General features: G+C 52.7%; 1 protein-coding gene across 1 annotated transcript; it reads right to left on the reverse strand.

Moving 5' to 3' along the window:
- Positions 1–13,599: 13,599 nt before the first annotated feature.
- Positions 13,600–94,056, reverse strand: RTN2 (reticulon 2). Its single transcript, XM_040442475.1, has 10 exons — positions 93,904–94,056; positions 90,618–90,668; positions 80,866–81,171; positions 45,456–45,521; positions 42,454–42,652; positions 37,177–37,312; positions 33,706–33,775; positions 20,945–20,991; positions 16,564–16,622; positions 13,600–14,035 (listed from the first exon to the last, which is right to left on the reverse strand). The coding sequence occupies exons 1-10, from the start codon at positions 93,932–93,934 to the stop codon at positions 13,993–13,995; spliced, it is 1,008 nt and encodes a 335-aa protein (XP_040298409.1). The 5' UTR covers positions 93,935–94,056; the 3' UTR covers positions 13,600–13,992.
- Positions 94,057–116,416: the final 22,360 nt, after the last annotated feature.

A 116,416-nucleotide genomic window follows, 5' to 3' on the forward strand; every position in this document is an offset into this window, starting at 1 on the left:
TCAGGTACTTTTGAGTCTATCTCCGGGCACGGTTCCTTAGTATGAAGTTGCACAATAAAAGGACAGCAAAGACAAGTGCTGTAATACCCCTGATCAACCTGAAAAGGGGATGAAGGGTAAAAGGTGCAACTAAGGAACAGGCACAACTTGGCGTGGGGTACAAAAGCAGGCAGGAGGTCCTGGAAACAAACGTGGCTTTGTTGACTTTATTACTTCAGTGGCCAACACCTACCACTGAGCCGTGGATGAACTGGCAGCCGCAACAAAGGACCAGAAACATAGGACTCCTGTCCTGAAAGGGTTAACAGCATACTTCTTCGGTGAAATAAATCAAAGGCCTAGCAGGCTGATTCACAGTGGCATCTCATAACCACTTGGCTCTGCTGGCAAGTACGGCCTGTAGTAGTCCTCTACAGGAGGATGGGCCCACATAACTGTGTTAGGGGGCAGCTGCAAGGTGAAGGGGCCCCTAATAGGTATTGGCCCCATGGGCCTAGGGGTAAACCCTTGGGTGGACCGTACCGGTCCCGGCATGATAATGGTGGGATGGATTGGAGCGGTTACCGCCGCCTCAAGCGGTCCGGTGGGCTCTGCGCAGCAATTCACAGCAACAGGGGGTCTTCTTTGGGGCACTGGCGGAGCGGTGGCAGCAGAAGGTAGTCTACGGGTGGTGACAGGCACCCTTACCTCGTCCTTCTTCGGCGGCATCTGGATCCTGGCGGTCGCGATCTTGCGCAGCTCCCGCAACTTCTCCTCTAGCCGGACAATCTGCTCACCGATGCTCTCCGTGTCAGAGTCGCGGTCATCTGCTGGCGTCGCCGGCGCATGTACAGGGAATGACGGCTCGGACTCGGCCTCTGCAGGTTCTGGTGGCGCATCGGGTCTCCGACCCTTCCGGATGTTCTCCAAGGTAGCATGAAGTCCTTTTAAGTTTTCCATATCTTGTATGGTCTTCTCCCGACGAGGCAGCTCGGGGGAAGGATAGGGGCTCACCCATTTCTCCAACACGGTTGGCTGCCAGAAGACGTTAGGCCCAATGAAGGAGCTCCGCTCCTGGAAGGCGTGATGGGCCGGCTCTGGAGAGCGTTCCGGTTCTCGCTCGCAGCCAGAGTAGTCTTCTTCTTCTGCCTCCCAGTCCTCAGGTTCTCGCTTGGGACGGGTCACGGCAGTGGCATAAGGGCCTCTCAGGCTCTCGGCAGGGGTGAACTCCACTTCCTCTCCCTCGCGGAGGCTGTGCTGATAGGCAGGGAGGTAGTCTCTCTTGACAGACCTTCTATTCACATATAGGTCTCTGCCAGTCAGATAGTCTTGGATGAACCCGTAGCCACGGGTTTTGTCAAAGGACACCACCACTCCCTTTCTCCTTTCCAGGCGGGGTTGGGTGTTGGTGTGTCTTTCATGGATAGTCTTAGTCAACTCTTCATAGTAGATCTTGGTCTTGGTATTTCGCTTTATTGCGGCCTCCCGGATCTCCGCCATGAGTGAGGACCATTTGAAAGAGGGTTTAATAAAAGTCTCTCCACGAGCCATAGCAGGGCTCTGGTTCTTTCTCCATTGGGCGGCAGGCGGGTTTCTCCGGTCCCGGAGAGTAGGCCGGTGGAGCCTCCTCTGGCTCTACACCAATATCAGACATCTTTGTAATCTCAGGTGCGGACGCTGCAGCAGCGCTCTGTTCACTTTCCAACATGCTCGATCCTTCTCTGGAGAGCGATAGGGTCGCGTCAACTAACTCAGCCAGCTCCTCCCCTCGCACTGGGAGGCCGCCCCCCAGGTATTCCAGTATATGGAAGGCGGAGTCCATGCTGGCAGACATGCAAATGTCCAGATAAGCAGTGGCGCCTGACCTTGAACTCCTTCCCGCTATTTCCTCAGAAAGGCGCCAATTTTTCCCGCCTTTTCGGGAAGAAGATGACGCAGCAGTAAATTCAGCAAGCTCAGCGGCCATCTTTAGCAAGAAACGCTGTCTATTCACTGACAGCAAGCAAGATCGTAAAAAGTCCACAAAACCACACTCCAATGTGGCGATTTCCTTCCTCTTGATAGCGCAACACTGCACAGCGCTTTTTAGAGGTTTTGGGTACACTTTGGGTAGGATTTTCAGTTCACAAAGTCCACTTTAAATAAACAGGCAATTTGTCACTTTGGTCACAGGGCAACTGTATAAGGCACAAAGTTCACGCTTCTTGCACTATAAAGCGTGCGTATCCTGTTCGTGACGCCAAAAGAGAGGTGCAGCGTACTCAAGTTGTGTGTAATAGAGTTTCTGGGTGTAGTAGTGCAATGACACTAACCTGAGACGGCTGACTCTCTGCATAGGCAGGTGATGGTAGAAAATGTTCGTGACGCCAGTGCCAATTAAACGGTGGCACGCCGTTTGCTGATAGCAGGAATAAATGAGGAACACCGTGATGTTAAAACAGAACTCCAACTTTAGTAGTTTTAAATATAGAGACATTCACTGAAGCGCAGTTCCTTTGCATACAGTTGATTTTTCAATACGGTCGATGCAGGCAATACAGATTGAGCAAGGTGACTACAGAGTGTTAAACACAGGACTTGCAGTACAGGAGCTTGCACTCTATCTCTGACTGATCCTGGAACATAGCAAATCTTCTCCAAGGCCCAATACCTTAACTCTGGCGTATATCCTTGGTTTTATCTTTATAAAGTACCTCCTCTGTTATCTTGAGTACCTCTTGCTTCTCTGCGCTTTCCTCTGTCTCTCTCCCTCTTTCCTCAGACTCTAGAAGCTTCTGAACGGTGGTCTTCCTGCTTCTGCATATGTATATATTCAGGAGGGGAACCTTCTCCTTGGATTCGGAACCCGGTTACAGGGACTGCAATACCCTCTCCTGGTCCGCAGGCTTCAGGCCTGGACTTGTCTCTGACATAGTCTAAGCTCCAGCTTCAGACTACAGGCTGCAGCTTTAGACAGACACTTAGACTAGACTCCCCTTCACTTCCCTGACTGGGCCTTATATAAACTAGGGCTCTCTAGCTCCCTCTAGTGACTAGAAGCTGGAATGACACCCCTAGCAGGCCTGTACATGCAAGTGTCACAGTAACAGGGAAATACATAACATTACATTACATGACAATTTATAAAGATGACATATACCAACTTCCCCATAAATAAGGAGGGACGACAGCACACCAAGTGACACTTTGGTAGTGACGGGCATTACAGTTCCCGTACACTACACATACACACCCCACGATATGTACTTTCACCTTCTTGTGTTACAGACCCCTGTACAATTTAACAATCTTCTTTAATACACAGACATTTAGATTCATACATTTCCTACACTGGAACAAATGCGTTGCCAGTGACTAACTGTCTGTGCTCAGTCCTACGCGTAACCGTCAGTGCATGAGGAGCTGCGGATGTGGCGGCGAGGTCCGAGAGGTGTGTGGGGGTGGGAAATCCGGGAGGGGGGGGGCCCATAATTTTTTTTTGCTATGGGGCCCAGTCATTTCTAGCTATGCCCCTGGCTAGCCGGGGTCTCTTCGCCCCGATTCAATACAAAGATTGGTGGCAGCAAATTAATCGGATTTCCAGCGTGAAATCAATCATTTTATTTTACCGATTGTACCATGTGGAGGCACACCAACCAATCAAACGTCTGCTGTGCTCACCGTGGATTCCCCTCCAGAAGTCTCTAGTGGACGAGACCTGGACGGCGACTGTGGCCTAGTACGACGGGATCGGCGGGGGGTTGTCACATTTTCTTCCCTTTAGTATACCCCTATACCGCCCCAACAACCCCACCCCCTACTGCCCACTACACCATGGACTATTATACCCCTCTACTGCCCACTACACCATGGACTTTTATACCCCTCTACTGCCCACTACACCATGGACTGTTCTACCCCTATACTGCCCACTACACCATGGACTATTATACCCCTCTACTGCCCACTACACCATGGACTGTTATACCCCTCTACTGCCCACTACACCATGGACTGTTCTACCCCTATACTGCCCACTACACCATGGACTGTTATACCCCTCTACTGCCCACTACACCATGGACTGTTATACCCCTATACTGCCCCTACACCATGGACTGTTATACCCCTATACTGCCCACTACACCATGGACTGTTATACCCCTCTACTGCCCACTATACCATGGACTATTATACCCCTCTACTGCCCACTACACCATGGACTGTTATACCCCTATACTGCCCACTACACCATGGACTGTTATACCCCTATACTGCCCACTACACCATGGACTGTTATACCCCTATACTGCCCACTACAACATGGACTGTTATACCCCTCTACTGCCCACTACACCATGGACTGTTATACCCCTATACTGCCCACTACACCATGGACTATTATACCCCTATACTGCCCACTACACCATGGACTATTATACCCCTCTACTGCCCACTACACCATGGACTATTATACCCCTATACTGCCCACTACACCATGGACTGTTATACCCCTATACTGCCCACTACACCATGGACTATTATACCCCTATACTGCCCACTACACCATGGACTATTATACCCCTCTACTGCCCACTACACCATGGACTATTATACCCCTATACTGCCCACTACACCATGGACTATTATACCCCTCTACTGCCCACTACACCATGGACTGTTATACCCCTATACTGCCCACTACACCATGGACTGTTATACCCCTATACTGCCCACTACACCATGGACTGTTATACCCCTATACTGCCCACTACACCATGGACTGTTATACCCCTATACTGCCCACTACACCATGGACTGTTATACCCCTATACTGCCCACTACACCATGGACTGTTATACCCCTATACTGCCCACTACATCATGGACTATTATACCCCTATACTGCCCACTACACCATGGACTGTTATACCCCTATACTGCCCACTACACCATGGACTATTATACCCCTATACTGCCCACTACACCATGGACTGTTATACCCTTATACTGCCCACTACACCATGGACTGTTATACCCCTATACTGCCCACTACACCATGGACTGTTATACCCCTCTACTGCCCACTACACCATGGACTATTATACCCCTATACTGCCCACTACACCATGGACTGTTATACCCCTATACTGCCCACTACACCATGGACTGTTATACCCCTATACTGCCCACTACACCATGGACTATTATACCCCAATACTGCCCACTACATCATGGACTATTATACCCCTCTACTGCCCACTACACCATGGACTATTATACCCCTATACTGCCCACTACACCATGGACTATTATACCCCTATACTGCCCCTACAACATGGACTATTATACCCCTCTACTGCCTCTACACCATGGACTATTATACCCCTCTACTGCCCACTACACCATAGACTGTTATACCCCTATACTGCCCACTACACCATGGACTGTTCTACCCAATACTGCCCTCTACACCATGGACTGTTATACCCCTCTACTGCCCACTACACCATGGACTGTTATACCCCTATACTGCCCACTACACCATGGACTGTTATACCCCTATACTGCCCACTACACCATGGACTGTTATACCCCTATACTGCCCCTACAACATGGACTATTATACCCAATACTGCCCACTACACCATGGACTGTTATACCCCTCTACTGCCCACTACACCATGGACTGTTATACCCCTATACTGCCCACTACACCATGGACTGTTATACCCCTATACTGCCCACTACACCATGGACTGTTATACCCCTATACTGCCCACTACACCATGGACTGTTATACCCCTATACTGCCCACTACACCATGGACTGTTATACCCCTATACTGCCCCTACACCATGGACTGTTATACCCCTATACTGCCCCTACACCATGGACTGTTATACCCCTATACTGCCCCTACACCATGGACTGTTATACCCCTATACTGCCCACTACACCATAGACTGTTATACCCCTCTACTGCCCACTACACCATGGACTGTTATACCCCTATACTGCCCACTACACCATGGACTGTTATACCCCTATACTGCCTGTGGCGAAACCAACCTCGCCACTGGGCTTTGGAGAGGACTGGCTGCTGGCCTCTTGCCCCTGGATTATGGGCCATATACTAACTTTTGAACCCCTGGTCTGATTCATGCCATTTTTTAATATGTTGTTCCCCTGAATGGATTGATTGCGAATATGTAATTTTTATGTGAATGTGATGTATGGTTTTTGAGTTATGAAAGTTGGGTAGAAAGTATGTTTAACTGTATGTATAATTGAGTCTCCTCTCAGGATAAGGGGAGGGAATATGCTGGGTGTGTTTCTATTGTCCCATTGTGTGTTTAAAATGGTGATGTCTGTTCTGTTGTCCTCACATGTGTATTGGCGATCTCCCTTTGTCCTCAGAGATAATTGGATTGCTCTTCAGGTTGTCTGGACAGAGAGGAGGAAACCATGATGCATTGTGGGGATATGTTGTCCTATGTCCCAGTCTTCATTCTGGTCCTCTGGGGGCGTGAACGATTGGTTGCTGTAGTTACATTGTATGTGTTGTTAATTACTGATTGGTTGTATTTCAAACCCCTGTGGGCAGTACTATGTTTGTGGTTTATGAATAAAAGAGGCTGTACTTGAAGTACAGTCAGACCACTGCTTGACCCTCAACACGGAGCCTTGTCTCGTTATTGGGGGGATTCACTGTATGCTGTTAGAGGACCGATTGCCAGGATTGTATGCTTTTCCTGTTCGTCTGCTAGCAGCTATTCGTGAGGTTCCAGTCTGGAGTGCTACTTTGTATCCAGTTCGGGAGTTGGTGTTCTGCAGTAGCTGTGCCTGTCTCTCAGAAAGGGGCTTATCGCCTAAACGGATTTTAACCCCTTGTCTGCGGAAACGTGCCGTTACATTGGTGGCAAGCAGCGGGATCGTTCCTACATCCAGAAGGACAGCTACAGGAGACACCATTTCTGTGAATTCTACAATTTAAGGACAACGTATGTCCCAGTACAGCGACCCTAAAAGCACCAGGATGGAACCAGCAGTGTTATACGAGGAGGAGGACCTGGATGGCCGGGATGCATTAAGGAAAGGCATCTGGTACCAGGCCCTGGATAATCTACAATACCAGCGGGGTGAGAGTCTCCCCAGTGAAGAGCAGCGGTTGCAGAAGCAAGTGGCCCTGCGGATGCCCTTCCTGGGAGAGCAGCCCCTGGAGGAATGGGTGAAGGAACTAGAGCACCGGGTATGGCAGGAGCTATGGCTGGAGGATGCCTACCAGGCGCTTTGGTGGTATATGGCACAGTATATACCCTGGACAGCCGAACATGACAAGCCAGAGGGAGAGGAGTTTTATGGTCCTGGCTTGTTATGGGAGTCCTTTGCAGAGCCTGACTTCGGGAGCCCTGCACAGTCCAGACTTCAGGACATTTTTTATGAGAGGGAGGCTAGGCATGAGTGGGATGACCCCCATGAGGTAGAGCAAGACCTGGCTCACCTAGCAACCCTGGAGTGGGAACTGGAGCAGGACTACCGAGATCTCTTCCACTCCATTGAGAAGGCTCAGCAGGACGGTAAGGTGACAGACCCAGATCCAGACCCATTCAGCTGGGTAGATATTGTAGAGTGTTACTGGGAAGGACCCCAGGTGGCCGGTACAGATGGGACCGAGGTCTCTCCACCGGTCCTGCAGGGAATTGGGAGCCCAGTCTCCATTCCCCAGCGGCAGTGTGAAGTGCAGGGAGAGGAGAGCAGCGTCCTCCCTCTCCAGCAGCAGGCTGAGTTACAGGGGGCAGAGGTAGTTGTTCCTGCCCCCCAGCAGCAGGGTGATATGCCGGGAAGGCAGTGTGAAATGCAGGGAGAGGAGAGCAGCGTCCTCCCTCCTCAGCGGCAGGCTGAGTTACAGGGGGCAGAGGTAGTTGTTCCTGCCCCCCAGCAGCAGGGTGATATGCCGGGAAGGCAGTGTGAAATGCAGGGAGAGGAGAGCAGCGTCCTCCCTCTCCAGCGGCAGGCTGAGTTACAGGGGGCAGAGGTGGTTGTTCCTGCCCCCCAGCAGCAGCATGATTTTTTGGGAATAGAGAGCCCAGTCTCCTTTCCCCAGCAGCAGGACACTGTATTGGGAGCGGAGACGGTCGGTCGCCCTCCCCAGCGGCTGGAAGGATGTATGGGAGAGGAGCTCGTTACCCCCTCTCCCCAGCGGCAGCTTAACGCACCAGGGGGAGACAGTAAGCCCCACAACAGTGCAGATGGGACCGTGGTCTCTGCACTTACAGCACAGGGGGTAGAGACAGTCGGTCTCCCCCTCCAACAACCAGGCTCCAACCAGGCTTCTTCCGTGGTAGCGTTGGCACCAGGGCAGAGTACCGCTGATACCTGCCCACAAAGCAACCTCCACTCCAAGCCAGGGAGCAACACAGAGACCGGGAGTACCAGCTTCCAATATAACCTTGGTGGACTCACTGGACAGAGACAGGCTACTAAAGTCAACAGGTCCAGTATTGGGTTGTGGGTGGGCTGCCAGACTAACTCAGGTACCGACCGGCGTGAGGTCAGGTATCTGGTTAGTCTTCCCTGGGGGGGGGAGATGTGTGGCGAAACCAACCTCGCCACTGGGCTTTGGAGAGGACTGGCTGCTGGCCTCTTGCCCCTGGATTATGGGCCATATACTAACTTTTGAACCCCTGGTCTGATTCATGCCATTTTTTAATATGTTGTTCCCCTGAATGGATTGATTGCGAATATGTAATTTTTATGTGAATGTGATGTATGGTTTTAGAGTTATGAAAGTTGGGTAGAAAGTATGTTTAACTGTATGTATAATTGAGTCTCCTCTCAGGATAAGGGGAGGGAATATGCTGGGTGTGTTTCTATTGTGCCATTGTGTGTTTAAAGGGTGATGTCTGTTCTGTTGTATCTACATGTGTATTGGCGATCTCCTTTTGTCCTCAGAGATAATTGGATTGCTCTTCAGGTTGTCTGGACAGAGAGGAGGAAGCCATGATGCATTGTGGGGATATGTTGTCCTATGTCCCAGTCTTCATTCTGGTCCTCTGGGGGCGTGAACGATTGGTTGCTGTAGTTACATTGTATGTGTTGTTAATTACTGATTGGTTGTATTTCAAACCCCTGTGGGCAGTACTATGTTTGTGGTTTATGAATAAAAGAGGCTGTACGTGAAGTACAGTCAGACCACTGTTTGACCCTCAGCACGGAGCCTTGTCTCGTTATTGGGGGGATTCACTGTATGCTGTTAGAGGCTGATTGCCAGGATTGTATGGTTTTCCTGTTCGTCTGCTAGCAGCTATTCGTGAGGTTCCAGTTTGGAGTGCTACTTTGTATCCAGTTCGGGAGTTGGTGTTCTGCAGTAGCTGTGCCTGTCTCTCAGAAAGGGGCACATCGCCTAAACGGATTTTAACCCCTTGTCTGCTGAAACGGTCCGTTACACTGCCCACTACACCATGGACTGTTATACCCCTATACTGCCCACTACACCATGGACTGTTATACCCCTATACTGCCCACTACACCATGGACTATTATACCCCAATACTGCCCACTACATCATGGACTATTATACCCCTATGCTGCCCACTACACCATGGACTGTTATACCCCTATACTGCCCACTACACCATGGACTGTTATACCCCTATGCTGCCCACTACACCATGGACTATTATACCCCTATACTGCCCACTACACCATGGACTATTATACCCCTCTACTGCCCACTACACCATGGACTGTTATACCCCTCTACTGCCCACTACACCATGGACTATTATACCCCTATACTGCCCACTACACCATGGACTGTTATACCCCTCTACTGCCCACTACACCATGGACTGTTATACCCCTATACTGCCCACTACACCATGGACTGTTATACCCCTATACTGCCCCTACACCATGGACTGTTATACCCCTATACTGCCCACTACAACATGGACTATTATACCCCTCTACTGCCCACTACACCATTGACTATTATACCCCTCTACTGCCCACTACACCATGGACTGTTATACCCCTATACTGCCCACTACACCATGGACTGTTATACCCCTATACTGCCCACTACACCATGGACTGTTATACCCCTATACTGCCCACTACACCATGGACTGTTATACCCCTATACTGCCCACTACACCATAGACTGTTATACCCCTATACTGCCCACTACACCATGGACTATTATACCCCTCTACTGCCCACTACACCATGGACTGTTATACCCCTATACTGCCCACTACACCATGGACTATTATACCCCTATACTGCCCCTACACCATGGACTGTTATACCCCTATACTCCCCCTACACCATGGACTGTTATACCCCTATACTGCCCACTACACCATGGACTATTATACCCCTATACTGCCCACTACACCATGGACTGTTATACCCAATACTGCCCACTACACCATGGACTGTTATACCCCTATACTGCCCACTACATCATGGACTATTATACCCCTCTACTGCCCACTACACCATGGACTGTTATACCCCTATACTGCCCACTACACCATGGACTATTATACCCCTATACTGCCCCTACACCATGGACTATTATACCCCTATACTGCCCACTACACCATGGACTGTTATACCCCTATACTGCCCACTACACCATGGACTGTTATACCCCTATACTGCCCACTACACCATGGACTGTTATACCCCTCTACTGCCCACTACACCATGGACTATTATACCCCTATACTCCACCTACAACATGGACTATTATACCCCTATACTGCCCACTACACCATGGACTGTTATACCCCTATACTGCCCACTACACCATGGACTATTATACCCCTATACTGCCCACTACACCATGGACTGTTATACCCCTATACTGCCCACTACACCATGGACTATTATACCCCTATACTGCCCACTACACCATGGACTGTTATACCCCTCTACTGCCCACTACACCATGGACTGTTATACCCCTCTACTGCCCACTACACCATGGACTGTTATACCCCTATACTGCCCACTACACCATGGACTGTTATACCCTTATACTGCCCTCTACACCATGGACTGTTATACCCCTATACTGCCCACTACACCATGGACTGTTATACCCTTATACTGCCCACTACACCATGGACTGTTATACCCCTATACTGCCCACTACACCATGGACTGTTATACCCCTATACTGCCCACTACACCATGGACTGTTATACCCCTATACTGCCCACTACACCATGGACTGTTATACCCAATAATGCCCACTACACCATGGACTGTTATACCCCTCTACTGCCCACTACACCATGGACTGTTATACCCCTATACTGCCCACTACACCATGGACTGTTATACCCCTCTACTGCCCACTACACCATGGACTGTTATACCCCTCTACTGCCCCTACACCATGGACTGTTATACCCCTATACTGCCCACTACACCATGGACTGTTATACCCCTATACTGCCCACTACACATGGACTATTATACCCCTATACTGCCCTCTACACCATGGACTGTTATACCCAATACTGCCCACTACACCATGGACTGTTATACCCCTATACTGCCCACTACACCATGGACTGTTATACCCCTATACTGCCCACTACACCATGGACTGTTATACCCCTATACTGCCCACTACACCATGGACTGTTATACCCCTATACTGCCCACTACACCATGGACTATTATACCCCTATACTGCCCACTACACCATGGACTATTATACCCCTCTACTGCCCTCTACACCATGGACTGTTATACCCCTATACTGCCAACTACACCATGGACTGTTATACCCCTATACTGCCAACTACACCATGGACTGTTATACCCAATACTGCCCACTACACCATGGACTGTTATACCCCTCTACTGCCCTCTACACCATGGCCTGTTATACCCCTATACTGCCCACTACACCATGGACTGTTATACCCCTATACTGCCCACTACACCATGGACTATTATACCCCTATACTGCCCACTACACCATGGACTATTATACCCCTATACTGCCCACTACACCATGGACTGTTATACCCCTATACTGCCCACAACACCATGGACTATTATATCCCTATACTGCCCACTAGAGCATAGACTATTATACCCCTATACTGCCCACTACACCATGGACTGTTATACCCCTCTACTGCCCTCTACACCATGGCCTGTTATACCCCTATACTGCCCACTACACCATGGACTGTTATACCCCTATACTGCCCACTACACCATGGACTATTATACCCCTATACTGCCCACTACACCATGGACTGTTATACCCCTATACTGCCCCTACACCATGGACTGTTATACCCCTCTACTGCCCACTACACCATGGACTGTTATACCCCTATACTGCCCACTACACCATGGACTATTATACCCCTATACTGCCCCTACACCATGGACTATTATACCCCTATACTGCCCACTACACCATGGACTGTTATACCCCTATACTGCCCACTACACCATAGACTGTTATACCCCTCTACTGCCCACTACACCATGGACTGTTATACCCCTATACTGCCCACTACACCATGGACTGTTATATCCCTATACTGCCCACTACACCATGGACTGTTATACCCCTATACTGCCCACTACACCATGGACTGTTATACCCCTATACTGCCCACTACACCATGGACTGTTATACCCCTATACCATGGACTATTATACCCCTATACTGCCCACTACACCATGGACTGTTATACCCCTATACTGCCCACTACACCATGGACTGTTATACCCCTATACTGCCCACTACACCATGGACTGTTATACCCCTATACTGCCCACTACACCATGGACTGTTATACCCCTATACTTCCCACTACACCATGGACTGTTATACCCCTAAATTGCCCACTACACCATGGACTGTTCTACCCCTATACTGCCCACTACACCATGGACTATTATACCCCTATACTGCCCACTACACCATGGACTATTATACCCCTATACTGCCCCTACAACATGGACTATTATACCCCTCTACTGCCTCTACACCATGGACTATTATACCCCTCTACTGCCCACTACACCATAGACTGTTATACCCCTATACTGCCCACTACACCATGGACTGTTCTACCCAATACTGCCCTCTACACCATGGACTGTTATACCCCTCTACTGCCCACTACACCATGGACTGTTATACCCCTATACTGCCCACTACACCATGGACTATTATACCCCTATACTGCCCACTACACCATGGACTGTTATACCCCTATACTGCCCACTACACCATGGACTATTATACCCCTATACTGCCCACTACACCATGGACTGTTATACCCCTATACTGCCCACTACACCATGGACTGTTATACCCCTATACTGCCCACTACACCATGGACTGTTATACCCCTATACTGCCCACTACACCATGGACTGTTATACCCCTCTACTGCCCACTACACCATGGACTGTTATACCCCTATACTGCCCACTACACCATGGACTGTTATACCCCTATACTGCCCACTACACCATGGACTGTTATACCCCTATACTGCCCACTACACCATGGACTGTTATACCCCTCTACTGCCCATAGATAGATAGAGATTTTTTTTGTCTCTAAATAGAAATTGACACAAAATTAAAATAAAAAAACAACAATTTATTGTGCACAGAGTTGCAGAATTTTCCACTCATCGTTGTGTGACTTGATCCTGCGGTAACAATGATGGGAGTCTTCAGGGGCCTCCACTGGGAGTCTTCAGGGGCCTCCACTGGGAGTCTTCAGGGGCCTCCACTGGGAGTCTTCAGGGGCCTCCACAGGGAGTCACTTTGGATCTGGAATACTATGGTTGATGGCGCTGCACCATGTAACTGGAGGGGGAGGGACCGCCGTGGCATGTTACCTGAGAAGGAGGGGCCACAGTGGCATGTTAACGGAGGGGGAGGAGCCATCGTGACATTTTATCAGAGGGGGAGGGGCCACCATTGTATGTTATTGGAGGGGGAGGGGCCAGTGCAGCGTCCGCGGTCCTCAGTCCCTTTTAGTTCCTTGTTTTCTCAACTGAGCTCGAACTCTGTAGTAAAAAAACAGACCAAAAGATGAAAAGACGCTACAGGGGCCCTGAAAACAAGGGCCCCAGGAGACACCATAACATGGTACCCTGAGTGCCAGCAGAGATCACAGACTGAACCTCCCTCAACAGAGGCTGTAATATGGGGGAACTGAGGCGAAAGACAAAGAGCAAGAAACATAGACTGCAAGGAGAAAGATCCCCATAACACTGACCTCCACAGTGCCCCCATAACAGTGACATCCACAGTGCCCCCATAACACTGACCTCCACAGTGCCCCCATAACAGGGCCCACCACAGTGCCCCATAACACTGACCTCCACAGTGCCCCCATAACACTGACCTCCACAGTGCCCCCCATAACAGTGACCTCCACAGTGCCCCCCATAACAGTGACATCCACAGTGCCCCCATAACAGTGACCTCCACAGCGCCCCCATAACACTGACATCCACAGTGCCCCCATAACACTGACCTCCACAGTGCCCCATAACAGGGACCACCACAGTGCCCCCATAACACTAACCTCCACAGTGCCCCTATAACACTGACCTCCACAGTGCCCCTATAACACTGACCTCCACAGTGCCCCCATAACAGTGACATCCACAGTGCCCCCATAACACTGACCTCCACAGTGCCCCCATAACAGGGCCCACCACAGTGCCCCATAACACTGACCTCCACAGTGCCCCCATAACACTGACCTCCACAGTGCCCCCCATAACAGTGACCTCCACAGTGCCCCCCATAACAGTGACATCCACAGTGCCCCCATAACAGTGACCTCCACAGCGCCCCCATAACACTGACATCCACAGTGCCCCCATAACACTGACCTCCACAGTGCCCCCCATAACAGTGACATCCACAGCGCCCCCATAACAGTGACATCCACAGTGCCCCCATAACACTGACCTCCACAGTGCCCCCCATAACAGTGACATCCACAGTGCCCCCATAACAGTGACATCCACAGTGCCCCCATAACACTGACCTCCACAGTGCCCCCCATAACAGTGACATCCACAGCGCCCCCATAACAATGACATCCACAGTGCCCCCCATAACACTGACCTCCACAGTGCCCCCCATAACAGTGACATCCACAGTGCCCCCATAACAGTGACATCCACAGTGACCCCCATAACAGTGACACCCACAGTGCCCCCATAACAGTGACATCCACAGTGCCCCCATAACACTGACCTCCACAGTGACCCCCATAACAGTGACACCCACAGTGCCCCCATAACAGTGACATTTACAGTGCCCCCATAACAGTGACATCCACAGCGCCCCCATAACAGTGACATCCACAGTGCCCCCATAACACTGACCTCCACAGTGCCCCCCATAACAGTGACATCCACAGTGCCCCCATAACAGTGACCTCCACAGCGCCCCCATAACACTGACCTCCACAGTGCCCCCCATAACAGTGACACCCACAGTGCCCCCATAACAGTGACCTCCACAGTGCCCCCATAACAGTGACCTCCACAGTGCCCCCATAACAGTGACCTCCACAGTGCCCCCATAACACTGACCTCCACAGTGCCCCCATAACAGTGACATCCACAGCGCCCCCATAACACTGACCTCCACAGTGCCCCCATAACACTGACATCCACAGCGCCCCCATAACACTGACCTCCACAGTGCCCCCATAACAGTGACCTCCACAGTGCCCCCATAACACTGACCTCCACAGTGCCCCCATAACACTGACCTCCACAGTGCCCCCATAACAGTGACATCCACAGCGCCCCCATAACACTAACCTCCACAGTGCCCCCCATAACAGTGACATCCACAGTGCCCCCCCATAACAGTGACATCCACAGTGCCCCCATAACAGTGACCTCCACAGTGCCCCATAACAGGGACCACCACAGTGCCCCCATAACACTAACCTCTACAGTGCCCCCCCATAACAGTGACCTCCACAGTGCCCCCATAACACTGACCTCCACAGTGCCCCCATAACAGTGACCTCCACAGTGCCCCATAACAGGGACCACCACAGTGCCCCCATAACACTGACCTCCACAGTGCCCCCCCATAACACTGAGCTCCACAGTGCCCCCCCATAACAGTGACATCAACAGTGCCCCCCCATAACAGTGACCTCCACAGTGCCCCCATAACAGGGCCCACCACAGTGCCCCCATAACACTGACCTCCACAGTGCCCCCCCATAACACTGACCTCCACAGTGCCCCCCATAACACTGACCTCCACAGTGCCCCCATAATACTGACCTCCACAGTGCCCCTCATAACAGTGACATCCACAGTGCCCCCATAACACTGACCTCCACAGTGCCCCCATAACAGTGACCACCACAGTGCCCCCATAACACTGACCTCCACAGTGCCCCCACATAACAGTGACCTCCGCAGTGCTCCCATAACACTGACTTCCACAGTGCCCCCCATCTGTTTTGGCTCCTCACATGTACTACCATGTGGACACACACAGCTCTGCTACACGCACTCGTCCATCATTCCACCATTTATTCTCTTACTTTGTTCGAAATGCTGCAACCCGACCGGTGACCATGGAGACGTGGCGATCGACCAGCACCTGCAGAGAGACCACCAGACAGGGTGACCCTATAGACAGAGCTTACAGTGTAGACCTATACATTGTCCTTCCTCCGTCTGTATCTATATGCACCCACTGCTTCTACACAGGGTGACCCTATAGACAGAGCTTACAGTGTAGACCTGTACATAGTCCCTACTCCGCCTGTATCTATGGGTACCGACTTCTATACAGGGTGACCCTATAGACAGAGCTTACAGTGTAGACCTATACATAGTCCCTACTCCGCCTGTATCTATGGGTACCGACTTCTATACAGGGTGACCCTATAGACAGAGCTTACAGTGTAGACCTGTACATAGTCCTTCCTCCGCCTGTATCTATATGTACCCACTGCTTCTATACAGGGTGACCCTATAGACAGAGCTTACAGTGTAGACCTATACATGGTCCTTCCTCCGCCTGTATCTATATGTACCTACTGATTCTATACAGGGTGACCCTATAGACAGCGCTTACAGTGTAGAACTGTACATAGTCCTTCCTCCGTCTGTATCTATATGTACCCACTGCTTCTATACAGGGTGACCCTATAGACAGAGCTTACAGTGTAGACCTGTACATGGTCCTTCCTCCGCCTGTATCTATATGTACCCACTGCTTCTATACAGGGTGACCCTATAGACAGAGCTTACAGTGTAGACCTGTACATTGTCCTTCCTCCGCCTATATCTATATGTACCCACTGCTTCTATACAGGGTGACCCTATAGACAGAGCTTACAGTGTAGACCTGTACATAGTCCTTCCTCCGCCTGTATCTATATGTACCCACTGCTTCTATACAGGGTGACCGTATAGACAGAGCTTACAGTGTAGACCTGTACATAGTCCTTCCTCCGCCTGTATCTATATGTACCCACTGCTTCTATACAGGGTGACCCTATAGACAGAGCTTACAGTGTAGACCTATACATAGTCCTTCCTCCGCCTGTATCTATATGTACCTACTGCTTCTATACAGGGTGACCCTATAGACAGAGCTTACAGTGTAGACCTGTACATGGTCCTTCCTCCACCTGTATCTATATGTACCTACTGCTTCTATACAGGGTGACCCTATAGACAGAGCTTACAGTGTAGACCTGTACATAGTCCCTACTCCGCCTGTATCTATATGTACCAACTGCTTCTATACAGGGTGACCCTATAGACAGAGCTTACAGTGTAGACCTGTACATAGTCCCTACTCCGCCTGTATCTATATGCACCCACTGCTTCTATACAGGGTGACCCTATAGACAGAGCTTACAGTGTAGACCTGTACATAGTCCTTCCTCCGTCTGTATCTATATGTACTCACTGCTTCTATACAGGGTGACCCTATAGACAGAGCTTACAGTGTAGACCTGTACATAATCCTTACTCCGCATGTATCTATATGTACCCACTGCTTCTATACAGGGTGACCCTATAGACAGAGCTTACAGTGTAGACCTATACATAGTCCTTCCTCCGCCTGTATCTATATGTACCTACTGCTTCTATACAGGGTGACCCTATAGACAGAGCTTACAGTGTAGACCTGTACATAGTCCCTACTCCGCCTGTATCTATATGTACCAACTGCTTCTATACAGGGTGACCCTATAGACAGAGCTTACAGTGTAGACCTGTACATAGTCCTTCCTCCGCCTGTATCTATATGTACCCACTGCTTCTATACAGGGTGACCCTATAGACAGAGCTTACAGTGTAGACCTGTACATGGTCCTTCCTCCGTCTGTATCTATATGCACCCACTGCTTCTATACAGGGTGACCCTATAGACAGAGCTTACAGTGTAGACCTGTACATGGTCCTTCCTCCGCCTGTATCTAAATGCACCCACTGCTTCTATACAGGGTGACCCTATAGACAGAGCTTATAGTGAAGACCTGTACATAGTCCTTCCTCCGCCTGTATCTATATGCACCCACTGCTTCTATACAGGGTGACCCTATAGACAGAGCTTACAGTGTAGACCTGTACATAGTCCTTCCTCCGCCTGTATCTATATGTACCCACTGCTTCTATACAGGGTGACCCTATAGACAGAGCTTACAGTGTAGACCTGTACATAGTCCTTCCTCCGCCTGTATCTATATGTACCCACTGCTTCTATACAGGGTGACCCTATAGACAGAGCTTACAGTGTAGACCTGTACATAGTCCTTCCTCCGCCTGTATCTATATGCACCCACTGCTTCTATACAGGGTGACCCTATAGACAGAGCTTACAGTGTAGACCTGTACATGGTCCTTCCTCCGCCTGTATCTATATGCACCTACTGCTTCTATACAGGGTGACCCTATAGACAGAGCTTACAGTGTAGACCTGTACATGGTCCTTCCTCCGCCTGTATCTATGGGTACCGACTTCTATACAGGGTGACCCTATAGACAGAGCTTACAGTGTAGACCTGTACATGGTCCTTCCTCCGCCTGTATCTATATGCACCCACTGCTTCTATACAGGGTGACCCTATAGACAGAGCTTACAGTGTAGACCTGTACATAGTCCTTCCTCCGCCTGTATCTATATGTACCCACTACTTCTATACAGGGTGACCCTATAGACAGAGCTTACAGTGTAGACCTGTACATGGTCCTTCCTCCACCTGTATCTATATGTACCTACTGCTTCTATACAGGGTGACCCTATAGACAGAGCTTACAGTGTAGACCTGTACATAGTCCCTACTCCGCCTGTATCTATATGTACCAACTGCTTCTATACAGGGTGACCCTATAGACAGAGCTTACAGTGTAGACCTGTACATAGTCCCTACTCCGCCTGTATCTATATGCACCCACTGCTTCTATACAGGGTGACCCTATAGACAGAGCTTACAGTGTAGACCTGTACATAGTCCTTCCTCCGTCTGTATCTATATGTACTCACTGCTTCTATACAGGGTGACCCTATAGACAGAGCTTACAGTGTAGACCTGTACATAATCCTTACTCCGCATGTATCTATATGTACCCACTGCTTCTATACAGGGTGACCCTATAGACAGAGCTTACAGTGTAGACCTATACATAGTCCTTCCTCCGCCTGTATCTATATGTACCTACTGCTTCTATACAGGGTGACCCTATAGACAGAGCTTACAGTGTAGACCTGTACATAGTCCCTACTCCGCCTGTATCTATATGTACCAACTGCTTCTATACAGGGTGACCCTATAGACAGAGCTTACAGTGTAGACCTGTACATAGTCCTTCCTCCGCCTGTATCTATATGTACCCACTGCTTCTATACAGGGTGACCCTATAGACAGAGCTTACAGTGTAGACCTGTACATGGTCCTTCCTCCGTCTGTATCTATATGCACCCACTGCTTCTATACAGGGTGACCCTATAGACAGAGCTTACAGTGTAGACCTGTACATGGTCCTTCCTCCGCCTGTATCTAAATGCACCCACTGCTTCTATACAGGGTGACCCTATAGACAGAGCTTATAGTGAAGACCTGTACATAGTCCTTCCTCCGCCTGTATCTATATGCACCCACTGCTTCTATACAGGGTGACCCTATAGACAGAGCTTACAGTGTAGACCTGTACATAGTCCTTCCTCCGCCTGTATCTATATGTACCCACTGCTTCTATACAGGGTGACCCTATAGACAGAGCTTACAGTGTAGACCTGTACATAGTCCTTCCTCCGCCTGTATCTATATGTACCCACTGCTTCTATACAGGGTGACCCTATAGACAGAGCTTACAGTGTAGACCTGTACATAGTCCTTCCTCCGCCTGTATCTATATGCACCCACTGCTTCTATACAGGGTGACCCTATAGACAGAGCTTACAGTGTAGACCTGTACATGGTCCTTCCTCCGCCTGTATCTATATGCACCTACTGCTTCTATACAGGGTGACCCTATAGACAGAGCTTACAGTGTAGACCTGTACATGGTCCTTCCTCCGCCTGTATCTATGGGTACCGACTTCTATACAGGGTGACCCTATAGACAGAGCTTACAGTGTAGACCTGTACATGGTCCTTCCTCCGCCTGTATCTATATGCACCCACTGCTTCTATACAGGGTGACCCTATAGACAGAGCTTACAGTGTAGACCTGTACATAGTCCTTCCTCCGCCTGTATCTATATGTACCCACTACTTCTATACAGGGTGACCCTATAGACAGAGCTTACAGTATAGACCTTTGGTATTTTTAACAATTTCTGTAAAATAAAGTGTTTTTTTTTATTTATTTTAACATTCCAGTTGGCAGCAATGCATCCTGAGTGTTAAATCCCCAAAATTACCAAAAAGAAGGTCTCCGACGCGGGTAGAGGGAACCCACCTGGTTGTGTCTGTACATGACTGGAAACGTGAAGACCCCAATCACCCCTGAAACAGACAGAAGAGCATGAAAACCAGTAGCTGGAGAATGGGGAGCCCCAGCCTGCCCCCCAATATATCACTGTACACAGGGGAGCCCCAGCCTGCCCCCCAATATATCACTGTACAAAGGGGAGCCCCAGCCTGCCCCCCAATATATCACTGTACACAGGGGAGCCCCAGCCTGCCCCCCAATATATCACTGTACACAGGGGAGCCCCAGCCTGCCCCCCAATATATCACTGTACACAGGGGAGCCCCAGCCTGCCCCCCAATATATCACTGTACACAGGGGAGCCCCAGCCTGCCCCCCAATATATGACTGTACACAGGGGAGCCCCAGCCTGCCCCCCAATATATCACTGTACACAGGGGAGCCCCAGCCTGCCCCCCAATATATCACTGTACAAAGGGGAGCCCCAGCCTGCCCCCCAATATATCACTGTACACAGGGGAGCCCCAGCCTGCCCCCCAATATATGACTGTACACAGGGGAGCCCCAGCCTGCCCCCCAATATATCACTGTACACAGGGGAGCCCCAGCCTGCCCCCCAATATATGACTGTACACAGGGGAGCCCCAGCCTGCCCCCCAATATATGACTGTACACAGGGGAGCCCCAGCCTGCCCCCCAATATATGACTGTACACAGGGGAGCCCCAGCCTGCCCCCCAATATATGACTGTACACAGGGGAGCCCCAGCCTGCCCCCCAATATATGACTGTACACAGGGGAGCCCCAGCCTGCCCCCCAATATATCACTGTACACAGGGGAGCCCCAGCCTGCCCCCCAATATATCACTGTACACAGGGGAGCCCCAGCCTGCCCCCCAATATATGACTGTACACAGGGGAGCCCCAGCCTGCCCCCCAATATATCACTGTACACAGGGGAGCCCCAGCCTGCCCCCCAATATATCACTGTACACAGGGGAGCCCCAGCCTGCCCCCCAATATATCACTGTACACAGGGGAGCCCCAGCCTGCCCCCCAATATATCACTGTACACAGGGGAGACCCAGCCTGCCCCCCAATATATCACTGTACACAGGGGAGCCCCAGCCTGCCCCCCAATATATCACTGTACACAGGGGAGCCCCAGCCTGCCCCCCAATATACCACTGTACACAGGGGAGCCCCAGCCTGCCCCCCAATATATCACTGTACACAGGGGAGCCCCAGCCTGCCCCCCAATATATCACTGTACACAGGGGAGCCCCAGCCTGCCCCCCAATATATCACTGTACAAAGGGGAGCCCCAGCCTGCCCCCCAATATATCACTGTACACAGGGGAGCCCCAGCCTGCCCCCCAATATATCACTGTACACAGGGGAGCCCCAGCCTGCCCCCCAATATATCACTGTACACAGGGGAGCCCCAGCCTGCCCCCCAATATATCACTGTACACAGGGGAGCCCCAGCCTGCCCCCCAATATATGACTGTACACAGGGGAGCCCCAGCCTGCCCCCCAATATATCACTGTACACAGGGGAGCCCCAGCCTGCCCCCCAATATATCACTGTACAAAGGGGAGCCCCAGCCTGCCCCCCAATATATCACTGTACACAGGGGAGCCCCAGCCTGCCCCCCAATATATCACTGTACACAGGGGAGCCCCAGCCTGCCCCCCAATATATCACTGTACACAGGGGAGCCCCAGCCTGCCCCCCAATATATCACTGTACACAGGGGAGCCCCAGCCTGCCCCCCAATATATGACTGTACACAGGGGAGCCCCAGCCTGCCCCCCAATATATGACTGTACACAGGGGAGCCCCAGCCTGCCCCCCAATATATGACTGTACACAGGGGAGCCCCAGCCTGCCCCCCAATATATGACTGTACACAGGGGAGCCCCAGCCTGCCCCCCAATATATCACTGTACACAGGGGAGCCCCAGCCTGCCCCCCAATATATCACTGTACACAGGGGAGCCCCAGCCTGCCCCCCAATATATGACTGTACACAGGGGAGCCCCAGCCTGCCCCCCAATATATCACTGTACACAGGGGAGCCCCAGCCTGCCCCCCAATATATCACTGTACACAGGGGAGCCCCAGCCTGCCCCCCAATATATCACTGTACACAGGGGAGCCCCAGCCTGCCCCCCAATATATCACTGTACACAGGGGAGACCCAGCCTGCCCCCCAATATATCACTGTACACAGGGGAGCCCCAGCCTGCCCCCCAATATATCACTGTACACAGGGGAGCCCCAGCCTGCCCCCCAATATACCACTGTACACAGGGGAGCCCCAGCCTGCCCCCCAATATATCACTGTACACAGGGGAGCCCCAGCCTGCCCCCCAATATATCACTGTACACAGGGGAGCCCCAGCCTGCCCCCCAATATATCACTGTACACAGGGGAGCCCCAGCCTGCCCCCCAATATATCACTGTACACAGGGGAGCCCCAGCCTGCCCCCCAATATATCACTGTACACAGGGGAGCCCCAGCCTGCCCCCCAATATATCACTGTACACAGGGGAGCCCCAGCCTGCCCCCCAATATATCACTGTACACAGGGGAGCCCCAGCCTGCCCCCCAATATATCACTGTACACAGGGGAGCCCCAGCCTGCCCCCCAATATATCACTGTACACAGGGGAGCCCCAGCCTGCCCCCCAATATATCACTGTACACAGGGGAGCCCCAGCCTGCCCCCCAATATATCACTGTACACAGGGGAGCCCCAGCCTGCCCCCCAATATATCACTGTACACAGGGGAGCCCCAGCCTGCCCCCCAATATATCACTGTACACAGGGGAGCCCCAGCCTGCCCCCCAATATATCACTGTACACAGGGGAGCCCCAGCCTGCCCCCCAATATATGACTGTACACAGGGGAGCCCCAGCCTGCCCCCCAATATATCACTGTACACAGGGGAGCCCCAGCCTGCCCCCCAATATACCACTGTACACAGGGGAGCCCCAGCCTGCCCCCCAATATATCACTGTACACAGGGGAGCCCCAGCCTGCCCCCCAATATATGACTGTACACAGGGGAGCCCCAGCCTGCCCCCCAATATATCACTGTACACAGGGGAGCCCCAGCCTGCCCCCCAATATATCACTGTACACAGGGGAGCCCCAGCCTGCCCCCCAATATATGACTGTACACAGGGGAGCCCCAGCCTGCCCCCCAATATATGACTGTACACAGGGGAGCCCCAGCCTGCCCCCCAATATATCACTGTACACAGGGGAGCCCCAGCCTGCCCCCCAATATATCACTGTACACAGGGGAGCCCCAGCCTGCCCCCCAATATATCACTGTACACAGGGGAGCCCCAGCCTGCCCCCCAATATATCACTGTACACAGGGGAGCCCCAGCCTGCCCCCCAATATATCACTGTACACAGGGGAGCCCCAGCCTGCCCCCCAATATATCACTGTACACAGGGGAGCCCCAGCCTGCCCCCCAATATATCACTGTACACAGGGGAGCCCCAGCCTGCCCCCCAATATATGACTGTACACAGGGGAGCCCCAGCCTGCCCCCCAATATATCACTGTACACAGGGGAGCCCCAGCCTGCCCCCCAATATATGACTGTACACAGGGGAGCCCCAGCCTGCCCCCCAATATATGACTGTACACAGGGGAGCCCCAGCCTGCCCCCCAATATATGACTGTACACAGGGGAGCCCCAGCCTGCCCCCCAATATATCACTGTACACAGGGGAGCCCCAGCCTGCCCCCCAATATATCACTGTACACAGGGGAGCCCCAGCCTGCCCCCCAATATATCACTGTACACAGGGGAGCCCCAGCCTGCCCCCCAATATATCACTGTACACAGGGGAGCCCCAGCCTGCCCCCCAATATATCACTGTACACAGGGGAGCCCCAGCCTGCCCCCCAATATATCACTAGGGAGCCCCAGCCTGCCCCCCAATATATCACTAGGGAGCCACAGCCTGCCCCCCAATATATCACTAGGGAGCCACAGCCTGCCCCCCAATATATCACTAGGGAGCCCCAGCCTGCCCCCCAATATATCACTAGGGAGCCCCAGCCTGCCCCCCAATATATCACTAGGGAGCCCCAGCCTGCCCCCCAATATATCACTAGGGAGCCCCAGCCTGCCCCCCAATATATCACTAGGGAGCCCCAGCCTGCCCCCCAATATATCACTAGGGAGCCCCAGCCTGCCCCCCAATATATCACTAGGGAGCCCCAGCCTGCCCCCCAATATATCACTAGGGAGCCCCAGCCTGCCCCCCAATATATCACTAGGGAGCCCCAGCCTGCCCCCCAATATATCACTAGGGAGCCCCAGCCTGCCCCCCAATATATCACTAGGGAGCCCCAGCCTGCCCCCCAATATATGACTGTACACAGGGGAGCCCCAGCCTGCCCCCCAATATATGACTGTACACAGGGGAGCCCCAGCCTGCCCCCCAATATATGACTGTACACAGGGGAGCCCCAGCCTGCCCCCCAATATATGACTGTACACAGGGGAGCCCCAGCCTGCCCCCCAATATATCACTGTACACAGGGGAGCCCCAGCCTGCCCCCCAATCTATCACTGTACACAGGGGAGCCCCAGCCTGCCCCCCAATATATCACTGTACACAGGGGAGCCCCAGCCTGCCCCCCAATATATCACTGTACACAGGGGAGACCCAGCCTGCCCCCCAATATATCACTGTACACAGGGGAGCCCCAGCCTGCCCCCCAATATATGACTGTACACAGGGGAGCCCCAGCCTGCCCCCCAATATATGACTGTACACAGGGGAGCCCCAGCCTGCCCCCCAATATATGACTGTACACAGGGGAGCCCCAGCCTGCCCCCCAATATATCACTGTACACAGGGGAGCCCCAGCCTGCCCCCCAATATATCACTGTACACAGGGGAGCCCCAGCCTGCCCCCCAATATATCACTGTACACAGGGGAGCCCCAGCCTGCCCCCCAATATACCACTGTACACAGGGGAGCCCCAGCCTGCCCCCCAATATATCACTGTACACAGGGGAGCCCCAGCCTGCCCCCCAATATATCACTGTACACAGGGGAGCCCCAGCCTGCCCCCCAATATATCACTGTACACAGGGGAGCCCCAGCCTGCCCCCCAATATATCACTGTACACAGGGGAGCCCCAGCCTGCCCCCCAATATATCACTGTACACAGGGGAGCCCCAGCCTGCCCCCCAATATATCACTGTACACAGGGGAGCCCCAGCCTGCCCCCCAATATATCACTGTACACAGGGGAGCCCCAGCCTGCCCCCCAATATATCACTGTACACAGGGGAGCCCCAGCCTGCCCCCCAATATATCACTGTACACAGGGGAGCCCCAGCCTGCCCCCCAATATATCACTGTACACAGGGGAGCCCCAGCCTGCCCCCCAATATATCACTGTACACAGGGGAGCCCCAGCCTGCCCCCCAATATACCACTGTACACAGGGGAGCCCCAGCCTGCCCCCCAATATACCACTGTACACAGGGGAGCCCCAGCCTGCCCCCCAATATATCACTGTACACAGGGGAGCCCCAGCCTGCCCCCCAATATATCACTGTACACAGGGGAGCCCCAGCCTGCCCCCCAATATATCACTGTACACAGGGGAGCCCCAGCCTGCCCCCCAATATATCACTGTACACAGGGGAGCCCCAGCCTGCCCCCCAATATATGACTGTACACAGGGGAGCCCCAGCCTGCCCCCCAATATATGACTGTACACAGGGGAGCCCCAGCCTGCCCCCCAATATATGACTGTACACAGGGGAGCCCCAGCCTGCCCCCCAATATATCACTGTACACAGGGGAGCCCCAGCCTGCCCCCCAATATATCACTGTACACAGGGGAGCCCCAGCCTGCCCCCCAATATATCACTGTACACAGGGGAGCCCCAGCCTGCCCCCCAATATATCACTGTACACAGGGGAGCCCCAGCCTGCCCCCCAATATATGACTGTACACAGGGGAGCCCCAGCCTGCCCCCCAATATATGACTGTACACAGGGGAGCCCCAGCCTGCCCCCCAATATATCACTGTACACAGGGGAGCCCCAGCCTGCCCCCCAATATATCACTGTACACAGGGGAGCCCCAGCCTGCCCCCCAATATATCACTGTACACAGGGGAGCCCCAGCCTGCCCCCCAATATATGACTGTACACAGGGGAGCCCCAGCCTGCCCCCCAATATATGACTGTACACAGGGGAGCCCCAGCCTGCCCCCCAATATATGACTGTACACAGGGGAGCCCCAGCCTGCCCCCCAATATATGACTGTACACAGGGGAGCCCCAGCCTGCCCCCCAATATATGACTGTACACAGGGGAGCCCCAGCCTGCCCCCCAATATATGACTGTACACAGGGGAGCCCCAGCCTGCCCCCCAATATATGACTGTACACAGGGGAGCCCCAGCCTGCCCCCCAATATATCACTGTACACAGGGGAGCCCCAGCCTGCCCCCCAATATATCACTGTACACAGGGGAGCCCCAGCCTGCCCCCCAATATATGACTGTACACAGGGGAGCCCCAGCCTGCCCCCCAATATATCACTGTACACAGGGGAGCCCCAGCCTGCCCCCCAATATATCACTGTACACAGGGGAGCCCCAGCCTGCCCCCCAATATATCACTGTACACAGGGGAGCCCCAGCCTGCCCCCCAATATATCACTGTACACAGGGGAGCCCCAGCCTGCCCCCCAATATATCACTGTACACAGGGGAGCCCCAGCCTGCCCCCCAATATATCACTGTACACAGGGGAGCCCCAGCCTGCCCCCCAATATATCACTGGGGAGCCCCAGCCTGCCCCCCAATATATCACTGGGGAGCCCCAGCCTGCCCCCCAATATATCACTGGGGAGCCCCAGCCTGCCCCCCAATATATCACTGGGGAGCCCCAGCCTGCCCCCCAATATATCACTAGGGAGCCCCAGCCTGCCCCCCAATATATCACTAGGGAGCCCCAGCCTGCCCCCCAATATATCACTAGGGAGCCCCAGCCTGCCCCCCAATATATCACTAGGGAGCCCCAGCCTGCCCCCCAATATATCACTAGGGAGCCCCAGCCTGCCCCCCAATATATCACTAGGGAGCCCCAGCCTGCCCCCCAATATATCACTAGGGAGCCCCAGCCTGCCCCCCAATATATCACTAGGGAGCCCCAGCCTGCCCCCCAATATATCACTAGGGAGCCCCAGCCTGCCCCCCAATATATCACTGTACACAGGGGAGCCCCAGCCTGCCCCCCAATATATCACTGTACACAGGGGAGCCCCAGCCTGCCCCCCAATATATCACTGTACACAGGGGAGCCCCAGCCTGCCCCCCCAATATATGACTGTACACAGGGGAGCCCCAGCCTGCCCCCCAATATATGACTGTACACAGGGGAGCCCCAGCCTGCCCCCCAATATATCACTGTACACAGGGGAGCCCCAGCCTGCCCCCCAATATATCACTGTACACAGGGGAGCCCCAGCCTGCCCCCCAATATATCACTGTACACAGGGGAGCCCCAGCCTGCCCCCCAATATATCACTGTACACAGGGGAGCCCCAGCCTGCCCCCCAATATATCACTGTACACAGGGGAGCCCCAGCCTGCCCCCCAATATATCACTGTACACAGGGGAGCCCCAGCCTGCCCCCCAATATATCACTGTACACAGGGGAGCCCCAGCCTGCCCCCCAATATATCACTAGGGAGCCCCAGCCTGCCCCCCAATATATCACTAGGGAGCCCCAGCCTGCCCCCCAATATATCACTAGGGAGCCCCAGCCTGCCCCCCAATATATCACTAGGGAGCCCCAGCCTGCCCCCCAATATATCACTAGGGAGCCCCAGCCTGCCCCCCAATATATCACTAGGGAGCCCCAGCCTGCCCCCCAATATATCACTAGGGAGCCCCAGCCTGCCCCCCAATATATCACTAGGGAGCCCCAGCCTGCCCCCCAATATATCACTAGGGAGCCCCAGCCTGCCCCCCAATATATCACTAGGGAGCCCCACCCTGCCCCCCAATATATCACTAGGGAGCCCCAGCCTGCCCCCCAATATATCACTGTACACAGGGGAGACCCAGCCTGCCCCCCAATATATCACTGTACACAGGGGAGACCCAGCCTGCCCCCCAATATATGACTGTACACAGGGGAGCCCCAGCCTGCCCCCCAATATATCACTGTACACAGGGGAGCCCCAGCCTGCCCCCCAATATATGACTGTACACAGGGGAGCCCCAGCCTGCCCCCCAATATATCACTGTACACAGGGGAGCCCCAGCCTGCCCCCCAATATATCACTGTACACAGGGGAGCCCCAGCCTGCCCCCCAATATATCACTGTACACAGGGGAGCCCCAGCCTGCCCCCCAATATATCACTGTACACAGGGGAGCCCCAGCCTGCCCCCCAATATATCACTGTACACAGGGGAGCCCCAGCCTGCCCCCCAATATATCACTAGGGAGCCCCAGCCTGCCCCCCAATATATCACTAGGGAGCCCCAGCCTGCCCCCCAATATATCACTAGGGAGCCCCAGCCTGCCCCCCAATATATCACTAGGGAGCCCCAGCCTGCCCCCCAATATATCACTAGGGAGCCCCAGCCTGCCCCCCAATATATCACTAGGGAGCCCCAGCCTGCCCCCCAATATATCACTAGGGAGCCCCAGCCTGCCCCCCAATATATCACTAGGGAGCCCCAGCCTGCCCCCCAATATATCACTAGGGAGCCCCAGCCTGCCCCCCAATATATCACTAGGGAGCCCCAGCCTGCCCCCCAATATATCACTAGGGAGCCCCAGCCTGCCCCCCAATATATCACTAGGGAGCCCCAGCCTGCCCCCCAATATATCACTAGGGAGCCCCAGCCTGCCCCCCAATATATCACTAGGGAGCCCCAGCCTGCCCCCCAATATATCACTAGGGAGCCCCAGCCTGCCCCCCAATATATCACTAGGGAGCCCCAGCCTGCCCCCCAATATATCACTAGGGAGCCCCAGCCTGCCCCCCAATATATCACTAGGGAGCCCCAGCCTGCCCCCCAATATATCACTAGGGAGCCCCAGCCTGCCCCCCAATATATCACTAGGGAGCCCCAGCCTGCCCCCCAATATATCACTAGGGAGCCCCAGCCTGCCCCCCAATATATCACTAGGGAGCCCCAGCCTGCCCCCCAATATATCACTAGGGAGCCCCAGCCTGCCCCCCAATATATCACTAGGGAGCCCCAGCCTGCCCCCCAATATATCACTAGGGAGCCCCAGCCTGCCCCCCAATATATCACTAGGGAGCCCCAGCCTGCCCCCCAATATATCACTAGGGAGCCCCAGCCTGCCCCCCAATATATCACTAGGGAGCCCCAGCCTGCCCCCCAATATATCACTAGGGAGCCCCAGCCTGCCCCCCAATATATCACTAGGGAGCCCCAGCCTGCCCCCCAATATATCACTAGGGAGCCCCAGCCTGCCCCCCAATATATCACTAGGGAGCCCCAGCCTGCCCCCCAATATATCACTAGGGAGCCCCAGCCTGCCCCCCAATATATCACTAGGGAGCCCCAGCCTGCCCCCCAATATATCACTAGGGAGCCCCAGCCTGCCCCCCAATATATCACTAGGGAGCCCCAGCCTGCCCCCCAATATATCACTAGGGAGCCCCAGCCTGCCCCCCAATATATCACTAGGGAGCCCCAGCCTGCCCCCCAATATATCACTAGGGAGCCCCAGCCTGCCCCCCAATATATCACTAGGGAGCCCCAGCCTGCCCCCCAATATATCACTAGGGAGCCCCAGCCTGCCCCCCAATATATCACTAGGGAGCCCCAGCCTGCCCCCCAATATATCACTAGGGAGCCCCAGCCTGCCCCCCAATATATCACTAGGGAGCCCCAGCCTGCCCCCCAATATATCACTAGGGAGCCCCAGCCTGCCCCCCAATATATCACTAGGGAGCCCCAGCCTGCCCCCCAATATATCACTAGGGAGCCCCAGCCTGCCCCCCAATATATCACTAGGGAGCCCCAGCCTGCCCCCCAATATATCACTAGGGAGCCCCAGCCTGCCCCCCAATATATCACTAGGGAGCCCCAGCCTGCCCCCCAATATATCACTAGGGAGCCCCAGCCTGCCCCCCAATATATCACTGTACACAGGGGAGACCCAGCCTGCCCCCCAATATATCACTGTACACAGGGGAGCCCCAGCCTGCCCCCCAATATATCACTGTACACAGGGGAGCCCCAGCCTGCCCCCCCAATATATGACTGTACACAGGGGAGCCCCAGCCTGCCCCCCAATATATGACTGTACACAGGGGAGCCCCAGCCTGCCCCCCAATATATCACTGTACACAGGGGAGCCCCAGCCTGCCCCCCAATATATCACTGTACACAGGGGAGCCCCAGCCTGCCCCCCAATATATGACTGTACACAGGGGAGCCCCAGCCTGCCCCCCAATATATCACTGTACACAGGGGAGCCCCAGCCTGCCCCCCAATATATCACTGTACACAGGGGAGCCCCAGCCTGCCCCCCAATATATCACTGTACACAGGGGAGCCCCAGCCTGCCCCCCAATATATCACTAGGGAGCCCCAGCCTGCCCCCCAATATATCACTAGGGAGCCCCAGCCTGCCCCCCAATATATCACTAGGGAGCCCCAGCCTGCCCCCCAATATATCACTAGGGAGCCCCAGCCTGCCCCCCAATATATCACTAGGGAGCCCCAGCCTGCCCCCCAATATATCACTAGGGAGCCCCAGCCTGCCCCCCAATATATCACTAGGGAGCCCCAGCCTGCCCCCCAATATATCACTAGGGAGCCCCAGCCTGCCCCCCAATATATCACTAGGGAGCCCCAGCCTGCCCCCCAATATATCACTAGGGAGCCCCAGCCTGCCCCCCAATATATCACTGTACACAGGGGAGACCCAGCCTGCCCCCCAATATATCACTGTACACAGGGGAGACCCAGCCTGCCCCCCAATATATGACTGTACACAGGGGAGCCCCAGCCTGCCCCCCAATATATCACTGTACACAGGGGAGCCCCAGCCTGCCCCCCAATATATGACTGTACACAGGGGAGCCCCAGCCTGCCCCCCAATATATCACTGTACACAGGGGAGCCCCAGCCTGCCCCCCAATATATCACTGTACACAGGGGAGCCCCAGCCTGCCCCCCAATATATCACTGTACACAGGGGAGCCCCAGCCTGCCCCCCAATATATCACTGTACACAGGGGAGCCCCAGCCTGCCCCCCAATATATCACTGTACACAGGGGAGCCCCAGCCTGCCCCCCAATATATCACTGTACACAGGGGAGCCCCAGCCTGCCCCCCAATATATCACTAGGGAGCCCCAGCCTGCCCCCCAATATATCACTAGGGAGCCCCAGCCTGCCCCCCAATATATCACTAGGGAGCCCCAGCCTGCCCCCCAATATATCACTAGGGAGCCCCAGCCTGCCCCCCAATATATCACTAGGGAGCCCCAGCCTGCCCCCCAATATATCACTAGGGAGCCCCAGCCTGCCCCCCAATATATCACTAGGGAGCCCCAGCCTGCCCCCCAATATATCACTAGGGAGCCCCAGCCTGCCCCCCAATATATCACTAGGGAGCCCCAGCCTGCCCCCCAATATATCACTAGGGAGCCCCAGCCTGCCCCCCAATATATCACTAGGGAGCCCCAGCCTGCCCCCCAATATATCACTAGGGAGCCCCAGCCTGCCCCCCAATATATCACTAGGGAGCCCCAGCCTGCCCCCCAATATATCACTAGGGAGCCCCAGCCTGCCCCCCAATATATCACTAGGGAGCCCCAGCCTGCCCCCCAATATATCACTAGGGAGCCCCAGCCTGCCCCCCAATATATCACTAGGGAGCCCCAGCCTGCCCCCCAATATATCACTAGGGAGCCCCAGCCTGCCCCCCAATATATCACTAGGGAGCCCCAGCCTGCCCCCCAATATATCACTAGGGAGCCCCAGCCTGCCCCCCAATATATCACTAGGGAGCCCCAGCCTGCCCCCCAATATATCACTAGGGAGCCCCAGCCTGCCCCCCAATATATCACTAGGGAGCCCCAGCCTGCCCCCCAATATATCACTAGGGAGCCCCAGCCTGCCCCCCAATATATCACTAGGGAGCCCCAGCCTGCCCCCCAATATATCACTAGGGAGCCCCAGCCTGCCCCCCAATATATCACTAGGGAGCCCCAGCCTGCCCCCCAATATATCACTAGGGAGCCCCAGCCTGCCCCCCAATATATCACTAGGGAGCCCCAGCCTGCCCCCCAATATATCACTAGGGAGCCCCAGCCTGCCCCCCAATATATCACTAGGGAGCCCCAGCCTGCCCCCCAATATATCACTAGGGAGCCCCAGCCTGCCCCCCAATATATCACTAGGGAGCCCCAGCCTGCCCCCCAATATATCACTAGGGAGCCCCAGCCTGCCCCCCAATATATCACTAGGGAGCCCCAGCCTGCCCCCCAATATATCACTAGGGAGCCCCAGCCTGCCCCCCAATATATCACTAGGGAGCCCCAGCCTGCCCCCCAATATATCACTAGGGAGCCCCAGCCTGCCCCCCAATATATCACTAGGGAGCCCCAGCCTGCCCCCCAATATATCACTAGGGAGCCCCAGCCTGCCCCCCAATATATCACTAGGGAGCCCCAGCCTGCCCCCCAATATATCACTAGGGAGCATACTCTTACCGAGGAGCAGAAGGGTGAGTCCATTAACCACAGCACCAACATAAGTAAGGAGGTAGAGGAGGAGCAGGAACTGCAAGAGAAGAGCAGGGACAGTAATGAGAGGGGGGAGGGGAGGAGAGAGGGGGGAGGGGAGGAGAGAGGGGGGAGGGGAGGAGAGAGGGGGGAGGGGAGGGAAGGAGAGGGGGGAGACAGAGGAGGGGGGAGGGGAGGAGAGAGGGGAGACAGAGGAGGGGGGAGGGAAGGAGAGAGGGGGGAGGGGAGGAGAGAGGGGAGACACAGGAGGGGGGAGGGGAGGAGAGAGGGGAGACAGAGGAGGGGGGAGGGGAGGAGAGAGGGGGGAGGGAAGGAGAGAGGGGGGAGGGGAGGAGAGAGGGGGGAGGGGAGGAGAGAGGGGGGACAGAGGAGGGGGGAGGGGAGGAGAGAGGGGGGAGGGGAGGAGAGAGGGGAGACAGAGGAGGGGGGAGGGAAGGAGAGGGGGAAGACACAGGAGGGGGGAGGGGAGGAGAGAGGGGGGAGGGAAGGAGAGAGGGGAGACAGAGGAGGGGGGAGGGGAGGAGAGAGGGGGGAGGGGAGGAGAGAGGGGGGAGGGGAGGAGAGAGGGGGGAGGGGAGGAGAGAGGGGGGACAGAGGAGGGGGGAGGGGAGGAGAGAGGGGGGAGGGGAGGAGAGAGGGGAGACAGAGGAGGGGGGAGGGGAGGAGAGAGGGGAGACAGAGGAGGGGGAAGGGAAGGAGAGAGGGGGGAGGGAAGGAGAGAGGGGGGAGGGGAGGAGAGAGGGGGGAGGGGAGGAGAGAGGGGGGAGGGGAGGAGAGAGGGGGGACAGAGGAGGGGGGAGGGGAGGAGAGAGGGGGGAGGGAAGGAGAGAGGGGGGAGGGGAGGAGAGAGGGGAGACAGAGGAGGGGGGAGGGGAGGAGAGAGGGGAGACAGAGGAGGGGGAAGGGAAGGAGAGAGGGGGGAGGGGAGGAGAGAGGGGGGAGGGGAGGAGAGAGGGGAGACAGAGGAGGGGGGAGGGAAGGAGAGAGGGGGGAGGGGAGGAGAGAGGGGGGAGGGGAGGAGAGAGGGGGGAGGGAAGGAGAGAGGGGGGAGGGGAGGAGAGAGGGGAGACAGAGGAGGGGGGAGGGAAGGAGAGAGGGGGGAGGGAAGGAGAGAGGGGGGAGGGGAGGGAAGGAGAGAGGGGGGAGGGGAGGAGAGAGGGGAGACAGAGGAGGGGAGAGGGGAGACAGAGGAGGGGGGAGGGGAGACAGAGGAGGGGGGAGGGGAGACAGAGGAGGGGGGAGGGGAGGAGAGAGGGGAGACAGAGGAGGGGGGAGGGAAAGAGAGAGGGGAGACAGAGGAGGGGGGAGGGAAGGAGAGAGGGGAGACAGAGGAGGGGGGAGGGAAAGAGAGAGGGGAGACAGAGGAGGGGGGAGGGAAGGAGAGAGGGGAGACAGAGGAGGGGGGAGGGGAGGAGAGGGGGGAGACAGAGGAGGGGGGAGGGAAGGAGAGAGGGGAGACAGAGGAGGGGGGAGGGGAGGGGGGAGACAGAGGAGGGGGGAGGGAAGGAGAGAGGGGAGACAGAGGAGGGGGGAGGGGAGGAGAGGGGGGAGACAGAGGAGGGGGGAGGGAAAGAAAGAGGGGAGACAGAGGAGGGGGAGGGAAAGAGAGAGGGGAGACAGAGGAGGGGGGAGGGGAGGAGAGAGGGGAGACAGAGGAGGGGGAAGGGAGGGGGAAGGGAGGAGAGAGGGGAGACAGAGGAGGGGGGAGGGGAGGAGAGAGGGGAGACAGAGAAGGGGGGAGGGAAGGAGAGAGGGGAGACAGAGGAGGGGGGAGGGAAAGAGAGAGGGGAGACAGAGGAGGGGGAGGGAAAGAGAGGGGGGAGACAGAGGAGGGGGGAGGGAAAGAGAGAGGGGAGACAGAGGAGGGGGGAGGGAAGGAGAGAGGGGAGACAGAGGAGGGGGGAGGGGAGGAGAGAGGGGAGACAGAGGAGGGGGGAGGGAAGGAGAGAGGGGAGACAGAGGAGGGGGGAGGGAAGGAGAGAGGGGAGACAGAGGAGGGGGGAGGGGAGGAGAGAGGGGGGAGGGAAAGAAAGAGGGGAGACAGAGGAGGGGGAGGGAAAGAGAGAGGGGAGACAGAGGAGGGGGGAGGGGAAGAAAGAGGGGAGACAGAGGAGGGGGAGGGAAAGAGAGAGGGGAGACAGAGGAGGGGGGAGGGAAAGAGAGGGGGGAGACAGAGGAGGGGGGAGGGGAGGAGAGAGGGGAGACAGAGAAGGGGGGAGGGAAAGAGAGAGGGGAGACAGAGGAGGGGGGAGGGAAGGAGAGAGGGGAGACAGAGGAGGGGGGAGGGGAGGGGAGAGGGGAGACAGAGGAGGGGGGAGGGAAGGAGAGAGGGGAGACAGAGGAGGGGGGAGGGAAAGAGAGAGGGGAGACAGAGGAGGGGGGAGGGAAGGAGAGAGGGGAGACAGAGGAGGGGGGAGGGAAGGAGAGAGGGGAGACAGAGGAGGGGGGAGGGGAGGGGGGAGACAGAGGAGGGGGGAGGGAAGGAGAGAGGGGAGACAGAGGAGGGGGGAGGGGAGGAGAGGGGGGAGACAGAGGAGGGGGGAGGGAAAGAAAGAGGGGAGACAGAGGAGGGGGAGGGAAAGAGAGAGGGGAGACAGAGGAGGGGGGAGGGGAGGAGAGAGGGGAGACAGAGGAGGGGGAAGGGAGGGGGAAGGGAGGAGAGAGGGGAGACAGAGGAGGGGGGAGGGGAGGAGAGAGGGGAGACAGAGAAGGGGGGAGGGAAGGAGAGAGGGGAGACAGAGGAGGGGGGAGGGAAAGAGAGAGGGGAGACAGAGGAGGGGGAGGGAAAGAGAGGGGGGAGACAGAGGAGGGGGGAGGGAAGGAGAGAGGGGAGACAGAGGAGGGGGGAGGGGAGGAGAGAGGGGAGACAGAGGAGGGGGGAGGGAAGGAGAGAGGGGAGACAGAGGAGGGGGGAGGGAAAGAGAGAGGGGAGACAGAGGAGGGGGGAGGGAAGGAGAGAGGGGAGACAGAGGAGGGGGGAGGGGAGGAGAGAGGGGAGACAGAGGAGGGGGGAGGGAAGGAGAGAGGGGAGACAGAGGAGGGGGGAGGGGAGGAGAGAGGGGAGACAGAGGAGGGGGGAGGGGAGGAGAGAGGGGGGAGGGAAGGAGAGAGGGGAGACACAGGAGGGGGGAGGGAAGGAGAGAGGGGGGAGACACAGGAGGGGGGAGGGAAGGAGAGAGGGGAGACAGAGGAGGGGGGAGGGAAGGAGAGAGGGGGGAGACACAGGAGGGGGGAGGGAAGGAGAGAGGGGGGAGACACAGGAGGGGGGAGGGAAGGAGAGAGGGGGGAGACACAGGAGGGGGGAGGGAAGGAGAGAGGGGAGACACAGGAGGGGGGAGGGAAGGAGAGAGGGGGGAGACACAGGAGGGGGGAGGGAAGGAGAGAGGGGGGAGACACAGGAGGGGGGAGGGAAGGAGAGGGGACAATGTGGGGATTTACCTTCAGTGACTCTTTGGTGTCCTGCACTAAGAAGAGTCTGCGGAGAGTGGAGAACGCAGAAAAGAGGAGAAGCACAAGACGAGCGGCGATCACCTCTGCCTGCTGCTGAGGGACGGGATCCATGTCCAGATACCTCCTGAGGAGGGTGAAAGAAACACTCTACTACTCGAGAGAAACCAGCACTGCTACATCAGTAACCCTGACACTGCTACAGTTCTCTGCTGCTCTCAGTAACCCTGACACTACTACAGTTCTCTGCTGCACTCGGTAACCCTGACACTGCTACAGTTCTCTGCTGCACTCAGTAACCCTGACACTGCTACAGTTCTCTGCTACATCAGTAACCCTGACACTGCTACAGTTCTCTGCTGCACTCGGTAACCCTGACACTGCTACAGTTCTCTGCTACATCAGTAACCCTGACACTGCTACAGTTCTCTGCTGCACTCGGTAACCCTGACACTGCTACAGTTCTCTGCTGCACTCAGTAACCCTGACACTGCTACAGTTCTCTGCTGCACTCAGTAACCCTGACACTGCTACAGTTCTCTGCTGCACTCGGTAACCCTGACACTGCTACAGTTCTCTGCTGCACTCAGTAACCCTGACACTGCTACAGTTCTCTGCTGCACTCGGTAACCCTGACACTGCTACAGTTCTCTGCTGCACTCGGTAACCCTGACACTACTAGAGTTCTCTGCTGCACTCGGTAACCCTGACACTGCTACAGTTCTCTGCTACATCAGTAACCCTGACACTGCTACAGTTCTCTGCTGCACTCAGTAACCCTGACACTACTACAGTTCTCTGCTGCACTCGGTAACCCTGACACTGCTACAGTTCTCTGCTACATCAGTAACCCTGACACTGCTACAGTTCTCTGCTACATCAGTAACCCTGACACTGCTACAGTTCTCTGCTGCACTCGGTAACCCTGACACTGCTACAGTTCTCTGCTGCACTCGGTAACCCTGACACTGCTACCGTTCTCTGCTACATCAGTAACCCTGACACTGCTACCGTTCTCTGCTACATCAGTAACCCTGACACTGCTACAGTTCTCTGCTACATCAGTAACCCTGACACTGCTACAGTTCTCTGCTGCACTCAGTAACCCTGACACTGCTACAGTTCTCTGCTGCACTCGGTAACCCTGACACTGCTACAGTTCTCTGCTGCACTCGGTAACCCTGACACTGCTACAGTTCTCTGCTGCACTCGGTAACCCTGACACTACTACAGTTCTCTGCTGCACTCAGTAACCCTGACACTGCTACAGTTCTCTGCTGCACTCGGTAACCCTGACACTGCTACAGTTCTCTGCTGCACTCAGTAACCCTGACACTGCTACAGTTCTCTGCTGCACTCGGTAACCCTGACACTGCTACAGTTCTCTGCTGCACTCGGTAACCCTGACACTGCTACAGTTCTCTGCTGCACTCGGTAACCCTGACACTGTTACAGTTCTCTGCTGCACTCGGTAACCCTGACACTGCTACAGTTCTCTGCTGCACTCGGTAACCCTGACACTGCTACAGTTCTCTGCTACATCAGTAACCCTGACACTGCTACAGTTCTCTGCTGCACTCAGTAACCCTGACACTGCTACAGTTCTCTGCTGCACTCGGTAACCCTGACACTGCTACAGTTCTCTGCTGCACTCGGTAACCCTGACACTACTACAGTTCTCTGCTGCACTCGGTAACCCTGACACTGCTACAGTTCTCTGCTACATCAGTAACCCTGACACTGCTACAGTTCTCTGCTGCACTCAGTAACCCTGACACTGCTACAGTTCTCTGCTGCACTCGGTAACCCTGACACTGCTACAGTTCTCTGCTGCACTCGGTAACCCTGACACTGCTACCGTTCTCTGCTACATCAGTAACCCTGACACTGCTACCGTTCTCTGCTACATCAGTAACCCTGACACTGCTACAGTTCTCTGCTGCACTCAGTAACCCTGACACTGCTACAGTTCTCTGCTGCACTCAGTAACCCTGACACTGCTACAGTTCTCTGCTGCACTCGGTAACCCTGACACTGCTACAGTTCTCTGCTGCACTCGGTAACCCTGACACTACTACAGTTCTCTGCTGCACTCAGTAACCCTGACACTGCTACAGTTCTCTGCTGCACTCGGTAACCCTGACACTGCTACAGTTCTCTGCTGCACTCAGTAACCCTGACACTGCTACAGTTCTCTGCTGCACTCGGTAACCCTGACACTGCTACAGTTCTCTGCTGCACTCGGTAACCCTGACACTGCTACAGTTCTCTGCTACACTCGGTAACCCTGACACTGTTACAGTTCTCTGCTGCACTCGGTAACCCTGACACTGCTACAGTTCTCTGCTGCACTCGGTAACCCTGACACTGCTACAGTTCTCTGCTACATCAGTAACCCTGACACTGCTACAGTTCTCTGCTGCACTCGGTAACCCTGACACTGTTACAGTTCTCTGCTGCACTCGGTAACCCTGACACTGTTACAGTTCTCTGCTGCACTCGGTAACCCTGACACTGCTACAGTTCTCTGCTGCACTCGGTAACCCTGACACTGCTACAGTTCTCTGCTGCACTCGGTAACCCTGACACTGCTACAGTTCTCTGCTGCACTCAGTTACCCTGACACTGCTACAGTTCTCTGCTGCACTCAGTAACCCTGACACTGCTACAGTTCTCTGCTGCACTCGGTAACCCCGACACTGTTACAGTTCTCTGCTGCACTCGGTAACCCTGACACTGCTACAGTTCTCTGCTGCACTCGGTAACCCTGACACTGCTACAGTTCTCTGCTGCACTCAGTTACCCTGACACTGCTACAGTTCTCTCCTGCACTCAGTTACCCTGACACTGCTACAGTTCTCTGCTGCACTCGGTAACCCTGACACTACTACAGTTCTCTGCTGCACTCGGTAACCCTGACACTGTTACAGTTCTCTGCTGCACTCGGTAACCCTGACACTGCTACAGTTCTCTGCTGCACTCGGTAACCCTGACACTGCTACAGTTCTCTGCTGCACTCGGTAACCCTGACACTGCTACAGTTCTCTGCTGCACTCAGTTACCCTGACACTGCTACAGTTCTCTGCTGCACTCAGTAACCCTGACACTGCTACCGTTCTCTGCTGCACTCAGTAACCCTGACACTGCTACAGTTCTCTGCTGCACTCAGTAACCCTGACACTGTTACAGTTCTCTGCTGCACTCGGTAACCCTGACACTGCTACAGTTCTCTGCTGCACTCGGTAACCCTGACACTGCTACCGTTCTCTGCTGCACTCAGTAACCCTGACACTGCTACAGTTCTCTGCTGCACTCAGTAACCCTGACACTGCTACCGTTCTCTGCTGCACTCGGTAACCCTGACACTGCTACAGTTCTCTGCTACATCAGTAACCCTGACACTGCTACAGTTCTCTGCTGCACTCGGTAACCCTGACACTGCTACAGTTCTCTGCTGCACTCGGTAACCCTGACACTGCTACAGTTCTCTGCTGCACTCGGTAACCCTGACACTGCTACAGTTCTCTGCTGCACTCGGTAACCCTGACACTGCTACAGTTCTCTGCTGCACTCAGTAACCCTGACACTGCTACAGTTCTCTGCTGCACTCAGTTACCCTGACACTGCTACAGTTCTCTCCTGCACACGGTAACCCTGACACTGCTACAGTTCTCTGCTGCACTCAGTAACCCTGACACTGCTACAGTTCTCTGCTGCACTCGGTAACCCTGACACTGCTACAGTTCTCTGCTGCACTCAGTAACCCTGACACTACTACAGTTCTCTGCTGCACTCAGTAACCCTGACACTGCTACAGTTCTCTGCTGCACTCGGTAACCCTGACACTGCTACAGTTCTCTCCTGCACACGGTAACCCTGACACTGCTACAGTTCTCTGCTACATCAGTAACCCTGACACTGCTACAGTTCTCTCCTGCACTCGGTAACCCTGACACTGCTACAGTTCTCTGCTGCTCTCAGTAACCCTGACACTGCTACAGTTCTCTGCTGCACTCAGTAACCCTGACACTGCTACAGTTCTCTGCTGCTCTCAGTAACCCTGACACTGCTACAGTTCTCTGCTGCACTCGGTAACCCTGACACTGCTACAGTTCTCTGCTGCACTCGGTAACCCTGACACTGCTACAGTTCTCTGCTACATCAGTAACCCTGACACTGCTACAGTTCTCTGCTACATCAGTAACCCTGACACTGCTACAGTTCTCTGCTGCACTCAGTTACCCTGACACTGCTACAGTTCTCTGCTGCACTCAGTTACCCTGACACTGCTACAGTTCTCTGCTACATCAGTAACCCTGACACTGCTACAGTTCTCTGCTGCACTCGGTAACCCTGACACTGCTACAGTTCTCTGCTGCACTCAGTTACCCTGACACTGCTACAGTTCTCTGCTACATCAGTAACCCTGACACTGCTACAGTTCTCTGCTGCACTCGGTAACCCTGACACTGCTACAGTTCTCTGCTACATCAGTAACCCTGACACTGCTACAGTTCTCTGCTGCACTCGGTAACCCTGACACTGCTACAGTTCTCTGCTGCACTCGGTAACCCTGACACTGCTACAGTTCTCTACTGCACTCAGTTACCCTGACACTGCTACAGTTCTCTGCTGCACTCGGTAACCCTGACACTGCTACAGTTCTCTGCTGCTCTCAGTAACCCTGACACTGCTACAGTTCTCTGCTGCACTCGGTAACCCTGACACTGCTACAGTTCTCTGCTGCACTCGGTAACCCTGACACTACTACAGTTCTCTGCTGCTCTCAGTAACCCTGACACTGCTACAGTTCTCTGCTGCTCTCAGTAACCCTGACACTGCTACAGTTCTCTGCTGCACTCGGTAACCCTGACACTGCTACAGTTCTCTCCTGCACTCGGTAACCCTGACACTGCTACAGTTCTCTGCTGCACTCAGTAACCCTGACACTGCTACAGTTCTCTGCTGCACTCGGTAACCCTGACACTGTTACAGTTCTCTGCTGCACTCGGTAACCCTGACACTGCTACAGTTCTCTGCTGCACTCAGTAACCCTGACACTGCTACAGTTCTCTGCTGCACTCAGTTACCCTGACACTGTTACAGTTCTCTGCTGCACTCGGTAACCCTGACACTGCTACAGTTCTCTGCTGCTCTCAGTAACCCTGACACTGCTACAGTTCTCTGCTGCTCTCAGTTACCCTGACACTGCTACAGTTCTCTGCTGCACTCGGTAACCCTGACCCTGTGACGCTTCGGAGCACTCACTCGAAGGGGTTTGCTCCGTCCCCTTTCTTTAGCACCTTCCAGTAAAGCTGCATTGTGAGCGCCGCGCTGAGGATGAGGAGAGAAGCGTAAGAGACGACGCTGATCACACTGAACTGGATGAGACACAGCAGGCACAGGGTGAGGCCGGTGAGACAGACAGCAGAGAGAGAGATGTTTCTCCAGTACAGGAGGTCTGCCACTGAGATAGAGAGAAGGGAGAGCGTCAGTATGGGTGCAGAGTGCGGGGAGAGGGTCAGCACGGGTGCAGAGTGCGGGCAGAGGGTCAGCACGGGTGCAGAGTGCGGGCAGAGGGTCAGCACGGGTGCAGAGTGCGGGCAGAGGGTCAGCACGGGTGCAGAGTGCGGGCAGAGGGTCAGCACGGGTGCAGAGTGCGGGCAGAGGGTCAGCACGGGTGCAGAGTGCGGGCAGAGGGTCAGCACGGGTGCAGAGTGCGGGCAGAGGGTCAGCACGGGTGCAGAGTGCGGGCAGAGGGTCAGCACGGGTGCAGAGTGCGGGCAGAGGGTCAGCACGGGTGCAGAGTGCGGGGAGAGGGTCAGCACGGGTGCAGAGTGCGGGGAGAGGGTCAGCACGGGTGCAGAGTGCGGGGAGAGGGTCAGCACGGGTGCAGAGTGCGGGGAGAGGGTCAGCACGGGTGCAGAGTGCGGGGAGAGGGTCAGCACGGGTGCAGAGTGAAGGGGCAGAGGGTCAGCACGGGTGCAGAGTGAAGGGGCAGAGGATCAGCACGGGTGCAGAGTGCGGGTGAGAGGGTCAGCACGGGTGCAGAGTGCGGGGAGAGGGTCAGCACGGGTGCAGAGTGCGGGGAGAGGGTCAGCACGGGTGCAGAGTGCGGGGAGAGGGTCAGCACGGGTGCAGAGTGCGGGGAGAGGGTCAGCACGGGTGCAGAGTGCGGGGAGAGGGTCAGCACGGGTGCAGAGTGCGGGGAGAGGGTCAGCACGGGTGCAGAGTGCGGGGAGAGGGTCAGCACAGGTGCAGAGTGCGGGGAGAGGGTCAGCACGGGTGCAGAGTGCGGGGGGAGGGTCAGCACGGGTGCAGAGTGCGGGGAGAGGGTCAGCACGAGTGCAGAGTGCGGGGAGAGGGTCAGCACGGGTGCAGAGTGCGGGGAGAGGGTCAGCACGGGTGCAGAGTGCGGGGAGAGGGTCAGCACGAGTGCAGAGTGCGGGGAGAGGGTCAGCACGGGTGCAGAGTGCGGGGAGAGGGTCAGCACGGGTGCAGAGTGCGGGGAGAGGGTCAGCACGGGTGCAGAGTGCGGGGGAGAGGGTCAGCACGGGTGCAGAGTGCGGGTGAGAGGGTCAGCACGGGTGCAGAGTGCGGGTGAGAGGGTCAGCACGGGTGCAGAGGGCGGGGAGAGGGTCAGCACGGGTGCAGAGTGCGGGGAGAGGGTCAGCACGGGTGCAGAGTGCGGGTGAGAGGGTCAGCACGGGTGCAGAGTGCGGGTGAGAGGGTCAGCACGGGTGCAGAGTGCGGGGAGAGGGTCAGCACGGGTGCAGAGTGCGGGGAGAGGGTCAGCACGGGTGCAGAGTGCGGGGAGAGGGTCAGCACGGGTGCAGAGTGCGGGGAGAGGGTCAGCACGAGTGCAGAGTGCGGGGAGAGGGTCAGCACGGGTGCAGAGTGCGGGGGGAGGGTCAGCACGGGTGCAGAGTGCGGGGAGAGGGTCAGCACGAGTGCAGAGTGCGGGGAGAGGGTCAGCACGGGTGCAGAGTGCGGGGAGAGGGTCAGCACGGGTGCAGAGTGCGGGGAGAGGGTCAGCACGGGTGCAGAGTGCGGGGAGAGGGTCAGCACGGGTGCAGAGTGCGGGGAGAGGGTCAGCACGGGTGCAGAGTGCGGGGAGAGGGTCAGCACGGGTGCAGAGTGCGGGGAGAGGGTCAGCACGGGTGCAGAGTGCGGGGAGAGGGTCAGCACGAGTGCAGAGTGCGGGGAGAGGGTCAGCACGGGTGCAGAGTGCGGGGAGAGGGTCAGCACGGGTGCAGAGTGCGGGGAGAGGGTCAGCACGAGTGCAGAGTGCGGGGAGAGGGTCAGCACGGGTGCAGAGTGCGGGGAGAGGGTCAGCACGGGTGCAGAGTGCGGGGAGAGGGTCAGCACGGGTGCAGAGTGCGGGTGAGAGGGTCAGCACGGGTGCAGAGTGCGGGTGAGAGGGTCAGCACGGGTGCAGAGTGCGGGTGAGAGGGTCAGCACGGGTGCAGAGTGCGGGGAGAGGGTCAGCACGGGTGCAGAGTGCGGGGAGAGGGTCAGCACGGGTGCAGAGTGCGGGTGAGAGGGTCAGCACGGGTGCAGAGTGCGGGTGAGAGGGTCAGCACGGGTGCTTTGTGTCATGTGCCTCCAGGCGATGACATTATAACACATACATAATGCTGGGGCAGTCCTCCCGTAGTAAGGCTACATGCACACGACCGTATCCGGATCCGTTTTTTTTGTGGATTGATTGTAATAATGCCTATCCTTGTCCGCAAACTAGAAAAAAATAGGACATGCACTATTTTTTTTGCGGGGTAACGGAATGGACATACTGATGCGGACAGCACACGGTTAAAATGAATGGGTCCACATCTATCCGCAAAAAAACGGAACGGACACGGAAACAAACAACGTTCTTGTGCATGTAGCCTAACTGTGCGCGCCTGGGCCCCGCACTGCTGCCTTCCAGGGGCCCCATCTATTCAGAGATGCTGTTGTTACAATAATGGGGTGACTCACAGCCAGCACAGGACACGGGCCCCTGCGCTAATACTGGTAGACGGGCCCCTGATTCGTGACACTTCTAACAAATCTCTGGGCCCCGTTTAATAGGAAGTAACATGAAAAGAAGGGGCCCCAGCGTCCTGCCCTGTGAGGGCCCGCCCATGTTATGCCTTCCACAAGTTTCAAAAAGATGTGACCCCTAAAACTTCCTCCCCAAAGCCCATACAGCAGGTCAGCAGGTGGATGATGGGAGTTGTGGGGCCCTGGAGGGTTGCAGCACGGGGGCCCCTTCACCCAGAACTCACCCGCTTTCTTCATGTCGTCCTCCTGGAAGCTGCTCTGGGGTGACAGGTGCAGGGACTCTGTGCGGCCTGTGAGGGACAGAAGAAGACACTAAATATAGACGGGCAGGGACCACCCCCCTGAGGGCGACCCCCACCCAGGCCAGAAAAAGACACAGCTGCCCACGCCCCGCAGGGCGACCCTCATATAAACCTGGGAGACACCGGCTATAATGGGGCCACTCACCCCTCAGGCCAGCACCAACATTAATACCAGGCTAAACTCAGTGCCCCCCAACAACGCCCACACTGAACCCCACATGTACCCCAACAGGGAACCCTGTGCCCACACTGGATCCCCCGGTCACTGGGTGCAGTATACACCGATATCCACCACTGATGGAGGCACCGCAGACATTAGCCCTGTGCCCACACTGGATCCCCCGGTCACTGGGTGCAGTATACACCGATATCCACCACTGAGGGAGGCACCGCAGACATTAGTCCTGTGCCCACACTGGATCCCCCGGTCACTGGGTGCAGTATACACCGATATCCACCACTGATGGAGGCACCGCAGACATTAGCCCTGTGCCCACACTGGATCCCCCCGGTCACTGGGTGCAGTATACACCGATATCCACCACTGAGGGAGGCACCGCAGACATTAGCCCTGTGCCCACACTGGATCCCCCCGGTCACTGGGTGCAGTATACACAGATATCCACCACTGATGGAGGCACCGCAGACATTAGCCCTGTGCCCACACTGGATCCCCCGGTCACTGGGTGCAGTATACACAGATATCCACCACTGATGGAGGCACCGCAGACATTAGTCCTGTGCCCACACTGGATCCCCCCGGTCACTGGGTGCAGTATACACCGATATCCACCACTGATGGAGGCACCGCAGACATTAGCCCTGTGCCCACACTGGATCCCTCCGGTCACTGGGTGCAGTATACACCGATATCCACCACTGATGGAGGCACCGCAGACATTAGCCCTGTGCCCACACTGGATCCCCCCGGTCACTGGGTGCAGTATACACCGATATCCACCACTGATGGAGGCACCGCAGACATTAGCCCTGTGCCCACACTGGATCCCCCGGTCACTGGGTGCAGTATACACCGATATCCACCACTGATGGAGGCACCGCAGACACTAGCCCTGTGCCCACACTGGATCCCCCCGGTCACTGGGTGCAGTATACACCGATATCCACCACTGATGGAGGCACCGCAGACACTAGCCCTGTGCCCACACTGGATCCCCCCGGTCACTGGGTGCAGTATACACAGATATCCACCACTGATGGAGGCACCGCAGACATTAGCCCTGTGCCCACACTGGATCCCCCCGGTCACTGGGTGCAGTATACACCGATATCCACCACTGATGGAGGCACCGCAGACATTAGCCCTGTGCCCACACTGGATCCCCCAGTCACTGGGTGCAGTATACACAGATATCCACCACTGATGGAGGCACCGCAGACATTAGCCCTGTGCCCACACTGGATCCCCCGGTCACTGGGTGTAGTATACACCGATATCCACCACTGAGGGAGGCACCGCAGACATCATTAGCCCTGTGCCCACACTGGATCCCCCCGGTCACTGGGTGCAGTATACACCGATATCCACCACTGATGGAGGCACCGCAGACATTAGCCCTGTGCCCACACTGGATCCCCCGGTCACTGGGTGCAGTATACACCGATATCCACCACTGATGGAGGCACCGCAGACATTAGCCCTGTGCCCACACTGGATCCCCCGGTCACTGGGTGCAGTATACACCGATATCCACCACTGAGGGAGGCACCGCAGACACTAGCCCTGTGCCCACACTGGATCCCCCCGGTCACTGGGTGCAGTATACACCGATATCCACCACTGAGGGAGGCACCGCAGACATTAGCCCTGTGCCCACACTGGATCCCCCCGGTCACTGGGTGCAGTATACACCGATATCCACCACTGAGGGAGGCACCGCAGACATTAGCCCTGTGCCCACACTGGATCCCCCGGTCACTGGGTGCAGTATACACAGATATCCACCACTGATGGAGGCACCGCAGACATTAGCCCTGTGCCCACACTGGATCCCCCCGGTCACTGGGTGCAGTATACACCGATATCCACCACTGAGGGAGGCACCGCAGACATCATTAGCCCTGTGCCCACACTGGATCCCCCCGGTCACTGGGTGCAGTATACACAGATATCCACCACTGAGGGAGGCACCGCAGACATTAGCCCTGTGCCCACACTGGATCCCCCGGTCACTGGGTGCAGTATACACCGATATCCACCACTGATGGAGGCACCGCAGACATTAGCCCTGTGCCCACACTGGATCCCCCGGTCACTGGGTGCAGTATACACCGATATCCACCACTGAGGGAGGCACCGCAGACATTAGCCCTGTGCCCACACTGGATCCCCCGGTCACTGGGTGCAGTATACACCGATATCCACCACTGAGGGAGGCACCGCAGACATTAGCCCTGTGCCCACACTGGATCCCCCGGTCACTGGGTGCAGTATACACAGATATCCACCACTGATGGAGGCACCGCAGACATTAGCCCTGTGCCCACACTGGATCCCCCGGTCACTGGGTGTAGTATACACCGATATCCACCACTGAGGGAGGCACCGCAGACATTAGCCCTGTGCCCACACTGGATCCCCCGGTCACTGGGTGCAGTATACACCGATATCCACCACTGATGGAGGCACCGCAGACATTAGCCCTGTGCCCACACTGGATCCCCCCGGTCACTGGGTGCAGTATACACAGATATCCACCACTGAGGGAGGCACCGCAGACATTAGCCCTGTGCCCACACTGGATCCCCCGGTCACTGGGTGCAGTATACACCGATATCCACCACTGATGGAGGCACCGCAGACATTAGCCCTGTGCCCACACTGGATCCCCCCCGGTCACTGGGTGCAGTATACACCGATATCCACCACTGATGGAGGCACCGCAGACACTAGCCCTGTGCCCACACTGGATCCCCCCGGTCACTGGGTGCAGTATACACAGATATCCACCACTGATGGAGGCACCGCAGACATTAGCCCTGTGCCCACACTGGATCCCCCCGGTCACTGGGTGCAGTATACACAGATATCCACCACTGATGGAGGCACCGCAGACATTAGCCCTGTGCCCACACTGGATCCCCCCGGTCACTGGGTGCAGTATACACCGATATCCACCACTGAGGGAGGCACCGCAGACACTAGCCCTGTGCCCACACTGGATCCCCCCGGTCACTGGGTGCAGTATACACCGATATCCACCACTGAGGGAGGCACCGCAGACATTAGCCCTGTGCCCACACTGGATCCCCCCGGTCACTGGGTGCAGTATACACCGATATCCACCACTGAGGGAGGCACCGCAGACATTAGCCCTGTGCCCACACTGGATCCCCCCGGTCACTGGGTGCAGTATACACAGATATCCACCACTGATGGAGGCACCGCAGACATTAGCCCTGTGCCCACACTGGATCCCCCCGGTCACTGGGTGCAGTATACACCGATATCCACCACTGAGGGAGGCACCGCAGACACTAGCCCTGTGCCCACACTGGATCCCCCCGGTCACTGGGTGCAGTATACACAGATATCCACCACTGATGGAGGCACCGCAGACATTAGCCCTGTGCCCACACTGGATCCCCCGGTCACTGGGTGCAGTATACACCGATATCCACCACTGAGGGAGGCACCGCAGACATTAGCCCTGTGCCCACACTGGATCCCCCGGTCACTGGGTGCAGTATACACAGATATCCACCACTGATGGAGGCACCGCAGACATTAGCCCTGTGCCCACACTGGATCCCCCGGTCACTGGGTGCAGTATACACCGATATCCACCACTGAGGGAGGCACCGCAGACATTAGCCCTGTGCCCACACTGGATCCCCCCGGTCACTGGGTGCAGTATACACCGATATCCACCACTGATGGAGGCACCGCAGACATTAGCCCTGTGCCCACACTGGATCCCCCGGTCACTGGGTGCAGTATACACCGATATCCACCACTGAGGGAGGCACCGCAGACATTAGCCCTGTGCCCACACTGGATCCCCCGGTCACTGGGTGCAGTATACACCGATATCCACCACTGAGGGAGGCACCGCAGACATTAGCCCTGTGCCCACACTGGATCCCCCGGTCACTGGGTGCAGTATACACAGATATCCACCACTGATGGAGGCACGCAGACATTAGCCCTGTGCCCACACTGGATCCCCCGGTCACTGGGTGTAGTATACACCGATATCCACCACTGAGGGAGGCACCGCAGACATTAGCCCTGTGCCCACACTGGATCCCCCGGTCACTGGGTGCAGTATACACCGATATCCACCACTGAGGGAGGCACCGCAGACATTAGCCCTGTGCCCACACTGGATCCCCCCGGTCACTGGGTGCAGTATACACCGATATCCACCACTGAGGGAGGCACCGCAGACATTAGCCCTGTGCCCACACTGGATCCCCCGGTCACTGGGTGCGGTATACACCGATATCCACCACTGAGGGAGGCACCGCAGACATTAGCCCTGTGCCCACACTGGATCCCCCGGTCACTGGGTGCAGTATACACCGATATCCACCACTGAGGGAGGCACCGCAGACATTAGTCCTGTGCCCACACTGGATCCCCCGGTCACTGGGTGCAGTATACACCGATATCCACCACTGATGGAGGCACCGCAGACATTAGTCCTGTGCCCACACTGGATCCCCCCGGTCACTGGGTGCAGTATACACCGATATCCACCACTGATGGAGGCACCGCAGACATTAGCCCTGTGCCCACACTGGATCCCCCCGGTCACTGGGTGCAGTATACACAGATATCCACCACTGATGGAGGCACCGCAGACATTAGCCCTGTGCCCACACTGGATCCCCCGGTCACTGGGTGCAGTATACACCGATATCCACCACTGAGGGAGGCACCGCAGACATTAGCCCTGTGCCCACACTGGATCCCCCCGGTCACTGGGTGCAGTATACACCGATATCCACCACTGAGGGAGGCACCGCAGACATTAGCCCTGTGCCCACACTGGATCCCCCGGTCACTGGGTGCAGTATACACAGATATCCACCACTGATGGAGGCACCGCAGACATTAGCCCTGTGCCCACACTGGATCCCCCGGTCACTGGGTGCGGTATACACCGATATCCACCACTGATGGAGGCACCGCAGACATTAGCCCTGTGCCAAACACACGAACCCCCCGGTCACTGGGTGCAGTATACACCGATATCCACCACTGAGGGAGGCACCGCAGACATTAGCCCTGTGCCCACACTGGATCCCCCGGTCACTGGGTGCAGTATACACCGATATCCACCACTGAGGGAGGCACCGCAGACATTAGCCCTGTGCCCACACTGGATCCCCCGGTCACTGGGTGCAGTATACACCGATATCCACCACTGAGGGAGGCACCGCAGACATTAGTCCTGTGCCCACACTGGATCCCCCGGTCACTGGGTGCAGTATACACCGATATCCACCACTGATGGAGGCACCGCAGACATTAGTCCTGTGCCCACACTGGATCCCCCCGGTCACTGGGTGCAGTATACACCGATATCCACCACTGAGGGAGGCACCGCAGACATTAGCCCTGTGCCCACACTGGATCCCCCCGGTCACTGGGTGCAGTATACACCGATATCCACCACTGATGGAGGCACCGCAGACATTAGCCCTGTGCCCACACTGGATCCCCCCGGTCACTGGGTGCAGTATACACAGATATCCACCACTGATGGAGGCACCGCAGACATTAGCCCTGTGCCCACACTGGATCCCCCGGTCACTGGGTGCAGTATACACCGATATCCACCACTGAGGGAGGCACCGCAGACATTAGCCCTGTGCCCACACTGGATCCCCCGGTCACTGGGTGCGGTATACACAGATATCCACCACTGATGGAGGCACCGCAGACATTAGCCCTGTGCCCACACTGGATCCCCCCGGTCACTGGGTGCGGTATACACCGATATCCACCACTGAGGGAGGCACCGCAGACATTAGCCCTGTGCCCACACTGGATCCCCCGGTCACTGGGTGCAGTATACACCGATATCCACCACTGAGGGAGGCACCGCAGACATTAGCCCTGTACCCACACAGGATCCCCCCGGTCACTGGGTGCAGTATACACAGATATCCACCACTGAGGGAGGCACCGCAGACATTAGCCCTGTGCCCACACTGGATCCCCCGGTCACTGGGTGCGGTATACACCGATATCCACCACTGATGGAGGCACCGCAGACATTAGCCCTGTGCCAAACACACGAACCCCCCGGTCACTGGGTGCAGTATACACCGATATCCACCACTGAGGGAGGCACCGCAGACATTAGCCCTGTGCCCACACTGGATCCCCCGGTCACTGGGTGCAGTATACACCGATATCCACCACTGAGGGAGGCACCGCAGACATTAGCCCTGTGCCCACACTGGATTGCCGCGGTCACTGGGTGCAGTATACACCGATATCCACCACTGAGGGAGGCACCGCAGACATTAGCCCTGTGCCCACACTGGATCCCCCCGGTCACTGGGTGCAGTATACACCGATATCCACCACTGAGGGAGGCACCGCAGACATTAGCCCTGTGCCCACACTGGATCCCCCCGGTCACTGGGTGCAGTATACACCGATATCCACCACTGAGGGAGGCACCGCAGACATTAGCCCTGTGCCCACACTGGATCCCCCGGTCACTGGGTGCAGTATACACAGATATCCACCACTGAGGGAGGCACCGCAGACATTAGCCCTGTGCCCACACTGGATCCCCCGGTCACTGGGTGCAGTATACACCGATATCCACCACTGAGGGAGGCACCGCAGACATTAGCCCTGTGCCCACACTGGATCCCCCCGGTCACTGGGTGCAGTATACACAGATATCCACCACTGAGGGAGGCACCGCAGACATTAGCCCTGTGCCCACACTGGATCCCCCGGTCACTGGGTGCAGTATACACCGATATCCACCACTGAGGGAGGCACCGCAGACATTAGCCCTGTGCCCACACTGGATCCCCCGGTCACTGGGTGCGGTATACACCGATATCCACCACTGAGGGAGGCACCGCAGACATTAGCCCTGTGCCCACACTGGATCCCCCGGTCACTGGGTGCGGTATACACCGATATCCACCACTGAGGGAGGCACCGCAGACATTAGCCCTGTGCCCACACTGGATCCCCCCGGTCACTGGGTGCAGTATACACCGATATCCACCACTGATGGAGGCACCGCAGACATTAGCCCTGTGCCCACACTGGATCCCCCGGTCACTGGGTGCAGTATACACAGATATCCACCACTGAGGGAGGCACCGCAGACATTAGCCCTGTGCCCACACTGGATCCCCCCGGTCACTGGGTGCAGTATACACCGATATCCACCACTGATGGAGGCACCGCAGACATTAGCCCTGTGCCCACACTGGATCCCCCCGGTCACTGGGTGCAGTATACACCGATATCCACCACTGAGGGAGGCACCGCAGACATTAGCCCTGTGCCCACACTGGATCCCTCCGGTCACTGGGTGCAGTATACACCGATATCCACCACTGAGGGAGGCACCGCAGACATTAGCCCTGTGCCCACACTGGATCCCCCGGTCACTGGGTGCGGTATACACCGATATCCACCACTGATGGAGGCACCGCAGACATTAGCCCTGTGCCAAACACACGAACCCCCCGGTCACTGGGTGCAGTATACACCGATATCCACCACTGAGGGAGGCACCGCAGACATTAGCCCTGTGCCCACACTGGATCCCCCGGTCACTGGGTGCAGTATACACCGATATCCACCACTGAGGGAGGCACCGCAGACATTAGCCCTGTGCCCACACTGGATCCCCCGGTCACTGGGTGCAGTATACACCGATATCCACCACTGAGGGAGGCACCGCAGACATTAGCCCTGTGCCCACACTGGATCCCCCCGGTCACTGGGTGCAGTATACACCGATATCCACCACTGAGGGAGGCACCGCAGACATTAGCCCTGTGCCCACACTGGATCCCCCCGGTCACTGGGTGCAGTATACACCGATATCCACCACTGAGGGAGGCACCGCAGACATTAGCCCTGTGCCCACACTGGATCCCCCCGGTCACTGGGTGCAGTATACACAGATATCCACCACTGAGGGAGGCACCGCAGACATTAGCCCTGTGCCCACACTGGATCCCCCGGTCACTGGGTGCAGTATACACAGATATCCACCACTGAGGGAGGCACCGCAGACATTAGCCCTGTGCCCACACTGGATCCCCCTGGTCACTGGGTGCAGTATACACCGATATCCACCACTGAGGGAGGCACCGCAGACATTAGCCCTGTGCCCACACTGGATCCCCCGGTCACTGGGTGCGTATACACCGATATCCACCACTGAGGGAGGCACCGCAGACATTAGCCCTGTGCCCACACTGGATTGCCCCGGTCACTGGGTGCAGTATACACCGATATCCACCACTGAGGGAGGCACCGCAGACATTAGCCCTGTGCCCACACTGGATCCCCCCGGTCACTGGGTGCAGTATACACCGATATCCACCACTGATGGAGGCACCGCAGACATTAGCCCTGTGCCCACACTGGATCCCCCCCGGTCACTGGGTGCAGTATACACCGATATCCACCACTGATGGAGGCACCGCAGACATTAGCCCTGTGCCCACACTGGATCCCCCCGGTCACTGGGTGCAGTATACACCGATATCCACCACTGAGGGAGGCACCGCAGACATTAGCCCTGTGCCCACACTGGATCCCCCGGTCACTGGGTGCAGTATACACCGATATCCACCACTGATGGAGGCACCGCAGACATTAGCCCTGTGCCCACACTGGATCCCCCGGTCACTGGGTGCAGTATACACCGATATCCACCACTGAGGGAGGCACCGCAGACATTAGCCCTGTGCCCACACTGGATCCCCCCGGTCACTGGGTGCAGTATACACCGATATCCACCACTGAGGGAGGCACCGCAGACATTAGCCCTGTGCCCACACTGGATCCCCCGGTCACTGGGTGCGGTATACACCGATATCCACCACTGATGGAGGCACCGCAGACATTAGCCCTGTGCCCACACTGGATCCCCCGGTCACTGGGTGCAGTATACACCGATATCCACCACTGAGGGAGGCACCGCAGACATTAGCCCTGTGCCCACACTGGATCCCCCGGTCACTGGGTGCAGTATACACCGATATCCACCACTGAGGGAGGCACCGCAGACATTAGCCCTGTGCCCACACTGGATCCCCCGGTCACTGGGTGCAGTATACACCGATATCCACCACTGATGGAGGCACCGCAGACATTAGCCCTGTGCCCACACTGGATCCCCCCGGTCACTGGGTGCAGTATACACCGATATCCACCACTGAGGGAGGCACCGCAGACATTAGCCCTGTGCCCACACTGGATCCCCCGGTCACTGGGTGCAGTATACACCGATATCCACCACTGAGGGAGGCACCGCAGACATTAGCCCTGTGCCCACACTGGATCCCCCCGGTCACTGGGTGCAGTATACACCGATATCCACCACTGAGGGAGGCACCGCAGACATTAGCCCTGTGCCCACACTGGATCCCCCGGTCACTGGGTGCAGTATACACCGATATCCACCACTGAGGGAGGCACCGCAGACATTAGCCCTGTGCCCACACTGGATCCCCCGGTCACTGGGTGCAGTATACACCGATATCCACCACTGATGGAGGCACCGCAGACATTAGCCCTGTGCCCACACTGGATCCCCCGGTCACTGGGTGCAGTATACACAGATATCCACCACTGAGGGAGGCACCGCAGACATTAGCCCTGTGCCCACACTGGATCCCCCCGGTCACTGGGTGCAGTATACACCGATATCCACCACTGATGGAGGCACCGCAGACATTAGCCCTGTGCCCACACTGGATCCCCCGGTCACTGGGTGCAGTATACACCGATATCCACCACTGAGGGAGGCACCGCAGACATTAGCCCTGTGCCCACACTGGATCCCCCGGTCACTGGGTGTAGTATACACCGATATCCACCACTGAGGGAGGCACCGCAGACATCATTAGCCCTGTGCCCACACTGGATCCCCCCGGTCACTGGGTGCGGTATACACCGATATCCACCACTGAGGGAGGCACCGCAGACATTAGCCCTGTGCCCACACTGGATCCCCCGGTCACTGGGTGCGGTATACACAGATATCCACCACTGATGGAGGCACCGCAGACATTAGCCCTGTGCCCACACTGGATCCCCCGGTCACTGGGTGCAGTATACACCGATATCCACCACTGAGGGAGGCACCGCAGACATTAGCCCTGTGCCCACACTGGATCCCCCCGGTCACTGGGTGCAGTATACACAGATATCCACCACTGATGGAGGCACCGCAGACATTAGCCCTGTGCCCACACTGGATCCCCCGGTCACTGGGTGCAGTATACACCGATATCCACCACTGAGGGAGGCACCGCAGACATTAGCCCTGTGCCCACACTGGATCCCCCCGGTCACTGGGTGCAGTATACACAGATATCCACCACTGAGGGAGGCACCGCAGACATTAGCCCTGTGCCCACACTGGATCCCCCGGTCACTGGGTGCAGTATACACAGATATCCACCACTGAGGGAGGCACCGCAGACATTAGCCCTGTGCCCACACTGGATCCCCCGGTCACTGGGTGTAGTATTTAATATTATGGGGCAGGTGAACATACAGTGGATATAAAAAGTCTACACGCCCCTGTGAGGCTAAGATAAATCATTTCAGAACTTTTTCCCCCTTTAATGTGACCTATAAACTGTACAACTCAATTGAGAAACAAACTGAAATCTTTTAGGTGGAGGGAAGAAAACAAAACAAACTGAAATAATGTGGTTGCATAAGTGTGCACCCCCTCTTATAACTGGGGATGTCGCTGTGTTCAGAATGAAGCAATCACATCCAGAATCCTGTTAGATCGGAGTCAGCATACACCGGCCATCATGTAAAGGGCCTCTGATTAACCCCAGATAAAGCTCAGCTGCTCTAGTTGGTCTTTCCTGAAATGTTCTTAGTCACATCCCACAGCAGAAGCCACGGTCCACAGAGAGCTTCCATCAGAGGGATCTCATTGTTAGAAGGTATCAGTCAGGAGAAGGGGACAAAAGAATGTCCAAGGCATTAGATCTACCATGGAACACAGTGGAGACCGTCATCATCAAGTGGAGGAGATATGGCCCAACAGTGACATCACCAAGAACTGGACGTCCCTCCAAAACTGATGAAAAGACGAGAAGAAAACTGGTCTGGGAGACGACCAAGAGGCCGACAGCAACATTATAGAGGGAGGAATATCTGGCCAGTCCTGGCTGTGTGGTCCATGTGACAACAATCTCCCGTATTCTTCATATGTCTGGACTATGGGGCAGAGGGGCAAGACGAAAGCCTCTTCTTACCAAGAGAAACATCCAAGCCAGGCTACATTGTGCAAAAACACATCTGAAGTCTCCCAGAAGCATGTGGGAAAAGGTGTTATGGTCTGATGAGACCAAGGTGGAACTTTTTGGCCATAATTCCAAAAGATATGTTTGGCCCAAAAACAACCCTGCCCATCCCCAGAAGAACCCCATCCCCACAGTGAGGCCTGGTGGTGGCAGCATCATGCCAAGGGGCTGGTCTTCTTCAGCTGGAACTGGGGCCTTAGTTAAGCTAAAGGGAATTCTGAACGGCTCCAAATACCGGTCAATGTTGGCCCAAAACCTTCAGGCTTCTGCTAGAAAGCTGAACATGAAGAGGAACTTCATCTCTCAGCATGACAACGACCCAAAGCATCTATCCAAATCAACCAAGGAATGGCTTCCCCAGAAGAAGATCAACGTTCTGGAATGGCCCAGCCAGAGCCCAGACCTGAATCCGATTGACAATCTGTGGGGTGATCTGAAGAGGGTCGTGCCCAGGAGATGCCCTCGCAATCTGTGGGGTGATCTGAAGAGGGCCGTGCCCAGGAGATGCCCTCGCAGTCTGTGGGGTGATCTGAAGAGGGCTGTGCCCAGGAGATGCCCTCACAATCTGTGGGGTGATCTGAAGAGGGCCGTGCCCAGGAGATGCCCTCGCAATCTGTGGGGTGATCTGAAGAGGGCTGTGCACAGGAGATGCCCTCGCAATCTGTGGGGTGATGTGAAGAGGGCAGTGCCCAGGAGATGCCCTCGCAATCTGTGGGGTGATCTGAAGAGGGCCGTGCCCAGGAGATGCCCTCACAATCTGTGGGGTGATCTGAAGAGGGCCGTGCCCAGGAGATGCCCTCGCAATCTGTGGGGTGATCTGAAGAGGGCTGTGCCCAGGAGATGCCCTCGCAATCTGTGGGGTGATCTGAAGAGGGCTGTGCCCAGGAGATGCCCTCGCAATCTGTGGGGTGATCTGAAGAGGGCCGTGCACAGGAGATGCCCTCGCAATCTGTGGGGTGATCTGAAGAGAGCTGTGCCCAGGAGATGCCCTCACAATCTGTGGGGTGATCTGAAGAGGGCCGTGCCCAGGAGATGCCCTCGCAATCTGTGGGGTGATCTGAAGAGGGCTGTGCCCAGGAGATGCCCTCGCAATCTGTGGGGTGATCTGAAGAGGGCTGTGCCCAGGAGATGCCCTCGCAATCTGTGGGGTGATCTGAAGAGGGCTGTGCCCAGGAGATGCCCTCGCAATCTGTGGGGTGATCTGAAGAGAGCTGTGCCCAGGAGATGCCCTCACAATCTGTGGGGTGATCTGAAGAGGGCCGTGCCCAGGAGATGCCCTCGCAATCTGTGGGGTGATCTGAAGAGGGCTGTGCCCAGGAGATGCCCTCACAGTCTGTGGGGTGATCTGAAGAGGGCCGTGCCCAGGAGATGCCCTCACAGTCTGACAGATTTGGAGGGTTTCTGCAAAGAAGAGTCAAAATATGCCCGTGCTGATAGACTCAGACCCAAAAAGACTGAGTGCTGGAATAACATCAAAAGGGGCTTCAACAAAGTATTAGTTTAAGGTGTGCACACTTATGCAACCAGATTATTTTAGTTTTATATTTTTTTCTTCCTTCTACCTAAAAGATTCAGTTTGTTTCTCCATTGAGTTGTACAGTTTATAGGTCACATTAAAGGGGGAAAAAGTTCTGAAATGATTTCTCTTTGTCTCATTTCTTTACATCACAGAAAACGGACATTTATACAGGGGCGTGTAGACTTTTTATATCCACTGTATATAATATGATGGGGCGGGTGTTTGTATATAATATGATGGGGCGGGTGTATGTATATAATATGATGGGGCCGGTGTATGTATATAATACTATGGGGCGGGTGTATGTATATAACACGATGGGGCGGGTGTATGTATATAATATGATGGGGCGGGTGTATGTATATAACACGATGGGGCCGGTGTATGTATATAACACGATGGGGCGGGTGTATGTATATAATATGATGGGGCGGGTGTATGTATATAATATGATGGGGCGGGTGTATGTATATAATACGATGGGGCGGGTGTATGTATATAATACGATGGGGCGGGTGTATGTATATAATACGATGGGGCGGGTGTATGTATATAATAGGATGGGGCGGGTGTATGTATATAATATGATGGGGCGGGTGTATGTATATAATATGATGGGGCGGGTGTATGTATATAATACGATGGGGCGGGTGTATGTATATAATATGATGGGGCGGGTGTATGTATATAATATGATGGGGCGGGTGTATGTATATAATATGATGGGGCGGGTGTATGTATATAATACGATGGGGCGGGTGTATGTATATAATATGATGGGGCGGGTGTATGTATATAATAGGATGGGGCGGGTGTATGTATATAATATGATGGGGCGGGTGTATGTATATAATAGGATGGGGCGGGTGTATGTATATAATAGGATGGGGCGGGTGTATGTATATAATAAGATGGGGCGGGTGTATGTATATAATAGGATGGGGCGGGTGTATGTATATAATATGATGGGGCGGGTGTATGTATATTATATGGTGGGGCGGGTGTATGTATATAATAGGATGGGGCGGGTGTATGTATATTATATGGTGGGGCGGGTGTATGTATATAATAGGATGGGGCGGGTGTATGTATATAATATGGTGGGGCGGGTGTATGTATATAATATGATGGGGCGGGTGTATGTATATAATAGGATGGGGCGGGTGTATGTATATTATATGATGGGGCGGGTGTATGTATATAATATGGTGGGGCGGGTGTATGTATATAATACGATGGGGCGGGTGTTTGTTTATAATAGGATGGGGCGGGTGTATGTATATAATAGGATGGGGCGGGTGTATGTATATAATACGATGGGGCGGGTGTATGTATATAATAGGATGGGGCGGGTGTATGTATATAACACTATGGGGCGGGTGTATGTATATAATAGGATGGGGCGGGTGTATGTATATAACACGATGGGGCGGGTGTATGTATATAATAGGATGGGGCGGGTGTATGTATATAATAGGATGGGGCGGGTGTATGTATATAATAGGATGGGGCGGGTGTATGTATATAACACGATGGGGCGGGTGTATGTATATAATAGGATGGGGCGGGTGTATGTATATAATAGGATGGGGCGGGTGTATGTATATAACACGATGGGGCGGGTGTATGTACTGTGGGGATTCGCTCTGGTAGGCAGCATAGCTGTGTTTATTCACACAAAAGGCAAAACAAAACTCCAGTTTGCAGCGTTGGTGCCTGTTCACACCATGGACAGTCCACAGAACACAAATGGTCACCTGGTTAGCAGTTTTCCATCCGCCATCCACTGCAGGCTTTAGGGGCCTGTTTTCCAGCAATGCGGCTCTCAGCCCTTTGGCACGGCAGACCTCAGATTCCAAACCCACAGCTTCACTGTCAAGTGGAGGATAATCCACACAGCTGAGATGCTGGCTGGTTTTTATATCCCAAACCAAAACCCGGCCTGGAGCGTGGGGAGCAGCCACCCACCCTGCACTTTGGCTGCTCCCAGTAAGAGCCGGCCCGGATCGGCTTTACAGCCACACTAAATAACCAATAGTGTCAGTCAGCACTGGCTGGGCCAGGAACATCGGTGACACATACCTTCGGTCAATGACAGCCCCTTGCGCTTTCCTACACCACACAGGATCCCTCCGGTCATTGGGTGTAGTCTATACTGGTATCCACCACTGAGGGAGGCACCGCAGACATTGGGTCATTGTGTCTCCTGTCAGTATTTTAGAAGGAAGGACACATGGTAAAGCTGGGGAGAAGCAGAGGGACAATAGGGAAGGTATTGGGTGGTCATAAGGCGAGTCCATGGAGGGCGCCATTTGTTCCCAGAGCATTTTGTAGAATTTTATGTGACAAAATTACATTCAGTCAAACAAACCCGTGTGTCACCAGATAACATCCCGCGTCACCAGATAACATCCCGAGTCACCAGATAACATCCCGGGTCACCAGATAACATCCCGAGTCACCAGATAACATCCCGAGTCACCAGATAACATCCCGAGTCACCAGATAACATCCCGAGTCACCAGATAACATCCCGAGTCACCAGATAACATCCCGCGTCACCAGATAACATCCCGAGTCACCAGATAACATCCCGAGTCACCAGATAACATCCCGGGTCACCAGATAACATCCCGAGTCACCAGATAACATCCCGAGTCACCAGATAACATCCCCCGTCACCAGATAACATCCCGAGTCACCAGATAACATCCCGAGTCACCAGATAACATCCCGGGTCACCAGATAACATCCCCCGTCACCAGATAACATCCCCCGTCACCAGATAACATCCCCCGTCACCAGATAACATCCCGAGTCACCAGATAACATCCCGAGTCACCAGATAACATCCCGAGTCACCAGATAACATCCCGAGTCACCAGATAACATCCCGCGTCACCAGATAACATCCCGAGTCACCAGATAACATCCCGAGTCACCAGATAACATCCCCCGTCACCAGATAACATCCCCCGTCACCAGATAACATCCCCCGTCACCAGATAACATCCAGAGTCACCAGATAACATCCCGCGTCACCAGATAACATCCCCCGTCACCAGATAACATCCCCCGTCACCAGATAACATCCCCCGTCACCAGATAACATCCCGCGTCACCAGATAACATCCCGCGTCACCAGATAACATCCCGCGTCACCAGATAACATCCCGCGTCACCAGATAACATCCCGAGTCACCAGATAACATCCCCCGTCACCAGATAACATCCCCCGTCACCAGATAACATCCCCCGTCACCAGATAACATCCAGAGTCACCAGATAACATCCCGCGTCACCAGATAACATCCCGCGTCACCAGATAACATCCCGCGTGACCAGATAACATCCCCCGTCACCAGATAACATCCCGCGTCACCAGATAACATCCCCCGTCACCAGATAACATCCCCCGTCACCAGATAACATCCCGCGTCACCAGATAACATCCCGCGTCACCAGATAACATCCCGCGTCACCAGATAACATCCCGCGTCACCAGATAACATCCCCCGTCACCAGATAACATCCCCCGTCACCAGATAACATCCCGCGTCACCAGATAACATCCCGAGTCACCAGATAACATCCCGCGTCACCAGATAACATCCAGAGTCACCAGATAACATCCAGAGTCACCAGATAACATCCCCCGTCACCAGATAACATCCCGAGTCACCAGATAACATCCAGAGTCACCAGATAACATCCAGAGTCACCAGATAACATCCCGAGTCACCAGATAACATCCCCCGTCACCAGATAACATCCCGAGTCACCAGATAACATCCCCCGTCACCAGATAACATCCCCCGTCACCAGATAACATCCCGCGTCACCAGATAACATCCAGAGTCACCAGATAACATCCAGAGTCACCAGATAACATCCCGAGTCACCAGATAACATCCAGAGTCACCAGATAACATCCAGAGTCACCAGATAACATCCCGAGTCACCAGATAACATCCCGAGTCACCAGATAACATCCCCCGTCACCAGATAACATCCCGCGTCACCAGATAACATCCCCCGTCACCAGATAACATCCCGCGTCACCAGATAACATCCAGAGTCACCAGATAACATCCCGCGTCACCAGATAACATCCCCCGTCACCAGATAACATCCCGCGTCACCAGATAACATCCCGGGTCACCAGATAACATCCAGAGTCACCAGATAACATCCCGCGTCACCAGATAACATCCCAAATCACCAAATAACATCCCGAGTCACCAGATAACATCCCCCGTCACCAGATAACATCCCGAGTCACCAGATAACATCCCCCGTCACCAGATAACATCCCGCGTCACCAGATAACATCCCGAGTCACCAGATAACATCCCGCGTCACCAGATAACATCCCGCGTCACCAGATAACATCCCGAGTCACCAGATAACATCCCGCGTCACCAGATAACATCCCGCGTCACCAGATAACATCCCGAGTCACCAGATAACATCCCGGGTCACCAGATAACATCCCGAGTCACCAGATAACATCCCGAGTCACCAGATAACATCCCGAGTCACCAGATAACATCCCGAGTCACCAGATAACATCCCGCGTCACCAGATAACATCCCGCGTCACCAGATAACATCCCGAGTCACCAGATAACATCCCGGGTCACCAGATAACATCCCGAGTCACCAGATAACATCCCGAGTCACCAGATAACATCCCGAGTCACCAGATAACATCCCGAGTCACCAGATAACATCCCGGGTCACCAGATAACATCCCGAGTCACCAGATAACATCCAGAGTCACCAGATAACATCCCGCGTCACCAGATAACATCCCGAGTCACCAGATAACATCCCGGGTCACCAGATAACATCCCGAGTCACCAGATAACATCCCGCGTCACCAGATAACATCCCGAGTCACCAGATAACATCCCCCGTCACCAGATAACATCCCGCGTCACCAGATAACATCCCGCGTCACCAGATAACATCCCGAGTCACCAGATAACATCCCGCGTCACCAGATAACATCCCGAGTCACCAGATAACATCCCGCGTCACCAGATAACATCCCGAGTCACCAGATAACATCCCGAGTCACCAGATAACATCCCGCGTCACCAGATAACATCCCCCGTCACCAGATAACATCCCGCGTCACCAGATAACATCCCGAGTCACCAAATAACATCCCCTGTCACCAGATAACATCCCGAGTCACCAGATAACATCCCGAGTCACCAGATAACATCTCGCGTCACCAGATAACATCCCGGGTCACCAGATAACATCCCGCGTCACCAGATAACATCCCGCGTCACCAGATAACATCCCGAGTCACCAGATAACATCCCGCGTCACCAGATAACATCCCGCGTCACCTGATAACATCCCGAGTCACCAGATAACATCCCGGGTCACCAGATAACATCCCGAGTCACCAGATAACATCCCGCGTCACCAGATAACATCCCGCGTGACCAGATAACATCCCGCGTCACCAGATAACATCCCGCGTCACCAGATAACATCCCGAGTCACCAGATAACATCCCGCGTCCCCAGATAACATCCCGCGTCACCAGATAACATCCCGCGTCACCAGATAACATCCCGAGTCACCAGATAACATCCCGCGTCCCCAGATAACATCCCGAGTCACCAGATAACATCCCGAGTCACCAGATAACATCCCGCGTCACCAGATAACATCCAGAGTCACCAGATAACATCCCGCGTCACCAGATAACATCCCGCGTCACCAGATAACATCCCGCGTCACCAGATAACATCCCGAGTCACCAGATAACATCCCGGGTCCCCAGATAACATCCCGAGTCACCAGATAACATCTCGCGTCACCAGATAACATCCCGCGTCACCAGATAACATCCCGCGTCACCAGATAACATCCCGCGTCACCAGATAACATCCAGAGTCACCAGATAACATCCCGCGTCACCAGATAACATCCCGCGTCACCAGATAACATCCCGCGTCACCAGATAACATCCCGCGTCACCAGATAACATCCCGCGTCACCAGATAACATCCCGCGTCACCAGATAACATCCCGCATCACCAGATAACATCCCGCGTCACCAGATAACATCCCGGGATGTTACCTGGTGACTCGGGATGTTATCTGGTGACTCGGGATGTTATCTGGTGACCCGGGATGTTATCTGGTGACGGGGGATGTTATCTGGTGACTCGGGATGTTACCTGGTGACTCGGGATGTTATCTGGTGACTCGGGATGTTATCTGGTGACCCGGGATGTTATCTGGTGACTCGGGATGTTATCTGGTGACTCCATGGAGGGCAGGACAGGAGGAGGATGTGTGTCTTCATGTAGTGTCCATTGCTTTGTCAACTGTAGGCTATTAGTAAAGTATTTTTAGATATAAGTGTCTGCAGGGGTTGTGTGTTACTCTTTGGCTGTATAAAATACTGTAGGGAATGGATGAAGGACTGGAGGGGTCGGATGAAGGACTGGAGGGGTTGGATAAAGGACTGGATGGGGCGGATGAAGGACTGGAGGGATCGGATGAAGGACTGGATGGGGCGGATGAAGGACTGGAGGGATCGGATGAAGGACTGGAGGGATCGGATGAAGGACTGGAGGGATCAGATGAAGGACTGGAGGGATCGGATGAAGGACTGGAGAGGGCGGATGAAGGACTGGAGAGGGCGGATGAAGGACTGGTGGGATCGGATGAAGGACTGGTGGGATCGGATGAAGGACTGGAGGGGTCGGATGAAGGACTGGAGGGGTTGGATGAAGGACTGGAGGGGTTGGATAAAGGACTGGATGGGGCGGATGAATGACTGGTGGGGTCGTATGAAGGACTGGAAGGGTCGGATGAAGGACTGGATGGGGCGGATGAAGGACTGGAGGGATCGGATGAAGGACTGGATGGGGCGGATGAAGGACTGGTGGGATCGGATGAAGGACTGGTGGGATCGGATGAAGGACTGGAGGGGTCGGATGAAGGACTGGAGGGGTCGGATGAAGGACTGGAGGGGTTGGATAAAGGACTGGATGGGGCGGATGAATGACTGGTGGGGTCGTATGAAGGACTGGAAGGGTCGGATGAAGGACTGGATGGGGCGGATGAAGGACTGGAGGGATCGGATGAAGGACTGGAGGGATCGGATGAAGGACTGGAGGGGTCGGATGAAGGACTGGAGGGGTCGGATGAAGGACTGGAGAGGTCGGATAAAGGACTGGATGGGGCGGATGAATGACTGGTGGGGTCGTATGAAGGACTGGAAGGGTCGGATGAAGGACTGGATGGGGCGGATGAAGGACTGGAGGGGTCGGATGAAGGACTGGAGGGATCGGATGAAGGACTGGAGGGATCGGATGAAGGACTGGAGGGATCAGATGAAGGACTGGAGGGATCGGATGAAGGGCTGGAGGGGGCGGATGAAGGGCTGGAGGGGCGGATGAAGGGCTGGAGGGGTCTGGTGAAGGACTGGAGGGGGCGGATGAAGGGCTGCAGGGGCGGATGAAGGGCTGTAGGGGCGAATGAAGGGCTGGAGGGGCGGATGAAGGGCTGGAGGGGTCGGATGAAGGGCTGGAGGGGTCAGATGAAGGGCTGGAGGGGGCGGATGAAGGACTGGAGGGGGCGGATGAAGGTCTGGAGGGGGCGGATGAAGGGCTGCAGGGGCGGATGAAGGGCTGGAGGGGGCGGATGAAGGACTGGAGGGGGCGGATGAAGGGCTGGAGGGGCGGATGAAGGGCTGGAGGGGTCGGGTGAAGGACTGGAGGGGGCGGATGAAGGGCTGCAGGGGCGGATGAAGGGCTGGAGGGGGCGGATGAAGGGCTGTAGGGGCGAATGAAGGGCTGGAGGGGCGGATGAAGGGCTGGAGGGGTCGGATGAAGGGCTGGAGGGGTCGGATGAAGGGCTGGAGGAATTAGAAGAAGGGCTGGAGGAATTGGATGAAGGGCTGGAGGGGGCGGATGAAGGACTGGAGGGGGCGGATGAAGGGCTGGAGGGGGCGGATGAAGGGCTGGAGGGGGCGGATGAAGGGCTGGAGGGGGCGGATGAAGGGCTGGAGGGGGTGGATGAAGGGCTGGAGGGGCGGATGAAGGGCTGGAGGGGTCGGGTGAAGGACTGGAGGGGGCGGATGAAGGGCTGGAGGGGGCGGATGAAGGGCTGGAGGGGTCGGATGAAGGGCTGGAGGGGCGGATGAAGGGCTGGAGGGGGCGGATGAAGGGCTGGAGGGGCGGATGAAGGGCTGAAGGGGGCGGATGAAGGGCTGGAGGGGCGGATGAAGGGCTGGAGGGGTCGGATGAAGGGCTGGAGGAATTGGATGAAGGGCTGGAGGAATTGGATGAAGGACTGGAGGGGGCGGATGAAGAGCTGGAGGGGGCGGATGAAGGACTGGAGAGGGCGGATGAAGGACTGGAGGGGGCAGATAAAGGACTGGAGGGGGCAGATGAAGGACTGGAGGGGGCAGATGAAGGACTGGAGGGGTCGAATGAAGGGCTGGAGGGGGCAGATGAAGGACTGGAGGGGGTGAATGAAGGGCTGGAGGGGGCAGATGAAGGACTGGAGGGGGCAGATGAAGGACTGGAGGGGTCGAATGAAGGGCTGGAGGGGGCAGATGAAGGACTGGAGGGGGTGAATGAAGGGCTGGAGGGGGCAGATGAAGGACTGGAGAGGGCAGATGAAGGACTGGAGGGGGCAGATGAAGGACTGGAGGGGGCAGATGAAGGACTGGAGGGGGCAGATGAAGGACTGGAGGGGGCAGATGAAGGACTGGAGGGGGCAGATGAAGGGCTGGAGGGGGCAGATGAAGGACTGGAGAGGGGGCGGATGAAGGGCTGGAGGGGGCAGATGAAGGACTGGAGGGGGCGGATGAAGGACTGGAGGGGGCAGATGAAGGACTGGAGAAGGTGGATGAAGGACTGGAGGGGGCAGATGAAGGACTGGAGGGGGCGAATGAAGGACTGGAGGGGGCAGATGAAGGACTGGAGGGGGCAGATGAAGGACTGGAGGGGGCGGATGAAGGACTGGAGGGGGCAGATGAAGGACTGGAGAGGGCGGATGAAGGGCTGGAGGGGGCAGATGAAGGACTGGAGGGGGCGAATGAAGGCCTGGAGGGGGCAGATGAAGGACTAGAGAGGGGGCGGATGAAGGGCTGGAGGGGGCAGATGAAGGACTGGAGAGGGCGGATGAAGGACTGGAGGGGGCAGATGAAGGACTGCAGGGGGCGGATGAAGGACTGGAGAGGGTGGATGAAGGGCTGGAGAGGGCGGATGAAGGGCTGGAGGGGGCAGATAAAGGACTGGAGGGGGCGAATGAAGGGCTGGAGGGGGCAGATGAAGGACTGGAGGGGGCAGATGAAGGACTGGAGGGGGCAGATGAAGGACTGGAGGGGGCAGATGAAGGACTGGAGGGGTCGAATGAAGGGCTGGAGGGGGCAGATGAAGGACTGGAGGGGGCAGATGAAGGACTGGAGGGGTCGAATGAAGGGCTGGAGGGGGCAGATGAAGGACTGGAGGGGGTGAATGAAGGGCTGGAGGGGGCAGATGAAGGACTGGAGAGGGGGCGGATGAAGGGCTGGAGGGGGCAGATGAAGGACTGGAGGGGGCAGATGAAGGACTGGAGGGGGCAGATGAAGGACTGGAGGGGGCGAATGAAGGGCTGGAGGGGGCAGATGAAGGACTGGAGAGGGGGCGGATGAAGGGCTGGAGGGGGCAGATGAAGGACTGGAGGGGGCGGATGAAGGACTGGAGGGGGCAGATGAAGGACTGGAGAAGGCGGATGAAGGACTGGAGGGGGCAGATGAAGGACTGGAGGGGGCGAATGAAGGGCTGGAGGGGGCAGATGAAGGACTGGAGGGGGCAGATGAAGGACTGGAGGGGGCGGATGAAGGACTGGAGGGGGCAGATGAAGGACTGGAGAAGGCGGATGAAGGACTGGAGGGGGCAGATGAAGGACTGGAGGGGGCGAATGAAGGGCTGGAGGGGGCAGATGAAGGACTGGAGGGGGCAGATGAAGGACTGGAGGGGGCAGATGAAGGACTGGAGGGGGCGGATGAAGGACTGGAGGGGGCAGATGAAGGACTGGAGAGGGTGGATGAAGGGCTGGAGGGGGCAGATGAAGGACTGGAGGGGGGCGAATGAAGGCCTGGAGGGGGCAGATGAAGGACTGGAGAGGGGGCGGATGAAGGACTGGAGGGGGCAGATGAAGGCCTGGAGGGGGCGGATGAAGGACTGGAGGGGGCGGATGAAGGACTGGAGGGGGCAGATGAAGGCCTGGAGGGGGCAGATGAAGGACTGGAGGGGGCGGATGAAGGACTGGAGGGGGCAGATGAAGGACTGGAGAGGGTGGATGAAGGGCTGGAGGGGGCAGATGAAGGACTGGAGGGGGGCGAATGAAGGCCTGGAGGGGGCAGATGAAGGACTGGAGAGGGGGCGGATGAAGGACTGGAGGGGGCAGATGAAGGCCTGGAGGGGGCGGATGAAGGACTGGAGGGGGCAGATGAAGGACAGCAGGGGGCGGATGAAGGACTGGAGAGGGTGGATGAAGGGCTGGAGAGGGCGGATAAGGGGCTGGAGGGGGCAGATAAAGGACTGGAGGGGGCAGATAAAGGACTGGAGGGGGCGAATGAAGGGCTGGAGGGGGCAGATGAAGGACTGGAGAGGGCGGATGAAGGGCTGGAGGGGGCAGATGAAGGGCTGGAGGGGGCGGATGAAGGGCTGGAGGGGGCAGATGAAGGACTGGAGGGGGCGGATGAAGGGCTGGAGGGGGCGGATGAAGGGCTGGAGGGGGCAGATGAAGGACTGGAGAGGGCGGATGAAGGACTGGAGGGGGCAGATGAAGGGCTGGAGGGGGCGGATGAAGGGCTGGAGGGGGCAGATGAAGGACTGGAGGGGGCGGATGAAGGGCTGGAGGGGGCGGATGAAGGGCTGGAGGGGGCAGATGAAGGACTGGAGGGGGCAGATGAAGGACTGGAGGGGGCGGATGAAGGGCTGGAGGGGGCAGATGAAGGGCTGCAGGGGGTGAATCTGATACACATAGAAAGTGAGTTACAGAGGAAACAGACAACAGTCGAGAAATGGAACAAAGGGACGGAATACGGAGACAGATATAAAGCTCTCATTTCCAAGCAGCTTCATTATCAGCGCGAGATTCCCGTCATTCACAGACGCTTTAATACAAAGCTGTGCGGCTTATAGAGATCAGGGGATGCCAGGTGATAAGCCGCAAAACAAGGGAGCAGCCAGGACAAAGCATTGCATCTCCTCACATACCAGTACAGTATGATATAACATATCTGAAGAGCGGTGATGTCACCTCCTGTATAATATAACTGATATCTGGAGAGCGGTGATGTCACCTCCTATATAATATAACTGATATCTGGAGAGCGGTGATGTCACCTCCTGTATAATATAACTGATATCTGGAGAGCGGTGATGTCACCTCCTGTATAATATAACTGATATCTGGAGAGCGGTGATGTCACCTCCTGTATGATATAACTGATATCTGAAGAGCGGTGATGTCACCTCCTGTATGATATAACTGATATCTGGAGAGCGGTGATGTCACCTCCTGTATAATATAACTAATATCTGAAGAGCGGTGATGTCACCTCCTGTATAATATAACTGATATCTGAAGAGCGGTGATGTCACCTCCTATATAATATAACTGATATCTGGAGAGCGGTGATGTCACCTCCTGTATAATATAACTGATATCTGGAGAGCGGTGATGTCACCTCCTGTATAATATAACTGATATCTGGAGAGCGGTGATGTCACCTCCTGTATGATATAACTGATATCTGGAGAGCGGTGATGTCACCTCCTGTATAATATAACTGATATCTGGAGAGCGGTGATGTCACCTCCTGTATGATATAACTGATATCTGAAGAGCGGTGATGTCACCTCCTGTATGATATAACTGATATCTGGAGAGCGGTGATGTCACCTCCTGTATGATATAACTGATATCTGAAGAGCGGTGATGTTACCTCCTGTATAATATAACTGATATCTGAAGAGCGGTGATGTCACCTCCTGTATAATATAACTGATATCCGGAGAGCGGTGATGTCACCTCCTGTATAATATAACTGATATCTGGAGAGCGGTGATGTCACCTCCTGTATGATATAACTGATATCTGGAGAGCAGTGATGTCACCTCCTGTATGATATAACTGATATCTGAAGAGCGGTGATGTCACCTCCTGTATAATATAACTGATATCTGAAGAGCGGTGATGTCACCTCCTGTATAATATAACTGATATCTGAAGAGCGGTGATGTCACCTCCTGTATAATATAACTGATATCTGAAGAGCGGTGATGTCACCTCCTGTATAATATAACTGATATCTGGAGAGCGGTGATGTCACCTCCTGTATAATATAACTGATATCAGGAGAGCGGTGATGTCACCTCCTGTATAATATAACTGATATCTGGAGAGCGGTGATGTCACCTCCTGTATAATATAACTGATATCTGGAGAGCGGTGATGTCACCTCCTGTATAATATAACTGATATCTGAAGAGCGGTGCCGGGTTCTGAATTGGCAGACCTCAATGTCTCCGGGGATAATTTTGGTACCGCCCAATGTCGAGACCCAACCCTATTCTGCAAAATGTGTTAATAGTAGATGGTGAACCACAACAACCAGGGGCAGAGTCAGTGTTTCCCCGTTTTGTGGTTCATCATGATATGCTGTACCGGGTAAACCAACTACGGGATGAGCCTATTGAACAGTTGGTGGTCCCCAAGGCTTCTCGCAAACTTGTGTTAGATCTAGCCCACCAACACGTTCTCGGGGGTCACCTGGGGCTGCAGAAAACTCAGGATCATATTCTACAGCGGTTTTACTGGCCCAGCATATTCAGAGAGGTGGAAGAGTTTTGTAAGTCTTGCCCAACCTGCCAGATAACGAGCCCCCAGACACATTTCCGTAGTCCCCTAGTACCTCTCCCGATTATCTAAGTACCGTTTGACCGAAAAGCTATGGACCTCATAGGCCCAGGACCGAAGTCCGCCAGAGGACACCAACACATCTTAGTCATTCTAGACTACGCCACTCGGTACCCGGAGGCGGTGCCACTGCGATATACCTCGGCCAAACTCATAGCTAAGGAGTTAATAGAGATGTTTTCCCGAGTAGGACTACCTAAAGAGGTTCTGACCGACCAAATGACCCCTTTTATGTCCAAGGTGATGAGGGAACTCTGTAAGTTACTGCACATAAAACAGCTACGGACGTCCGTTTACCATCCGCAAACAGACGGTCTGGTAGAACGGTTTAACCAAACATTAATAAATATGTTGAAAAGATGGGAAGGACTGGGACCTCCTTCTGCCCTTTCTCACGTTCGCAGTGCGAGAGGTGCCCCAGGCCTCTACTGGGTTCTCGCCCTTCGAACTGCTATACGGCGGGCGGACACCCACCTCAGCCGTGTTAGCCCCCCATAACCTCAGCCGTGTTAGCCCCCCATAACCTCAGCCGTGTTAGCCCCCCATAACCTCAGCCGTGTTAGCCCCCCATAACCTCAGCCGTGTTAGCCCCCCATAACCTCAGCCGTGTTAGCCCCCCCATAACCTCAGCCGTGTTAGCCCCCCCATAACCTCAGCCGTGTTAGCCCCCCATAACCTCAGCCGTGTTAGCCCCCCATAACCTCAGCCGTGTTAGCCCCCCATAACCTCAGCCGTGTTAGCCCCCCCATAACCTCAGCCGTGTTGGCCCCCCCATAACCTCAGCCGTGTTAGCCCCCCATAACCTCAGCCGTGTTAGCCCCCCATAACCTCAGCCGTGTTAGCCCCCCCCATAACCTCAGCCGTGTTAGCCCCCCCATAACCTCAGCCTTGTTAGCCCCCCCATATCAAAATTTTTAAACAAAACCTATGCAGTTGGTTAGATCTCTGTTAGATGAGGTTGGATCAGTTGTTGTTTGCGTTAGATCTCACACAGAAGGAGAGATATTAACAGTTATTTGCAGGGGGGGCTAACCCGTCATCAGCCCCCCCTTATCAAAAAATTTACCAAACAATTGGCTATTTTGGAAGATATTTGTTATAAAATTTGATGCAGACTAATAGGCCTTTGTTAGATCCGGTAAGATCAAGTGGATTCAACGTTAGATCTCATATAATTACAGAGATATTTCCCATGAAAACACAGATATTAGGAAGTATTAAATCGGGGGGCTAGCCCCCCCTGACGTCATACCAAATATCCATAATATCTCTGTAATTATATGAGATCTAACGTTGAAACCACTTGATCTTACCGGATCTAACGAAGGCCTATTAGCCTGAATCAAATTTTACCTGAATATTGCATGTGGGGGGGCTAGCCCCCCCTCATTAATTACTTAATAAGTCTGTAATTATGTGAGATCTAACAAAACAACTAGTTGATCATACCGGATCTAACAAATATCTTCCAGAATAGCTAATTGTCTAGTCAATTTTTTGATAAGGGGGGGCTGATGACGGGTTAGCCCCCCCTGCAAATAACTGTTAATATCTCTCCTTCTGTGTGAGATCTAACGCAAACAACAACTGATCTAACAAAGATCTAACCAACTGCATAGGTTTTGTTCAAAAATTTTGATATGGGTGGGCTAACACGGCTGAGGTTATGGGGGGGCTAACACGGCTGAGGTTATGGGGGGGCTAACACGGCTGAGGTTATGGGGGGGCTAACACGGCCGAGGTTATGGGGGGGCTAACACGGCTGAGGTTATGGGGGGGGGCTAACACGGCTGAGGTTATGGGGGGGGCTAACACGGCCGAGGTTATGGGGGGGGCTAACACGGCTGAGGTTATGGGGGGGCTAACACGGCTGAGGTTATGGGGGGGCTAACACGGCTGAGGTTATGGGGGGGGCTAACACGGCCGAGGTTATGGGGGGGCTAACACGGCCGAGGTTATGGGGGGGGCTAACACGGCCGAGGTTATGGGGGGGCTAACACGGCTGAGGTTATGGGGGGGCTAACACGGCTGAGGTTATGGGGGGGCTAACACGGCTGAGGTTATGGGGGGGGCTAACACGGCTGAGGTTATGGGGGGGGCTAACACGGCTGAGGTTATGGGGGGGCTAACACGGCTGAGGTTATGGGGGGGCTAACACGGCCGAGGTTATGGGGGGGCTAACACGGCCGAGGTTATGGGGGGGGCTAACACGGCTGAGGTTATGGGGGGGGCTAACACGGCCGAGGTTATGGGGGGGGCTAACACGGCTGAGGTTATGGGGGGGCTAACACGGCTGAGGTTATGGGGGGGCTAACACGGCTGAGGTTATGGGGGGGGCTAACACGGCTGAGGTTATGGGGGGGGCTAACACGGCTGAGGTTATGGGGGGGCTAACACGGCCGAGGTTATGGGGGGCTAACACGGGGGAGCAGGTTTACCATGTGAATTTAGGGCACTTTCACACTTGCGTTATTCTTTTCCGGCACAGAGTTCCATCCTTGGGGCTCAATACCGGAAGAACTGATCAGTTTTATCCTAATGCATTCTGAATGGAGAGCGATCCGATCAGGATGCATCAGGATGTCTTCAGTTCAGTCACTGTACGGAGATAATACCGCAGCATGCTGCTGAATTTTCACCTGATGTTTTCTGTCCTTACAAGATTTAAGTTTTCAGTGGAACAAACACGGATGCCCTCTCCCGGGTACACTGTCTGGCGTGTGTTCACCTCCTCAGGGTTGAACAAAGGGGGGGGGGGAGGATGTGACACAATGAGAGGTTTTGTCTGAGAAAACAGGTATTGTCCTCCCAGCATGTGCGGCTGGGCTGATTTACAGCCAGGTGAGGTCAAATACCGGACCAGATTTTAAGTGCCGGTCCTGGTTTTGGCAGCACCTGGCTGTCCTTAAATAGGCAGCTGGGCTCAGCAGCTGAGTCTCTGTGTTGGGATCTGGGAGCCTTGTGTCTGGATCAAGGCTTGCTACCCGTTTGGCGTGAAAACAGGTTGGTGCTGCTATCAGGTGACTTTTTGCTGGCTTATGACGGCTTGTTTTGTCACTTGCCTAAAGTGTGAATAAAACGCTGAACTGTTTGATCAAAAGAACTTGCTGTTGCCTCTATACTGCGTCCGCTAATCCTGTCTACCAGAGCGAAACCCCACAGGGTTTGATCCTGAGTTACATCCTATATTATACTCCAGAGCTGCACTCACTATTCTGCTGGTGCAGTCACTGTGTACATACATTACTTATCCTGTACTGACCCTGAGTTACATCCTGTATTATACTCCAGAGCTGCACTCACTATTCTGCTGGTGCAGTCACTGTGTACATACATTACTTATCCTGTACTGATCCTGAGTTACATCCTGTATTATCCTCCAGAGCTGCACTCACTATTCTGCTGGTGCAGTCACTGTGTACATACATTACTTATCCTGTACTGATCCTGAGTTACATCCTGTATTATACTCCAGAGCTGCACTCACTATTCTGCTGGTGCAGTCACTGTGTACATATATTACTTATCCTGTACTGATCCCGAGTTACATCCTGTATTATACTCCAGAGCTGCACTCACTATTCTGCTGGTGCAGTCACTGTGTACATACATTACTTGTCCTGTATTATACTGCAGAGCTGCACTCACTATTCTGCTGGTGCAGTCACTGTGTACATACATTACTTGTCCCATACTGATCCTGAGTTACATCCTGTATTATACTCCAGAGCTGCACTCACTATTCTGCTGCTGCAGTCACTGTGTACATACATTACTTATCCTGTACTGATCCTGAGTTACATCCTGTATTATACTCCAGAGCTGCACTCACTATTCTGCTGGTGCAGTCACTGCGTACATACATTACTTATCCTGTACTGATCCTGAGTTACATCCTGTATTATACTCCAGAGCTGCACTCACTATTCTGCTGGTGCAGTCACTGTGTACATATATTACTTATCCTGTACTGATCCCGAGTTACATCCTGTATTATCCTCCAGAGCTGCACTCACTATTCTGCTGGTGCAGTCACTGTGTACATACATTACTTATCCTGTACTGATCCTGAGTTACATCCTGTATTATACTCCAGAGCTGCACTCACTATTCTGCTGGTGCAGTCACTGTGTACATACATTACTTATCCTGTACTGATCCTGAGTTACATCCTGTATTATACTCCAGAGCTGCACTCACTATTCTGCTGGTGCAGTCACTGTGTACATACATTACTTATCCTCTACTGATCCTGAGTTACATCCTGTATTATACTCCAGAGCTGCACTCACTATTCTGCTGGTGCAGTCACTGTGTACATATATTACTTATCCTGTACTGATCCCGAGTTACATCCTGTATTATACTCCAGAGCTGCACTCACTATTCTGCTGGTGCAGTCACTGTGTACATACATTACTTGTCCTGTATTATACTGCAGAGCTGCACTCACTATTCTGCTGGTGCAGTCACTGTGTACATACATTACTTGTCCCATACTGATCCTGAGTTACATCCTGTATTATACTCCAGAGCTGCACTCACTATTCTGCTGCTGCAGTCACTGTGTACATACATTACTTATCCTGTACTGATCCTGAGTTACATCCTGTATTATACCCCAGAGCTGCACTCACTATTCTGCTGGTGCAGTCACTGTGTACATACATTACTTATCCTGTACTGATCCTGAGTTACATACTGTATTATACTCCAGAGCTGCACTCACTATTCTGCTGGTGCAGTCACTGCGTACATACATTACTTATCCTGTACTGATCCTGAGTTACATCCTGTATTATACTCCAGAGCTGCACTCACTATTCTGCTGGTGCAGTCACTGTGTACATACATTACTTATCCTGTACTGATCCTGAGTTACATCCTGTATTATACTCCAGAGCTGCACTCACTATTCTGCTGGTGCAGTCACTGTGTACATACATTACTTATCCCATACTGATCCTGAGTTACATCCTGTATTATACTCCAGAGCTGCACTCACTATTCTGCTGCTGCAGTCACTGTGTACATACATTACTTATCCTGTACTGATCCTGAGTTACATCCTGTATTATACTCCAGAGCTGCACTCACTATTCTGCTGGTGCAGTCACTGCGTACATACATTACTTATCCTGTACTGATCCTGAGTTACATCCTGTATTATACTCCAGAGCTGCACTCACTATTCTGCTGGTGCAGTCACTGTGTACATACATTACTTATCCTGTACTGATCCCGAGTTACATCCTGTATTATACTCCAGAGCTGCACTCACTATTCTGCTGGTGCAGTCACTGTGTACATACATTACTTATTCTGTACTGATCCTGAGTTACATCCTGTATTATACTCCGGAGCTGCACTCACTATTCTGCTGGTGGAGTCACTGTGTACATACATTACTTATCCTGTACTGATCCTGAGTTACATCCTGTATTATACTCCAGAGCTGCACTCACTATTCTGCTGGTGCAGTCACTGTGTACATACATTACTTATCCTGAACTGATCCTGAGTTACATCCTGTATTATACTCCAGAGCTGCACTCACTATTCTGCTGGGGCAGTCACTGCGTACATACATTACTTATCCTGTACTGATCCTGAGTTACATCCTGTATTATACTCCAGAGCTGCACTCACTATTCTGCTGGTGCAGTCACTGTGTACATACATTACTTATCCTGTACTGATCCTGAGTTACATCCTGTATTATACTCCAGAGCTGCACTCACTATTCTGCTGGTGCAGTCACTGTGTACATATATTACTTATCCTGTACTGATCCCGAGTTACATCCTGTATTATACTCCAGAGCTGCACTCACTATTCTGCTGGTGCAGTCACTGTGTACATACATTACTTGTCCTGTATTATACTGCAGAGCTGCACTCACTATTCTGCTGGTGCAGTCACTGTGTACATACATTACTTGTCCCATACTGATCCTGAGTTACATCCTGTATTATACTCCAGAGCTGCACTCACTATTCTGCTGCTGCAGTCACTGTGTACATACATTACTTATCCTGTACTGATCCCGAGTTACATCCTGTATTATACTCCAGAGCTGCACTCACTATTCTGCTGGTGCAGTCACTGTGTACATACATTACTTATCCTGTACTGATCCTGAGTTACATCCTGTATTATACTCCAGAGCTGCACTCACTATTCTGCTGGTGCAGTCACTGTGTACATACATTACTTATCCTGTACTGATCCTGAGTTACATCCTGTATTATACTCCAGAGCTGCACTCACTATTCTGCTGGTGCAGTCACTGTGTACATACATTACTTATCCTGTACTGATCCTGAGTTACATCCTGTATTATACTCCAGAGCTGCACTCACTATTCTGCTGGTGCAGTCACTGTGTACATATATTACTTATCCTGTACTGATCCCGAGTTACATCCTGTATTATACTCCAGAGCTGCACTCACTATTCTGCTGGTGCAGTCACTGTGTACATACATTACTTGTCCTGTATTATACTGCAGAGCTGCACTCACTATTCTGCTGGTGCAGTCACTGTGTACATACATTACTTGTCCCATACTGATCCTGAGTTACATCCTGTATTATACTCCAGAGCTGCACTCACTATTCTGCTGCTGCAGTCACTGTGTACATACATTACTTATCCTGTACTGATCCTGAGTTACATCCTGTATTATACCCCAGAGCTGCACTCACTATTCTGCTGGTGCAGTCACTGTGTACATACATTACTTATCCTGTACTGATCCTGAGTTACATACTGTATTATACTCCAGAGCTGCACTCACTATTCTGCTGGTGCAGTCACTGCGTACATACATTACTTATCCTGTACTGATCCTGAGTTACATCCTGTATTATACTCCAGAGCTGCACTCACTATTCTGCTGGTGCAGTCACTGTGTACATACATTACTTATCCTGTACTGATCCTGAGTTACATCCTGTATTATACTCCAGAGCTGCACTCACTATTCTGCTGGTGCAGTCACTGTGTACATACATTACTTATCCCATACTGATCCTGAGTTACATCCTGTATTATACTCCAGAGCTGCACTCACTATTCTGCTGCTGCAGTCACTGTGTACATACATTACTTATCCTGTACTGATCCTGAGTTACATCCTGTATTATACTCCAGAGCTGCACTCACTATTCTGCTGGTGCAGTCACTGCGTACATACATTACTTATCCTGTACTGATCCTGAGTTACATCCTGTATTATACTCCAGAGCTGCACTCACTATTCTGCTGGTGCAGTCACTGTGTACATACATTACTTATCCTGTACTGATCCCGAGTTACATCCTGTATTATACTCCAGAGCTGCACTCACTATTCTGCTGGTGCAGTCACTGTGTACATACATTACTTATTCTGTACTGATCCTGAGTTACATCCTGTATTATACTCCGGAGCTGCACTCACTATTCTGCTGGTGGAGTCACTGTGTACATACATTACTTATCCTGTACTGATCCTGAGTTACATCCTGTATTATACTCCAGAGCTGCACTCACTATTCTGCTGGTGCAGTCACTGTGTACATACATTACTTATCCTGAACTGATCCTGAGTTACATCCTGTATTATACTCCAGAGCTGCACTCACTATTCTGCTGGGGCAGTCACTGCGTACATACATTACTTATCCTGTACTGATCCTGAGTTACATCCTGTATTATACTCCAGAGCTGCACTCACTATTCTGCTGGTGCAGTCACTGTGTACATACATTACTTATCCTGTACTGATCCTGAGTTACATCCTGTATTATACTCCAGAGCTGCACTCACTATTCTGCTGGTGCAGTCACTGCGTACATACATTACTTATCCTGTACTGATCCTGAGTTACATCCTGTATTATACTCCAGAGCTGCACTCACTATTCTGCTGGTGCAGTCACTGTGTACATACATTACTTATCCTCTACTGATCCTGAGTTACATCCTGTATTATACTCCAGAGCTGCACTCACTATTCTGCTGGTGCAGTCACTGTGTACATATATTACTTATCCTGTACTGATCCCGAGTTACATCCTGTATTATACTCCAGAGCTGCACTCACTATTCTGCTGGTGCAGTCACTGTGTACATACATTACTTATCCTGTACTGATCCTGAGTTACATCCTGTATTATACTCCGGAGCTGCACTCACTATTCTGCTGGTGGAGTCACTGTGTACATACATTACTTATCCTGTACTGATCCTGAGTTACATCCTGTATTATACTCCAGAGCTGCACTCACTATTCTGCTGGTGCAGTCACTGTGTACATACATTACTTATCCTGTACTGATCCTGAGTTACATCCTGTATTATACTCCGGAGCTGCACTCACTATTCTGCTGGTGCAGTCACTGTGTACATACATTACTTATCCTGTACTGATCCTGAGTTACATCCTGTATTATACTCCAGAGCTGCACTCACTATTCTGCTGGTGCAGTCACTGTGTACATACATTACTTATCCTGTACTGACCCTGAGTTACATCCTGTATTATACTCCAGAGCTGCACTCACTATTCTGCTGGTGCAGTCACTGTGTACATACATTACTTATCCTGTACTGATCCTGAGTTACATCCTGTATTATCCTCCAGAGCTGCACTCACTATTCTGCTGGTGCAGTCACTGTGTACATACATTACTTATCCTGTACTGATCCTGAGTTACATCCTGTATTATACTCCAGAGCTGCACTCACTATTCTGCTGGTGCAGTCACTGTGTACATACATTACTTATCCTGTACTGATCCTGAGTTACATCCTGTATTATACTCCAGAGCTGCACTCACTATTCTGCTGGTGCAGTCACTGTGTACATACATTACTTATCCTGTACTGATCCCGAGTTACATCCTGTATTATACTCCAGAGCTGCACTCACTATTCTGCTGGTGCAGTCACTGTGTACATACATTACTTATCCTGTACTGATCCCGAGTTACATCCTGTATTATACTCCAGAGCTGCACTCACTATTCTGCTGGTGCAGTCACTGTGTTCGTACATTACTTATCCTGTACTGCTCCTCAGTTACATCCTGTATTATACTCCAGAGCTGCACTCACTATTCTGCTGGTGCAGTCACTGTGTACATACATTACTTATCCTGTACTGATCCTGAGTTACATCCTGTATTATACTCCAGAGCTGCACTCACTATTCTGCAGGTGCAGTCACTGTGTACATACATTACTTATCCTGTACTGATCCTGAGTTACATCCTGTATTATACTCCGGAGTACAGTAAGTACCTCCTGCGTAGTATGTACTCGTATCATGTGACACGCAGCAGTTTTTTCTCACCCACTGTCATCTCTGATAGTGTTGGCTGGGGTTTCTCCACTAATGTCTGTTCTTTGCAGTTCCTCGGGGGAAGGGCTTGTGCCAACTGCGATGCTTTCTCCAGAAGAACATAGGTCACTGTCTCCTCCTTGGTCTCTTTTTTCCTTGGTAAGTGTTCGTGGCCAAGACTCCTTCCCCTCCGGGCCTTAACTGTGGGATGGGGTAATGGGACTGAGCCTCCAATGGTAATGTAAGAAAATGTTGGCTCCGGAGATGAAGGTAAGGGCCATGGATCAGCCGGGGTCACCGCCGCCTCTTCCACGTCACCTACAACAGAAACAACAAGGCTGACTATAGCTGGTGGTGGCGGGAGTCATCCCGAATATCACAGAGCAGAAAACGGAGACACAGAGTGACATGGGGAGGACGATGAGGAGGAGGGTGATGATAATGATGAGGAGGAGGATGATGGGGTGATGATGAGGAGGATGATGATGAGGATAATGATGAGGAGGAGGATGATGATAAGGACGTGATGATGATGATGAGGAGGAGGATGATAATGATGAGGAGGAGGATGATGGGGTGATGATGATAAGGACGTGATGATGATGAGGATGATGGGGTTATGATGATAATGATGAGAAGGAGGGCGATGATGATAATGATGAGGAGAGTGATGATGATAATGATGAGGAGGGTGATGATGATAATGATGAGGAGGGTGATGATGATAATGATGAGGAGGGTGATGATGAGGAGGATAATGATGAGAAGGAGGGTTATGATGATAAGGACGTGATGATGAGGAGGAGGGTGATGATAATGATGAGGAGGAGGATGATGGGGTGATGATGATTATGATGAGGAGGATGATGGGGTGATTGTGACAAACTGCCATTTGCCACTGGACATTGTAGAGGACTTATGGCTAGCCTCCTACCCTACGACTATGGCCCCGGGACATGTTACCCTTCAAGAACAGAACTATTCCGCATGTCTGGACTGTTAATAGGACGGGCGGGTAGCCCTCAATAAAGAGTTCATGTTCAGTTCAGTTCATGTTTTTCTAACCCTTCAAAACGCAGCCTCGTCTCGTTATTGGAGGGAATTGCTGCATCACGCTGGGGATTGCTATGCTCTGCATATTCCCTGGAGGAGAGATCTTTCCCACACGGTCCTGAATGCTGGAGGTTCATTCAGGGTGGAAGGAAGACGGCGCGGCTCCAGTTAAGCTACGGCGGTTGTGGAGTCTGCGGTGCTTGTGGTGTCCAGTGCGGTGCTTGTGGTCCTCGGCGCAAGCTAGGAAGCGTCCATTAACGGAAGGTGGATCCGTTACATTGGTGGCAAGCGGTGGGATGGCTTCCCTAGTGCGAGGAGCAGCATCCTGGGAACACCAAGCAAAACTGGACTATTGGTATAGCCACGTACGGTTTGACGCTATACTGAAGAGGCGGTTGGCTATCTACGGGCCCCACCTAACAGAGGAACTTGTACCGAAAGTGAGGAGAGAACTGGCGGAGTATCTGCAGAAGGAAGCAGAATATCGGGCAGAGATAGCAAAGTATTCCATCCCTGCGCCCCAGCAAAAACGTGAGTTACAGGGGGCCGAAGGTGTCGTCCTCCCCCCCTAGCGGCAGTGTGTACCCCAGGGGGCCGAAGGTGTCGTCCTTTCCCCCCAGCGGCAGTGTGTACCCCAGGGAGCTGAAGGTGTCGTCCTTCCCCCCCAGCGGCAGTGTGTACCCCAGGGGGCCGAAGGTGTCGTCCTTCCCCCCAGCGGCAGTGTGAACCCCAGGGAGCTGAAGGTGTCGTCCTTCCCCCCCTAGCGGCAGTGTGTGTTACAGGGAGCTGAAGGTGCCCTCCTTCCTCCCCAGCGGCAGTGTGTACCCCAGGGGGCCGAAGGTGTCGTCCTTCCCCCCCAGCGGCATTGTGAACCCCAGGGAGCTGAAGGTGTCGTCCTTCCTCCCCAGCGGCAGTGTGTGTTACAGGGAGCTGAAGGTGCCTTCCTTCCTCCCCAGCGGCAGTGTGTACCCCAAGGGGCCGAAGGTGTCGTCCTCCCCCCCCAGCGGCAGTGTGTACCCCAGGGGGCCGAAGGTGTCGTCCTTCCCCCCCAGCGGCAGTGTGAACCCCAGGGAGCTGAAGGTGTCGTCCTTTTTCCCCAGCGGCAGTGTGAACCCCAGGGAGCTGAAGGTGCCCTCCTTCCTCCCCAGCGGCAGTGTGTGTTACAGGGAGCTGAAGGTGCCCTCCTTCCTCCCCAGCGGCAGTGTGTACCCCAGGGGGCCGAAGGTGTCGTCCTTCCCCCCCAGCGGCAGTGTGAACCCCAGGGAGCTGAAGGTGTCGTCCTTCCTCCCCAGCGGCAGTGTGAACCCCACGGAGCTGAAGGTGCCCTCCTGCTTCCCCAGCGGCAGTGTGTACCCCAGGGGGCCGAAGGTGTCGTCCTTCCCCCCCAGCGGCAGTGTGTACCCCAGGGGGCCGAAGGTGTCGTCCTTCCCCCCCCAGCGGCAGTGTGAACCCCAGGGAGCTGAAGGCGTCGTCCTTCCTCCCCAGCGGCAGTGTGTGTTACAGGGAGCTGAAGGTGTCGTCCTTCCCCCCAGCGGCAGTGTGTACCCCAGGGGGCCGAAGGTGTAGTCCTTCCCCCCCAGCGGCAGTGTGAACCCCAGGGAGCTGAAGGTGTCGTCCTCCCTCCCCAGCAGCAGTGTGTGTTACAGGGAGCTGAAGGTGTCGTCCTTCCCCCCCCAGCGGCAGTGTGAACCCCAGGGAGCTGAAGGTGTCGTCCTTCCTCCCCAGCGGCAGTGTGTGTTACAGGGAGCTGAAGGTGTCCTCCTTCCGCCCCAGCGGCAGTGTGTACCCCACGGAGCTGAAGGTGTCGTCCTCCCTCCCCAGTGGCAGCCTGTGTTTCAGGGAGAGGAGCGCAGCACCCTCTCTCCCCAGCGGCAGCTTACCATAACAAGGGGAGACACCAATCGCCCAGACGGCGCAGATGGGACCGTGGTCTCTGCGCCTGACCTACTGGGATGCTGGACAGCCTGTCCAGATCCCCCACTACCCTCACCAGGACAACAGGTGGAGGGGGTAAGTACAAATTCCCCTCCCCAGTTAACTCCTAACGTGGCCTCAGGGTTAACAGAGGCGATGTTAACCCCTACTGACTCCCATGTTCCTCTGGCTACTGAGCCGGACTATGGTCTCAGCACCCCAGCAGAAGAGCTGGCAGCTGGGCAGAGTGCAGTCGGACTCTGCCCTCCCTCAAGTCCCCACAGCAAAATACCCAGGTGCAGTAACTGTTTCTTGTGGGTGGGTCACCCTTGTACCTGTTTGTTGTGGGTGGCTACTCGGGCATTTGGTTACTGTGGGTTGGTGGATCGACTAACGGAGGCACTGACCGACAGAAGGTCAGGTGCCTGGTTAGTCTTCCCCCCAAAGGGGAGATGTGTGACAAACTGCCATTTGCCACTGGGCATTGTAGAAAACTTATGGCTAGCCTCCTGCCCTACGACTATGGCCCCGGGACATGTTACCCTTCAAGAACAGTGTAACAGAACTATGCCGCATGTCTGGACTGTTAATAGGACCGAACGTGGTTGGAATTTGTGACAGACCAATCCGTATGGATTAAAAAATGGCACCCAGATAGAAAATTTTATTGTATTTGTGTACTCTGAGCGGCATTCCCCTAATGATATGCACTCAGACTTGAGCTATCTGGGAATAGGTTAAATGTCTGTGTTTGCTGGGAGGGTGTGACATTGTGTGTTTGGGTGGGGATTCCTGTCCTGTTGCCCCACATGTGTATTGGTGATTTCCCTTTGTCCTGAGAGATAATTGAATTGCTCTTCGGGTGTCTCCAGGGCAGAGAGGAGGAAACCATGATGCATTGTGGAGATGTGTTGTGTCTGTGTGTCCTGAGTGCTACGTATCTGTCCTGTGTCACAGTCCTCCTTCTGGTCCCCTAGGGGAGTGTACACCAGATGGGGACCTGCATAAATACGGGCGGGTAGCCCTCAATAAAGTGTTCATGTTCTTCTTGATCCCTCAAAACGTAGCCTTGTCTCGTTATTGGAGGGAATTTCTGTATCACGCTGGGGATTGCTATGCTCTGCATATTCCCTGGAGGAGAGATCTTTCCCACACGGTCCTGAATGCTGGAGGTTCATTCAGGGTGGAAGGAAGACGGCGCGGCTCCAGTTAAGCTACGGCAGTTGTGGAGTCTGCGGTGGTTGTGGTGTCCAGTGCGGTGCTTGTGGTCCTCGGCGCAAGCTAGGAAGCGTCCATTAACGGAAGGTGATCCGTTACAGTGATGATGATAATGATGAGGAGGGTGATGATGATAAGGACGTGGTGATGATGAGGAGGATGAGGGTGAGGGTGATGATGATAAGGACGTGGTGATGATGAGGAGGATGATAAGGAAAGTAATGATAATGATGAGAAGTAGAGATGAGTGAAGTGAGATCCGTCTCCGTACAGTATTAGAATGTATGGGCTCCGATAAGACGAAGTAATTTATTCACAAAGTCGCGCTTGACTTCGTTGAATAATTTTGGTAGTTGATTTTTAAAGTGAAAAACCACTTCAAAACTTGGAACTAAACTCGGCTTCGGGTCCAAGTGGTACCTTACAACCAAGGCCGAGTTCGCTTCCAAGGTTCTTCACTGTAATAATCAATTACCGAAGTTATTCTAAGTCTCATGTGACTCTGTGAATAAATTACTTCGGCTCATGGAGGCCCATACATTCTAACACTGTACAGAGACGGATCTCGCAACAGTTTTATAACGAATTTGTTAGCGAAGCAACTTCAGATGTAGCATCGCTAATGAGGAGGGTGATGATGATGAGCGTAGGTGCTAAGGAGGAGGAGGGTGATGATGAAGAAGGGGATGCTCAGGAGGAAAATGAGAATGAGGAGAGTGCTAAGGAGGAGAAGGGTGATCATGATGATATGAAGAGGGTGATGAGGAGGAAGACAGTGATGATGAAAAGGGTGATGAGGATGATAAGGGTAATGATAATGATGATGAGGAGGGTGATGAAGAGGAGGGTGATGATAATAATGATGAGGAGCGTGCTAATTATGAGGAGGGTGATGATGGTAATGAAGAGAAGGGTGATGATAATGATGAGGAGGGTGATGATGAAGAAAAGGATGATGAGGAGGGTGTTGATAATGGTGAGGAAGGTGAGAATGAGGAGAAGGGTGAAGAGGACGAGGGTGATGAAGAGGATGATGATGATGATGATGATAGTAATGATGAGGAGGGTGATAATGAGGAGAAGGGCTATGATGATGAGGAGGAGGAGGAAGAGGGCGATGAGAATGAGGGGAAAGAGAGTGATGATGATGATAGGGAGGAGGAAGAGGGTGATGATGATAGGGAGGAGGAAGAGGGTGATGATGATAGGGAGGAGGAAGAGGGTGATGATAATAGGGAGGAGGAAGAGGGTGATGATGAGGAGGAAAAAGAGGATGATGACGAGGAGGAGGAGGAGGAAGAGGGTGATGATGAGGAGGAGGAGGAAGAGGGTGATGATGATAGGGAGGAGGAAGAGGGTGATGATGATAGGGAGGAGGAAGAGGGTGATGATAATGAGGGGGAAGAGGGTGATGATGAAGAGGAAAAAGAGGATGATGATGAGGAGGAGGAGGAGGAGGAGGAGGAAGAGGGTGATGATGAGGAGGAAGAGGGTGATGATGAGGAGGAGGAGGAAGAGGGTGATGAGGAGGAGGAGGAGGAAGAGGGTGATGATGATGAGGAGGAGGATTAAGAGGGTGATGATGAGGAGGAGGATGAAGAGGGTGATAATGATGACAATGAGGAGGAAGAGGGTAATGATGATGAGGAGGAAAAGGGTGATGATGATGAGGAGGATGAGGGTGATGATGAGGAGGATGAGGGTGATGATGAGGAGAAGAAAGAAGAGGGTGATGATGAGGGGGAGATATAGTGTGATGATAATGATGAGGAGGAGGAAGAGTGTGATGACGAGAAGGAGGAGGACGAGGGTGATGATGATGATGATAAGGAGGAGGAAGAGGGTGATGATGATAAGGAGGAGGAGGAGGAAGAGGGTGATGATGATAAGGAGGAGGAAGAGGGTGATGATGATGAGGAGGGTGATGATGATAATGAGGAGGAGGAGGGTGATGATGATGAGGAGGAGGGTGATGAAGAGGAGGGTGATGATAATAATGATGAGGAGCGTGCTAATTATGAGGAGGGTGATGATGGTAATGAAGAGAAGGGTGATGATAATGATGAGGAGGGTGATGATGAAGAAAAGGATGATGAGGAGGGTGTTGATAATGGTGAGGAAGGTGAGAATGAGGAGGAGGGTGAAGAGGACGAGGGTGATGAAGAGGATGATGATGATGATGATGATAGTAATGATGAGGAGGGTGATAATGAGGAGAAGGGCTATGATGATGAGGAGGAGGAGGAAGAGGGCGATGAGAATGAGGGGAAAGAGAGTGATGATGATGATAGGGAGGAGGAAGAGGGTGATGATGATAGGGAGGAGGAAGAGGGTGATGATGATAGGGAGGAGGAAGAGGGTGATGATAATAGGGAGGAGGAAGAGGGTGATGATGAGGAGGAAAAAGAGGATGATGACGAGGAGGAGGAGGAGGAGGAGGAAGAGGGTGATGATGAGGAGGAGGAGGAAGAGGGTGATGATGATAGGGAGGAGGAAGAGGGTGATGATGATAGGGAGGAGGAAGAGGGTGATGATAATGAGGGGGAAGAGGGTGATGATGAAGAGGAAAAAGAGGATGATGATGATGAGGAGGAGGAGGAGGAGGAGGAGGAGGAGGAGGAAGAGGGTGATGATGAGGAGGAAGAGGGTGATGATGAGGAGGAGGAGGAAGAGGGTGATGAGGAGGAGGAGGATTAAGAGGGTGATGATGATGAGGAGGAGGATTAAGAGGGTGATGATGAGGAGGAGGATGAAGAGGGTGATGATGAGGAGGAGGATGAAGAGGGTGATGATGATGACAATGAGGAGGAAGAGGGTGATGATGAGGAGGAAAAGGGTGATGATGATGAGGAGGATGAGGGTGATGATGAGGAGGATGAGGGTGATGATGAGGAGAAGAAAGAAGAGGGTGATGATGAGGGGGAGATATAGTGTGATGATAATGATGAGGAGGAGGAAGAGTGTGATGACGAGAAGGAGGAGGACGAGGGTGATGATGATGATAAGGAGGAGGAAGAGGGTGATGATGATAAGGAGGAGGAGGAGGAGGAAGAGGGTGATGATGATAAGGAGGAGGAAGAGGGTGATGATGATGAGGAGGGTGATGATGATAATGAGGAGGAGGAGGGTGATGATGATGAGGAGGAGGGTGATGAAGAGGAGGGTGATGATAATAATGATGAGGAGCGTGCTAATTATGAGGAGGGTGATGATGGTAATGAAGAGAAGGGTGATGATAATGATGAGGAGGGTGATGATGAAGAAAAGGATGATGAGGAGGGTGTTGATAATGGTGAGGAAGGTGAGAATGAGGAGGAGGGTGAAGAGGACGAGGGTGATGAAGAGGATGATGATGATGATGATGATAGTAATGATGAGGAGGGTGATAATGAGGAGAAGGGCTATGATGATGAGGAGGAGGAGGAAGAGGGCGATGAGAATGAGGGGAAAGAGAGTGATGATGATGATAGGGAGGAGGAAGAGGGTGATGATGATAGGGAGGAGGAAGAGGGTGATGATGATAGGGAGGAGGAAGAGGGTGATGATAATAGGGAGGAGGAAGAGGGTGATGATGAGGAGGAAAAAGAGGATGATGACGAGGAGGAGGAGGAGGAGGAGGAAGAGGGTGATGATGAGGAGGAGGAGGAAGAGGGTGATGATGATAGGGAGGAGGAAGAGGGTGATGATGATAGGGAGGAGGAAGAGGGTGATGATAATGAGGGGGAAGAGGGTGATGATGAAGAGGAAAAAGAGGATGATGATGATGAGGAGGAGGAGGAGGAGGAGGAAGAGGGTGATGATGAGGAGGAGGAGGAAGAGGGTGATGATGAGGAGGAGGAGGAAGAGGGTGATGAGGAGGAGGAGGAGGAAGAGGGTGATGATGATGAGGAGGAGGATTAAGAGGGTGATGATGAGGAGGAGGATGAAGAGGGTGATGATGAGGAGGAGGATGAAGAGGGTGATAATGATGACAATGAGGAGGAAGAGGGTAATGATGATGAGGAGGAAAAGGGTGATGATGATGAGGAGGATGAGGGTGATGATGATGAGGGTGATGATGAGGAGAAGAAAGAAGAGGGTGATGATGAGGGGGAGAAATAGTGTGATGATAATGATGAGGAGGAGGAAGAGTGTGATGACGAGAAGGAGGAGGACGAGGGTGATGATGATGATAAGGAGGAGGAAGAGGGTGATGATGATAAGGAGGAGGAGGAGGAAGAGGGTGATGATGATAAGGAGGAGGAAGAGGGTGATGATGATGAGGAGGGTGATGATGATAATGAGGAGGAGGAGGGTGATGATGATGAGGAGGAGAGTGATGATGGCAATGAGGGGCAGGAGGGTGATGAGGAGGAGAAAAAAGGGGGTGATAGTGATGGCAATGAGGGGCAGAAGGGTGATGAGGAGGAGGAAGACGAGGGTGATGATGATGATGATAAGGAGGAGGAAGAGTGTGATGATGATGATGAGGAAGAGGGTGATGATTGTGAGGAGGAGGAAGAGAGTGATGAGGATGATGATGATGATGATAAGCAGGATGAAGAGAGTAGTGATGATAAAAAGGAGGAAGAGCGTAATAATGATGAGGAGGAGGAGGAAGAGGGTGATAATGATGATGAGTAGGAGGATGAAGAGGGGTGATGATGAGGAGGAGGAATATGGTGATGCTAATAAAAAGGAGGAGGAAGAGGATGATGATAAGGAGGAGGAGGTGGGTGATGATGATGATATGGAGCAGAAAGAGAATGATGAGGAGGAGGAAGAGGGTGATGATGATAAGGAGGAGAATGAGGGTGATGATAATAAGGAGGAGAAAGAGGGTGATTATGATGAAGAGGGTGATGATGAGGAAGAGGGTGATTATGATGACAATGAGGAGGAGGAGGGTGATGAAGAGGAGGAAGACGTTTATGATTATGATGATGATGATAAGGAGGAGGAAGAGAGTAATGATGATAAGGAGGAGGAAGATGGTAATAATGATGATGAGGAGGAAGAGGGTGATGATGATGAGGATGAAGAGGGTGATGATGAGGAAGAGGGTGATGATAAGGAGGAGGAATAGGGTGATGCTTATAAGTAGGAAGAAGAGGATGATGATAATGAGGAGGAAGTGGGTGGTGATGATGATGATGATGATAAGGAGGAGGAGGAAGAAGGTGATAATGAGGAGAAGGTGATAATGAGGAGAAGGAAGAGGGTGAAGATGAGGAGGAGGAAGAGGGTGAAGATGAGGAGGAGGAAGAGGGTGAAGATGAGGAGGAGGAAGAGGGTGAAGATGAGGAGGAGGAAGAGGGTGAAGATGAGGAGGAGGAAGAGGGTGAAGATGAGGAGGAGGAAGAGGGTGAAGCCAATCAGAGCCCAGCTTTCATAGAAGCCAATCAGAGGTCTGCTTCCATTTTACCAGATGGGCGGACACCACCTCCCCCATCCTTCCACATTGGGGCGGGACGTACACCAGGGACCAATCACAAACAAAGAGGCAGAGCCATGGCCACCTCGATTCTGGAGGGGCGGGGCTGTGACTACCACACAGTGTCATGTGACTTCAGCAGCTGCAGTATGGAGGACACACATACCATCAGGTGGGCAGGAGTCCGGGGTGCTGGAGGCAGTTGATGGAGCGTCCTCTGCAGAAGAAACATAGATATTACACCTCACAATCTCCAGCATCGGGAAAATGTGGGGGCTCGTCCGGGATCATTACTAGTATAGGGGAGTGGGTGACGTACGGGGGAGGGGATAATGTACAGGAAGAGGATAATGTACGGGTAAGGGTTAATGTACGGGGGAGGGGCGATGTACAGGGGAGGGGAAAATGTACGGGGAAGGGGATAATGTATGGGGGAGGGGCGATGGGGAGGGGATAATGTACGGGGGAGGGGATAATGTACGAGGGAGGGGATAATGTACAGGGGAGGGGGCGATGTACGGGGGAGGGGATAATGTACAGGAAGAGGATAATGTACGGGTAAGGGTTAATGTACGGGGGAGGGGCGATGTACAGGGGAGGGGAAAATGTACGGGGAAGGGGATAATGTATGGGGGAGGGGCGATGGGGAGGGGATAATGTACGGGGGAGGGGATAATGTACGAGGGAGGGGATAATGTACAGGGGAGGGGGCGATGTACGGGGGAGGGGATAATGTACAGGAAGAGGATAATGTACGGGTAAGGGTTAATGTACGGGGGAGGGGCGATGTACAGGGGAGGGGAAAATGTACGGGGAAGGGGATAATGTATGGGGGAGGGGCGATGGGGAGGGGATAATGTACGGGGGAGGGGATAATGTACGAGGGAGGGGATAATGTACGGGGGAGGGGATAATGTACGGGGGAGGGGCGATGTACGGGGGAGGGGATAATGTACAGGGGAGGGGGCGATGTACAGGGGAGGGGGCGATGTACGGGGGAGGGGATAATGTACAGGGGGGGGATAATGTACGGGGGAGGGGATAATGTACGGGGGAGGGGCGATGTACAGGGGAAGGGATAATGTACGGGGGAGGGGATAATGTACGGGGGGGGGGATAATGTACGGGGGAGGGGATAATGTACGGGGGAGGGGATAATGTACGGGGGAGGGGCGATGTGCAGGGGAGGGGATAATGTACGGGGGAGGGGCAATGTACAGGGGAGGGGATAATGTACGGGGGAGGGGCGATGTACAGGGGAGGGGATAATGTACAGGGGGGCGATGTACGGGGGAGGGGATAATGTACGGGGGAGGGGATAATGTACGGGGGAGGGATAAGGTACGGGGGAGGGATAATGTACGGGGGAGGGGATAATGTACAGGGGGAAGGAATAATGTACGGGGGAGGGGATAATGTACGGGGGAGGGGATAATGTACGGGGGAGGGGCGATGTACAGGGGAGGGGATAATGTACGGGGGAGGAGATAATGTACGGGGGAGGGGATAATGTACGGGGGAGGGGATAATGTACGGGGGAGGGGCGATGTACAGGGGAGGGGATAATGTACGGGGGAGGGATAATGTACGGGGGAGGGGATAATGTACGGGGGAGGGGCGATGTACAGGGGAGGGGATAATGTACGGGGGAGGAGATAATGTACGGGGGAGGGATAATGTACGGGGGAGGGATAAGGTACAGGGGAGGAGATAATGTACGGGGGAGGGGATAATGTACGGGGGAGGGGATAATGTACGGGGAGGGGATAATGTACGGGGGAGGGGATAATGTACGGGGGAGGGGATAATGTACGGGGGAGGAGATAATGTACGGGGGAGGGGATAATGTACGGGGAGAGGATAATGTACGGGGGAGGGGATAATGTACGGGGGAGGAGATAATGTACGGGGGAGGAGATAATGTACGGGGGAGGAGATAATGTACGGGGGAGGAGATAATATACGGGGGAGGAGATAATGTACGGGGGAGGGGATAATGTACGGGGGAGGGGATAATGTACGGGGGAGGAGATAATGTACGGGGGAGGAGATAATGTACGGGGGAGGGGGCGATAAAAGGGTGTGGTAAGGGGGAGAGAAAATCACTGATAACACAGACATCACTGATAACACAGACATCACTGATAACACAGACATCACTGATAACACAGACATCACTGATAACACAGACATCACTGATAACACACAGACATCACTGATAACACACAGACATCACTGATAACACAGACATCACTGATAACACACAGACATCACTGATAACACACAGACATCACTGATAACACAGACATCACTGATAACACACAGACATCACTGATAACACAGACATCACTGATAACACAGACATCACTGATAATACAGACATCACTGATAACACACAGACATCACTGATAACACACAGACATCACTGATAATACAGACATCACTGATAACACAGACATCACTGATAACACAGACATCACTGATAACACAGACATCACTGATAATACAGACATCACTGATAACACAGACATCACTGATAACACAGACATCACTGATAACACACAGACATCACTGATAACACACAGACATCACTGATAATACACAGACATCACTGATAACACACAGACATCACTGATAACACACAGACATCACTGATAACACAGACATCACTGATAACACACAGACATCACTGATAACACACAGACATCACTGATAACACAGACATCACTGATAACACAGACATCACTGATAACACACAGACATCACTGATAACACAGACATCACTGATAACACAGACATCACTGATAATACAGACATCACTGATAACACACAGACATCACTGATAACACACAGACATCACTGATAATACAGACATCACTGATAACACAGACATCACTGATAACACAGACATCACTGATAACACAGACATCACTGATAACACAGACATCACTGATAACACAGACATCACTGATAATACAGACATCACTGATAACACAGACATCACTGATAACACAGACATCACTGATAACACAGACATCACTGATAACACAGACATCACTGATAACACACAGACATCACTGATAACACAGACATCACTGATAACACACAGACATCACTGATAATACACAGACATCACTGATAACACACAGACATCACTGATAACACACAGACATCACTGATAATACACAGACATCACTGATAACACAGACATCACTGATAACACAGACATCACTGATAACACAGACATCACTGATAACACACAGACATCACTGATAACACAGACATCACTGATAATACACAGACATCACTGATAACACACAGACATCACTGATAACACAGACATCACTGATAACACACAGACATCACTGATCATACAGCTGCAGACACAGGTGACCGGTGACATTAGGGGACAGCACCCTGCAGGACACAGACACAGATGACGCAGCACTTACTGCAGTGTGTGAAGGACAGGACGTGGCCCATATCGGCGGTCGGCCGGTGACATCCATACAGCCCCAGAAGGGCAACCCCGACAACATGCAGGACCAGCCTAGCATCGCATGGTAAGGAGCAGACACACAGGAGGAGCCTGCAGCAGACAAAGGCCTGGGGGGGGGGCAGGAAGTGACATCACACTCCTCACTGCTATACCACAGTCCTGTCATCATACACACTCCTCACTGCTATACCACAGACCTGTCATCATACACACTCCTTACTACTATACCACAGACCTGTCATCACACTCACTCCTCACTGCTATACCACAGTCCTGTCATCATACTCACTCCTCACTGCTATACCACAGTCCTGTCATCACACTCACTCCTCACTGCTATACCACAGTCCTGTCATCACACTCACTCCTCACTGCTATACCACAGTCCTGTCATCATACTCACTCCTCACTGCTATACCACAGTCCTGTCATCATACTCACTCCTCACTGCTATACCACAGTCCTGTCATCATACACACTCCTCACTGCTATACCACAGACCTGTCATCATACTCACTCCTCACTGCTATACCACAGTCCTGTCATCATACTCACTCCTCACTGCTATACCACAGTCCTGTCATCATACACACTCCTCACTGCTATACCACAGTCCTGTCATCACACTCACTCCTCACTGCTATACCACAGTCCTGTCATCATACTCACTCCTCACTACTATACCACAGTCCTGTCATCACACTCACTCCTCACTGCTATACCACAGTCCTGTCATCATACTCACTCCTCACTGCTATACCACAGTCCTGTCATCATACTCACTCCTCACTGCTATACCACAGTCCTGTCATCACACTCACTCCTCACTACTATACCACAGTCCTGTCATCACACACACTCCTCACTGCTATACCACAGTCCTGTCATCATACACACTCCTCACTGCTATACCACAGTCCTGTCATCATACACACTCCTCACTGCTATACCACAGTCCTGTCATCATACACACTCCTCACTGTTATACCACAGTCCTGTCATCACACTCACTCCTCACTGCTATACCACAGTCCTGTCATCATACACACTCCTCACTGCTATACCACAGACCTGTCATCATACTCACTCCTCACTGCTATACCACAGTCCTGTCATCATACTCACTCCTCACTGCTATACCACAGTCCTGTCATCACACACACTCCTCACTGCTATACCACAGTCCTGTCATCATACACACTCCTTACTACTATACCACAGTCCTGTCATCATACACACTCCTCACTGCTATACCACAGTCCTGTCATCATACACACTCCTTACTACTATACCACAGACCTGTCATCACACTCACTCCTCACTGCTATACCACAGTCCTGTCATCATACTCACTCCTCACTGCTATACCACAGTCCTGTCATCACACACACTCCTCACTGCTATACCACAGTCCTGTCATCATACACACTCCTTACTACTATACCACAGTCCTGTCATCACACACACTCCTCACTGCTATACCACAGTCCTGTCATCATACACACTCCTTACTACTATACCACAGACCTGTCATCATACTCACTCCTCACTGCTATACCACAGTCCTGTCATCATACTCACTCCTCACTGCTATACCACAGTCCTGTCATCATACTCACTCCTCACTGCTATACCACAGTCCTGTCATCATACACACTCCTCACTGCTATACCACAGTCCTGTCATCATACACACTCCTCACTGTTATACCACAGTCCTGTCATCACACTCACTCCTCACTGCTATACCACAGTCCTGTCATCATACACACTCCTCACTGCTATACCACAGTCCTGTCATCATACTCACTCCTCACTGCTATACCACAGTCCTGTCATCATACACACTCCTCACTGCTATACCACAGTCCTGTCATCATACACACTCCTCACTGCTATACCACAGTCCTGTCATCATACACACTCACTCCTCACTGCTATACCACAGTCCTGTCATCACACTCACTCCTCACTGCTATACCACAGTCCTGTCATCATACTCACTCCTCACTGCTATACCACAGACCTGTCATCATACTCACTCCTCACTGCTATACCACAGTCCTGTCATCACACTCACTCATCACTGCTATACCACAGTCCTGTCATCATACTCACTCCTCACTGCTATACCACAGTCCTGTCATCATACACACTCCTCACTGCTATACCACAGACCTGTCATCACACTCACTCCTCACTGCTATACCACAGTCCTGTCATCACACTCACTCCTCACTGTTACACCACAGTCCTGTCATCATACACACTCCTCACTGCTATACCACAGACCTGTCATCACACTCACTCCTCACTGCTATACCACAGTCCTGTCATCACACACACTCCTCACTGCTATACCACAGTCCTGTCATCATACACACTCCTCACTGCTATACCACAGTCCTGTCATCATACACACTCCTCACTGCTATACCACAGTCCTGTCATCATACACACTCCTCACTACTATACCACAGACCTGTCATCATACACACTCATCACTGCTATACCACAGACCTGTCATCATACACACTCCTCACTGCTATACCACAGTCCTGTCATCACACTCACTCCTCACTGTTATACCACAGTCCTGTCATCACACTCACTCCTCACTGCTATACCACAGTCCTGTCATCACACTCACTCCTCACTGCTATACCACAGTCCTGTCATCACACTCACTCCTCACTGCTATACCACAGTCCTGTCATCATACACACTCCTCACTGCTATACCACAGTCCTGTCATCATACACACTCCTCACTACTATACAACAGTCCTGTCATCACACTCACTCCTCACTGCTATACCACAGTCCTGTCATCACACACACTCCTCACTGCTATACCACAGTCCTGTCATCATACTCACTCCTCACTGCTATACCACAGTCCTGTCATCATACACACTCATCACTGCTATACCACAGTCCTGTCATCATACTCACTCCTCACTGCTATACCACAGTCCTGTCATCATACACACTCCTCACTGCTATACCACAGTCCTGTCATCATACACACTCCTCACTGCTATACCACAGTCCTGTCATCATACACACTCCTCACTGCTATACCACAGTCCTGTCATCACACTCACTCCTCACTGCTATACCACAGTCCTGTCATCACACTCACTCCTCACTGCTATACCACAGTCCTGTCATCATACACACTCCTCACTACTATACCACAGACCTGTCATCACACTCACTCCTCACTGCTATACCACAGTCCTGTCATCATACACACTCCTCACTGCTATACCACAGTCCTGTCATCATACACACTCCTCACTGCTATACCACAGTCCTGTCATCATACACACTCCTCACTGCTATACCACAGTCCTGTCATCATACACACTCCTCACTGCTATACCACAGTCCTGTCATCACACTCACTCCTCACTGCTATACCACAGTCCTGTCATCACACTCACTCCTCACTGCTATACCACAGACCTGTCATCATACACACTCCTCACTGCTATACCACAGACCTGTCATCACACTCACTCCTCACTGCTATACCACAGTCCTGTCATCATACACACTCCTCACTGCTATACCACAGTCCTGTCATCACACACACTCCTCACTGCTATACCACAGTCCTGTCATCATACACACTCCTCACTGCTATACCACAGTCCTGTCATCACACTCACTCCTCACTGCTATACCACAGTCCTGTCATCATACACACTCCTCACTGCTATACCACAGTCCTGTCATCATACACACTCCTCACTGCTATACCACAGACCTGTCATCATACACACTCCTCACTGCTATACCACAGTCCTGTCATCACACTCACTCCTCACTGCTATACCACAGTCCTGTCATCATACTCACTCCTCACTGCTATACCACAGTCCTGTCATCATACACACTCATCACTGCTATACCACAGACCTGTCATCATACTCCCTCCTCACTGCTATACCACAGTCCTGTCATCATACTCACTCCTCACTGCTATACCACAGTCCTGTCATCACACTCACTCCTCACTGCTATACCACAGTCCTGTCATCATACTCACTCATCACTGCTATACCACAGTCCTGTCATCACACACACTCCTCACTGCTATACCACAGTCCTGTCATCACACTCACTCCTCACTGCTATACCACAGTCCTGTCATCATACACACTCATCACTGCTATACCACAGACCTGTCATCATACTCCCTCCTCACTGCTATACCACAGTCCTGTCATCATACTCACTCCTCACTGCTATACCACAGTCCTGTCATCATACTCACTCATCACTGCTATACCACAGACCTGTGATCACACACACTCCTCACTGCTATACCACAGTCCTGTCATCATACACACTCCTCACTGCTATACCACAGTCCTGTCATCATACACACTCCTCACTGCTATACCACAGACCTGTCATCACACTCACTCCTCACTGCTATACCACAGACCTGTCATCATACACACTCCTCACTGCTATACCACAGTCCTGTCATCATACACACTCCTCACTGCTATACCACAGTCCTGTCATCATACTCACTCCTCACTGCTATACCACAGACCTGTCATCATACACACTCCTCACTGCTATACCACAGTCCTGTCATCATACACACTCCTCACTGCTATACCACAGTCCTGTCATCATACTCACTCCTCACTGCTATACCACAGTCCTGTCATCATACTCACTCCTCACTGCTATACCACAGTCCTGTCATCATACACACTCCTCACTGCTATACCACAGTCCTGTCATCATACTCACTCATCACTGCTATACCACAGACCTGTCATCATACACACTCCTCACTGCTATACCACAGTCCTGTCATCATACTCACTCCTCACTCCTATACCACAGTCCTGTCATCACACTCACTCCTCACTGCTATACCACAGTCCTGTCATCATACACACTCCTCACTGCTACACCACAGACCTGTCATCACACTCACTCCTCACTGCTATACCACAGACCTGTCATCATACACACTCCTCACTGCTATACCACAGTCCTGTCATCACACACACTCCTCACTGCTATACCACAGTCCTGTCATCATACACACTCCTCACTGCTATACCACAGTCCTGTCATCACACTCACTCCTCACTGCTATACCACAGTCCTGTCATCATACACACTCCTCACTGCTATACCACAGTCCTGTCATCATACACACTCCTCACTGCTATACCACAGACCTGTCATCATACACACTCCTCACTGCTATACCACAGTCCTGTCATCACACTCACTCCTCACTGCTATACCACAGTCCTGTCATCATACTCACTCCTCACTGCTATACCACAGTCCTGTCATCATACACACTCATCACTGCTATACCACAGACCTGTCATCATACTCCCTCCTCACTGCTATACCACAGTCCTGTCATCATACTCACTCCTCACTGCTATACCACAGTCCTGTCATCACACTCACTCCTCACTGCTATACCACAGTCCTGTCATCATACTCACTCCTCACTGCTATACCACAGTCCTGTCATCACACACACTCCTCACTGCTATACCACAGTCCTGTCATCACACTCACTCCTCACTGCTATACCACAGTCCTGTCATCATACACACTCATCACTGCTATACCACAGACCTGTCATCATACTCCCTCCTCACTGCTATACCACAGTCCTGTCATCATACTCACTCCTCACTGCTATACCACAGTCCTGTCATCATACTCACTCATCACTGCTATACCACAGACCTGTGATCACACACACTCCTCACTGCTATACCACAGTCCTGTCATCATACACACTCCTCACTGCTATACCACAGTCCTGTCATCACACTCACTCCTCACTGCTATACCACAGTCCTGTCATCACACTCACTCCTCACTGCTATACCACAGTCCTGTCATCACACTCACTCCTCACTGCTATACCACAGTCCTGTCATCATACACACTCCTCACTGCTATACCACAGACCTGTCATCATACTCACTCCTCACTGCTATACCACAGTCCTGTCATCATACACACTCCTCACTGCTATACCACAGTCCTGTCATCATACTCACTCCTCACTGCTATACCACAGTCCTGTCATCATACTCACTCATCACTGCTATACCACAGACCTGTGATCACACACACTCCTCACTGCTATACCACAGTCCTGTCATCACACTCACTCCTCACTGCTATACCACAGTCCTGTCATCACACTCACTCCTCACTGCTATACCACAGTCCTGTCATCATACACACTCCTCACTGCTATACCACAGTCCTGTCATCATACTCACTCCTCACTGCTATACCACAGTCCTGTCATCATACTCACTCATCACTGCTATACCACAGTCCTGTCATCATACACACTCCTCACTGCTATACCACAGTCCTGTCATCATACACACTCCTCACTGCTATACCACAGACCTGTCATCATACTCACTCATCACTGCTATACCACAGTCCTGTCATCATACACACTCCTCACTGCTATACCACAGACCTGTCATCACACTCACTCCTCACTGCTATACCACAGTCCTGTCATCATACACACTCATCACTGCTATACCACAGACCTGTCATCATACTCCCTCCTCACTGCTATACCACAGTCCTGTCATCATACTCACTCCTCACTGCTATACCACAGTCCTGTCATCACACTCACTCCTCACTGCTATACCACAGTCCTGTCATCATACTCACTCATCACTGCTATACCACAGTCCTGTCATCACACACACTCCTCACTGCTATACCACAGTCCTGTCATCACACTCACTCCTCACTGCTATACCACAGTCCTGTCATCATACACACTCATCACTGCTATACCACAGACCTGTCATCATACTCCCTCCTCACTGCTATACCACAGTCCTGTCATCATACTCACTCCTCACTGCTATACCACAGTCCTGTCATCATACTCACTCATCACTGCTATACCACAGACCTGTGATCACACACACTCCTCACTGCTATACCACAGTCCTGTCATCATACACACTCCTCACTGCTATACCACAGTCCTGTCATCATACACACTCCTCACTGCTATACCACAGACCTGTCATCACACTCACTCCTCACTGCTATACCACAGACCTGTCATCATACACACTCCTCACTGCTATACCACAGTCCTGTCATCATACACACTCCTCACTGCTATACCACAGTCCTGTCATCATACTCACTCCTCACTGCTATACCACAGACCTGTCATCATACACACTCCTCACTGCTATACCACAGTCCTGTCATCATACACACTCCTCACTGCTATACCACAGTCCTGTCATCATACTCACTCCTCACTGCTATACCACAGTCCTGTCATCATACTCACTCCTCACTGCTATACCACAGTCCTGTCATCATACACACTCCTCACTGCTATACCACAGTCCTGTCATCATACTCACTCATCACTGCTATACCACAGACCTGTCATCATACACACTCCTCACTGCTATACCACAGTCCTGTCATCATACTCACTCCTCACTCCTATACCACAGTCCTGTCATCACACTCACTCCTCACTGCTATACCACAGTCCTGTCATCATACACACTCCTCACTGCTACACCACAGACCTGTCATCACACTCACTCCTCACTGCTATACCACAGACCTGTCATCATACACACTCCTCACTGCTATACCACAGTCCTGTCATCACACACACTCCTCACTGCTATACCACAGTCCTGTCATCATACACACTCCTCACTGCTATACCACAGTCCTGTCATCACACTCACTCCTCACTGCTATACCACAGTCCTGTCATCATACACACTCCTCACTGCTATACCACAGTCCTGTCATCATACACACTCCTCACTGCTATACCACAGACCTGTCATCATACACACTCCTCACTGCTATACCACAGTCCTGTCATCACACTCACTCCTCACTGCTATACCACAGTCCTGTCATCATACTCACTCCTCACTGCTATACCACAGTCCTGTCATCATACACACTCATCACTGCTATACCACAGACCTGTCATCATACTCCCTCCTCACTGCTATACCACAGTCCTGTCATCATACTCACTCCTCACTGCTATACCACAGTCCTGTCATCACACTCACTCCTCACTGCTATACCACAGTCCTGTCATCATACTCACTCCTCACTGCTATACCACAGTCCTGTCATCACACACACTCCTCACTGCTATACCACAGTCCTGTCATCACACTCACTCCTCACTGCTATACCACAGTCCTGTCATCATACACACTCATCACTGCTATACCACAGACCTGTCATCATACTCCCTCCTCACTGCTATACCACAGTCCTGTCATCATACTCACTCCTCACTGCTATACCACAGTCCTGTCATCATACTCACTCATCACTGCTATACCACAGACCTGTGATCACACACACTCCTCACTGCTATACCACAGTCCTGTCATCATACACACTCCTCACTGCTATACCACAGTCCTGTCATCACACTCACTCCTCACTGCTATACCACAGTCCTGTCATCACACTCACTCCTCACTGCTATACCACAGTCCTGTCATCACACTCACTCCTCACTGCTATACCACAGTCCTGTCATCATACACACTCCTCACTGCTATACCACAGACCTGTCATCATACTCACTCCTCACTGCTATACCACAGTCCTGTCATCATACACACTCCTCACTGCTATACCACAGTCCTGTCATCATACTCACTCCTCACTGCTATACCACAGTCCTGTCATCATACTCACTCATCACTGCTATACCACAGACCTGTGATCACACACACTCCTCACTGCTATACCACAGTCCTGTCATCACACTCACTCCTCACTGCTATACCACAGTCCTGTCATCACACTCACTCCTCACTGCTATACCACAGTCCTGTCATCATACACACTCCTCACTGCTATACCACAGTCCTGTCATCATACTCACTCCTCACTGCTATACCACAGTCCTGTCATCATACTCACTCATCACTGCTATACCACAGTCCTGTCATCATACACACTCCTCACTGCTATACCACAGTCCTGTCATCATACACACTCCTCACTGCTATACCACAGACCTGTCATCATACTCACTCATCACTGCTATACCACAGTCCTGTCATCATACACACTCCTCACTGCTATACCACAGACCTGTCATCACACACACTCCTCACTGCTATACCACAGTCCTGTCATCACACACACTCCTCACTGCTATACCACAGTCCTGTCATCACACACACTCCTCACTGCTATACCACAGTCCTGTCATCATACTCACTCATCACTGCTATACCACAGTCCTGTCATCACACACACTCCTCACTGCTATACCACAGTCCTGTCATCACACACACTCCTCACTACTATACCACAGTCCTGTCATCATACTCACTCCTCACTGCTATACCACAGTCCTGTCATCATACTCACTCATCACTGCTATACCACAGTCCTGTCATCACACACACTCCTCACTGCTATACCACAGTCCTGTCATCACACTCACTCCTCACTGCTATACCACAGTCCTGTCATCACACTCACTCCTCACTGCTATACCACAGACCTGTCATCACACTCACTCCTCACTGCTATACCACAGTCCTGTCATCATACACACTCCTCACTGCTATACCACAGACCTGTCATCATACACACTCCTCACTGCTATACCACAGTCCTGTCATCATACACACTCCTCACTGCTATACCACAGTCCTGTCATCATACACACTCATCACTGCTATACCACAGTCCTGTCATCACACTCACTCCTCACTACTATACCACAGTCCTGTCATCATACGCACTCACTCCTCACTGCTATACCACAGTCCTGTCATCATACACACTCCTCACTGCTATACCACAGTCCTGTCATCATACTCACTCATCACTGCTATACCACAGTCCTGTCATCATACACACTCCTCACTGCTATACCACAGTCCTGTCATCACACTCACTCCTCACTGCTATACCACAGTCCTGTCATCATACTCACTCCTCACTGCTATACCACAGACCTGTCATCACACTCACTCCTCACTGCTATACCACAGTCCTGTCATCATACTCACTCCTCACTGCTATACCACAGACCTGTCATCACACTCACTCCTCACTGCTATACCACAGTCCTGTCATCATACACACTCCTCACTGCTATACCACAGTCCTGTCATCACACTCCCTCCTCACTACTATACCACAGTCCTGTCATCATACTCACTCATCACTGCTATACCACAGTCCTGTCATCATACACACTCCTCACTGCTATACCACAGACCTGTCATCATACTCACTCATCACTGCTATACCACAGTCCTGTCATCACACTCACTCCTCACTGCTATACCACAGTCCTGTCATCATACACACTCATCACTGCTATACCACAGTCCTGTCATCATACTCACTCATCACTGCTATACCACAGACCTGTCATCATACTCACTCCTCACTGCTATACCACAGTCCTGTCATCATACTCACTCATCACTGCTATACCACAGACCTGTCATCATACTCACTCATCACTGCTATACCACAGTCCTGTCATCACACTCACTCCTCACTGCTATACCACAGTCCTGTCATCATACACACTCCTCACTGCTATACCACAGTCCTGTCATCATACACACTCCTCACTGCTATACCACAGTCCTGTCATCATACTCACTCCTCACTGCTATACCACAGACCTGTCATCACACTCACTCCTCACTGCTATACCACAGTCCTGTGATCATACACACTCCTCACTGCTATACCACAGACCTGTCATCACACTCACTCCTCACTGCTATACCACAGTCCTGTCATCATACTCACTCCTCACTGCTATACCACAGTCCTGTCATCATACACACTCCTCACTGCTACACCACAGTCCTGTCATCATACTCACTCATCACTGCTATACCACAGTCCTGTCATCATACTCACTCATCACTGCTATACCACAGTCCTGTCATCACACTCACTCCTCACTGCTATACCACAGTCCTGTCATCATACACACTCCTCACTGCTATACCACAGTCCTGTCATCATACACACTCCTCACTGCTATACCACAGTCCTGTCATCATACACACTCCTCACTGCTATACCACAGTCCTGTCATCACACTCACTCCTCACTGCTATACCACAGTCCTGTCATCACACTCACTCCTCACTGCTATACCACAGACCTGTCATCATACACACTCCTCACTGCTATACCACAGTCCTGTCATCATACACACTCCTCACTGCTATACCACAGTCCTGTCATCACACTCACTCCTCACTGCTATACCACAGACCTGTCATCATACTCACTCCTCACTGCTATACCACAGTCCTGTCATCATACACACTCCTCACTGCTATACCACAGTCCTGTCATCATACTTACTCCTCACTGCTATACCACAGTCCTGTCATCATACACACTCCTCACTGCTATACCACAGTCCTGTCATCATACACACTCCTCACTGCTATACCACAGTCCTGTCATCATACACACTCCTCACTGCTATACCACAGACCTGTCATCATACTCACTCCTCACTGCTATACCACAGTCCTGTCATCATACACACTCCTCACTGCTATACCACAGTCCTGTCATCATACACACTCCTCACTGCTATACCACAGTCCTGTCATCATACACACTCCTCACTGCTATACCACAGACCTGTCATCACACTCACTCCTCACTGTTATACCACAGTCCTGTCATCACACTCACTCCTCACTGCTATACCACAGTCCTGTCATCACACTCACTCCTCACTGCTATACCACAGACCTGTCATCATACACACTCCTCACTGCTATACCACAGACCTGTCATCATACTCACTTCTCACTGCTATACCACAGTCCTGTCATCATACTCACTCCTCACTGCTATACCACAGTCCTGTCATCATACACACTCCTCACTGCTACACCACAGTCCTGTCATCATACTCACTCCTCACTGCTATACCACAGTCCTGTCATCATACACACTCCTCACTGCTATACCACAGACCTGTCATCATACTCACTCATCACTGCTATACCACAGTCCTGTCATCATACACACTCCTCACTGCTATACCACAGTCCTGTCATCATACACACTCCTCACTGCTATACCACAGACCTGTCATCATACACACTCCTCACTGCTATACCACAGTCCTGTCATCATACACACTCCTCACTGCTATACCACAGTCCTGTCATCATACACACTCCTCACTGCTATACCACAGTCCTGTCATCACACTCACTCCTCACTGCTATACCACAGTCCTGTCATCATACACACTCCTCACTGCTACACCACAGTCCTGTCATCATACTCACTCCTCACTGCTATACCACAGTCCTGTCATCATACACACTCCTCACTGCTATACCACAGACCTGTCATCATACTCACTCATCACTGCTATACCACAGTCCTGTCATCATACACACTCCTCACTGCTATACCACAGACCTGTCATCATACACACTCCTCACTGCTATACCACAGTCCTGTCATCATACACACTCCTCACTGCTACACCACAGTCCTGTCATCATACTCACTCCTCACTGCTATACCACAGACCTGTCATCACACTCACTCCTCACTGCTATACCACAGTCCTGTCATCATACACACTCCTCACTGCTATACCACAGTCCTGTCATCACACTCACTCCTCACTGCTATACCACAGTCCTGTCATCATACACACTCATCACTGCTATACCACAGTCCTGTCATCACACTCACTCCTCACTGCTATACCACAGTCCTGTCATCATACTCACTCCTCACTGCTATACCACAGTCCTGTCATCACACTCACTCCTCACTGCTATACCACAGTCCTGTCATCACACTCACTCCTCACTGCTATACCACAGTCCTGTCATCATACTCACTCCTAACTGCTATACCACAGTCCTGTCATCATACTCACTCCTCACTGCTATACCACAGTCCTGTCATCATACTCACTCCTCACTGCTATACCACAGACCTGTCATCACACTCACTCCTCACTGCTATACCACAGACCTGTGATCACACACACTCCTCACTGCTATACCACAGTCCTGTCATCATACTCACTCCTCACTGCTATACCACAGTCCTGTCATCATACACACTCCTCACTGCTATACCACAGTCCTGTGATCATACACACTCCTCACTGCTATACCACAGTCCTGTCATCACACTCACTCCTCACTGCTATACCACAGTCCTGTCATCATACTCACTCCTCACTGCTATACCACAGTCCTGTCATCACACTCACTCCTCACTGCTATACCACAGTCCTGTCATCACACTCACTCCTCACTGCTATACCACAGTCCTGTCATCATACTCACTCCTCACTGCTATACCACAGTCCTGTCATCATACTCACTCCTCACTGCTATACCACAGTCCTGTCATCACACTCACTCCTCACTGATATACCACAGACCTGTCATCACACTCACTCCTCACTGCTATACCACAGACCTGTCATCATACTCACTCCTCACTGCTATACCACAGTCCTGTCATCATACTCACTCCTCACTGCTATACCACAGACCTGTCATCACACTCACTCCTCACTGCTATACCACAGTCCTGTCATCACACTCACTCCTCACTGCTATACCACAGTCCTGTCATCACACTCACTCCTCACTGCTATACCACAGTCCTGTCATCATACTCACTCCTCACTGCTATACCACAGACCTGTCATCATACTCACTCCTCACTGCTATACCACAGTCCTGTCATCATACTCACTCCTCACTGCTATACCACAGTCCTGTCATCATACTCACTCCTCACTGCTATACCACAGACCTGTCATCATACTCACTCCTCACTGCTATACCACAGTCCTGTCATCATACTCACTCCTCACTGCTATACCACAGACCTGTCATCACACTCACTCCTCACTGCTATACCACAGACCTGTCATCACACTCACTCCTCACTGCTATACCACAGACCTGTGATCACACACACTCCTCACCGCTATACCACAGTCCTGTCATCACACTCACTCCTCACTGCTATACCACAGTCCTGTCATCACACTCACTCCTCACTGCTATACCACAGTCCTGTCATCATACACACTCATCACTGCTATACCACAGTCCTGTCATCATACACACTCCTCACTGCTATACCACAGTCCTGTCATCATACTCACTCCTCACTGCTATACCACAGTCCTGTCATCACACTCACTCCTCACTGCTATACCACAGTCCTGTCATCATACTCACTCCTCACTGCTATACCACAGTCCTGTCATCATACACACTCCTCACTGCTATACCACAGTCCTGTCATCATACTCACTCCTCACTGTTATACCACAGTCCTGTCATCATACTCACTCCTCACTGCTATACCACAGACCTGTCATCACACTCACTCATCACTGCTATACCACAGTCCTGTCATCATACTCACTCCTCACTGCTATACCACAGTCCTGTCATCATACTCACTCCTCACTGCTATACCACAGTCCTGTCATCATACTCACTCCTCACTGCTATACCACAGACCTGTCATCACACTCACTCATCACTGCTATACCACAGTCCTGTCATCATACTCACTCCTCACTGCTATACCACAGTCCTGTCATCATACTCACTCCTCACTGCTATACCACAGTCCTGTCATCATACACACTCCTCACTGCTATACCACAGACCTGTCATCATACACACTCCTCACTGCTATACCACAGTCCTGTCATCATACTCACTCCTCACTGCTATACCACAGTCCTGTCATCACACTCACTCCTCACTGCTATACCACAGTCCTGTGATCATACACACTCCTCACTGCTATACCACAGTCCTGTCATCATACTCACTCCTCACTGCTATACCACAGTCCTGTCATCATACTAACTCCTCACTGCTATACCACAGTCCTGTCATCATACACACTCCTTACTACTATACCACAGTCCTGTCATCATACACACTCCTCACTGCTATACCACAGTCCTGTCATCATACACACTCATCACTGCTATACCACAGACCTGTCATCATACACACTCCTCACTGCTATACCACAGTCCTGTCATCATACACACTCCTCACTGCTATACCACAGTCCTGTCATCATACACACTCATCACTGCTATACCACAGTCCTGTCATCATACACACTCCTCACTGCTATACCACAGTCCTGTCATCATACTCACTCCTCACTGCTATACCACAGTCCTGTCATCACACACACTCCTCACTGCTATACCACAGTCCTGTCATCATACACACTGTAACGAATCTCCTGTCACCCCGACTAGGTCCCTTCGTTGATAGTTGCTCCTAGTGCTTCCAGAGGACTCCAAGCACTCCGCTTGACACCGTAAGCACTGCAGACCCCACAAACCGCCACAGCTTGGTTGGGGTCTCACCGTCCTCCACCCACGCTGGACCTACTACAAGAGCTCAGGGATTATAGCTGGGGAGTATACAGCGTATATAGCATTCCCCAGTGTAGATGCAGCCTTTTCCCCCCACACATGAGATGAGGCTCTATGCTGGGGGTAAAACAGGGACTCTCTTTAATAGGGCTACATGTCAGCATTTTAATGCCAGTCTTCCAGCAAGGGACACTCCCCCTGGGGACCTTGTGGAAGACTGAGACAGTTTATACATTAGCCAATCACATGCATTTACAGTTTGGAAACACTCCCCTCAATTGTACACAACCCCCCCCCTCCCTCTGCCTATGATACAGTTAACAAACACAATGGGGTCTGCCTATGATACAATTAACAAACACGAGGGGCTCTGCCTCTGATACAATTACCAAACACAATGGGCTCTGCCTGTGATACAATTAACAAACACAATGGGCTCTGGCTGTGATACAATTAAACACAATGGGGTCTGCCTGTGATACAATTAACAAACACGATAGGCTCTGCCTCTGATACAATTAATAAACACGATGGGCTCTGCCTGTGATACAATTACTAAACACTATGGGCTCTGCCTGTGATACAATTAACAAACATAATGGGCTCTACCTGTGATACAATTAAGCACAATGGGCTCTGCCTGTGATACAATTAGCAAACACAATGGGCTCTGCCTGTGATACAATTACCAAACACAATGGGCTCTGCTTGTGATACAATTAACAAACACAATGGGCTCTGTCTGTGATACAATTAACAAACACAATGGGCTCTGCTTGTGATACAATTAGCAAACATAATGGGCTCTGCCTGTGATACAATTAATAAACACGATGGGCTCAGCCTGTGATACAATTACCAAACACAATGGGCTCTGCTTGTGATACAATTAACAAACACAATGGGCTCTGTCTGTGATACAATTAACAAACACAATGGGCTCTGCCTGTGATACAATTTACAAACACAATGGGCTCTGCTTGTGATACAATTTACAAACATAATGGGCTCTGTCTGTGATACAATTAACAAACACAATGGGCTCTGCCTGTGATACAATTACCAAACACAATGGGCTCTGCCTTTGATACAATTTACAAACATAATGGGCTCTGCCTGTGATACAATTACCAAACACAATGGTCTCTGCCTTTGATACAATTACCAAACACAATGGGCTCTGCCTGTGATACAATTACCAAACACAATGGGCTCTGCCTGTGATACAATTACCAAACACAATGGGCTCTGCCAGTGATACAATTTACAAACACAATGGGCTAACTTAATCACTCACAGGCAGAAAACACACATTTTTCCCCAAGACATAGAAAACACCCCAAAGCCCCACATAGCCCCATAAATCATACATCCCTGGATAGCTCTGATCTGGGTGAACAACATATCCAGAAATCACCCCGAGCAGGGGTTCCCGAATTCTATTGAAGACCACAAGCATGGCTTTCCTGCCCAAACAGTTCCACAGATGTAGGCTGTGCGGCCGGTCTGTCTTCTCCGTCATAGAATGTACAAATTGCAGGAACGGATCCGCTCGTGCAGACTTTCGTTGAAAGCGTCTTGTTCGGTAGTTTTTTCGGTAGATCCAATTTGCCGAACCACAAAGTAAAAAGACACGAAGAAGCCTCTTCACTGAGGGGTAACAAAGTTTCAGTATGTGGGCCACAATCCTGAGGCACGAGGCAAACAGGCCCCTCCAAAACCCAGGGGCGAGGTTGGTTTTGTCGCACATCTCCCCCCCCCAGGGAAGACTAACCAGACACCTGACCTCACGCCGGTCGGTACCTGAGTAAGTCTGGCAGCCCACCGACAACCCAATACTGGACCTGCTGAATTCACTGATTCACACACTTACAGGCAGGTTGTCAGCAGTAATAGATGATCCTGTAGTATAAGGTGTGTGATCTCATGTCTGATCACATGTCATTATATCAGTGATGTCATCAGCAGGGGGCGGGGCTGTGACTACCTCTCAGACAGGATATACAGGCAGGTTGTCAGCAGTAATAGATGATCCTGTAGTATAAGGTGTGTGATCTCATGTCTGATCACATGTCATTATATCAGTGATGTCATCAGCAGGGGGCGGGGCTGTGACTACCTCTCAGACAGGATATACAGGCAGGTTGTCAGCAGTAATAGATGTTCCTGTAGTATAAGGTGTGAGGATCTCATGTCTGATCATATGTCATTATATCAGTGATGTCATCAGCAGGGGGCGGGGCTGTGACTACCTCTCAGACAGGATATACAGGCAGGTTGTCAGCAGTAATAGATGTTCCTGTAGTATAAGGTGTGTGATCTCATGTCTGATCACATGTCATTATATCAGTGATGTCATCAGCAGGGGGCGGGGCTGTGACTACCTCTCAGACAGGATACACAGGCAGGTTGTCAGCAGTAATAAATGTTCCTGTAGTATAAGGTGTGTGATCTCATGTCTGATCACATGTCATTATATCAGTGATGTCATCAGCAGGGGGCGGGGCTGTGACTACCTCTCAGACAGGATATACAGGCAGGTTGTCAGCAGTAATAGATGTTCCTGTAGTATAAGGTGTGGATCTCATGTCTGATCACATGTCATTATATCAGTGATGTCATCAGCAGTGGGCGGGGCTGTGACTACCTCTCAGACAGGATATACAGGCAGGTTGTCAGCAGTAATAGATGTTCCTGTAGTATAAGGTGTGTGATCTCATGTCTGATCACATGTCATTATATCAGTGATGTCATCAGCAGTGGGCGGGGCTGTGACTACCTCTCAGACATGATATACAGGCAGGTTGTCAGCAGTAATAGATGTTCCTGTAGTATAAGGAGTGTGATCTCCTGTCTGATCACATGTCATTATATCAGTGATGTCATCAGCAGGAGGCGGGGCTGTGACTACCTCTCAGACAGGATGTACAGGCAGGTTGTCAGCAGTAATAGATGTTCCTGTAGTATAAGGTGTGTGATCTCATGTCTGATCACATGTCATTATATCAGTGATGTCATCAGCAGGGGGCGGGGCTGTGACTACCTCTCAGACAGGATATACAGGCAGGTTGTCAGCAGTAATAGATGTTCCTGTAGTATAAGGTGTGTGATCTCATGTCTGATCACATGTCATTATATCAGTGATGTCATCAGCAGGGGGCGGGGCTGTGACTACCTCTCAGACAGGATATACAGGCAGGTTGTCAGCAGTAATAGATGTTCCTGTAGTATAAGGTGTGGATCTCATCTCTGATCACATGTCATTATATCAGTGATGTCATCAGCAGGGGCGGGGCTGTGACTACCTCTCAGACAGGATATACAGGCAGGTTGTCAGCAGTAATAGATGTTCCTGTAGTATAAGGTGTGGATCTCATCTCTGATCACATGTCATTATATCAGTGATGTCATCAGCAGTGGGCGGGGCTGTGACTACCTCTCAGACAGGATATACAGGCAGGTTGTCAGCAGTAATAGATGTTCCTGTAGTATAAGGTGTGTGATCTCATGTCTGATCACATGTCATTATATCAGTGATGTCATCAGCAGGGGGCGGGGATGTGACTACCTCTCAGACATGATATACAGGCAGGTTGTCAGCAGTAATAGATGTTCCTGTAGTATAAGGAGTGTGATCTCCTGTCTGATCACATGTCATTATATCAGTGATGTCATCAGCAGGAGGCGGGGCTGTGACTACCTCTCAGACAGGATGTACAGGCAGGTTGTCAGCAGTAATAGATGTTCCTGTAGTATAAGGTGTGTGATCTCATGTCTGATCACATGTCATTATATCAGTGATGTCATCAGCAGGGGGCGGGGCTGTGACTACCTCTCAGACAGGATATACAGGCAGGTTGTCAGCAGTAATAGATGTTCCTGTAGTATAAGGTGTGTGATCTCATGTCTGATCACATGTCATTATATCAGTGATGTCATCAGCAGGGGGCGGGGCTGTGACTACCTCTCAGACAGGATATACAGGCAGGTTGTCAGCAGTAATAGATGTTCCTGTAGTATAAGGTGTGAGGATCTCATGTCTGATCATATGTCATTATATCAGTGATGTCATCAGCAGGGGGCGGGGCTGTGACAACCTCTCAGACAGGATATACAGGCAGGTTGTCAGCAGTAATAGATGTTCCTGTAGTATAAGGTGTGAGGATCTCATGTCTGATCACATGTCATTATATCAGTGATGTCATCAGCAGGGGGCGGGGCTGTGACTACCTCTCAGACAGGATATACAGGCAGGTTGTCAGCAGTAATAGATGTTCCTGTAGTATAAGGTGTGTGATCTCATGTCTGATCTCATGTCATTATATCGGTGATGTCATCAGCAGGGGGCGGGGCTGTGACTACCTCTCAGACAGGATATACAGGCAGGTTGTCAGCAGTAATAGATGTTCCTGTAGTATAAGGTGTGTGATCTCATGTCTGATCACATGTCATTATATCGGTGATGTCATCAGCAGGGGGCGGGGCTGTGACTACCTCTCAGACAGGATATACAGGCAGGTTGTCAGCAGTAATAGATGTTCCTGTAGTATAAGGTGTGTGATCTCATGTCTGATCACATGTCATTATATCAGTGATGTCATCAGCAGGGGGCGGGGCTGTGACTACCTCTCAGACAGGATACACAGGCAGGTTGTCAGCAGTAATAAATGTTCCTGTAGTATAAGGTGTGTGATCTCATGTCTGATCACATGTCATTATATCAGTGATGTCATCAGCAGGGGGCGGGGCTGTGACTACCTCTCAGACAGGATATACAGGCAGGTTGTCAGCAGTAATAGATGTTCCTGTAGTATAAGGTGTGGATCTCATGTCTGATCACATGTCATTATATCAGTGATGTCATCAGCAGTGGGCGGGGCTGTGACTACCTCTCAGACAGGATATACAGGCAGGTTGTCAGCAGTAATAGATGTTCCTGTAGTATAAGGTGTGTGATCTCATGTCTGATCACATGTCATTATATCAGTGATGTCATCAGCAGTGGGCGGGGCTGTGACTACCTCTCAGACATGATATACAGGCAGGTTGTCAGCAGTAATAGATGTTCCTGTAGTATAAGGAGTGTGATCTCCTGTCTGATCACATGTCATTATATCAGTGATGTCATCAGCAGGAGGCGGGGCTGTGACTACCTCTCAGACAGGATGTACAGGCAGGTTGTCAGCAGTAATAGATGTTCCTGTAGTATAAGGTGTGTGATCTCATGTCTGATCACATGTCATTATATCAGTGATGTCATCAGCAGGGGGCGGGGCTGTGACTACCTCTCAGACAGGATATACAGGCAGGTTGTCAGCAGTAATAGATGTTGCTGTAGTATAAGGTGTGTGATCTCATGTCTGATCACATGTCATTATATCAGTGATGTCATCAGCAGGGGCGGGGCTGTGACTACCTCTCAGACAGGATATACAGGCAGGTTGTCAGCAGTAATAGATGTTCCTGTAGTATAAGGTGTGTGATCTCATGTCTGATCACATGTCATTATATCAGTGATGTCATCAGCAGGGGGCGGGGCTGTGACTACCTCTCAGACAGGATATACAGGCAGGTTGTCAGCAGTAATAGATGTTCCTGTAGTATAAGGTGTGTGATCTCATGTCTGATCACATGTCATTATATCAGTGATGTCATCAGCAGGGGGCGGGGCTGTGACTACCTCTCAGACAGGATATACAGGCAGGTTGTCAGCAGTAATAGATGTTCCTGTAGTATAAGGTGTGTGATCTCATGTCTGATCACATGTCATTATATCAGTGATGTCATCAGCAGGGGGCGGGGATGTGACTACCTCTCAGACAGGATATACAGGCAGGTTGTCAGCAGTAATAGATGTTCCTGTAGTATAAGGTGTGTGATCTCCTGTCTGATCACATGTCATTATATCAGTGATGTCATCAGCGGGAGGCGGGGCTGTGACTACCTCTCAGACAGGATATACAGGCAGGTTGTCAGCAGTAATAGATGTTCCTGTAGTATAAGGTGTGTGATCTCATGTCTGATCACATGTCATTATATCAGTGATGTCATCAGCAGGGGCGGGGCTGTGACTACCTCTCAGACAGGATATACAGGCAGGTTGTCAGCAGTAATAGATGTTCCTGTAGTATAAGGTGTGTGATCTCATGTCTGATCACATGTCATTATATCAGTGATGTCATCAGCAGGGGGCGGGGCTGTGACTACCTCTCAGACAGGATATACAGGCAGGTTGTCAGCAGTAATAGATGTTCCTGTAGTATAAGGTGTGTGATCTCATGTCTGATCACATGTCATTATATCAGTGATGTCATCAGCAGGGGCGGGGCTGTGACTACCTCTCAGACAGGATATACAGGCAGGTTGTCAGCAGTAATAGATGTTCCTGTAGTATAAGGAGTGTGATCTCATGTCTGATCACATGTCATTATATCAGTGATGTCATCAGCAGGGGGCGGGGCTGTGACTACCTCTCAGACAGGATATACAGGCAGGTTGTCAGCAGTAATAGATGTTCCTGTAGTATAAGGTGTGTGATCTCATGTCTGATCACATGTCATTATATCAGTGATGTCATCAGCAGGGGGCGGGGCTGTGACTACCTCTCAGACAGGATATACAGGCAGGTTGTCAGCAGTAATAGATGTTCCTGTAGTATAAGGTGTGTGATCTCATGTCTGATCATATGTCAGTATATCAGTGATGTCATCAGCAGGGGGCGGGGCTGTGACTACCTCTCAGACAGGATATACAGGCAGGTTGTCAGCAGTAATAGATGTTCCTGTAGTATAAGGTGTGTGATCTCATCTCTGATCACATGTCATTATATCAGTGATGTCATCAGCAGGGGGCGGGGCTGTGACTACCTCTCAGACAGGATATACAGGCAGGTTGTCAGCAGTAATAGATGTTCCTGTAGTATAAGGTGTGTGATCTCATGTCTGATCACATGTCATTATATCAGTGATGTCA

This window comes from Bufo bufo, chromosome 8, assembly GCF_905171765.1.
Source record: "Bufo bufo chromosome 8, aBufBuf1.1, whole genome shotgun sequence".
NCBI classification, from domain to species: domain Eukaryota; kingdom Metazoa; phylum Chordata; class Amphibia; order Anura; family Bufonidae; genus Bufo; species Bufo bufo.

What these genes read in the sequence shown, in the direction of transcription:
- RTN2 (XM_040442475.1), bottom strand. Translation starts at nt 93,934, where the DNA reads ATGGGCCACGTCCTGTCCTTCACACACTGCA. An exon ending in ACTCACCCTTCTGCTCCTCG is followed by an intron (nt 20,992 to 33,705) that starts GTAAGAGTATGC and finishes TGTCTGTTTCAG; the next exon opens with GGGTGATTGGGGTCTTCACG. An exon ending in TCATGTACAGACACAACCAG is followed by an intron (nt 16,623 to 20,944) that starts GTGGGTTCCCTC and finishes GTCTCTCTGCAG; the next exon opens with GTGCTGGTCGATCGCCACGT.